The 144179-nt window shown below is 38.4% G+C and overlaps 3 protein-coding genes across 9 annotated transcripts in view; 2 read left to right on the forward strand and 1 right to left on the reverse strand.

Annotated features, from left to right (window-relative positions):
• Positions 1-12188: 12188 nt before the first annotated feature.
• Cmpk1 (cytidine/uridine monophosphate kinase 1) lies at positions 12189-54195 on the reverse strand. Its single transcript, XM_046469449.2, has 6 exons — positions 53924-54195; positions 31132-31278; positions 16298-16450; positions 14796-14872; positions 14461-14557; positions 12189-13267 (listed from the first exon to the last, which is right to left on the reverse strand). The coding sequence occupies exons 1-6, from the start codon at positions 54089-54091 to the stop codon at positions 13226-13228; spliced, it is 684 nt and encodes a 227-aa protein (XP_046325405.1). The 5' UTR covers positions 54092-54195; the 3' UTR covers positions 12189-13225.
• Positions 54196-66816: 12621 nt separating this feature from the next.
• Stil (STIL centriolar assembly protein) lies at positions 66817-116461 on the forward strand. Its single transcript, XM_046418805.2, has 17 exons — positions 66817-66992; positions 69968-70053; positions 73417-73524; positions 76627-76739; positions 77053-77240; positions 79653-79900; positions 82306-82389; positions 83862-83948; positions 88453-88603; positions 90140-90249; positions 94303-94417; positions 96210-97193; positions 103229-103394; positions 106202-106424; positions 111959-112169; positions 113441-113691; positions 115000-116461. Exons 2-17 carry the CDS (start codon positions 70010-70012, stop codon positions 115787-115789), a joined length of 3873 nt encoding a protein of 1290 aa, XP_046274761.1. The 5' UTR covers positions 66817-66992; positions 69968-70009; the 3' UTR covers positions 115790-116461.
• A 16085-nt stretch (positions 116462-132546) lies between these two features.
• Tal1 (TAL bHLH transcription factor 1, erythroid differentiation factor) overlaps positions 132547-144179 on the forward strand; it is a 12699-nt gene continuing 1066 nt past the window's right edge. Inside the window, exons 1-6 of one of the 7 annotated variants that reach the window (XM_046469355.2) lie at positions 132547-133615; positions 134021-134209; positions 134482-134635; positions 137950-138396; positions 139528-139622; positions 142594-144179. The exon at positions 142594-144179 is cut by the window's right edge and continues 1066 nt beyond it. In XM_046469355.2, the coding sequence (XP_046325311.1) occupies positions 137951-138396; positions 139528-139622; positions 142594-143048 (996 nt within the window). In that variant the 5' untranslated portion in view covers positions 132547-133615; positions 134021-134209; positions 134482-134635; position 137950 and the 3' untranslated portion in view covers positions 143049-144179. Of the gene's footprint in view, positions 134210-134481; positions 134636-137949; positions 138397-139527; positions 139623-142593 lie in introns of all 7 variants that reach the window. The other 6 variants (XM_046469356.2, XM_046469357.2, XM_046469354.2 and 3 more) reach the window with 6 other exon arrangements.

The following is a 144179-nucleotide window of genomic DNA, read 5'->3' on the forward strand; positions in this document are numbered from 1 at the left end:
CCCTGGGCAACTTAGCAAGACCCTGTCTCAAGATAAAAAGGGCTGGAGATATAGCTCAATGGTAGAAGAGCCTCTGGGTTTAAACTCCCAGTACCACAAAATAAAATAAAATTGAAAGACAAGAAAAGAAAAAAGAGCAAAGACTATTATTTTAATATATGGAGGCAAGTCTAGAATCAGAGTCTCAAATCTTTCACCTCACAGAAGATGGGGCAGGGGGTAGCAGCTGCTGCTTTTAACCACATTATGCATCACTTTGATGAACTTTGCAATTGTTTTATTGTGGTAATATATATAAACCAAAATTCAGCATTTTTACCATTTTTAATTATGCAGTTCAGTGGCAGTATGTACATTCACTTTCCATGTAACCACCACCATCTTTCGTCTCCAGAATGGCCACGTCTTCATCAGCTGAAACTCAGCACCCATTAAACAGCAACTTCCTGCTTCCCAGCAAGCACCATCTACTTTCTGCCTCTGTGAATTTAATTACTCCTATAAGTGGAGTCATTCTGTACTTGTCTTTTTGTAACTGGCTTATTTTACTTAACATAATTTCTTCCAGGTTTATCTATGTCATAGTATGTGTCAGAATCAGCCTTTTGCTGTTGCTGTTGTTTGCTTTGTTTGCAGTACTGAGGATTGAATCCAGTGCTAAGCATGCACTCTACCACTGAGCTACATTCACAGCCCCTTTCTAAAATTTTATTTTGAGTCAGGGTCTTGCTAACTTTCCCAGGCTGGTCTTGAACTTGCAATCCTCCTGCCTCAACCTCCCAAGTCACTGAGATTACAGGTGTGCGCCACTACACCCAGCAAAACTATGTTTTAAACAGAGGAGGAGGAGGAGGAGTAAAGGAAAAAGATGTAGGTAGATGATCAGAGCTCACCGTGGTCTGGTGAATGCGGTGCTATTTGACTGGCATATTAGCTTTCTATTGCTTTATAAAAAATTACCACAAACTTGGCAGCTTAAAACAGCGCCTCTTATTACCTTACTTCTGCAGGCCAAAAGTTCTATGGGCTCAACTAGGTCCTCTGCTCCTGGTATTACAAGGCTAGAACTAATATGCAGTCTGGACACAGCTTTTATCTGGAGGCTCAGGTAAGAGTCCACCTCCAAGTTCATTCAATCGCGGGCAGAATTCAGTTACTTATAGAACTGAGGTCCCCATTTCCTTGCTGACTGCCATCTGGGTGTCGCTACCAGCTCCTACAAGCCTTTTTCCTTTCCTGGCACCTGTCCACCTCTATTTTCAAAGCAAACAATCACAAAGCAATTATTTCATGTGTCTCAAATCTCTGATTTCTTCTCTCCTACCAGCCGGAGAAAACTCACTTTTTATGGGCTCATGTGACTTGACTGAGTATACCCAGATAATCCACCTTTCGCCATATAACATAATCACATGTTCAGTTCATAAAGGGAAAGGAACTATGCAATGGTGAAGGTCACTGGGCAGTCAGAATTCTATCATGGCCCCCAAATATCCTCACCTTTGGATAACTCCCTCCTCTATGAATGTTACATTACATGCAAAAGGGATTTTGCAGATGCAATTAAGGTACTAACCAGTTGACTTAAAATTGGGAGATTGCCCAAGAGGGCCTAATATTATTACATGAGCCCTTGATATTAAGGCAGAGCCTTGTCCAGTTGGTGACAGAAGTCATAGATTCAAAGAATGAGGAAATTCTTTCTGCCTTTACTCTCTTGAAAATGGCAGGCGCACATGCAAAGGATCTGAGAGCAGGAGCCAAGAGTACCCCATGGCTACCAGTCAGCGAGGAAATGGGAACCTCAGCCCTACAATCACAAAGAACCACATGAATGAGGTTGGAGGTGGACTGTTTCTTGAGAGCCTTCAGGTAAAATCCTGGTCCAGCTAACATCTTGATTTCAGGCTTGAGGTATGGGCTGTGAATTTAGTCAACTTTGCTCAGACTTCTGACCTACAGAACCATGAAGTAATAAGCAGTGTTGTTTTAAGACACCAAGTGTGTGGATTTTTTTAATGCAATGATAGAAAACACACACTGGCATGCCCTTTACCTGTCTGTCCCAAACTCTTGTTTGTGTTATGGGAGACATTCTGGACCAGTAGTTATGCTCTCAAACTGCAGACAGGCAGACCTTGTTGGAATTTTTTTCTGTGAGGATTAGCGGTTGTGAGCGCAGTAGACATTCACTAGACAGCAACAGTGATGCCTGTCTGTACTCATTCTGTGAGTCTCTGATCAGCGCTCTGTGAGCTTTCCCACTCCTCTGGAAAGTTCATCACAGCCTCCTCTGTACTTTGCACTTACTCTACTAGTGCACGCTTCACTCTGCTGGCTAATTCCCTCAGCAGAGCATTAACTCTTGGAAGGCAGAAACCTTGTCTTTTCAGAGCTTGCCCTAGACTCTGTCATGAAGGACTCTGAGGATGTCCATGGAGGAGGAGCCTTGAAGAAGAATTCTGAGCTACCCAGTGAGGAGGGTTGCTCAGGGAGGGGCGTTTTTTCATACTAGATAGCTACCTGTCAGGGATGAAGAAAAGAATGGACTTCATGACATTTTGGGTCTTTCTGCTGCTACCTTGTGTTTCAAAGCTGGCATTTTTATCATTGAAGCACAAAGAGCCAGGAGGTAAGTGTTGAAGGGTGAGAGATCACCCCAGCCGTGGTGAATAGGGAAGGCAAAGTCAGTATTTGGACTAGGTATTAACTCATTCACTCAATTTTACTTTAAGATGTTGAAGCTGGAGTCCTCTGCTGGAAGATGCTGAAATGAACTGAAAACAGGTAGGATTTTGACAGATGCTCCTGATAAGGAAGCTCTAGGTAGGAATCATGTGATGATCAATGCCTGACAGATCCAGTTATCCAAGGAGCCCATTACAGGAGCAGCCTGGAGCTCCAAAGCAGGCAGTCTGCTAGAATGGCAAGGATCTTTTCCAGTAGTGTGAGGCAGAAGAAAATGAGAATAAGTACAGTGGATCCTAAAGGGTTGGGGCTGGAAGACCGGAACTTTGTGCAGGGAACCAGAACAGGGAGGTGCAGCCTTCTGTGTGCAGAACAATTGACCAGCTGACAGTGAAAAGGTGAAGGCAAGATGGATACTGGGCGCCCCCTGGTGGCCACACTGAAAACTACATCTAATACCACCCAGACTCAGCCAGCACCCCGCAGATTGAGTGCTTATTTGTTGAGTAGGAGGACCCACTCACTAACCCAGGAGAATCTCTCATTGTAGTAAAAATGAGTTGTGTGAATGCGTCTGCATCTGGGGTTGTGTTCTCCTGTTGCCCAAATGTGTAGGTGTATACATGTGTTTGTGTGTATGAGCATGCCATTTTGTAAGTGCCTTGGGAGTGTCTGTATTTGTGCTAGTAATTGGGCTCATGTGAGTTGTGTGTGCTAGTGTGCAAGCATGCCTTTTGTGCACCTTTGCCAAAACATGGGACTATATGTTTGTACATACTTGTATCTGGTGGTATGATCACTGTGTGCTTGTGTCTGAGTGCATGTGTTAATACAACTTCTTGGAGCTTGGCTTTCTTTTCTGTTACACATTGAAATAGTTAAGCTTCATAATCTTATTGTTTGTTTAAAGTTTGCTCTTGGATGCAGGCCTGTTCCAGAATAACTAGCAGATGCAAAAAGTATCCATTATGTATTTTTGCAATTAGCCAAAAACCCAGAAACTTTTCTTAAATAACAGACACAATTCTGTGGGTTACTTATTGCTGAGACCTATCTCCTCTCCCCGGTTTGCCCTGGGCCCAGCCCCAACCCAGAGAGATCCCTAGTGAGATGGAAAAACCATTAAGGGTTTCAGAATAGAACTCAAGGGAGCTTATAGTGAGGAGGAAGAGGAGAAAAGCAAGAGTAGCCTCCACAATCTAAATGCCTTTGTGGAACTGACTCATCCAGCTTAACAGTTACCCAGTCTTCAACCACAAAACAGAACCCACATTCCTTCACCTGTCACTAAGTCTTCCCTTTGTACATCCTCATCTCATCTTTGCACACTCCTATTGCCCATTAGTTGGTACAGGGACCCTCACCACCTCCACCTAGGTGAGTCTCCTCCATCCCTCACTGCTATCTCCTTGCTAGTGCTGCCTCTCTCCTCCACTACAATCCAGTCACCTCCTGGCCACCAGCAATACTTCCACCAGCAAACTTGGTTGGGCGGTTGCCCCAAGCACTGAGAAAGGCACCTAGGAAGCAGGAACAGAGGCTTAAGAGAATTTCTCAGTATTTGGGTTCTGAGAAGACACAGACCCTCATGATGCCCTTCCTCCTTCCCTCCCCACTTCTATGGGGGGTGTTATGGTTTGGATGTGATGTGTCCCACAAATGCTCATGTGTGAAACAATGCAAGGAGGTTTAGAGAATGATTGGTTTCTGAGAACCTTAACCCAATCAGTGAATTAATCCCCTGATAGAGATTAACTGAGTGGTACCTGAAGGTGGGTAGGGTGTGGCTGGAAGAGATGGGTCATTGGAGGCATACCTTTGGGGCATATATTTTGGTGAGCTGAGCTTAGTCTCTGCTTCCTGATCATCACATGAGCCGCTTCCCTCTGCCATGATATTCAGCCTCACCTGGAGCCCCAAGGAATGGAGCCAGCTTACCACAGACTGAGACCTCTGAAACTGTGAGCCCTCAAATAAAATTTTCCTCCAATTGTTCTAGTTGGGTCTTTTAGTCACAGCAGCAAAAACGCTGACTAAAACAAGGGGGAACTCCTTCCTCTGTGTCCTGGGTTTCAAAAGGGCCTACAGAATGTGCCTCAAGTTCCAGGGGGTGGTAGATAGCTATGATTTGAATAGGATTGTCCCTGAAAATCAGGGCTAGAAAGCTTCAGTGCCCAGGCTCTGCTTGCACATTTCCAGTTATGGGAAATTCATCGTGTCCTCAGGAGTCCAATTTACTCCTGGGCAGTTTTAACAGAAGGCCTTGCCTCCTCAGCCCTAGCTCTGCCTTCAAGCCACACTGAACACATGGACTCCATCCTTTTCGGAGGTTGGAGACAGTAACGGTAGTCCCTTGAGCTCTTTGTACCTTTTCAGAGAGTGGCAGCTCACATGTCAGTATCCATTTGACAATTCCCTGTGAGAGAACATTTGGGACCCTCTTACAGTATTCACCCCCCTCAATCCATGAACTTCAGGGATGGCAAGATGAGGCAACTATTTAATATGTAAGCTTTCATTAAGGTTATCACCAGTTGTCAATTCACCAAACACTAAGTACCTACTCTGTGCTAGGCACTGTGGATACAAAGACCAAAAAGATGTGGTCCCTTGCCCAGCAAACTGCAAGGCTGTTTCCATTATCTGTTCTGTTCACTTTGTGTAATACACTGGTTCTCAAAGTATCAATATCAGTGTCACCTGAAACTCTATAAGAAATGCAAATTCTTGACCACACTGTAGATTTACTGGGCAGGGGGCCAACAGTGTGGGTTTAACAAGCCCTCTAAGTGATTTTGATACACTCCAACATCTGAGAGCCACTGATTTAGTTTAGATCACCTTCTCCCAGGAGACTTAAACCTAACTTTAATTCCTGGAGGTGAGGCCTGAGGCATTGGTTTTTGTCTTAAATATGGTTTAAAATACAAAAATTCAATAAATGCTTGGCTACTAAATGAAGTCCTGTCACACAGTAACTGGCTCTAGAGCATCACAAGATACTATTTTGCCTGTCCAAGTCCTTGATGGGAATGACAGCAGTGAAACCATGCTGATGCTGGAGCCAGAGCAGGGAGAAAGGACCACAGGTTCTAGGCCAGCTTCTGCTCCAGACTGTCTGGAGGGCACTAAGGAGGTCACTTTCCTTCTTCCACTATACAAAAGTTTACTAAGAATCTACCCTATGCTGGGTCATTAAGAGTTAGAGCCAGGCATGGTGGTGCACACCTGGAATTTATTAGCTAAATAAAGCTAATAAGCTGAGGCAGGAGGATCACAAGTTTGAAGTCAGCCTCCACAACTCAGCAAGACCCTGTCTCAAAATAAAATACAAAAACAGGGCTAGGGATGTAGTTCAGTGGTAAAACAGCCCTGGATTCAATCCCCAGTATTGTGTGGGGGAAAAAAAAAATCTACCAACAGAGATTGAATATAGATTGGTGGGAGGGGAAGGTTTTTACCAAATCTTTGTTTTCTGGTCATGGCCCTCCTTTTTTCCAAGATAGTTACATTTTAAGTCATTCTCAGTTTTGTACTGAAAAGAGAGGGAAGCTGATGATGTCCAAAATCCAACTCCCTTCCTACCCCTAGTACTTTATAACTATCAGCTCACAATCTTCAAGAGGAATGAAAATAGAATCCCAAAGGTATCACAAGCAGACCCTACTAAGACCCAAAGTTCAGTGATGGCTGCTGTCCAAAATACTTTTTTCAGTTTATTTTTTCAACAAATACTAATTGAGTGTCTACTGTTCCGGCACTGGTTTAGGATCTGGGAAGTAGGGATAAGAAAAAAAAATTAAATGTTTTTTTCCTCTCCTCACACTTAAATTCTAGAAGGGAGATCAGCAACAAGCAAAGTAACTTCACAAGGTGATAAATACAATAAAGAAAATAAAAATTTTCTTAGGCTAGTGCCCAAGAAAGGCTGGTAGAGGACATACTGCCTGATTATAGGTAGGCAGATTGGGTGAGGCTCAGAGATCTGGATTCCAGTTCCAAATCCCACAACTATCTAATGGCTATAGACATTTAACTTGGACTCTTTGGGTCTCAATTTAATCATTCATGAAAAAGTAAAATCACTATTCCAACCTGACTCAGAATTGTTGGGACAACAAAATGAGATCACAGAGGTAAAAAAAAAAAAACTGCCAGCTTCAAAGCACTAGGCTGAAACACAATAATTAAGAAACCACTGGATTTATCTAATGAGTTTGCTAAGGGCAATGGTCATATATTAATTGATTGTTGTATTCCTAATATCTCCAACATATTTTGTATCAGGGCCAATTTTTTTAAACTATTTTGTTACAATAGTTATTATTTTGCTATTGTAATTCTTTGGTCTGCTGACAGACACAGTGCCCAAAGATGTAACCTACCTGCAACCAACTCTGATCCTAGTTACAGGAGTCAGCATCTCTGAAAACTGGTTTGCTAGTGAAAAGCTAGCTAACATTAAGACAACAGACCCTTGCATGAACATGATTACAGACTGAGATAACGCCTCCTATATGTATCTTGCCATTATTTCACCAATTAGCCATAAACTGTATGGTCCATAAAATGAATTTGCTGATGGTAATAAATACTTTCTAAAATCAAATATGCAAACTAAACTCAGAAATATCCATAAAAATTACTCAAAACACAAACTAAAGATAAATGAAGATAGATGGTATTAAGGGGAGTCACATTCCTAAAACACATTTTCTTCAACAAAACACTCGTTAAAAGGAAGGAAATGGGATTATGAAAACTTCTGAACAGATTAAGAAATGGTGTTTGTTTGGGGTTGTGGCTCAGTGGTATGGATGAGGCTCTGGGTTCGATCCTTAGCACCACAAAAATAAACAAACAAATAAATAAATAAATAAAACAGTTTTGATTTGGCATGGTGGTATATGCCCAATCCCAGCTACTTGGGAGGCTAAGGCAGGATGATCATAAATTCACAGCCAGCCTTAGCAACTTAGACAGAAATTGAGTACCTGCCTAACTCAAATTTTAAAAAAGAAAGAAAATGATACTGTTAGGAGTGACAATCTATAGAATAAGTCAGCCTCCACAAGAGCCATCATGTATGGTACAGAACCTGCAAAATCCTAATTCTCTAAAAAAAGGGTGTTACTCTCCCTGCCTCAGCCCATCACCTGAATTTTGGAACTTTGAATTAGTACACACAGTAGCAGTAGCAGCCTCAAGTCCAATTGTTACCTTCTTTCCCCAAGTAGCTCTTATACCTAAAAAAGGCCCTAAATAGAGAAAGGGATATAAATTACAGCCTCTGCCCAATCATGTTTGATAGTATATGACATGAACATCTGTCACAGTTGTTGAGACCAGAGGAATTCTAATATAGCTGGGTTTTTTCTTTTGTTTTGAGAAGGAGGTCTCACTATGTTGCCCAGGCTGCCCTTGAACTCAGGCTCAAGCAATACTCCCGACCCAACTCTCCCAAGAAGCTAACTAAGCCACGTGACACGATACCCAGCTGACACAGGTGTTTTAACTTGACTGTTTCAATGTGGGAATAAATTCATCCAATATAAAAGCCAATTAAACGTTAGCATCTCCCCCCTTCAAATAATTTGTCCATCTTGACCATTATCCCAGGTGAGGATAGGACATAGTGCCTACTGAGCACCAAGTAATAAGAGGAAAAAAAGCCTGACATCATGAGGTCATTTTGATACAGTCTCATCATGATCAGATACTCAGCTGGCCAATTTTTGGCAGCTGCTTTGGAGCCACTTGTAAAAGTGTTTTTTTATAAAACCAATAAACAAGTCAGGGTGAGCCAAACACACAATTTTGTGTAAGTACTGATTGCTGAACTTACTCAGTGTTCTCCCAGCACTGGAAGCTTTTGGGACCAGGGCATGAGAAAGTTCAACCCAGAATCCTCAGAAAACTTGAAGAGCTTAGAAATTTGCAACGAAAAACTTAATATCTCAAACGTATTTTGTATCAACAGACAAGTTTAAAACTATTTTGCTATAATAATTATTATTTTGCTATTGTCATTCTTTGGTCTGCTGACAAACACAATGCCCAAAGATGTAACCTACCTGTAACCAACTCTGAATACCAGTCACAGGGATCAGCATCTCTGAAAACTGGTTTGCTGTGAAAAGATACATATATATATGCTCAGTAGCATACTCTTTCCAGGAAGATTTCAAGAAATTAGTACAGGAACATTTACAAAGTTTGCATTGTGGCTTTAAATTTTTTTTTTTTTTAACTTTCTTCCTAAATGTGGTTATTCACCCAAATGAGGACACATAAGCTAATTACATGTATATTGCTTAATGGCTTTTGATTCTACTGTGTAGAAGACAACCTGTAGAGTATATCTGTAACCACACTAAGTGTGGTGTGTTACCAGATTCCAGGCCAGAGGCCTGATGGGAAGGGCCCCAAAAATTAGGTCTAGCCATTTGCCCCAAAAACCAAATGAAAAAAGGAATGGTGAAAAGCAAAAAGGAACTTTAATCAATATGGCCCTACAGGGTATAGGTGATCAGTGTCTCAGCCCTGTCTTTGGGAGAACTGACATGAACCAAAGTGTGCAGTCAAGCAATCTTGGTCATAGGGTGGTTTGGCTGATGATTATCTCAGGATTGGTCAGGCAGCCTTGTAGGCTGCAGTAAGAAAGTGGTTGTTGCCTTGGAGGTAGTTTCCATTCATCGTAAGATGCTTATTGATGAAACCTATTGTTCCTGGAATCCAAGGTGACTGACTCAGAACAAAGGGACAGATGCAAAACAAAGGCAGAGATACCAAGTTTTTTATTCTGCTTTGAGCTAACCACTGGGCACTTACAGGCCCATGTGAGGAGCCAAAGTCCTTGTTACTGGTGGGTATGAAGTGGTAATGGCAACTTGCCTCTGAAGATGGTTTCCTCTAATTGGTTAGGCTGTCAAGGTCAATGTTTAGAATGTATAGTTACTTCAAAATATATCATAAGTAAAATAATAATTCTCTGTCTGAAACAACTTCATACAAACAGAAATTTTCTGACTTATTACCTCCCTGTCTCCCCTAAATAAATAAGTAAAATCTCTTCTTAGAATTGGGATTTAGGAAGGCAAGCCCAAGAAAGAAAAACCTCCTTGAAGATGGACCTGAGAGAAGCAGGTTCTGCTCTGAAGAGCAGACACAGCAGGACTCCATAAAGGTCTGAGCCTAAGGGATGCTGGAGCTAGTATGGTTAGCCATGACCTTAAATTCAATTTCTTCCTTCAGCTCTCCCAACAGAAAGATGGTGGCCTTCAGGGATTAATGAATTCCCATATGAATATCACCCATCCCAAGCACACCTGGATCCAAGCAAATACTTATACTGGCCTCAGGGAAGAGGAAATAAAGGAATAGGTCATTAGGACCATTGTTTGCCTTTCTTCAGTGAAAGAAAAAAAAAAGAAAGAAAGATGGTTAGAATTAAGGAGTACTTAATTTAGGTGAAGATGCAGGTAGATTGGGGAGAACTGAAATAAGAATATGTAAGAATGCCTGAGACATCTGAAAATCTATGCATATCAGAGTTTTTTTAGACAGAAAACTCCTGGAATATTTGAGCACTACGGTTTGTGCGATTAGTACCCGTTTGAAGATGAAGACCCAAAACTCCAGGGAAGAGATGCTAACCAGTTTGGCCTATTTCTTCAATTGCTATTATCTTCAAGAACCACTGGAATATTTGACAACCACTATAATCACAAGGACAAAGCCATAAATCCACAAAAGCCCTTCTGAGACCCATTGCCTGCTATCAATTTCCCTCTCAAAGGCAAACAAATGATGCTTCCCACAGTAATGAAACAGGCTGCATGTGACTGAATCCAGATTACTACAACAACTACTTTTTTTTTTTTTTTAAACATACTACAAATTGAACCCAAGGGTACATTACCACTGAGCTATATTCCCAGTTGTTTTTTTATTTTGAGACTGGGTCTCACTAAGTTGCTGAGGTTGACCTTAAATATTCAATCCCCCTGCCTTAGTTTCCAAATTGCTGGGATTACAGGGACGCACCACTGTGCCTGGCCCAAATTACTTCTTGAAGAAATGGGATAAAGGCATGCTTCCCACCTAAGTCAAGATGCCCAAACATAATACACAGGGCAGAAAATTCTCCCAGATCTGAATTCTGCTTTTGCCTTTTGAGAACCCACATGTTAAATATGATACTTCTTGATCTTTAATATGCTTAAGAGAACAAAAATCTGAGCCAGCAAATACAAAAGGCCTTAGTACAAAATTTATTCGGATTATTTTACTAAATAACTTATACACATTCAACATCACAGAATGGAAATAATTTAAAGAAACACAGCAACACAGTAAGGCTCAAATTAGGGACTTTCCAGAAACTGAAGAATGTCTTAGTGACTATATCTTTAACAAATGGAATGACCAAACTAGTGAAATCAGATGTATCTCAATCAACTACAAAATTCAATCTTGCCAACATATTTTTTCTACTTAAAAGCAAACAAAAAACAAAGCTTCATAATTTAGTAATTACCAAATTTCTTGGTTTCTATTCTCAAATGCCAAAAAAAGATACCTGATGAAAGGAGGCAAAACACCTAGTCTCAGCAGTCTTCAAAACTGTATGGATGCTCTCACAGTTGTTGGTATAAATATTTAGATTCCCACCTGACAGATTTATTTACTTGTGTGACTAGGAATGCTCTCAAAACCTTAGTCTTTACTTTTGCTTCACACTACAGTGGTATGATGAAACCATTAATAAAGGTCCTCTGTATTGGATGGATTAAAGTTTTAGAAAAAACTACAATCTCTTCCAAGAAACCAAGATTAATATCAATATAAATTTTGGTGGCCAATATATTATAGTACTAAGGGATACTTTGTTTTCTAATGGCAAATATATTGAAAAATTTCTCATTAGTAAGTCACTTTCATAATGTGCCTAGAAATAAATGATTCTATTATAAGAATAGCCATTAACTTGTTCTCACTATTCCCAATAACTTTAAATATAAAACTTAATTATTAAAAAATTCCATGCCTTATTTAACCCTGTATACCAAGTAATTTAAGTCTTGAAAATGAAAAACATTTAAGAACTCTCTATTAAGAACTTAGGAGCCAGGCATGGTGCCACACACCTGTAACCTCAGCTACTAAGGAGGCTGCCGCAGGAGGACTGCAAATCAAGGCCAGCCAGGGCACCAACTGTGTCTCAAAACAAAAAAAAAAAAAAAAGGGCTGGGATGTAGCTCAGTGGTAGAGTACCCCTGGGTTTAATCCCAAGTTGTACCACCACCAAAAAGAAAGAGAGAGAGAGACACCATGGTTACTACTTAGCATTAGTGAGAGAAGGAGAAAAAAATTTCTCAGAGATTTTAAAGGAAGAATGGACTCGAGCCTTTTTAAAATTTTGTGCCTTTCAATGCTTCAGTGTGATGCCACCCCCCCCCCCCCAATTTACTAAACAAAAGTAGCCAGGAAGGGAATCAAACATTTGTAAGATAAATTTATTATTTTTTCTGACCAAAGTGCAATGATTTTTAAAATCTTTTAAAACAAGTAACTATGAAAAAAGTATTTCAGAAAATAAAATGCAAATGGGAACTTTAATCATTAGGTTGTTTTACAATTTATCTTATCCCTATATTTAGTCTCAAAAAAAGACTTGGAAGCATTGCTAAAATGAGAACTGAATCATTTTAGTATAAATCTAGCACATGCATTTCAAGGTTCCACTGCTAGGAATTGTGTTAAGATCAGTTTACTAAATGAATAGCACTATACAATTGAGCATAAGGAACACAAGAAATTAGAGGTGATCCTTACTCCATATCCTCAGATTATGTCAGAATAAAACTGACAATTCCTCCAGGCTCTGAACCCCTCGTGCCCCCAACCCAAACCCTGGAAGCTCTGACATACAACTTTGTGCAAGTTGAAGTAAATCAAAGCCTAAGTTTTCCCATCTTACTATAGGAAATGGTCAGTTATTTCATAAATACTAAAACACTGTTTGAATCCATTTTATGAGTTTGTTTACCAAACACCTCGCACAAGAACTGACTACACAAAATAATTCCTTTGAAATTTGGTCCACAAATTCAATTAAGAGGTTAGAAATTTAAAACCTGCAAGAAAAGAAGTGGGAATCCCTAATTCTAACATGTTGTAATTACTAAAGGGATGTACATGCATACTAAAAAATTTTGCTCACAGAAGGCACAAACTATAAAAAGGACAGTCGTTAATAAAATCAAAGAACTAGCTGATACCCTTCTTTGTTTTGTGAGCACCATAATAACTAAGAAGTAATTAAACCTGAATTCACTGTCTACTCCTGTGACCAAAAACAAATCAAAAAGAAAAAAACACCATAAAAATTTACTTTGTCTTGTCTTACTATGTATTTTCTAGTCATTAATTGAGATGTAATTTTGAAGATTAAAATTGCCTTTAAAAGGGGTTGTAATAGCAGCTATCAAAGCAATATTCAAGCATGATTTCAAGGATGCTTTCAGGTTTAGAGTTAGCCTTCTTTGTCAAAAATCTTCACAACTTCATCAAAAACCTGTGAAGAAAAAAGAATAATTTTAAAACCAGACAGTGAAACACCATATAACATATGCAAGGCCATGGATTCAGTTCACAGCATGGAGATGGCATGGGATGAAGAGTGGGCAAAATGGGGGACAAAAAAAAAAACCCTATCATACAGATAAATTGTTATTAAAACCAATATTATATTAATTTTTAAAATGGATCTATTTTTTAAAATCACATAATTTCTTAGGTTCATCTATTTCACTTTAGACATCATAAACATAAAATTACAAACATGTGCATTCAATTTTATTGATGCTTTTAGGATAAAACATAATTTTTTGTTTGTTTTGCCATACTGGGTATAGAACCGAGGGCACTCCATGAATAAGCCACATCCCCAGATAGGTTTTTTTTTTGAGACAGGTCTCACTAAACTGCCCAGGCTAGCCTCAGTCTCCAAAGTCATAAGATTACAGGCATGTATCACCTCAACCAACTCAAAACATACTTCTTGATAGGCTATCAATACTTTAGTAAAAATGTAAACTGAAGTGGCTTATTTCCTTAGTTCTAATTCTAAAAAATGAAGTTTTCTTATGTATTACCTCTACAGAAAGTGGTAACAGATTTTAAAAAAGATTCACTGAATATTCTTCTTCTGGACCTTTCTATCTTATGAATATAAAAGAAAGGCGAGTCAAAAAAATAAGGGAAAGAGCAATTAATGAACTAAGAAACACTAGAAAATGTGCAGACACTATAGGTTCAAATCACAATTTAGAGATCATTGATTTATGAAGGCAGAGATGAGTTGTGGAAACACTGCACCTTTGGAACTATGTGTTCTGTGATGAAAAAGGAGAAAGTACTGTGGAGCTCTTGCATTAGATGACTTGCCAGTCACACTATAGATTTTTTTAAAAAAATTAAATGATCCAAATCACAGCGATCAAAATACCAATGTTCCAGTGTTTAGGAAAAGAGATTTAGAATGAATAAACCACCCACTTCTCATGAAGAACAAATGTGAAGTTGTAAAACCTATTTTAGACCTGATATTCAAAAGAGAGAAAAACCTATTTTCTCGTTGATTCTCAAGTGTCTTGAAAAGCAAACAAACTAATCTGTCGTTAGTTTTTATTTTACTCCTGCCTACTTCTGAAGAAATAATCACATTTTCACTTGACTCTTTCTCAAAAACAGGCCAGGGACACTCACTTCATCAACAGACTTAGAAGCGTCTATTTTCTTGACTTTCCCCATTTCTTCATATAAGTCAATAATTGGCTTTGTTGACTGAAGGTAAGTCTGAATTCTGTAAAAGAAGCAAATATCATAAGATTCTAGGTATCTTCTTCCATGTTACAGAATGGCTCAGAGGACATTAGGCCCAACCCAAATGCCTCAGCATCCTCTCCTTACATAAGCCACTGCACCTGTATCAGCAGAACCTTTTAATTTAGTTTTCTACACTAAAACAGGACAGGAATTTAATATGTCACTCAAGGTCCACACTGGGATTGAGATGATTAAATGTAAAAACTGAAAAGTACCTCTTTTCCAAGCTCTCTCTGTTGTCATCACTCCTACCACTACTCTTTCCCCTCTCAAGACATCGTTCGATACAGATCTAAAAAGAGATATTTAAGTAAAAACGTTATTTAAAAAACAGAAAGATATGAGCTTGCCATTCTTTTAGCCTGAAAAGTTTGAAAAAACTACCAAAAATATCCTGCATTAAACCCAATGTGTCTAATTCATTAATCAACATGCAACTCTTTTTAAAATTAAACATGTGGTTCAATTTATATAAACTAGGTTAAATAAGTACAGAACATAATAAGAATTCATTCATGACTCAGTTTTTCCTGTGTATATTTTTTTCAAACCGCAATAAAAAGAAGATCTGTATGTGTATGGTTCCATCTCGGATATATTATTAACTTATTAGGTATGAATTACATGCCTCAAACTTTGTTTCATTTTTGCTTACTTTACAATAATTCCATAAATATCCAAATATTTAAGAGTCAACATATTTGAAAAAAGCATTTATTGTTAATTGTGAATAAACATTTTTTAGTTATAAAGCTGTGGTAACATTCTAAAGTTAACTTTGAAGGATAAGTGAAAACACATTTTTGGGGGTTAGAAGAAGAGTTACATTTAAAATAACTCAAAGGCTGCAGCAAGACTCTACCAAAGGCACATCTGTAACTCAACCTAAGAATAGCCAACTTCCTTTAAGGCAGTACTTTAGATTCTTATTCTTTCAGGCTGTTGGCATTAATTTAATGAAATTTATATCACAGCAGTTGTCAGACAGTCAGGCCTTTTAGTTAAATAAGAAATTCATTTAGTTATTTAAAGGTATGTCTGGGCATGTTATTAGAAAAAGTGGGGGAGGTAAAAAAAGAACTCTTTCCTGCTTTTTTCAAGACCATTTCATTCTTAGAAGTGAACAGGGCTATACTGCAGGTTTCTTTTAAAAAGAAAGCCTCCCTAACTTTCCAGAAAAGTTTTTTCCCCCCCTAGTAAACAATACACTCTCTGAGAACACTGCATATTTTAAAAAGTAGTAGTTCAGTTTCATTACATAACATTATGGTGCATGTCAATCCCCCCCCCCCCCTTTTCTATTGCAGTACTAAGATTGAACATAGGGATACTCTACCACTGAGTTACACCTCTAGCCTTTTTTGTTTTTGTTTAAGTTTTATTATGAGACAGGGCCTCAGTTGCTCAGTCTGGCCTTGAACTGATGCCTCCATAGCAGAAATTACAAGTGTGTGCCACTGTACCTAGCCATGCATGGCAATTCTTAAATTTAAAAGAACTGATTCTTGTTATTGTGAAATTAAAGCAAATTTTAGGTTCACCAAACTGCTGATGTCAAGCAGCTGTTAGTACTCCAACAGCAAGATAGTCCTGTTCTGTTCACCCAGTCTACCAACTGGAAAAATACTGATTTAAAAAAAAAATGCAAATAGAAATAAAATCACTTAGTTTTTCTCTTAATAGGTGACAATCAGTTGCTTAAAGCTGATTGTCTTACCTCATTATTACAGTCAAAAAACAGAACAAAAGATACTTCTGCCTTCCCATCCATGGTCTTGTTCCAACCTTGAAGATTGTCTTGATTTCTTGGAAATCCATCAATCAAGAACTTATTCTTCTCAGCATTGGCAGCCATTGTTTGATCCATTTCCTAAAGAAAAAAGATTTAAGTTTTAGTACTACATTAACAAATTTCTTAAGCAGAATAGTGGATCTGTGGTGTTTTGTTATTGTTTTCTTTTCATTTCCAGTTTTATATCCTCAAAACTTTTATTCAGGAGAGAAAATTCAGTAGTTGTTGCTGTTCAAGTCTCAAGTTTTCAGTTTTGCAGATATCCCAATGAAACTGACATGGGGGCATTAAAATAGACTGTAAATAATCATCTAGAGCTTATATATTATTATGTTTATTAATATTATAATCACTATATTATAACTGTCTTCTATTATATAATTATATATTATGTGCTATATAATTGTATTACATATTATATACTATATTTAAGTTTTTATAGGGGTTCCACATCTGGGACAATGGGACAAAATGGGTTAGTAAAGGCTATCCTGCCTTCCTTTAGCAGCAGCTCTGTGAGTGCCAGAAAGCCCTGCTCTTTCATCAGAGCTGAGCAAGAGAGTGGCAGCTATCTTTATCCTCAATATTATATTTTCATTTCTTCTTTGTTTCTCTACTCTTCTCTATTTAATTATTTTTCTGTGCATTGATGCAGACATCAGCTTAAATATTTGGTCCAAGTGAAACAAGCATAATGGGGAAAAAAAGAATCCTGCGTTCAGCCTCTACCAGAAAATTAAGAGTGGGGTGAAATGAATCAGAAATGGACACATCAAAGGAATTGACAGACTTCTAAGGAAGAAAGACTATATACCAGGAAACAAGGATGTATCGGGGACTAAAGACTCAAACTTCTCCAGATCTCAAGTTTATTTTGGTTCATGGTTTCAGGGGTCTCAGTCCATGGTCAATTGACTTCATCTCTCTGGTACTGAGGGGAGGCAGAGCATCATGACAGAAGGCCAGGATGAAGGAAGGTTTCTCACCTCAGGGTAAATGTTTTGTCATTCTTGCAACTGTAGATGTCATAGCACGAACTATCTGCTTAATGCTGTATGTTGTTTGCATTAGTTATCATTATTATTTGTCTCCCCCTAAACATTCAGGGACCCTGTTAAGTCCACAGTGTAGAAACTCTACTACTTCAGATCCATACAATTAGATGGGTAAACACACGAACAGCATGAAAAAGCAAGGGAACAAATCACCCCAAACAAAACAAAATACTTGCATAACAGAATCCATTGATACCACAGTGGAAGAAATGTCAGAGAAGGAGTTCAGAATGTTCATAGTTAAACTGATCTGCAAGGGAAAGGGTAATATAAGGAGTAAAATCAGAGAAAGTACAGGAAGTGAAAGATCATTTAAATAAAGAAAAAATTTTTAAAAAAAGATAAATCAAGAAGAAATTCTCAAAATGAGAGACTCAATAAACAATTTAAAAATTCAATGGAAAGTATCACCAGCAGACTAGACCACTTGGAAAACAGAGTTTCAGGCAATGAGGACAAAATATATAATCTTGAAAATAAAGTTGACCATGTAAAAAAGATGTTAAGAGAACATGAATAGAACTTGCAAGAAATATGGGATAACATGAAAAGACCAAATATAAGATTTATTAGGATAGATGAAGGCTCAGAAATATAAACCAAAGGAATACACAATCTTTTCAAATACATAATATCTGAAAATTTTACAAATCATAAGAATGAAATGGAAAAATCAAATAAAGGAGGATTACAACAGACCCACACCAAGGCACATTATTATGAAAATGCTTAATATACAGAGTAATGATAGAATTTTAAAGTTGCCAGAGAAAAAAACAACAGGTCACATTTAGAAGGAAACCAATCCAGATCTCAGCTGATTTCTCAACTCAGACCCTCAAAGCTAGGAGGTATCGAGATAATACATACCAAGCTCTGAAAGAAAATAAATGCCAGCCAAGAATACTATACCCAGCAAAATTAACTTCAGATTTGATGATTAAATAAAAATCTTCCATGACAAACAAAAGTTAAAAGAATTCACAACTAGAAAGCCCACAGTACAAAACATACTCAATAAAATTTTTCATGAAGAAGAAATGAAAAATAAAAGTGAAAACAAGCAAAAGGAGGAACTATACTAGAAGAAAAGTCAATCAAAAGAGAAACTAATACAAATTAAAAACCACAAATCGATAAAAATGACAGGGAATAAAAATCATTTCTCAATAATAACACTGAATGTAAATGGCCTAAGCGCATTAATCAAAGGACATCGACTGGCAGATTGGATTAAAAAACAAGACTTAATAATATGCTGTCTCCTCCAAAAAACTCATCTCATAGGCAAAGTCATCCACACACCGAAGGTAAAAGGATGGGAAAAAAACATCATTCTCATCTATCTCATAAACAAGCAGGGGGTTTCTAACCTTTTATCAGATAAAGTGGACTTCAAGCCAAAGCTAATCAGAAGGAAAAAAGAAGGTCATTTCATGCTGTTTAAGGAAAATATTCATCAATAAGACATAACAATTGTAAATATTTATGCCACAAACAATGAAGCATCTACATACATCAAACCATTTTCAATTTCAAGAAGCAAACAGATCACAACATGTCCGAGACCAGCTCCAACAGGGGGTCTCAGGAGACAAACGGATGGTGAGGAGTCGGCGAAAGCGAGGTGGAGAAACAACAGGACACCAAAGTGAAGGTGTTGATCCCAATCTTTACTTGTGAAGTTAATCATATATACTTTTCATTTTGGCAGGCTCACAGTACTTTGTGGTTACAAAACAGGAATCATTATTCAAAGAAACAAAATATTACGTAGCTACAATTAGAATAGAAGAATGTATCTTGGCTTATGCATAAGCAAGCATTTGTACTTTCAGTTCACATTTTGCTTTGAGCTGTTTCTGCTTAAGTTAACTTTTAATAATAGTTACAAATGTCCCAAACTATTGGCCTATACCTTGACTATTCTTTCTTGACTTACTGACTGGAACCGGTGCCATGGTTACAGCAAGTGGTTGACTTGTTATTAATTTTAATCAAAAAAGAGTAAGAGCACAAACCATTGTGCACAGGAACAAGAACAAGTTGCCCAGTACTAAGCACTAATCTGTCTTCTTAACATTAATTTTTCTTCTCTAGATTTTAATTTAATTTCTCAAAAACTTCCTTGACAGGAATACAGGGAGTTTTTCATTAGACATTAACAATTTATGCTCCACAGCTGAATCACTGCATTTAGAGCAAACAGATCCATTCTTTAGAAGTAGTTGCATTAATTGGAAAAGTCATGTTTTTTCCTTCATACTTAATGGTCATATGAGAAGTCATAACTATACTTATTAACGGAATACAAAAACAAACCAGCCCATTCCCAGAAATATACTGTGCTCCTCCAGAGGATGGACGCCTTGCGCCATCCACCTCAGTAGGGCCTTGCCATTGCCTGAATCAGGGGAGGGGCGCAGCAACAACACAATAATACTGAGTGACTTTAATGCAGCTCTCACCACTAGATAGTCTCCAAACAAAAACTAAATGAAGAAGATATACAACTAAAAAATACAAATAATTTAATAGACATGTATAGAATATTTCATCCATCAATGACTGAATATACTTTCTTCACAGCAGCACATGAATCCTTCTTTAAAATAGACCATATCTTAAGCCACAAAGCAACTTTAGGCAAATACAAAAAGAGAGAGAGAAATATCATACCTTGCATTCTATCAGATCATAATGGAATGAAATTAGTAATCAACGATAAAATAAAAAATGAAATACACTAACACCTGGACTCTAAATAATACATTATTTAATGACCAATGGATAGCAGAAGAAACCAGCAATGAATTAAAAAAATAGAAAGTCACCAAATAACTAATTTAACATTACATCTCAAAGCCCTAGAAAAAGAACTGCTGAGGGCCATTGCTAAGTAAGAATGACGCATGGCATGACCCAGGTCATTTGCAGTGTCATTGCATGTAAGGTGACCTTGCTCAAGGACCAGGGCGGTTCCAGGTTTAAGGTGTATCCTGCTGGGAATAGGGCGTATCCTGCGCCTCAGGCCCGCCTGCTCATTGAGTTCCCAGGGAGTTCTCCTTGAGTTCTCCTGGGATTCAGAGAGTATTTTGGGATTTTGCCCAGAACGTGATTTGGGCCCAGAACGTGTTTGTAGAGTGACAGTTCGAGAATAAAGAGTTGCTGTTTGAATCTACAAGGCTGTGAGTGGCTCGTGATTTTGTGCCCAGCCAGACTGCGGCATTTGGTGGCCTGTACGCGGAACGTCTGAAACTTGGAGGTAAGTGAAATTGCTCGCCCCTGAGGGAAGGCAAGAGAATGGGTGACCATTTCAAAAAACAATGTGTTCTTGTTTTGATTTATTTTGTTTTTGTTTCAAGCTGCCTATCCCTAGAAATTTCTCAGGCAAACTGGGAAAAATGGTTGGCTAAAGGTATGAAGTTTGTCGGCCCTGAGGAAGAGAAATTTTTTATTCCATTTTTGTTTCATTCAGTTTCGGTTTTGTTTTGTGTTATCTTATTGGGTTGCATTATCTTTATAGTAGATTAGAAATTAGTAAAAAAACAAATGGAAAAGGTATTAAGTAAATTGTTAGAGGTTCAGACCATGGAGAAAGACATTTTAGATCAAGCAAAAGAGAAGGTCTCTCGAGCTAGTCAGACAGGGGAAGATAATTTAAAGGAAAAGGGGTTATTAGGAAAAAGACCACAACAGGAGGCTATTACTAACTCCGTTTTATCACCAGAGGGCGTAATTCAACCAACAGCCCCACCTATGGAGACAGCTGAGTGGCCCTCAAACCCCGTAGTTGATAAATGGGATCCTGAGACAGGACCTCAAAGATTAGCATGCCCTGTACTTGAACAGGTAGGAGGGCAGCGAATTCACCGGGCTTTAGATTTTAAAACAGTGAAGCAGTTAAAGGAGGCTGTAACAACCTATGGTCCCCAAGCACCCTTTACGGTAAGCATGGTCGAGTCCATTACTAACTTGGACATGACGCCAGCAGATTGGGCTAGCATGTGTAAATCTGTGCTAAATGGAGGACAATATTTGTTATGGAAGGTTGCCAATGAGGAATTTTGCACGGAGACAGCTAGGCGAAATGCAGCAGCTGGTTACCCTCAAAGAAATCTAGATATGTTGTTAGGAAAAGGACCTTATGAGGGTCAACGGCAACAAATTGAATATGATCCTGCTATATATGCACAAATTGCTGCAGACGCAGTTAGGGCATGGAAGACTTTACAAGGTCAGCTATCTAAGGTAATACAGAGAACTAATGAACCTTACGCTGAATTTGTAGATAGGCTTCTTCAAACAGCTTCCAGAATTTTTGGGGATACAGAACAGGCAATGCCATTAATAAAACAACTGGCTTTTGACCAAGCAAATCATTGCTGCAGAGAGGTCATTAGACCATGGAGACATGAAGATTTAAACACATATATTAAATTATGTAGAGACATTAATGAACAAGGGCAAGTCTTGGCAGCTGCAGTACAACAGGCTTTAGATGCCAGGCCAAAAACATGCTACAATTGTGAACAAACAGGACATTTTAAAAGGAATTGCCCCATAGGAGGAGGGTTTAACAAAAGTAGGTATCAAAGGAATAGAATACCGGGTATTTGCCCACGATGCCGTAGAGGGAGACACTGGGCTAATGAATGCCGTTCTCAAACCACCATAGAGGGTACTCCCTTATCAAAAAACGGATATCGTGGAGAAAGGCATCAGGCTCCATTGCCAAAAAACACACTGGGGGGCCCAATGCTCCGGGGCCCACAACCACAAATATACGGGGCAGTGGAGGAACCCAGCAACACCATCAGGGTAGTGCCCAGGACACATTGTCCATTAAATCCCTCATCAAACCCAAGGGAGCGCAGGGTTGGACATCTGCGCCTCTGCCAGAGCAGTACTAACTCCAGAGATGGGAGTTCAAATCATTCCCACAGGAGTAAAAGGACCTCTTCCCCAAGGAACAGTAGGCTTATTATTGGGATGTAGTTCATCTACATTAAAAGGACTTATGATAAGTCCTAGGGTAATTGATCCCGATTATGTAGGTGAAATAAAAATTATAGCTAGTTCTCCAAGAGGTATATCAGTAATTTCACCAGGAGATAGAATAGCACAGTTGTTAATAATACCCAGCCTACATGATAAATTCTCCAGCCGTAGTGTAGAAAGAGGTTCCAGGGGATTAGGCTCCACAGGTGTAGATTGGGCTATGCTGTCTTTAAATTTAGATTCTCGCCCAATGCTAAAACTAAATATTCAAGGACATGAGTTTAATGGGCTACTGGACACAGGTGCTGACCTTAGTTAGCATCATATCTCATCAAGAATGGCCAAAACATTGGCCATTACAACAAGCCACTCACACGCTTCGAGGCCTAGGAGTGGCGACTAATCCCCATAGAAGTTCAATGATATTAGATTGGAAGGATCCTGAAGGATGTGAAGGAACTATACAGCCATATGTATTGGATCATCTTCCTATAAATTTATGGGGACGAGATGTCCTAGATCAATTAGGTTTGACATTAACAAATAACATCAATCCTAATGCGCCCACTACTAGGGCTAGACAAGGTTTTAGGAAAGAAAAAAGATTAGGAGAACAAGAACAAGGTATAGTAGCACCAATACAAATAGATCAAGGAACAGACAGACATGGGTTGGATTTTCAGAAAGGGCCACTGAGACAATCAAAATTACTTGGAAATCAGAAAGACCAGTGTGGGTTCCTCAGTGGCCCCCGACTAAAGAAAAGATTCAAGTAGCCCATGATCTGGTAAAACAACAATTAGCAGAAGGACATATACAACCTTCCGTATCTCCCCATAATACTCCCATTTTTGTCATCAAAAAGAAATCTGGTAAATGGAGATTATTGCAAGATTTAAGAGCCATTAATAATGAGATGGTTATTATGGGACCTGCTCAATCAGGGATTCCTCAATTGTCTGCTTTGCCAAAAACCTGGCATGTTTTAGCTATAGATATTAAAGATTGTTTTTTTTCAATTCCAATTCATCCTGAGGATAGTCCACGTTTTGCATTTACTATCCCGGCACTGAATCATGAAGGTCCTGATCAGAGATATGAATGGAAAGTACTCCCTCAAGGGATGGCTAACAGCCCAACTATGTGTCAAATTTATGTTAACAAAGTAATCCAGCCACTTAGAAATCAAAATCCTGAACTACAAATATTTCACTATATGGATGATGTATTATTAGCACACAAAGCCAAAAACAACATTGCTAGAATGTTATGCCACACTTACAAACTTATTAAAAAATTATAATCTAGAGATAGCAATAGATAAAGTACAATTAAATTTTCCAATTAATTATTTAGGAGTTCTATTATCCTCAACCATGGTCCGTCCACCAAAAATTCAAATACGAGTAGATCAACTCAAATCACTTAACGACTTTCAAAAGTTATTAGGAGACATAAATTGGATAAGGCCTTATTTAGGTATACCAACAGGAGAGTTGGGACCTTTATTTGATATCCTAAAAGGTCCATCAGATCCAAATTCACCCCGCATGTTAACGCCTGAAGCAAGAAAGGCATTAAAAATCATTGAAACATATATGGAAAATATGCATTTGGACAGAATTGATATAAGTTTGCCTTTATTATTTATTGTACTACCAACAAAAAATATTCCTACAGGAATATTTTGGCAAGAAGGTCCATTATTATGGATACATTTATCTTATTCTCCTAACACTATTCTTACTAGGTATCCTGAGGCTGTAGGACAATTAATACTCAAAGGAATAAAAGCAGCAAAGGGAGTGTTTGGAATTTCTCCCAATAAAATTATTACTCCATATACTATGAATCAAATTGATGAGTTAGCTAATGAGTTAAATACTTGGGCAATAATCATGTGCAAATCTAATGTTTCATTTGATAACCACTTACCATCTAATCCTTTATTGTCCTTTTGGTCATCGCATCCTGTAATTTTTCCAAAAATGACAAGAAAAACACCTATCATGAATGCTCCAAATATATTCACTGATGGATCAAATAATGGTACAGCAGCAATAGTTACACCTGATCAAACTTTTACATTTTTAGTACACAAACACTCAGCTCAAAAGGTAGAGCTTAATGCAGTATTACAAGCTTTTGTGATGTTTAAAGATTCTGTATTTAATTTATTTTCCGATAGTCAGTATATAGTTAACGCTATAGTATCCCTTGAAGATGCTGGTAGGATTTCCCCTTCCTTTACTGTTTTCTATTTGCTTTCCACTATACAAAGTCTAATCTGGGACAGAAAAGATCCATTCTTTATAGGACATATCAGGTCACATACAGGATTGCCTGGAGCCCTTAGTTTGGGCAATGATTTAGCAGATAAAACTACACATAACATACATATTTTCTCTACACTAGAAGAAGCTACAAATTTTCATAAAAGGTTTCATGTTAATGTTAATACTTTACAAAAGCGTTTTAAAATAACTAAGGAACAAGCCAGACATATAATAAAACAATGTCAAAATTGTGTGACATTTTTACCACAAGTTAATCTTGGAGTCAATCCTAGAGGACTGATACCTAACCATATTTGGCAGATGGACGTCACACACTTGCCAGAATTTGGAAAATTAAAATATTTACATGTTACAGTTGATACTTCTTCCGGATTTTTGATGGGCTCCCTTCATGCCGGAGAAAAAACTAAAGATGTTATAGCTCATTGCTTACAAAATTTTGCCACTGTGGGCGTTCCTAAACAGTTAAAAACAGATAATGGTCCTGGTTATACTTCTACCTCTTTTAAACAATTTTGCTCATCATTTGGCATTACTCATATAACAGGAATCCCATACAATCCACAGGGACAAGGCATAGTTGAAAGAGCTCATCAAACTATTAAAATGTACTTATTAAAGCAAAAAGAGGGAATTGGAAAGGGGTATATATCCCCCAAAGATAAACTTAAAATAACGCTTTTTACTCTAAACTTTCTAAATTTGGATTCATCAGGACTTAGTGCTGCGGAAAGGCATATGTATCCAAAAAATGTACATAAGCCTAAAGTACTTTGGAAAGATATTCTAACAGGACAATGGAAAGGTCCTGACCCAGTGATTGTCTGGAGTCGGGGTTCTGTTTGTGTTTTTCCACAGGGAGAACAGCAGCCGATTTGGATTCCAGAGAGATTAACTAAAGCAATTTCTACAGACCAAAAAGAAGATGCTTTGACTCAAATCCATAACAGCTGATATCCAGGGCTCCAGCTTGGCTATTCTTACATCTGCGACAGTGATTAACCAGGGTGCTTTTTTTCAATATCTATTTTATTATTGCTTTATCCCACATCATAAAGTTCTATTTTATTTTTTGAGCTCATACAAACCTAGGTTAATGTTTTTCTGATCAGTTTTATTTTTTGACTGTGGAGTTTTTAAACATTGCAATGGAGATTTCACCTAGGTAAAGCTACAAGGCCTTTACTATTGTCTTATGTGTTGTACGTTTGTGTGCGCATTTGTGTTTTGTGTTGTATGTCTGTGTGTGTGTATGTCCATAGATCTTATATGAGGAGTGCTCATGAAAAAATGGATCTGAATTATTTTTTTTTTTATTCACATGATTTATATGGCTTAATTTAAATTAGGTAAACAGCTGTTAAGGATTGTTTTTAAACGTGGTTAACAGATCTGTTTGTTTACTTTCACCTTTCCTTTTCATTATATTTAATAATTCTGTTCAGGATAATGTCTCTTTAGCATCATTGCCAGAATTCCTATCTCCATCCCAGTGCCGGTGAAGACAAAGATAAAACCAGACTACAGCTTCTATGATAGCTATCACAGTAAACTGTATAAACTGATGCATCAATGAATATAACTCAACAAGTAATGCTCAATCAAGGAGTCGATTTACTTTGGGAGGAAATGGACATATTGATAGACTCCTCCGCTTTGAACTGCCTGCAGAACTTGCCTGGACTATATATCACTTGTATGCATTGTGAACTATCGTTTGGTGCAGCAAATTGTGGTAGTGCTGGCATATCTTTGCTGATGGTGTCACCAGTGATGCAATTTTTCCAAAGGAGCCGTCAATTTGCTTGGTGTCGTGGCATTTCTGTATCCTCCTCCCTTCTGCTAGTGATGGTCTAAAATTTGGGGGCCAACAGAGGTGAGGCAAAGAACCTCACCCCCCCACTGGCACCAAGGGCAAAATTGGGGGCCAACAGAGGTGAGGCAAGAACCTCACCCCCCCACTGGTGCATAGGCCATTCCACAAGTATGGCTGTATGCTGGACCTTAGTCAGTGACGGGTATGATCCAATTGCAGTGGTATCAACCTAAGACAGGAGGCTGACGCCTAGAGGTCAGTTTTTCCCATGACGGGTAAGAACCATATGTTGAATTGGACAACCTACCAGGCATGGTCCTTAAGCCACATTGCTTGTTGTTTAATTAATCAGAAGGGGGGAGATGCTGAGGGCCATTGCTAAGTAAGAATGACGCATGGCATGACCCAGGTCATTTGCAGTGTCATTGCATGTAAGGTAACCTTGCTCAAGGACCAGGGCAGATCCGGGTTTAGGGCGTTCCTGGTTTAGGACAATCCGGGTTTAGGGCGGTTCCAGGTTTAAGGTGTACCCTGCTGGGAATAGGGCGTATCCTGCTGCCTCAGGCGCGCCTGCTCGTTGAGTTCCCGTGGAGTTCTCGTGGGATTCAGAGAGTATTTTGGGATTTTGCCCAGAACGTGATTTGGGCCCAGAACATGAATTCCCCCAGAACGTGTTTGTAGAGTAACAGTTTGAGAATAAAGAGTTGCTGTTTGAATCTACAAGGCTGTGAGTGGCTCGTGATTTTGTGCCCAGCCAGACTGCGGCAAAGAACAAATCAACACTAAAAGCAGAAGTGAGGAAATAATTAAAATCAGAGCCAATATCAATGAAACAATCAAAAAATTCAGAAAAATCAACAAAACAAAAGCTAACCAAGAGAAAGAAGGAAAAAACTCAAATTACTAAACTTCATGATGAAAAAGGAAATATCACTATGGACACTGAAATATAAATGATAATCAGAAACTATTTTGAAAATTTATACTCCAATAAAACAGAAAATCTTGAAGACATCAACAAATTTCTGGAGATATATGTATATATAACCTATCCAAATTGAGTCAGGAGGACACAGAAAATTTAAACAGATCAATTTCAAGCAATGACATTGAAGATGTCATCAAAAGCCTACCAACAAAGAAAAGTCCAGGACCAGACAGATTCTCAGCCGAGTTCTACCAAACCTTCAAAGAAGAACTAACACCAATCTTCCTCAAATTATTCCATGAAAAAGAAAAGGAGGGAACCATTCCAAACTCATTCTATGAAGCTAGCATCACTCTGATGCCAAAACAAGACAAAGACACATCAAGGAAAGAAAACTTTAAACCCATATCCCTGGTAAACAAAGAGGAAAAAATTCTTAATAAAATACTACAAATTGCATACAAAAACATGTTAAAAATATAGTGCACCATGATCAAGTGGGGTTCATTAAGGGGTGCAAGGTTGGCTCAACATACAGAAATCAATAAACAATTCAACACATCAGTAGACTTAAAGACAATAATCATATAATCATCTCAATAGGTGCTGAAAAAGCACTTGACAAAAAACAGCATCCATTCATGTTCAAACACTAGGAAAACTAGGGAACATACATTACAATTGTAAAAGCTATATATGTTAAACCCAAGGCCAACATTCTAAATGGAGAAAAATTGAAAACATTTCCTCTAAAAACTGGAACAAGACAGGAACGCCCTCTTTCACCATTTCTGTTCAACATAAAAATTAAAAGGATACAAATAGGAAAAGAAGAGCTCCAACTATCCTTATTTGCCGACAACATGGTTCCATATTTAGAAGACCCAAAAACCTTCACCAGGAAATTTCTAGAACTCATAAACAAATTCAGCAAAGTAGTAGGATATAAAATTAAGACCCATAAGTCAATTGTGTTCCTATACACCAATGATGATCAGCTGAAAGAGAAATTAGGAAAACCATCCCATTCACCATAGCCTCAAAATAAATAAATAAATGAATAAATAAAATACTTGGGAATCAATCTAACAAAAAGGTGAAAGACCTCTACAATGAAAACTAAAGAAAGAAACTGAGGACGATGTGAGAAGATGGAAAGATCTCCCATGTTTGTGGATAGGCAGAATTAATATTGTCAAAATAGCCACACTACCAAAAGTACTAGGCAGATTTAATGCAATTCCTATTAAAATTCCATTGACATTCTTCATAGAAATAGAAAAAGCAGTCATGAAAATCAATTGGAAAAATAAGAGGCCCAGAATAGTCAAAGCAATCCTTGATAAGAAAAGTGATGCAGGGGCTGGGGTTGTGGCTCAGCGGTAGAGCACTCACCAAGCACCTGCAAGGCCCTGGTTTCAATCATCAGCACCATATAAAAATAAATAAATAAAATGAAAGTATTGTGTCCAACTACAACTAAAAAATAAATATTCAAAAAATAAAAAGAGAAGTGATGCAGGAAGCATCACAATACCAGACCTTAAATTATACTACAGAGCTATTGGCACAAAAACAGACATGAATACCAATGGAAGAGAATAGAAGACACAGAGACAAACCCACATAAATACAGTTATCTCATACTAGACAAAGGCACCATAAACATACATTGGAGAAAAGATAGCTTCTTCAACAAATGGTGCTAGGAAAACTGGAAATACATATGTAGTAGAAAGAAATTAAACCCCATCTCTCACCTTGCACAAAACTCAACTCTAAGTGGATCAAGGACCTAAGCATTAGATCAGACACCCTGAGCCCACTAAAAGAAAAACTAGGCCCAACTCTCCATCATGTCTTCTTAGGAACCGACTTTCTCAAGACTCCCAAATCACAAGAAATAAAATCGAGAATCAGTAAACAGGATGGTATCAAACTAAAAAGCTTCACAGCAAAGGAAACAATCAAGAATGTGAACAGAGAGCCTACAGAATGGGAGAAAATCTTTACCACCTGAACCTCAGAGCATTAACCTTCAGGATAAATAAAGAACTCAAAAAACTTATCCCCCCCCCAAAAAAAATAATCCCATCAATAAATAAGTAAAGGAGCTAAACAGGCACTTCACAGAAGAAGAAATATGAATGGTCAACAAATACAGCAATTAGAGAAATGAGAATTAAAACTATACTGAGATTCCTTCTAATTCCATTCAGAATGGCAATTATCAAGAATATAAGTAACGATAAATGTTGGCGAGCCTGTGGGGAAAAGGTACACTCATACATTGCTGGTGGGACTGCAAACTGTGGCAACCACTATGGAAAGCAGTATGGAGATTCATCAGAAAACTTGGAATGGAACCACCATTTGACCCCATTTTCCTGCTCCTCAATTTATACCCAAAGGACTTAAAATCAGTATACTACAGTAATACAGCCACAACAATGTTTATAGCAGCTCAATTCACCATAGCTAAGCTATGGAACCAACCTAGGTACCTTCAACAGATGAATGGATAAATATATGTGATATACATATACATACACAATGAAATATTACTCAGCCATAAAAAGAATTACTTTCTGACTTTTTCTGGTAAATGGATGGAGCTGGAGACTATCATACTAAGTGAAATAAGCCAATCCCAAAATACTCCCAAAGAAGGTCATTAGATTAAAAAAAAAAAAGAAGGTCATTAGATGAGACAAGGGGAATGAAGCAATGGGAGGGGGGTTGGGAATAAGAAAGACAGTAGAGTGAAACATACATAATTTTCCTATGTTAATATATAAATATATACCACTAGTAAAACTCCACCTCGTGTACAACACAAGAATGGGCTCCTAAATAGAGTAAATTATAGTCCATGTATGTATAATATGTTACCATACACTCTACTCTCATGTATATCTAAAAAGAATAAATTAAGAAATGGTGTCACAAAGAACAAAAGAGGAATGAGTTTCAAATGGTGATAAAAGTTAAATGCTACAAAAAAAATAATAAATACTCCCTGGACTTGGTAGAGAAGATCAGTAACATGCAAAAACAGTTTCCATGGAGATGGAAACAGCATTTGGCTGGAAAGGGTTGAAAAGCGGAAAGTGAATAAGTAAAAAATAAACTACTTTTTCATGACGCTTAGCTATAAACTAGAGGAAGGGCACTCAGTTCAAAGAATAAGGAAATAGGATTTATCTACTCTGAAATGGAAGTATGTTATTCTAATTCTGAGATAATAGAGTGTATATTGAGTCACTCCTCACCCTTAAGTGTCCTTATCCTTGTTCCTTCCTGATACTTATATATCTTTTTAGGGAAAAAGAAGAAATAAAGGTTTAAAAAAAAAAAAAAAGTGGCAAGGGGTAAGAAAAGAGAAGAGGGAAAAGAAGAAAGAGAAATGGAAAAGAGAACAAATGTTTGTATGTTGCAAAGTAAAGGCTCAAGTATGTACACACGGATTATTAAGTTGAGGTATACAGCTGTTCAATTTCTTCCCAAGGGAAAGCAGAGTTTCCAGTTCTGCCATTCTCAAACATCATGACTACCTTCTACATGCAAGGAATTCAACACTCCTATTGCTCCACTACTCCAAAAAGGGTGGATTTAATTTGCTTCCTTGCTGCCCTGAACTGGTTGGCATTTGTGTTCCTTACCCTCTTTAATAAACTGATGGTTATCTCAACTGGCACAATCTTTCCATCTTTAATGTACTTTTCAATGAGTTCACCATACTGTGAATCTGGGTTCTTCCTTTCATCACGAAGAAGTTCTCCTGCAGAGAGGTGTGTGTAGCCATATTTCTAAAGAAAAAACATAAAGGAAAAAACTCAAAATTCATTCAAACCCAGTAGTAGGACTATACATTTTTTATTTCATGTTAATTTTCTATATTCTATCTTTCAACAATAAATAAGTTTTGCTTGTATATTAATAAAAAAATTTTTGAGATTTCATATACTCCAGTGGGATTACTAATAAGTATCCTTACCCTTCATAAACATGTGTGTGAACATAAAATCATTCCCAAATTTTTCTTAAATGTTCAAGGCATTAGCACCTCATTATACTCCTGCACAAACACAACCCAAGCTTAAGTACTATAAATACTGTTCAAAGAAAAGTCTAACAAAAATTTATATGAATCAAGACAAAACATCAAAAATCTTACCAGACTTTGCTACACCTACCTTCTATAAAAATTTCTGCTTTCTTAAACTTGAAATGTCTAAATTGGGGGCGGGGAGTGTGGCTCAGTGATCAAGCACCCTAGCACATATAAAGCCCTTGGGTTCCATCCCTAGTATACACTGCCCCCCAAAAGCTTAAATTAAACATCACTATTTATAAACCTCATTCCATTTGGTTTTCCTTTAATAATAAATAGCATAAGATCTACCTTCCCCACAAAATCACCTTTCCTGACCACTCTGGAGAGTGCTCACATAATCAAAATGTGCCTGAAAGTATCAATTTCTCTCTACCTAGACCACTCCTATCTTGCCCCAAAGTCCATTTTCTACCTTTCTACTTGTGATAAGAAGTCTCATTTGTAAAGTGGGAATACAGAAACCTACTTTTCAAGTTTGTAGGTATAATTAAATGCGATAATGCACATAAATTGCCTACTACTATTTGGGCATAAAAGCCATTCAATTACATTCTTGTTATCATGAAGACACTTACCTTATCTTTTCATATAATACACAGTCATGCACTGCATAACAATGTTTCTTTCAATGATGAATCACCATATATGATGGTACAAAGGATTATAATGGAGTCAAAAAATTTTATTGCTTAGTGACACCGTAGCTGACAAGTTGTAGCACAATGTATTACTCACATAACATTGGCAATGCTGGCGTAAAAAAACCCCAAAGTGTTGTCACTCATATAATAGTACAAAAAAAAAAAAGTATAGTACATGCAATTATGTATAGTACATATTACTTGATAATAATAAACAATATTACTGGTTTATGTATTTACTATACTTTTTATAATTAGAGTGCATTCCTTCTATTTATCGAAAAAATTTCACTATAAAACTGTTTATGCATTGGTGCACACCCATAATCCCAGTGGCATGGGAAGCTAAGGCAAGAGGATCATGAGTTCAAAGCCAGCCTCACAAAAGCAAGGCGCTAAGCAACTCAGTGAGACCCGGTCTCTAAATAAAATACAAAATAGGACTGGGAATGTGGCTCAGTGTTTGAGCACCCTGAGTTTAATCCCAGTATCCACCCTTCCCCCCCCCAAAAAAAGCCTGTTTATGACATGTTCCCAGCATCAGCCTCAAACATCTCATGCTTTCTGTGTCTACTGACTGCATCAAGAGGCCATATTGAGTAACTACCCCAAATCATGTAGGTATGTGAAAGTGCACTCACAACAACAAAATGCCTAAGGGCTCATTTCTCAGACCTTATTCCTATCACTAAGGAATGTATGACTTAATGACAAAGATACTTCTGAGAAATGTGTCATCAGATGATTTTGTTGTTGTGTGAACATCAGTGTATACTTACACAAACGAAGACAGCTACAAAGCCTTACTTTAGTGATATATCTTATGGCACCAAATCATACATGTAGCCTGTGGTTGACTGAAGTGTTTTTATACAATGCACATATGTTTTATACAGAGAGAAAGAGAGAGAGACAGACAGACAGACACATACTTTAAGGGGTTTTGACAAAAAAACTAGAGGAGCTTAAGTTAGACAACAGATATGAATATCTTCTAAAAGGTCAACAGTACGGTATTATTATTATGGCATTGATCTTTATTATTCAGGACTCAGAAATCATAAATTAGGTCAGGGTATAGGATGACAGTTAAGCTAAGTCCCTTAAGATGCTATATTATATTGCCATTTCCCCTTGGGTAAAATGAGAAAACAATACAGTGTAAGAAATAATTCTGAGTAATGAAAAATAAAGACGTTGTGTCCACCTATAACTAAGAAATTAAAAAAAAAAAAAAAAAGAACTATACAAGCCACTTTAAAAATGTTTTTTTCTCTCAAATATTAGCAGACATTCAATGCTTGGTTGCACCAACCAACATCCTAAATTCTTTAAGATTTCCTCTATAGATTTTTATCTTATCTATGATAAATACTTGGATAATTTAAATGTTATATTAAATTTCCATGTGAAGATTTGAGATAGCCCACACTACCATCCATCTTTTAAACTGTTTGCTTTCTCATTTTATAAAAAACAGCTCTTTCGATTATCCAGGACATGGTGAGCTTTGTATTGTTTAAGATATTTAAAATTTTTTTTTTTGTTTTAACAGTTCTGGAAATCAAACACAAGGACTCATGAACACCAGGAAGGTGCTTTACCATGGAGCTATATCCCCAGCCCAAGGGTCATTTTATTTATTTATTTTTTGGATGGCAGAAGCCATATTGTTTACCTTTTTTCCCACTTTCCAAAATTCTTGGTTAAGCTTGTTCTTGCTTACTAAATAGTAAGCTAGCAGTACGGTGGTCAATAAAGGAAAACAAACTCTGAACAGATTATTTGCTGACTTAACTTGGGTATGAAGCTAAATGAGAACAAACAAAAACCTTAATATCATCCCTGTCTCTTAGTCATATAGGTCCTTCCACTAGAAGAAATGACCAAAAAGTGATATCTAATTACTACAATTAGTATTTTTATTGAAAAACCACATTTACATGAAATAGAAATACAAAGTTGTTTAATTATTTAAACTTATTTTTAAATTATTTCACATCATTTATAAATGCCTATTTGGATTAGTGAGTATAGGCAAACTTCTGAAAGCTGTTTAAAGAAAAGGACTTTATTTAAAAAATGAGGCATGACCTACTTTCCCACCTACTATGTACAATTTTCAAAGAGCACTGTGTAACTGCTGTCCACAAAGTTTATAGCAGCTTCATTTCCCACTGTTTATTTTGGCTACTACTTGGCAGTCTCCTCTTGCTGGATACTCACTCTGATCTAGTGATTACAGCATATGGTAATATTGAATAAATGCAGAGACAAACAGTACCAAACAATGGCAAACACTCAGTGAAAACATCAATGATACAGATTGCTTTATAATCTCTGCTGTGTGAAAAACATGTACATTTAGAAGCCTAGTTAGTAATTTAGAAATTAGTATACTGTTTGTTTCCTGACACAGGAGAGCCCAAATTTGCAAGCTTTATATTGCATTAAAATGGGGTTTGGCATTATAACACTATTTTTTAAAAAAACAGAAACCAGTAAACTATAGATATATATAAATGATATAATAAAAGAGAATTTTATGGTTTATCAAAGAGAAAATAACCTGACCTGCAAGGTAATTTAAACAAATACAACTATGTTAAACCTATACATGTGTCTTTCAACTTTTCATCCACATTCCATTTTTTAAAATTCTCTTACCAGATACCTTTTCATACTATATTCTTCTTAAGGATTTTATTGAAGTTATCCTCTTACCACAGAGTTGCAACAGCAACAAAAAAGGAATGATCACTTACATACTAGTTATTATGGCATTTTAATAACAGCTAGACTCTTGCGGGTATATTTTCAAAACATTCTGTTGTTACTAAGTAATCACTGATGGCAATTTTTAGGAAAGCAAGAATGGACATTTTCCAACCTTTACCAAAACTTTTTTACATCCTGAGACTTTCTAGCAATTAAAACCTAGTGGGTCACTAACTACAGTCTTAAGGGTAACATTCACAGCCACAGTACCTTATAAATACTATAACGGACAATAACTACAATTACCAGCTACTAGTCAATTGAAAAGTAGTAGTTTTCTAGTGACAAATACATAAACTTAATCATATATTAGGTCAGGGAATAGGATGACAGTTAAGCTAAGTCCCTTAAGATGCTATATTATATTGCCATTTCCCCTTGGGTAAAATGAGAAAATAATACAGTGTAATAAATAATTTATTTAGTGTAACTGTCTATATTTTTTATTTTCATTTTTTCCTTAAAGAAGTTGAAAAACTCAGGGCTCATGATATAGCTCAGTTGGTAGAGTGCTTGCCTCGCATGCACAAGGCCCTGGGTTTGACCCTCAGCATCACAAAAACAAAACAAAAGAAAAGCAACTAATGAAGAAGCTGAAAAACTCAACCACTTTCATGAATCTCACACTAAGATCTGAAGGGAGCAAAAGGAACCATGTTCAACAAGTACAAAAACATCATTCTATTTTACAGCAACTAAGCAAATGCTGCCAATCTTATAGCTTCAAATATCAAACCATCTTTTGTGGGTTTTTTGTTTTTGGTACTAAGGAATGAACCCAGGGGCACTTAACCACTAAGCCACATTCACAGTCCCTTTTATATGTTTTAATTTTGAGACAGAGTCTAAGTTGCTTAGGCCCTCCCTAAGTTGCTGAAACTAGCTTTGAACTTGCAATCCTCCTGCTTCAGCCTACTGAGCCACTGGGATTACAGGCATGCACACCGTGCCTGGCTCAAACGACTTGATTAATCTGGAGACCAATGTAGCTCAGTAGTAGAGCATTTCCCGAGCATGAACAGGGCCCTGGGTTTGATCCCCAACACCACATACAAAAATTATTATGGGCTGGGTTGTGGCTCAGTGGTAGAGCGCCCACCTAGCACCTGTGAGGCCCTGGGTTCAACCCTTAGCACCACATAAAAATAAATAAATAAAATAAAGGTATTGTCACCAACTACAACTAAAAAATAAATATTTTTTAAAAAATCAGATTATGTAGTTCTATGTGAACAATAAAAACAAAAATGTTCAACATACAAATGATGCATAAATAGCAAGTTTCTAAATGTAGAAAGAGATCCAGATGTCAGGCACCTCCTATTAATGTGGCAATTAGAAAGGACCACGGATAGTGCTACTGAACCTTCTACATTACACAGAAGGAAGGAAGCAGAAATACTAGATACAAATATATTTTTAAAGCAACAGAGTAAAATGTTTTAATTTTGTTTTACAACCACATTTAAAAACTTTATTAACTAGTATTAACTAGTTTCAACAAGAAAACAAGTGAATATATCTACAAACATGAACTGCATTCCCCCAACAGCAGGTGGGGTAGAGTTAAGCTTAGGGTATTCCATTAGGGAACTGGAAAAGCTGAATGAAGGAACAGCAAACAGTGACCCAAGTGTATCACTTCAGCTTAAGCATGAGGCCTCACATACTGGAGATCATACTAACAGGTTCATGTAGTCCAGTATCAAGTCATCCAAAGCCAGGTTATGCTCGCTCAGCAGGGGTTTGTCCATCAGCACTCTGTGGAGCTCCATGCATATGAGACATTGTGGACATAGCAAATCAAAACTACTATGTGTCTTTTAAATGAACATCTATGAAGTATTTAAGACCAAGTTTACTTTGTATTCTCTATAAGATTAGTGAACCTTAAAATCCATATGTTGGGGCTTCCAGGATCCCCAGACCCGCAAGCCAATAGTGGACAGATAGATGGTCCTATTGCTCCTGATCTTAAGGTCCATCTCTTCCTCTCATTTTTGCTTTTCTACTCAGATTCTGCCTGCCTCAACTCTTGGTAGGAGCAGGCTTAGGTGAAGACAAAGGTTAAGAGGCAACATCAAGGGCTGGTGTTGTAGCTCTTGCCTAGCAGGTGTGAGGCACTGGGTTCAAGTCTCAGAACTGCACATAAATAAATATAATAAAGGTCCATCAACAACTAAAAAAATAATTTAAAAAAAAAAAGAGGCAATGTCAAAGCCCAGATGAAGCTCTGAACTCCATCAGAGTTCCTCAAACCCCTCAAAGCCTATCTTGAATGGCCTTACCTCGCTGGGGATACCTATTATTATAAGTGTTGTCAGACAGGAAGATGAGCACAATGGAGATTTTTTTAAAAATATTTATTTTTCTTAGCTGTAGTTGGACACAATACCTTTGTTTTGTTTATTTTTATGTGGTGCTGAGGACTGACCACAGGGCCTCATACGTGTTAAGCGAGCACTCAATTGAGCACTCAACCACAAACCCAGCCCCCACAATGGAGATTGAGAGTTTTGTTTGAAAAGCTCTTTATCAAGTCACTCCCTGGCCTGAAACCTTTTAGTAACTCTCCTTTGCTACTACATAAAATCCAAAGTCTGGTCCTTCCAGAGCCAGACTATGTTCAAATCTTGAACTTTCCACTCTTTAGCCATGTGATCTTAGAAAGGATCTGTGATCACTATCCTTATTTCCCCTTCTGGAAAATGGGAAAGATAGTACTGGCCTATACTGGACATGTTATATGTATGGCACCAGTTTTTTGGCTTTTGTTTTTTGGAGGTTTGGGGGTTTTTGTTTTGTTTTGTTTTCTGCTACCAGGGACTGAACCCCTAGGTGCTTAACCACTGAGCCACATCTCCAGCCCTTTTTATTTTTATTTTTACTTTTGAGACACGTTCTAAGTTACTTAGGGTCTTGCTAAATTGCTGAGGCTAGCTTTGAACCTGCAATCCTCCTGCTTCAGCCTCCCAAGCCGCTGGGATTACAGGCATGTGCCACCACACCCAGCTATATAAGATTATCTTTGTCACTCATGATCCACATGTTCAGAGTTTATCTCTTCCAGACTCATAGAATGTCCCACCATAGGGCATGGAGTTTGGCATCCCATGTAGCCACAGCAACCTTGAAGTGTGGGGCAATTAATACTCACAGAGGAAAATTTTGACTAATGGGAAATGGGAGGTAGGAGAAAGCCACTCGGATGAATTCTGCCTTCTCTCCCTTCCATGAATTGCTATAAGGCATTATTTCTCCCATACAGCCAAGCCTCTGGGGAGATTCCCAAGTAGGCAGGGCATATGCATGCTGGGCCTCTTCAAGGCTTGTCATGAAGCAGTGTCCAGCTTGAAACAATCACTGCATTACCTACCGTTCACCCCTGCCTTGCTTCCATTTTCTCACCACTAATGCTTTGGTTTGTACCTCCAAAATAAAATATCAGCATTTTTTAAAAAAATCTTTATGATGGCTGTCGACAATTCACCTTCCAAAGAACATTCAAGAAATGCTGTGGGTGCTATGAAGAGTCATCTATACCCACCAGTCTGGTACCTGTTGCAAACAATTGTTTTACAGCCTACAACATGCCAGGACACTTTTGTGAGGTTTTCATTTGTTTCAAAGGCAAAGCTAATAGAATTTCCCCAATTAATCTAAACAATGTCATAAAGATATTCCATGAATATACTTGCCAGTCCTGGAAAATTTACTTTTCTTTGACTGTAAGATCACAGTGCCTGGAGAAATATTGGGGAATTCAATCTACCAAATTATGCTATGTCCACGTATGAAAGAATATACACAATGAATCCTGTTTTTATTAGTTGTAACACATTAATAATAATAATAATAATAATAATAAGGAGGAGGAGGAGGAGGAGGAAGAGATCAGTAGAGTCGAGCAAGGGGACTGAAGGAGGGTGAAGGGGAAGGAAAAACTGGAGAATAAGATTGATCAAATTTCATTATGTACATGTACAAATATAGCAAAATGAGTCCCTCTATTATATACAATTATACTGCACCAATTTAAAAAAAGAATGTATATTCTTATGTTATGGCCTGTAGCAGTCTGTAAATGTCAAGAAAACGAATGTAGTTGATAGTGTTGAAAATATTAATAATAATCATAACAGTGCCCAGGTACTTATTTGCCAACTTTCTAGGGTTCCTTCCAGTCCATCCGCAGAGGATTAAAAAACAATTTTTCCTACTATAATTACCATTAAGAAAAAGCATTGTTAAGAAAAAGCATTGTTAAGAAAAAGCCTCTGGGAGGAATAGATGAACTCTAGATAAGGCAGAGGGGTTGGAGGGGAAGGAAGGGGGCTTGGGGTTATTAATGATGGTGGAATGTGATGATCATTATTATCCAAAGTACATGTATGAAGACACAAATTGGTGAGAATATACTTTGTATATACCAGAGATACGAAAAATTGTGTTGTATATGTGTAATAAGAATTGTAATGCATTCCACTGTCATTCATAAATAAATAAATAGACAGATAGATAGATAGATAGATAAATAAAGAACCTATGGGGCTGGGGTTGTGGCTCAGTGCCTGGCATGTGTGGGGCACTGGCTTCCAGTTTCAGCACTGCATATAAATAGGTGAATAAAAAAAAAAGGTCCATCAACAACTAAAAATATATATTAAAAAAAAAAAAAAAGAAAAACAAGAAGAAAAATCCTAGGGCTTGGGCTGTAGCTCAGTAACACAGTGCTTGCCTATCATGTGCAAGACCTGGATATCCCTCCAACATTTTGCAAGCCCCAGCACTATGGGGAAAACATAAAAAACAAAGAAAGGAGTTGGAGTCGTAGTTCAGTGGTAGAGCACTTGCCTTGCATGTGTGAGGCACTGGGTTCGATCCTCAGCACCACATAAAAATAAATAAAATAAAGGCATTGTGTCCATCCTCAATTAAAAATAATTTTTAAAAAAATAGAAAGAAAAAGTCTAGATCCAGTGAGAGAAAAGCTGAATGTAATATCTGACTTAAACTGCTAGTTGATTTCCAATCTCATTTTCAGTTGGTGCTCACTGAATTTCTAAATATGAGCACTGCATTTAATGATACCTATTTAATTATGAATCCACATTAACTATAAAGTATAGAATTTATAAATTAAGTTAAAACTTTTAAGCAAGAAGCATTAACAGACATACTTCAAATTAACATGTAGCATATTTTCCTATGATTAGAGAATGATATTTAAAGCTTACAATCCTGTAAAGGAGAAAAGAGGAAGGAGATAATCTATTCAAATGCAGACAATTACAGCCCCATTTCATTTTTCTCAATGTTTTGATCTTCATGTAAAAAAATCTTAATTCAAGCAACATTTTGAACTTATTTTAAATCTACAAATATTTATTAAACGTTTACAAAGTGCTGGGCAGTAAGCTGATTCAGAAGAGATAAAGAGTTTGTATTTACAAAAGATGTAATAGTGAGGGCTGGGGTTGTAGCTCAATGGTAGAGGGGGGGCCCTCACTGTGTGAGGCACTGGGTTCGATCCTCAGCACATAAAAAATTAAAAAAAAAAAAAAGATATTATGTCCATGTACAACTTAAAAAATATTTTTTATGTTTATTTTTTAGTTTTAGGTGGACACAATATCTTTATTTTATTTTTATGTGGTTCTGAGGATCGAACCCAGTGCCACACGCATGCCAGGCGAGCGCGCTACCACTTGAGCCACACTCCGAGCCCCTTTAAAAATATTTTTTAAAAAGACATAATAGTGACTTGAATTTCTAAAATGACTTGAATTCTACTACTAAAAATAAAGGAAATTCTTCATATTTCCACAACTTTACTAGTCTATATCAACTGTGTCTGCTTGGGAAAAAGTAGATTGTTCAGAAGGCAGAATAATAGACTTGAAGAAAAAGTGAGTTAGGAGTCACCAGGTTTTTAAGACCAGGATATCCCTCCAACATTTTGCAGAAAGCTTCTCACATAATTGAGGATTATGGTATTTTACTTACATACCAAATGGTCCTTATAGCAACTGTGAATTGAAATTTTCACACTCCTTTTCATTCACAGTTGGTTAATTCCAGTACTTGTATTTCTTTTAACTCATCTCCATCATTCTGAATGAATTTGCATTTCCTACATTGGAAGCAAATGGAAAAAGGATCAAAGAGGAAGACCAAGCAGGAAGTGGTGGCACAAGCTTGGAATCCCAGGGACTAAGGATGCTGAGGGAGAAGACCAAATTCAAGGCCAGCCTCAGCAACTTAGCAAGACTTTGTATCAAAATAAAAAATTCAAGAGGACTAGGGATATAGCTCAGGAGTAAAGACCCCTGGGTTCAATCCCCAGCGCCAAAAAAAAAAAAAGACCACCAGGACCAGAAACCCCCAAAGAAATTAGGAGTTCATAGATGATCATGTGAAAACTTTCAGCATTAATGAATAGACAGAGAGGTCTTATTACTCTTAGAAAACACCCACAGTTTTGTTAATTAAATAATCAATTTTTATTATCACTAAAAAGCCTACAATCTACATACTCATCTTATTTCTAGGCAAAAGCAGTATCTTAAGAAGTCCCTCCCATATCACTACAACCCAAACAGGCAGGTGGCCTAAGACTAGAATTCAGTTAATTCCATTCCTATGAAAGCACTTCAAGAAGGTCTACAGCAATGGTAACACTGGTCTTTATATACTGATGAAGCCCTAATAAAACTGAGGTTTCTCAACAACCACTAAGCTGGCCAAATTGTACTTGTTTCTTATTTTAAAAGGACTAATAAAATTAAAATGAGAATGGAATTCACCCTGGGAAAAATCAAAAACAAAAAAGTCAGCCTAAGAGATGCAACTCCTTGAGAATGCTGCTTATAAAGAGACTCATCACAATCCTATAAAGGAGAAAAGAGGAAGGAGAAATCATAGCATTTTAATAGCTCAAATTCTCTTTAAGAAAAAAAATTTAGATTTAAGAATCAACACTTGACAAAAATATACAAAGATAAAACTCTGAATGACAATAATATGCAAAAAAAATATCTAAACACTGGCAAAATGACCAAACAAATGGGGAAATACAATTAAAGAAACACAGAATTCATCTAAGAACATGAAAAGGGTGAATAAAGTAAAAATACTTAGTATGCTGAACAAGCATGTTCATGGTTTTATAACTAAAACTAAAAGCTTTATAACTAAACGCCACCACAGCCCAGTGTGACACTGGGAAATTTAATCTTTCTTGGTCTTTTGTTTTGGGGGGTTGATGGGGACAGGCAACATGTTACTACCTTGCTCAGGCTGGTCTCTAGATTGTGATCCTCCCACTAAAGTCTCCCCAAGTAGCTGGGATTACAGGGATGTATCACCATGCCCAGTTTCTCAAGTCTTTATTTTTTAAACAGAAATACTATCTATACTATCAGAAATAACATGTACACTATACTACCAGCCACAACAAAATATCATTCCTAGTTCTAACAATCAGAAGAATCTTCTGAAACACATTCTCCTAAAATCATGGACTATTCACTATCAGATTCAAGCCTACTATGAGAACACTCCAATCAGAAAAGAGACAAACATACCTTTTACTCATAATCAGTTTATTTTGGAGCAAAGTCCAAAATAACTAGTGGATAAATTACAAATTACACACCAATAAAGGAACAGAACTACCAAACCAGCTCAACATCAAATAAAATGTATTCAAAAAAGGAGCAAACTTAGAAGTACAACAATACAATAAATATTGTAGAATATGAAAATCCAGTTCATTATGTAAATAGCCTTAAACAGAGGTTCTAAAAATCAGCATCAGGGATATATTGGAGGATATTAAAAAGCTTATGAGAACCAACAAAAATTTATCTTGCTTACTTCTTTTTTGTTTTTATTTTCTGTTTTCATCCCTCCCCAACCCCTCAGTACTGGGGATTGAACCTAGGGGTGCTCTACCATTGAACTATACTCCCAGCCCTTTTAATTTTTTTTAATTTTGAGACAGGTCTTGCTAAGTTGTTGAGGCTAGCCTCAAACTTGCTATTCTCCTGCCTTAGCCTCCTTAGTTGCTGGAATTACATGTGTGAGCCACCACATCTGGCTCTGCTTACTATCTTTTTATAAGCAAATAGATCAACAGCTTTTCAACCTACTAGCAGTGACTAATTAAAGAAAACACATTTAAAATATTCTATTAAAAATGTCAATAAAAACAAATTTAGGAATAAACCTAAAATTAAATGTGTAAGAATTATATTAAGAAACTAAAAACACCTTACTATAGGACATAAATAAAACCAAAGCCCTGGGTCTGATCCCTAGCCCTGCTCCAAAGAATCTCAATATAAAAAAAACACCATCAAGGAAATAAAAAAAGGAAAACAACTTTCACAATTAAAAATTTATTTAAACTATAAAACTAAATCATTGTAGAAAATAGCCTTTCTACATGCCTGTAATCTCTGTTACTTAAGAGGCCATGACAGGAGGACTCCAAGTTCAAAGCCAGCTTTGGCAATTTAGTGAGGTTCTGTCTCAAAAATTAAAAAAGAGCAAAGGATGTATCTTGTAGTAGAAGGCCCCTCAGTTCAACCCCCAGTATCTACCTCCTCACACATAAAGAAAATAGCAGCTTTAATGATAAGATATCGGGGAATTGCTCTAAAACCAAAAATCAATTCAAATGTTTAGATAAAAATTTCTCTGGAAAGTGATCCACCCCTTAAACAAAGGAAAAACAAAAGTATAATATAGCAACACAGAAACACTCTGCATGGGCATGAAGTCAGGAGTTGTAGAATGAGACAGAAAACAGTCCAGTTTCATAGACTAGAAACAGATGGCAATTTAGAGACATACTCAGTTGAGAGAATCCAAAAGGCATAGCAGAAAAGGTTAAGAAAAAAATGTATTCGATGAAGCCCTACTTTAGACACCGGAGTTCAAAATTACAAACAGGATGTTCTGGAAATGCCATTTCTATGGCACAGAAAATATACCCACACTATTGGTCTCCAGAATAAGCTGTTGGAGCACTTTCAGAAGTTTATTATGCCAAGCAACTTTCTCATTCACTTTAAAGAATATGTATCACTGCTTAGACATTAAAGAATCACCTGCATTTTTAGTTTAACAATCTGTGTTAATTGAAGAAAGTGTGAGGAAAAAGTAGTACATGTTTTTTAAATTTTAGTATAAAATTTACCTTTATGAATACATTTTGTTCAATCTAAAATTAAAGTCAATGTAGGAATATACATTTTGATGATATAGCAATCAAATCTTAACCCAGCCTAGGATTTAATGCTGATAGCTGTGCCATTTTTATATGACAATGTAGAATATAAGGGGTTGCTACTAATTCTTGATTAGAAACTAATTTTATCAAGTAAAATGCCCTCTGAAGTGGTAAGCTTCATGGGAAAATTTTCTATAACATTTTCCTTCCTGCCATTACAACACAATAGGAAGACATCTGAAAAACCATTTGTAAATGAACACCTTCTCCTAAGCTACTAATATGACTTAATTAACTAGAACCCACTATATCCCGAAATCAAAGTAATGAGACCGTTTCTGTCCCACCTTCTTACTTTCCATCTATCACTATCCCCTCTATTTTCCACTCCCATGTCCCAAGCAAAATATACACATTTATCAATTATACCTCTTTTTTAGTTTCGGGCTAACTTATCAGTCTTTTCATCTCTGTACCACAAGAGAGAACTGTAAATTCTAATGTGCAAGATGTAAGACCTCAACAATATTAACTTTTTAATTTCATGGACACATAAGCTTCATAATTCAATAAGAAGATATATAACAATAAAAAATGAGCAAAGATAACTTTTAAGATACAGTATTCTGAAAATAATACTACTTCACAACTACTAGATGGTCATAATTTTAAAAATAATAACAAGAAAACAATCCTTGTTTTGGTGAAGAAGAGAATCCTTGTACATTGTTCCTAGGAATGTAAAATAGTGCAGCTGCCTTGGAAAACAGTTTGGTGGTTCCTCAACAAGTTAAACACAAAATTACCATATGAACTAAAAAAATTCCACTACTAGATATATATATTCCAAAGAACTGAAAACAGGGACTCAAACAAATGTTTGTACAATAATGTAGACTAAAGCATTATTCATAATAGGGAAAGGAGGAAATGACTCAAGCGTTTCATCAACAGATGAATGTATAAGCAAAATATGGTACATACATACAATGGAATATTATTCAGTTACAAAAAGAAATGAAGTTCTAACTCATGCCAGCACAGATGAACATTTATAATATTAAGTGAAATAAGGCAGACACAAAATGACAAGTATGATTCCACTTACATGAGGTACTTAGAACAAGCAAGTTCAGAGAGACAAAAAATAGATTAGAAATTAATAGGGGCTGGGAAAAAGGAAAACTAAGTTTCTGCTAATAGTTAGCTTTTGTTTGGGTGACAAAAAATTTTTAGAAATATATAGTGACAATAGTTATACATTCACATTGCAGAGGCAATTAATGCTGAACTGCACACTTAAATAGCAAAATTTCATGTTATATTTTACAGTTTAAAAAACTAACACGAATCCCCAGCACCATTACAAAAAAAAAAAAAACTAACATGATAAGATATACAGTAGTAACTTATGATACTTATATTACTATGAGGTCATTAGTCCCATTTACTAACTATTATGAATATAAATAGCCTTACACCTTAAACTTTTCCTTAAATCCATTTATCTTTTCTAAAATGCAAAAATCTAATTCAAAACACTAAGTAGAAAAATTTTTTTTCTTATTCAATACACCCTAAAATACCATACAGATTTTTAAAAATCTGTTAACTGATTAGTGTATCATTAATAAACAATGGAGATATCATTCTCCCCATAACTACTTTTGTACAAATTACTTTTTGATCTCTCTTTCCTATAAGTATTTTCTAAAATAATAACAGTCACTATTTACACACTGCCATGTACTGTATAAGCATTACCTTTATAACAACCCAGATGACATTGTTTTCAAATGAAGACACAGAATAAAAAAAAAAAAAATCAATATAGCCACAGATGCTAGACAGAGATCCAAACCAATATCTGACTTCAAAGTCTACATTCTTTCTAAACCTTTGTTATACTATAAGAAGTTAGCCCTAATATCCTTTTAAAATATTTTAGGGGCTGGGGTTGTGGCTCAGCGTTAGAGCACTGGCCTAACACGTGTGAGGCCATGGGTTCAATCCTCAGCACCACATAAAAATAAATAAATAAAATAAAGGTATTGTGTCCAACTACAACTAAAAAATGAATATTTAATATATATATACATATATTTTATAAACACACACATAAAATTGTTACATTTCAAAAACTATTTCTTTTCTCAAAGTTTCAGGATCCTTGGTACCACTCTAAAGTTGTACGAAAACACAAAATACAGAAGGGAATCTATTAAATTTATTGGTACTCCCATTCATACAGTATAGAACAGGAAAGGCACACACACTCAGGGTAACTGGGTAATTTGCCTTTTGGCTAGACTGGGTTGCATGCTAACACTGAAGTCTTGAGATACAAATCTGTTTTAGGACTGGCAACACCACCTACCCCCTTTTGTAAAAGGCTCCATTTTACAAAAGAGGAAACAGATATGCTGGCTTGTCAGTGGAAAGCTGGCACTTGAACCCAGGTCTCCTGACTCTTAGTGACTATTTTTCTTCAGTGGGCCTGTAAGGTAACCCCTCAGTGACCCATGTAGAGATGCAAAGACTTTCACCTCTAAGCTACCATAATCTTTGAATACCAGAGTCTAGTGGTGAATATCTGGGGGGGGGGGGGGGAGACCCAAAGTTGCTGGACTTCTAATAAATCCTGGCATACAGAAGTGATCAGGAACTTACTGAATCCACACATAAAAATCCAGGTATATTTGACCCGCCTTGATTCAGTCTGATTTTGACTATCCTTGCTTCATCCTAACAGGCAAAAAAAATTTCCCACTATCTGAAAACTTACATTAGGCATCAAGTCAGTTCCAATTACATAATCAAAGTATCTACTAGGCTTTCTTTGTATTCTTAGTAGACACCAAGAAAATGAAAATTCATGTTATTATCTATGTAAACAATACATAATTAAAAGGTAAATCCCATGGCTTAAATTAAACACATAATACTCTTCAATAGCAAATATCAATGACTAATACATTCTGAAAGTTCTATACAGAAAATGGGAAGGGACGCAATCTTTTGTGTAGTCCTAAATTTAGGCATATTTAACTACTTGTTGGTATGGGCTATATGGCTAGTGGTAAATGGAACCAACTTTCAAGTCTTTTGGAAAAGACTGATGAAAACCAGGCATGAAATGTGTTTCATGGATCCAGTCCCCTCAAAGTAAAAATTTCTGAGTAATAAGTTAAAAAAAAAAAAAAAAGTGATGTTTTGTTAACTTTACTCACCAGGCAGGATAAAACTGTCAGCAAGCACTATGTCAATGACACCTGTTCTCTATTAAGTTCAAAATGTTCTTATCACATGTTTAGTCTGTAAAAATGTTCTTGATTTACGAGTTAAAGCAACTAAAATGCCAGAGCAAATGCACAATGGCAATTGGGCTATACTATAAGTAGCTTTAAGATAACCAGAGTCAGTATGACCAGGGCAACATGAACCAAAGAGTAAGACAGTTATTCTCTCTCCCCATTCTCATTCTCAAATCTGGTCAAAAAGTCCTCCTAGTAGAGCAACTTGCCTGAAGTGCTTTGAGTTTCAGTTCAGAAGGCCGATTGTTAAATGCCTGTACTCCCGTGTGACTTTGGACTAGAGATCTTTTAGTGACTAGAGATCTCTTTCATTAGCATCTTAACTGGAACTTGGTATTTAGGTAACCAATTATTGTCAATGAAACTTTAATCTAAAGGGTGTAAATCAAGGATATTTCACAAATAATAAAGATAATGGAAAAAAGTAATACTGAAGTGGGGCTTTGAGTTAGGGCAGAGCCCTTAACACAAAGAGATGATACCTAATTATGATTGGGGTTAAAAAATTACACATTTTTTTCCAGAGAAACCCCTCCTGAGCCCATCACAACACATGCATATCAGTAATTTTTTTTTAAATGCATGACTGAGTTGGCAGAAAAGTAAAGAAACAACTCAGATATCAGATAAGAAAGCACAAATCTGGAGTGAGTGCCAGCATTGTGTCTGCCCTGGGGACTCCCCATCCCTAAATCACTGATGGCTTAGAGTCTCAGATTTAATGGAGGAGGGAGGCTATACACCACCACAACAAAGACCTGAGGCCTAAATAAGGTAGAGGCTTGGAGGTAGGATCAGAGCTCCACATAAAGTCAGAACCCCTGAAGAATGATGCCTTCAGTGGTTGAACTAGGAAGAAAGAACTCACCACACAGGGAAAATAGCAAAAATCCCCAGCCACAAGTTTATACTGATTAAAGAAACTCCAAAGGATATACTTTAAAAAGAAAAACAACCTCAGAAAGGAGATGTGAGGCACAAAAAGAAATGGTGAATTAAAAAAAATGGTACAAATGCATGGGAGATATTCTAAACAAACATTACATCTTTGCTATAAAACATTAACATATATTTTGTGTAGAATAGTCAACATAAAATTAAAATTCTGGAAAACAGAACAGAATAGAATATAGAGCTAAGTGTCCTAAGGTGTTTGTGTTGTTTGAAGAAAAGTAAAGATATTAATTATTAGACTTTAAATGTGTGCTTAAAATTTCTAGGGTAACCACTTAAAAAAAAGGAATAGGCTTTACAGCTTCCAAAGTAGGAAAGAATAAATCTGAGGGCCAAATCAAAAGTCACGGAAGGGATAATGACAGGTAAAAGAAACAGAACAGCCAAACTGATAACAGCAGTAATAGCTAACATTTATATAGGACCTGGCATATACCAGGCATTGCTCCAAGCCCTTTACATATTAGTTCATTTAATGCCCAATGACATAGATACTATGTGTATTGTTACCATTTTACAGATAAGGAAACTGAAGCAGAAAAGTTAGACTAAGGTGATACACATAGTAGATGGTAGAGTGAACTTCAACCCAGGCGATCTGATCAGAACTCCACAAATTGCCTCTCTAATAAACAATATGTAGATATGGCACTTGTGAAATGTGCCTCCCTTTAATCAATGTTTTGTCAATGTAATGAAAAAATGCCTAACAAAGAATAAGTACACTGCTAAAAACATTTCCTTCATTGACTATTTATCGATAAGCAAAGAAAGAGAGGTATGTTGACATATATGAATTCATTCTATTATATGGTTCCCTTGGTAATCCTCATGATCTCTATTTAAGTAGATTAATATTCCCAGTTTTCAGTGTTGGAAACTAAAAAGCCAAAAATTTTAAAAACTCACAAAGGAACAGGAGCCCAGGTCTGATTGACTTTCAAACCTACTCACATATTCATGGAACATCAATTTATGCCAAGACTTTGTGCTAGATATTAAAGATACAATTGTATGTTTTAAAATCCAGGATTTTTAGAGCTTATAATGGAGGAGTCAAATAATCAAAAGATGAAGACAAATAACAAACTAATAAATGTTATAAAGTGTCCTGAGGGTATATGAGAAACCTGACCTAATCTAAAAATGTCAGGATGAGTTTCACTAAGGAAATATCACTTAAGCCATGGTTCCCAAACTGTAAGCCAAGATGCCCTGGAACACTACAGCAAATTCGCAAAAGAGCCCTGTGTTTAAGTTTTCAAAAGAAACACAGCAATCCTAGATATGTTAGATACCATGTGAACTACCAGTTCAAAGTAGCTCAGTTTCAACATGAGATCATGGTACAGTCCTTTCAATGACATCATATCTTTGTGATTGTTTTTTTGTTTGTTTGTTTTGGTGGGCAGTTGCTATAATAAAAACAAATACCACATGAAAATTAATGTGAAAAAGGAAAAGAAGGTGGAAATGTCTAATTTGATTCCAAGACATGAGAAACTGCTTCAGAAGGGCCAAGGATTCTGTGGACCATTTCTTTTTCTGAAAATTCAAAATTTCATAAAAAAAACAAAAACAAAACCCAATACTCCACCAAGAGCAAAAAGTCCCATTTTTAAATACTGAACATTAACATCCAATGAATTTTTTTTTTCTAACTACCTTCTTTTGAGTGCTAATCTGTTTGGGGGATTTATAATTAGGAACTTGAAAATCTGCTCAGCATACCATTAATTCACTGAGCATAAACACAAGTGTCACATGAGAAATCCAAGGAAGACAAAGGTTGGTTTCATTCACACTTCTGGTCCAAAAATTGAAAGCACTAACTACTACTTGAGCGCCCCCTGGGGACCAATTTTTTAAAATTCATACATCTTCGGAGGATTCACACATCTTCTATTAATATTCATCCAACAATTACTTATTAAGTACATACTATGTGCCAGACAAAATTTTCCACAATAGAGACACAAAAATGAATAAAATCAAGTTTCTGCTTTCTGTATGCTTAAAATCAATAGCATCACAAACTTTTTCTAGGTATATTATGTACGATGGCAATGCAAAATACGAGTTATACATAGAGGTCATGAGGAAGTTATGACACAGATGACAAATATACTTTTTGGGTGCGACAGAATACAATTTGGCATGGATATAAACCTTAGTCATAATTTGTTTATGAAAGTAAAATGTTCACACTGTGTAAGACAGCAAGTTTAAATATTTCTTCCACAAACACATATAAATAATTTTATATGTGTTTGTTGGAAGAAATTATGGTTGCTATTTTAAAAACTAAGTTTAGATTATAGTCCCACAATTTCTCTTAGTTCATAAAAACAAATGTAAATAAAGCTTAATTATAAAGATTCAAAAATAACACAGCAACCCCATAATTTTTTTTATAAACAAGTCATTACAAAATAATTCCATTCTGGGCACTTAATTAGTAAAGTATTTCACTGCTTGACTGACTGATTGACTGATTATTTATTGGTACCAGGAATTGAACCTAGGGGTGCTTTACCACTGAGCTACATCCCCAGCCCTTTTTATATTTTATTTTGAGACAGGGTCTAAGTTGCTGAGGCTAGCCTCAAACTTATGATCCTCCTGCCTTAGCTTCCAAATTGCTGGATTGCAGGCATGTTCCATTGCTCCTGGCTTGCACTGATTTTTAAAATGCTAATTTTCAAAAATAAACTTAGTACAAAAGGTCAGAGATTTAGAAATAATTAGTTAGGGAAAAAAAAAAAAACTGGAAAAAGACCAGTATGAATAAACAGGCAAAGTTAATCTCAAAACTTCCTCACATGTTTTCTTCTCAGTTGGGAACATTTTCAGAAGGATATCCTATCAAATTGCCTTTCCCTTCTTATGAAGCAAATAGCAGAATAGAATGCAGCCTCCAGAGGAAAAAATATGTACCAGCTTTCCTACAACCACACTCCTTTTCCTTAGCTGCAATGTTCCAGGGTCTTAGACATCCTCAGGTTCTGTGGAAAGGACTCAGATGTACTTACAGTAGCTAGGGCTGGAAATCAACATAATTTTCCCAAAGAAAATTCTATTTCAGCTACATTTCAGGTACCCTATGAACTAAATTAGCTTGAACATGATAGCTGCAGAATTTAACACTGATGCAGATATCTTTTTCCCTACCAAAAAAAATAATTTAGTTCAAAACAATGTTATCTTTTGGAATTCAGTTTATGAATCCTATTTAAAAAGAATACTGAGCCAGGCTGGGTACAATGGTGTACATCTATAATTCAGTGACTCAGGAGGCTGAGGTAGGAGGAATCCAAAGTAGAGACCAGCAGCAACTTAGCAAGGCCCTCAACAACTCAGAAAGACTCTGTCTCAAAAAGAAAAAGCCCTAGGGATGTGGCCCAGTGATAATAAAGCGCCCCTAGGTTCAATTCCTTTTGTAACAAACAAACAAACAAAATACTGAACCAAAATACAATAGACTCACAAAAGGAAGTCTTAATAATATAGTACATTATAGGTATATCTCACATAGAATTCAATTGGTAAGAATATTCTTTGTTCAGTAATAGCTGATTATACTTTTAAGCCTGTTAACTTCTTTACTTTGTTCAGTAATAGCTGCTAATATTTTAAACCTCTTAATTACCAATTATTGGATTCTAGTAATATGGGTAGAATTAATTTGTGTGTGGACATTTAATGACACCTCATCATTCAGAAAGAAAATACTTAAATGTACTCAAATAAAATAGTCATTAACCAATTTTTAAAAGGTAATACTACTTCAAATTAAAAAAAAACTATAAGAACATCACGAAGTTTAAAGTACGGAAAAAAAAAATCATTTGCATCTGTGTTCAAGATATCTTGCCTCATTTAATATTCACCAATACCATAAAGGATAGGTATTTCTATTTTCTTCCTTTTTACAAAGCTCAAAGTAACCTCTCTGGTGTTAGGGAAACAGTAACTGCAATCACAGTTTGAATACATATTTGATTGACTCAAATCTTTGCTCCTCCCCCTACCATGCTATTTATGTGAATTATTCCATATATAAAACAAAAACATGAAATCATCCACTTCTCACTTATTTTTTAAAAAGTGCAAACCCAACAAAATTAAAATGAGAAAAATAGTATGTATTTTTGGCTTAACTAGTTCCTAAAAATAATTGATAATTATAAATACAACGGTAAAACAATGACTTCATACACATCTTACTTTTTCTGGTCTCTACAGAATAAAATACAGGACATGAGCTGATTTATGAACAAAGAGAAGTAAAAGCCCAAAGCAAATATAGGCCATATCCTGGAAAAGGAGGAAATCATTTTACAAGTTCTAAGTCAAAAACTTTTGTTGGTCACTGAGTTTCACAGTGATTTTTTGAGTGTTTTACGCCACCACAGATCACCTCTTCCGTTTCTAGATATTTTGGTTTTGTTTGTTTTTTAAAATATATTTTTAGTTGTTGATAGACCTTTATTTTATTTATTTATTTATTTATATGTGGTACTGAGAACCCAGTGCCTCACACATGCTAGACAAGCGCTCTATCACTGAGCCACAACCCCAGGCCTAGATATTTTGTTTTTTTAATCTCCCGAACTGTCCATTAATCCTTCTTAACGGTATCACTGCAGATAACCACGCTTCTTTCAATTTTAACTGGTAAAGTTATTGCACCTTACAGCAAAAGAAAGAAAACAGAAACGTAAACTTTGCGTTACGAAGTGTTTGATATTTTCAGTCAATCTGGGTGCAGAGCCTCTTACTTTATTAGGTGGGACAGGTGAGGCTCCAGGAAAGGAAGTGACTTGCCCAAGGACAAAGCGTGAGCTGACGACAGGGCCAGAGGCTGAGCTTAAGCTCGATACAGCGCTCCGTCACCCTTCCCAACCACAGGGCAGGATCTAGCCTCCGGCTTGGCACTGCCCCGAAGCCAGCAGTGGACTGGGCCCAAAGTGCACTCACAGTTCACTGGGCGCGCTGCCACGCAAGGCTTCTTTATAGGGTAAGTGCTGGAAGTTTGAACCGCCTGCAGAAAAGCGCGGAAAGCAAAACCCCATCTCCCTCTTTAGAGAGCCGCGAACGGCCTCGAGCCCAAATCCGCGCTCCCCATCCTCACCCTCCACACACACCAGCGGCACACTGACCTCTGCGCCGGACCTTCTCCCCGCCCACTTGTGAGACGCATCTGGTCCCCCAAACGCAAGGAAAAGGGGGCGCAGGAATAAGCTCCCCCGGCGGCCCCCGTGGCAGGACCGCGCACCACGCGCCGGCGCCCCTCGCAGCTGCCACACAGGCGGCGCGGTGGCCGCCGGGACGCGTAGTCCGCGGACGCGACCGGGGGGCGCGGACCACGTCGCCGCAATCCCCGGGAGCCCGCCGCTGCCCGGGCCTCACCTCGACGATGCGGGCGCACTGGGTCCCCTTGCCGGCGCCGGGACCGCCGAGGACGAACACGACCAGAGGCTTCATGAGGCTGCGAGGGCAGAGAAGTGGCAGGCGGGTCAGCAGCGGGGAGCTTGGGCCCAGGACGTGCAGCAACCGGACGCAGCAGCGCCTCAGCATACACCGAGTCTCTGACAGTGCCCGGCGCGGCGCGGGCGGGGCGGAACGAGGCGGGGCGGGAGCCGGTGGAGAAAGAGGCGGGCCGAGTGGGCGCCGCGGCCCCGCCGCGGTAGCTGCCCGGGCGTCCGCCGCGGCCGGAAGGGGCGGGGCCTGCGCAGTGCGTGGGCGGTACCGCCGCGTGGCATCCGGCGGGGACGCACCCCCTTCTTTCTCATCCCGGGCTGGAGCCGGCGCTTAGGGCCCTCGGGTTGCGGTTATTTCGTCCTGGACTTCGGAGTGTGTAGATCTGTTCCGGGGCTGGCGCCTGGTACTCGGTAGCGCCAACCCACTGTCTCGGCTCACAATATGGGGGTAGTCGAACTGAATAAATGCCCGAACAACTAAGTACAAACAACTGTATGATTTTGAATGAAATAAAGGAAGGAAAAGCAAAGATATGATTTGATTAGGGTAGAGAAGGCTTCTGAAGAGGTGACGTTTAACCTAAGACAAAAAGTAAGGTAAACTCAAAAACAGACGACTCCTGTGATAGCATGTCCCACAAAGGGAGGAAAACACGGAGATCCGTGAGACCAGGTCTCCGTGGAATGAAGGGAGAATGGAAGAAGAGGTAAGGTCATCTTTTAGTTATGGAAAGGAACTTGGATTATAGTCTGATTACAGTGGGAAATCCTAAACTATAACTCCATTTCACTGCGTCGTTTAGTAGTGGAAAATCTTAACGGAGAAGAGTTAAGAGTCCCAAAACAGGTTGGTGAACACAAACCTTTAAAAGTTGGAGAGAGGAGGAGGACATTGAAAAGATCTAGAGAGGTAGAATGGAAACCAGGAGAATATACCCCCAAAGACAGGAGAATATTTGGAATGGGATTGTGGTGGTGTTGTGGCCAACAATGTATTAAAAGCAGATGTACAGATAAATTAGATTTGGCAACAAGGAGACACTGATGATGTTGCCCAAAGACATGACAATAGAATGCACTTTGACACATCATACATAAATGGAGTATAATTTCTCACTTTTCTGGTTGTACATGATGTAGAATCACACAGGTGGTGTAATCATATATGTACATAGGATAATAATGTCTGATTCATTCTACTATCCTTCCTACCCTCAAACCCTCTCCCTTCCCTTCATTTCACTCCCCTCTACCTAATCCAAAGTAACTCTATTCTTTTCTACTCCCCCTTATTGTGAATTAGCATCTGCATATCAGAGAAAACATTTAACCTTTGGTTTTGGGGGATGGCTTATTTCACTTAGCATGATATTCTCTAGCTCCATCCATTTAACCTGCCAATGCCATAATTTCATACTTCTTTGAGGCTGAGTAATATTCCGTTGTGTATATATACCATTTTTTTTTTTTGTACTGGGGATTCTTTATCCATTCATCTGTTGAAGGGCACCTAGGTTGATTCCGTAGTTTAGCTATTATGAGTTGAGCTGCTATAAACATTGATGTGGCCGCATCACTGTAGCATGCTGATTTTAAGTCCTTTGGGTAGAAACTGAGGAGTGGGATAGCTGGGTCAAATGGTGGTTCCATTCCAAGTTTTCTGAGGAATCTCCATGCTGCTCTCCATAATGGTTGCAACAATCTGCAGTCCCACCAGCAATGTATGAATGTACCTTTTTCCCCACATCCTTGCCAACTTTTAAAATTGCTTATGTGGTTTTTTTTTTTTTTTTTTTTTTGGGAGGGGGTTGTTTTTGTTTTGTTTTGTTTTTGTTGTTGTTTTGGTACTGGGGATTGAACTCCGGGCCACTGAGCCACATCCCTGGTTCTTTTTTGTATTTTATTTAGAGACAGGGTCTCACTGAAGTTGCTTAGGGCCTGGCTAAGTTGCTGAGTCTGGTTTTGAACCTGTGGTCTTCCTGCCTCAGCCTCCTGAGAATTTTCATTCTGACTGAATTGAGATGAAATCTAGAGTAGTTTTGATTTGCATTTCTCTAATTGCTAGAGATGTTGAACATTTTTTCCATATATTTGTTGGTCAATTGTATTTCTTCTGTGAAGTGTCTGTTCAATTCCTTAGCCCATTTATTGATTATTTGGTTTTTTGGTTTTAAGGGGTTTTTTTTAGTTCTTTATATCCTGGAGATTAATCCTCTATCTGAAATGACATAAAATTCTTAAAGAGGAAAATGTCCACTTCTGATAGTTGCAAGAAAATTACAATTGTGGCAAGGTTTGAAGATTGATGAGAGTAGGAAGATGATGAGAGGGGTTCTATCTAATGTTTGTTTTCTCAGAAAAGAAAATGCAGTATCAGCTTAGAGTAAGGAGAAAGAGTAGGATGATTGAGGAAAGAAAAAGAATGAAATAAATACCTTTGAGAGTAAATAAGTGGTTTTCTAAAGAAAGCTAATTGGTAGGACTTCTGGGTAATTTAAAATAATTGAAGATGTTCTGCTGTTCAGGTGAAGGCAGAAAAGACAGATAGTTGAATTCATTCAGGGTTGGGTTTTCCTGGCAAGTACAAGAGAGCTTAAAGCCAAGAGAGCTGAGGATGTTTGCATGACAATATTTATGGTGATATAGAGATAAAACTATACAGAAGGGTACTACCAGAGAAATGAAAAGCTGTGCTCCATTTGTGTGCAATGAACTGAAATGCATTCTGCTGTCATGTATAACTAATTAGAACAAATAAAAAAATATATACAGGAGTGGCTAGGGTTGTGGCTCAGTAGTAGAGCTCTTGCCTAGCACACGTGAGGCACTAGGTTCAATTCTCAGCACCACATTAAAAAAATATATAGTGTGTCCACCTGCAACTAAAAATATTTTTTTTAAAACTGTACAGGAAAGTAAATAATGGTATGTGAGGTCTGATATTCAAGAATGGTGGGGAAAGGGACTAAGGTATTAGAACACTGACTGGAGAATGGTTGCAGTGGGTAATTTAAGAAAGTGAACTGGCAGTACAGATGCGGTGGTCAATGTGGGATGTTTGAAATTGACATTTTAGAGATTGTGAGTTTTTCATCATGCCTAGGTCCAGGTTGAACTCATGTGGGGCAAGACTCCAAGAATGGAAAGCTAAAGAAGAATGCATGTTGTTAAAACTGAGAGACCAGGGTATTAGATTTATCATCCAGGTAGAAACTAAAGTCAAATATTATTCCAGTGAAGAGAGACTATGAGGAAGAAACTAAGTTGCTGAGGGCAGAGTGATCAGGAAATTGGTAAATGATAGCAAACAGGAGAGGAAAATGGTGGTTTGGCTCTCTCTCAGACTATTCTTATTATTTTCCTTCCACTATCTGTTTTCTCTTTGCTTACCCTGTTCAGGACCATACAGCGTCTATGGCTTCAAAATCTGCATTTTACTATACAAATGCTGACTCCATAAAAGTTCTATACTCAAAAAATTCCTCGAAGTGTTACATTACAGGCAAGAAAAGTGATTGCAGAAGGATATATGGCAAAAGCTATCCTTGGAACTCACCCCTACCCATATTTGTTTAGTTATTATTAAGCACATTAGGTCTTTTGACATGTATTCAGTGCATGAGTAGTATTCCCAAGGTATAGCTATGTTCCTAGTACAGTCTCTAGAGATTTAAGAAATAGGGCCTTGTTGCCACTCATCTGTCCTAGTTATAAAAATTGCCCTTTAGAATTAGCTTATCTGTCCCATATTGTCATTCCCTTTGGTTATGTTTTGTTCATTTTTTCAGGATTGAGCTCTAGGAAGTTTTCTCTGAATTGCCAAGACTGGGTTAGGTGCATCCTTTTGTACTTCTATCAACTCTCTGATTACTTCTGTTGGAACACTGTGTTGTACTGGGTATCTTCCCCAGCCAGCTGAACAATCTAGCTCTACTTTTAGAGTTCCTTGAAAGGATTGTGTCTGATTACTCTTTGTACAGTATTGAACTAAGTAAATGATGATATCATTATTACAACATGATTCACTTTCTTATGTATGTTGGTCGCATGCTTTGTATTCAGGCTTTCATTACCATCTGTTGTATTGTCATCTATTTCCTACTGTGTTGCTTACCTCTTTGCATAACCTGATGCTTAATGGAATTGTTGGTTTGTTGTTATTGGTTTTTCTTTCTTTCTTTTTCTTTTTTTTTTTTTTTAATGAAGGCCCCTATTACATCTGCCTGGTCATTGCTGCAAGACTTTGTCAAGATTCTGAGAATATTAATTAAGAGAAACATCATCTTTAAAAATCTGATGTGCTAAGTCTGGCAACAAACAATATGCTTACACTCTTGGGAATGACTTTGTCAGATGAGCTTAGTCAGTTCTATATTATAGAACTGCAAGTAGGCCAATGAAGGGAGATTGTCTTAAGCTGATATTATAGCATCTTTGCTCATTAAACTTTGCAAGTTTAGGTAGGTTGGTATAGCTACAGTTTTCTTGTCTGCAGAGTAAGAATAATGGTACATTAACTCGGTTTAGCAGTTTTGTTTTGTTTTGTTTTATACCATGGATTGAACTAGGGATGCTTAACCACTGAGCCATATCCCCAGCCTTTTTATTTTTTATTTTGAGACAGGGCCTTGTTAAGTTGCTGAGGCTGGCTTTGAACTTATGATCCTCCTGCCTCAGCTTCTCTGAGCCACTGGGATTACAGGTGTGCACCATGTCCCTGGCAGCAAATACTTTTAAAGAAGTTACCAGCATGTGATAAATATGAAAGAAATTTCACATAAATTGACAGATTGGCAATCCCCTTAAAATTTAATTCCTTAAAAAGCAAAGTTATACTTGTTTTTAGAAAGCAATCATACAACTTAGCTCAGAAGTGTAAATTGAGAAAGGGATAGTTGAGTATTTGGAGAAACTTAATACAGTAAATAAGTAATCGAACAAGGGAAGAAGAGAACTGATTCCAACTTCCCTGTTCTTGATGGTAAGACTAGGTCTTTAATCCTCACAAACAGCTTGTTAGCAAGCAAATCATGGTTTATGACACTAAGCATTTATCTAGTCTAATTGTAAAGACCATGTCACACGGATATTGAAAGGAAAAACAGTGCATTAGTGTATTGTAATTATAATGTAATTATAACAAGTATTATAATATTATAATAAGTAATTACATTAATTAATGTAATAGAATTACTGTATCTGGTCAGGGCCTGCCTTCCATTTCATAAAAAGCCATGTTCCTGTGACTTCACATGGGGAGAAGGACAAGGGAGCATGCTGGGGGATTTCTTTTATAAGGACACTAATCCCAACATCAGGGCTCTACCTTCATGAACTAATTATCTGACAAGGGCCTCGCTTCCTACCATCACATTGCAGGTTAGGATCTTGACATGCAAATTTTGAGTGAGACACTGACATTCAGTCTACAGCAGTTGGGGTGTAGAATTGTGGATGAATTCTTCCCTTTACATTTTTTTCTTTTTGTAACATTGTATAACAAATACAAATACGTACTTTTTTTAAAAAGTGTGAACCACTGAAAAAGGTTTTTTGTGAAATAAAGAACTTGGAATGGTAGCTATTCTCCACAGCAATTCCACAATGTCTTGAAATGCTGCACAAATATGTACAAACAAGGACCAAAGAATATCATAGTATATATTCAGTCTACTTAAATGGGTGTGCAATCTAACAACAATTTATATTTGCTTTGGATAATTATCTCTTATTATCTAGCCTATAAAATTGTGCCTTCCTTGTTCTGTGCTTATAAAGCCCTTTCAATTCCCCATACTGTCTAGCACAAAGTTTAGTGTGCAATAGGTCCTCGGTACAATATTTATAGAGTTTTCTTCATTAAACTTGCTCTTACAAATTTAACAAATCAGTTCCCTTTAAATCTCTTTGAATGTAGGGCAGTGTCTTTCTCATTTATTAAAAATGTCAATTTCAGTACATCTAGACTAATAATAATAATATCTGGACAGCTTTCAAGTAATTTTCAATTAACTTTCACATCCCTTATGCATTAATTTTTTCATGAAACTGTACAATATGCAAGTTATATCATAATTCAAAAATATTTTAAATATCTAGAGGGATACAAGGTTTTTTGTTTGTTCATTTCTTTGGTACTAAGGATTGAACCCAGGGGTGCTTACTCACTGAGCTATATCCCCAGTCCTTTTTTTTTTTTTTGAGACAGGGTCTCCTAAATTGCTTAGGGCCTCACTAAGTTGCTGAAGCTGGCTTTGAACTGGCAATCCTTGTGCTTTAGCCTCCCCAGCCACTGGGATTATAGGCATGAGCCACCATGCTCAGCTGAGACACAAGCTTTTTAGTCACCTCCAAGCTCTTCTAACTATAAAGCTATCATTTCAGTCCCAAAGTGAAGTTGAAATGAAGTTTTTTATTCTGATAAAAGTGTTTACTTAATGCATCACATTAAGTATATACATCCTTTGTAAAAGCCCAGTAATAATAAAGTGTTCAACTGAAATCTTTCTGGTATTTGAGTTATTAAGCAAAAACAAAGACGTGTTATTTTAGTTATTAAAAGAATTAGTATCTATATTGTTCAGAAATAGTGGCCAGCCTCAGCAATTTAGTGAGAACTTGTCTCAAAAACAATAAAAAAATAAAACTAAAAAACAAGTACTGGGGATGTAGCTCAGTGGTAAAGCACCTAGGTTCAATCACCCACCCCACCCCCCCAAAAAAAAGCTTAGTATAAGCTAATAGGTTTTATTTTAAAAAACAGCTTGAATTTTTGTTGGATACTGTGGATTGAATCCAGAGAGGCTTTACCACTGAACTACATCTCCAGCCCTTTTTACTTTGAGACAGGGCTTTGTTAAGTTGCTGAGGCTGGCCTGAAACTTGCAATCCTCCTGCCTCAACCTTCCAAGTTGCTGGGATTATAAGCATGCACCACCATGCTGGCTAGAACAGCTTAATTTTTAATATTTATTTATTTACTCATTTATTTTTTATTTTGTAGTGCTGGGGATTAAACCCAGGTCCTCATGCATGCTAGGCAAATGCTGTACCACTGTTTAAGCCCCCCCAGAACCATTGTGGATTTTTAGAAAAACTGAGACTATAGTACAAAGTTCTGATACCCTACACTTGACTTTCTGTCTCTTTTAACATCTTATATTAGTATGTACATTTCTTACAATTAATAAGCCAGTATTGATACATTACTACTAACTTAAGTCAATAATTTATTTGGACTGTTTTAATTTTTACTTTGCATCCTTTTTTTAAATTTCATGATCCCGTCCATGATACCACATTAAATTTAGTTGTCATATCTTTTTTAGGCTTCTCTTAACTTTCCCTGGGTTTGATGAAGTTAACTTTTTTTTTTAAGATATAGGCTTTACTTGCAATATTACCCAGGCTGGCAAGTGATATTATCAGTTCAGTCTCCCAAGTAGCTGGAACTTCAAATGCACAACACCATGCCTGACAAGTTTAATTGTTTTGAAGAGTCCAGGTTACATATTTTTTAAAAAATTATATTTTTAGTTATAGATGAACACAATACGTTTATTTATTTATTTTTATGTGGTACTGAAGATCGAACCCAGTGCCTTACATGTACTAGGCAAGTGTTCTACCACTGAGCCACAATCCCAGCCCAGGTCAGCTATTTTTATAGGATTGCTCATTATTGGAATTTGTCTGATGCGTGTCTTGTGATAAGACAGAGCTATAGACAGAACTATAGGGTATTGGGAAGAAGATCATATAGGAAGTGCCATTTAAAATCACAATTCCCGGGCTGGGGTTGTGGCTCAGTGGTAAAGCGCTGGGTTCGATCCTCAGCACCACATAAAAACAAATAAATAAAGGTATTGTGTCCAACTACAACTAAAAAAAAATAAATATTTTTTTAAAAAATCACAATTCACAATAGCTAAACTGTGGAACCAACATAGATGCTATTCAATAGATGAATGGATAAAAAAAAAAGTGGCATATATACACAATGGAATATTACTCAGCAATAAAAGAGAATAAAATCATGGCATTTGCAGGTAAATGGATGGAGTTAGAGAAGATAATGCTAAGTGAAGTTAGCCAATCCCCAAAACCAAATGCCGAATGTTTTCTCTGATATAAGGAGGCTGATTCATAGTGGGGTAGGGAGGAGGAGCATGGGAGGAATGGAGGGGAAGGGAGGGGGCATGGGGTTAATGGTGATGGAATGTGATGGGCATTATTATCCAAAATACATGTATGAATACATGAGTTGGTATGACTATACTTTGTATACAACCAGAGATATGAAAAATTGTGCTCTATATGTGTAATAAAAATTGTAATCCATTTTGCTGTCATACAAATTTAAAAAAGAATTTGAAAAAAATAAATAAAATCACATCATATTAAGCATACATACTACCAACATGACTTAGGACTATTGATTAACTGGAGAAAGGAGTGTTAGGTTTCTTCATTGTAAAGTTACCTTTATACCCTTCCCACCCACTTTTCACCTTCTCCCTTTCCATATTGTACACTTTGAGAGAATGTCTTTATGTGCAGCCAACACCTAAGGAATGGAGAATTATATGTTATGCTTATCCTTTTCTTTTTTAAAATATTTATTTTTCAGTTTTCAGTGGACACAACATCTTTATTTTATTTTTTATTTTTTTTTAATATTTTGTTGTTGTTGGGGTTCTTTTTTTTGTCTTTTTTGGAACTGGGGGTCGAACCCAGGGCTTTGCAAATGCAAGGCAGTCGCTTTGCCACTGAGCTACATCCCAGCCCTTTATTTTATTTTTTATGTGGTGCTGAGGATCGAACCCAGTGCCCCGCGCATGCCAGGTGAGCGTGTTACCTCTTGAGCCACATCCCCAGCCCATTATCCTTTCCTTTTTATATAATCCATATCATTCTTGCATTTCTTTTCCACATACCTTAAAATAGCTTTAAAAAATTAAGTAGCATAAATCATGAGAGGCCTGCACAGAGTTCTTGTCTTCTACATCCTAAATTCAATCTGTAATCAAACCCTACTGAGTCTGTCTTCAAAATAGAATCCCAACAACTTTTCCCCCTCTCTGTTGCTACCATTCTGGTTCAAGCCATCATCAATCTCTCTCCTAGGGTATTGTAGCAACTTTCTAACTGGTTTCCTTGCTTCTGCCCTCATCTAGATTATTTTCAATGTAGCAACTAATGATCCTTTTAAAACCTAAAATCAGTTCATTTCAGTCCCCTATTTACATTCTCCAATGGCCATACTTAGGAGTACAGGCAAGTCCTCATCATGGTCTATAGAGCTATTTGTAGTCTGTCAACCCTACTAATCACCTCCATCTCAACTCTTTCTTTTCTTTTTTTTTTTTTTTTTTTTTTTTTGGTACTGGGGATTGAACCCAGGGCACTTAACCACTGAGACAATCCCCAGCGTTTTTAAAATATTTTATTTTGAGACAGTGTCTTGCTAAATTGCTTAGGCCTTGATAAATTGCTGAGGCTGGGTTTGAACTCATGATCCTCCTGCCTCAGTGTTGGAATAACTTTCAGTTCACAGCTAGTAGCTATGAGCCGCTCACAGTGCAAGGAAAACCTACACTTGTACAGGCCTGACAGGAACACCTGCAGGACAGGGCACTCTGCTCTAGCAAGCCATCTGTGAAACCACATCCTCAGCACTTGTGGTCAGCGTTGCCAAGCTACCAGACTACCAGGTCAGGAAACCTGAGAGTCAAATGCTTCAGGGCATGTAACCCCCCCAACTCATAAACCCCCTCCCTTAGGGACAAAGACCCTTCCAGACTGCCTTCCATCATGACAGCAATATTTAGTGCTTCCTCATAGTGCGGTTACATTAGGCATAAGATGATTGGCTTATAGATGCTAAGGTGCTTATGTGTGATTGGTGGGCACGCCCTCCCTGAACCCTATAACAGCTGTACGCATTCCAAAAATAAACGAGCTTGCTTGGACGTGGACTGAGGTTGTCACCTGCCAGCTCTCACCAGCTCCTGGTGTCCATGTGTTGCTTTGACACCTTACCCCCGCGACTGAGGTAGCCGAGTGACCACTGACCACCAGGGACATAGGAACACATACATCTCAGCCTCCCCAGCCGCCTGACCCATCTCAATTCTTTTTTTTTTTTTTTTAGTTGTAGATAGACACAATGCCTTTTATTTTATTTATTTATTTTTTTAAAAATACTTATTCTTAAGTTTTAGGTGAACACATTATCTTTATTTTACATTTATGTGGTGCTGAGGCTCAAACCCAGTGCCTAGTGCATGCTAGACAAGCGCTCTACTACTAAGCCACAATCCCAGCCCCTGTTTAATTTTTTTAATGTGGTGCCTGGGATCGAACCCAGTGCCTCACTCATGCTAGGTAGGCACTCTACCACTGAGCCACAACCCTGGCCCTCCACCTCAGTTCTTTTTTTTTAATTTTTTTTTAGTTGTAGATGGATTCAATATCTTTATTTTATTTGTATGTGGTGCCTGGAATTGAACTCAGTGCCTCACACATGCTAGACAAGTGCTCTACCACTGAACTACAACCCTGGCCCCCACTTCAGTTCTTAATACACTTTTCCTCACTTGCTTTGCTCAAGATATACTGGGCTCCTGCTTTTTCTTGAAGATGCCTGGACGCTCCTACCTCAGGACCTTTGCACTTCATATACCCATGGCATAACACTGAGATGTGTACATAAGATCTCTCTCTAAAAAGAACTTGCTGATCAGTTGCAAAACAGGAAGTTGGGCGATAGCCTCTTGCTTGTTGCCTTTGGGATTTGCCTTATCTTTAGTGTTTGTTCTTTTTGGGAAGCTACACATGGTCATCCAGCACATCAAGAGTTTGGGGCCGCCAGGCGCAATGAAGTATGCCTGTAATCCCGGTGGCTCTGGAGGATTGCGAGTTCAAAGCCAGCCTCAGCAATTTAGCCCTAAGCAACTCAGTGAGACCCTGTCTCTAAATAAAAGATAAAAAAGGGCTGGGGCTGGGGCTCAGTGGTTAAGTGACCCTGGGTTCAATCCCCAGTACCAAAAAAAAAAAAAAATGGGGGGCCTAGCCAATTCTGCCTATTACAGGATTCCTCAAACGGGCAGTCCTTGTTCTGGAGATCATCACTGGTTTGGCCAACAGTTTGTCAGATATACACTGATGTCTGACAAAAAAATTCATAAGGCTCTTTCTGCTGTCACAACAAAAAAGAACACACTTATGTTTTCCCTAGTTTTCAGGAACTTTTCCAGGAAAGCAGAGAATGATACTTTATAAAGCATATATTTCTTGGCTGGCTTGATGCATTTTCTAGGTGAGTGTTCTTGCAAAAGGGTGGATGTTTATTCCACACAGCATAGCATACAGATGTAGCTCAGACTTGAAGACATACCCATGTTATTCAGGAAACTAAGAAAAGTAGAGTTTTGGACTGGGAGTGTAGCTCAGTGGTAGAGTGCTTGCTTAGAATACTCAAGGCCCTGGATTTGATCCCCAGTACTGCCAAACAAAAAAAAACTTAAGTCAGCAAAGTATGTGGCATTTATACTTCTGACTCTGTACTAACAGATTAATGGATCTTTAATGTTTTGTCCCTTGTTGAATACATTTGTCTACTTTGTCTGTTAGGAAATCATGTACTGCTAGCCCTTGGTATTCACAGGTTCCACATGCATAAGTTCAAACAACTAATGATTGAAAATATTCTGAAGACAAAATTGCATGTACTGACCATGTTCAACTTTTGTCATTAATTCCAAACAATACAGTATAACAACTTACATAGAATTTACATTGTACTAGGTATTATATTTAATTTAGAGATGATTTAAAGCATATATACAGGATGTGCATAGACTATATGCAAACACTACACCATTTTGTATAAGGGACTTGTGCATCTTCAGATTTTGGAATGGGGGAAAGGGTTTGGGAACCAATCCCTCACCATACTAGCGAGGGCACAATTATCACATTAGTAATCTGGCTGAGTGACACAGGTCTATAGTCTGTGCTGTTGGAGAGACTGAAGCGGGTGGACCACTTGAGCCTTGGAAACCCAAACCAGCTTGGATAATTTAAAGAACCAGTCTCACACACGCACACAAAAGGAAAGAAAGAAAGAAAGAGAAGGAAGGAAGGAAGGATGGAAGGAAGGAAGGGAGGGAGGGAGGGAGGGAGAGAGAGAAAGAAAAGAAAGAAAGAAAGAAAAAAGAAAACCGACATTAGCTTTGGAAACAATTATAAATAACCCTACCACTATAATACTACCTATAACATGAAAGGTCAGTACTATATATAATAACGATATTAGTTGTTCAGGCAAGTATAAATGGCTTATAAATTTATCACTTTCTTTTCTGCTCAATGGGAAAATTTTTTAAATCTGCTATAGAGAGGAGAGGATCTTTTAAAAAGAAACTGGAAGAAATCCAATTTCCCCTTTCTTTTCTCCATTCAAGTAAAAGTTGTGGGATCCGTTTTTAGGTTACAGGGCTACGACCTTCCGGGTGACGATCCGGCTGGCGAACACTTCCGGCTTTCTCGCCTCACAGCCAGCCTGCAGGGTTTTTGATTGCGCGTGCGCAACCACTCCCGCCCCCGCCCCCGCCCCCCCAACCTAACCGTTCACAAAATGAAGGTTTAAAATCTTCGGAGTACTCTTCCTGGAGCGCCGGTGGCGCCCTCGGTACTCCAAAGAGCCTTGGGATTGGTGGAGCGCGGAACAGTTTCTGGGCTCTGATTGGGTGGCATACCAGCACGTCGCGGCGGCTTTGCGTGACGCCTCCAGCACCGTCCCTGCTCCTTGACTGGCCGGACTTCTGACCAGTCAGTAGGCGCAGCGCGCCCTTTGGTTTCGCGAGCTAGTGTTTGCCGCCTCAGTTCCCGCGACCCCAACGTCCCAGAGGCGGGGCCCGGAATCAGCGGAGGCTCTCCTTGGAGTAGCCTCGGTTCTGGCCCAACAAACACACCTCAGTTTTGCAGAGATTGCGGTGAGTGGGGTTTCGTGCTCCTGGTTCCATTCGTGCAGCGGGGAGGGACGGTGGGTAATGTTCCGGGCCCTGTAGTGGGTGGTTTCTGTTCTTGAGGAGCCTGGGGCAGATGACGAAAAGAAATAGGGGGAGAAATTAAATGGACTAGGAATTCTGAGTTCTCGCTCTTGCATTCTTTGCAATATCCGGCCGAGACTCTGATACATATAATAAGGGATCAGTTAATGTTCGAAGTTCGTGGTCTACTGGAAATACTATGTCAACAGCAAGGTGTAAACCATGCTATGTGTGTGAGAGGACACCGTGGTGTCCAGAAGATTTCGCAGAGATATTCGAGTTGGATGATGAAGGGTGACGCGTTTACCAGTGCATTCCAAGTAAAGGGGCAGACTGCGGAAACTGGAGGGCTGCAAGTAGTTCTGTTTGGGATGCAGAATGAGTGGATGGGAATGTGGTTGTAATAATATGATAGAGTCCCATTGCGAAGGTCCTTTATTCTGTATATAAAGAAGAGCCATGAACTCCTCCCCCCACATGTTTTTATTGGTGCATTCTAGTTGTACATATTGATGGGATTTATTGTTACATACTCGTAGAAGCACACAATACAACAATATCATATGGCCAGTATCCCTCCCCAGCACTTCTCCCTTCTCTCCGCACCTCCCACTCCTTGGTCCCTTTCCTCTACTGATCTTCCTTGATTTTTAAGAGATCTACTCCCACTTTTGTTTGCCTTTTTCCTCTCTAGCTTCCATATATGAGAGAAGGATACGACTCTTAACCCTCTGAGTTTAACTTATTTCCTTTAACATAATTGTCTCTAGTTCCATCGTTTTTTTCTGCAGATGCCATAATTTCATTATTATTTAGAGCCATAGACTTTTTAAGCATGAAAATAACTTGATCTGATTTATTCAGGTAAACTTCTAACAACAATGGGAAACTTTTCAGTAAATCTAGTGAAAGCTGATGAAGGGTGGTATGGAAAAGTAATTTATATGGGAGAAGACATGAGGATGACTTGATGGTTCTCTTTGATACATGATGGTGCCATTACCAGGGAAGAATATGTTTTGCTAGGAATAGGTGTTTGTGGTTTTAGTTTCAATTTCTTATGTAATACTGTTGGAATAAACTACCTTATGTATGTTTTTTAGAATTTTTTTTTTAGTGGTATATGGGCACAATACCTCTATTTTATTTATTTTTATGTGGTGCTGAGGATTGAATCCAGTGCCTCACATTGTGCTAGGCAAGTGCTAAATCACTGAGCTATAACCCCAGCCACTGTTTTTTGTTTTAAAATGAGAATTGGATCAATAATTTCCATCTCTTCACCCTCATGCACAAAGGAAGAAGAAACAAATATGGAATTTTAAAACACTTCTGTTTAATGAAGGAAATAGAAGCTATTTTGTATACTTTAGAGAGGTATTTTTATTACTCTATATACTGTTATCCATGACAACCAACTGCTATAGAAGGGTGGTGGTGGGGGGAATATTATAAATATGGTGGGAAGGTCAGTAAAGTATGAGGAGATTTTGAGGGGGAGAGAGGAGGGACAAGAAAGGAGAGGAAATAGGGACTAAACTGGACAAAATTATGCTATGTGCATGTATAACTATACTATAGTGAATTCCACCTTTATGTATACCTATAAAGCACTAATAAATAAATAAGTGGAAGATAAATCAGTAGTGTAGAGAAAGGAGAAGAAGAGAGGTGGGGAGGGAGAATGAGGAACTGGGGACTGAAATGGAATCAATTAAATTCTATGCATGTATGATTATGTCAAAATAAACCCAACTATTAATATGCAACTATAATGCACTAATAAAAGAAAAAAAACATTAAAAATTTTTAAAATAAGGGCTGTGGAATTAAAATCTTGCATTCCATAGATGTTGCAGATATCTCTAATAGGGACTTTTTAGCCAACCTTACAAGGGCCAATAGGATTTTATTCTTATATTTCCAGCCTCAGATTTTATTAAAAAAGGAAAAAAAAGTCTTTTCTAAATGGTTTTTGCACTTACATTAGTAACCCTTCCCTACCTTATCTTGCTTCAGACAATTCCTTTGTGTGGAATTGGAACAATGCACAAAACCTAAAAAACTGTAAGACTTAAAAATATATGGAAAATACTGAACTATAAAGAAAGGGCTATGAGGTCTGTATTTTACTTCAGAAATATTTATTTATTTATTTAAATTTTTTTGGTTCTAGGAATTGAATCCAGTGGCAATTAACAACTGAGCCACATCCCCAGCCCTTTAAAAAAATATTTTATTTAGAGATAGGGCCTCACTAAGTTGCTGAGACTGGCTTTGAACTTGTGATACTCCTGAGCTGCTGGGATTACAGGTGTGCACCTCCACGCCCTGCGCATACTTCAGAAATATTTAGAAGAAGCTATTCAGTGAGCAATTAGAAATGTAGGTTTGAAACTCAGGAAAGAAGTGGAAGCTGAAGGTTTGCACACATGGGAGTGAATTAGAATACTGAGAGGGGGCATGCATATGGATCCAAAAAAAGAACACTGATTTTTTTTTCAGAGGTATAAGTCAGTTTCTGGGGATACAATATTTATCTTTTATTGCCACAGGACTGAAGGTTCCTTGATGACTTTGTTATAGGCTTGTAAGTTTTCCTCTCTGTGGTAGACTAATAAAGTTTTTGCTAAAAATTTCTTGTATTAAATACTACTTATCCTGTCCAGCTCAAAGCTGGAGTTGATAAAAGATTTTGTGGCAAAATCTGTGCTTTCCTTAGTGAATACATAGATTTTGTTGCCTAAAATAAATATTAACACTAATTTATAGGCAGAATGTCTCCAAAGAATGAAAATGATCAGCAGAATCTACAAGCATTTAATTTTATAACTACATAGTTATACTTAATATAAATAACCTAATTTTGCCTGCAATTTTGTTAAAGTATGGTTAAATCATATTTCTTATTTCTTTAGGATACTGAAGATTTGAAGTTAAGTACATCATTTACAAATGTTATGGAGCCTACATATCTTCTTGCAAGACCCCAGATGAATACCAGGTATAGAAATATTTTTACAAAATGTTTTTTCTTAACTGCTTACATTAACTTAAGAAGGTAAACTGCAAGAGAAGAAAGAATATAATCCTTATCATAAAAATCTGGGCATATAATCCCAGCTCTACCACTTATTAAGTGACTGACCCAAGTTCATTAATTTAAGCCTCTGTTTCTCATTTGTAAAATGGGGATGATAATTGCAAAACAAGAATATTGAGAAGGGATAAATAAGATTACTAAAAGCATCTGGCACATAGTAGGTACTCGGTAAATTATTAGTTACACTCTCTCCATTTATTTCAGTTCCAGAAGATATCTCTTATTGATAGGAAATAGTACTTGAACTCCTGAGGCTTAAAATTATATTGGTGTTTGTTTATATCTAAACAAATGGGAAAGTGGTTGGGTTCTTTTCCTTTTCTAAACAGTAATTCCTTGTTTGGAATTATTTTACATTGAATATTCCAGGTTTCCTCAAACTTCTCTATGCCTTTACTAGTAATGTATAGTGAGAAGGAGGAGCTTGCCACCTGTCTTCTGATTTTCTCAATCTGTCATTACTTTGGGGGTTCAGGCAAATTGGCTTATATTTTCTGGCTCTTTGAATCATTTATTGCTCTTTTTCCCCTAGGGAAGAATAATTAATGCTGACATGTGAATTTTTTTTCTTTCAAACTACACTTATACCCATGGGGTACCTTTATTCTCTGTATTATCTTCCTTTGTGCCAGATTTTCTTGAAAGACAATGGGAAATATGACCCAAGAAAGCTATCAGATTTCTTTTGCCTTAATTTTGGCCCTTCTGTTCTATCCCACTGCCACCTCTTATTCTTTGAATGTTTGTCAACTGCTATTCTTTGAAAGGTACAGTTGTGTAACAAGGGTCAAATTCATTCCTTACGTTCTATATAAGATATTTAATCATATGATTTAAACTCGATAGTTCTTAACTCTAATTTCTTTTATTTATTTACGGACCTCTGGTTTTGTATGATCTCTGGAATTTAGAGCGGCAGTTCTAATTTGTATATGTGTTTAGGAGGGGAGTTAGAGCCCCTTTTTGAGTTTTGATAAAAGCCATGTATCTTTATTTCCTAAGAAAAAGTAGTTCATACATACATGCAAATGTTTGCACCCAGTTTCAGGCTGCAAGGTTCAGTTTGTGTCTCTCTTCCCTCCAAAGACTACATACAGACTCCAGAGTAAGAAAAAGACTAATAACAACATTTATTGAAGTCTTACTATGTATCTGGTGCCATGCTAAGCGCTTTGCATGCATTATTCTTTTTTTGGAGGGGGGCAGTACTGGGAATTGAACCCAGGGGCGCCTTCCACTGAGCTACTTCCCCGGCCCTTTTTATTTTATTTTGAAACAGTACCTTGCTAAGTTCAGGCTAGCCTTGAACTTGCAATCCTCCAGCCTTAGCCTCCTGAGTGGCTGGCTTTATAGGAATGTGCTGCCAAGTCCAGTGCATGTATTATTCTTTAATCTTCACAAGAAAACTATGAGATGAGTGTCATTATTACCCATACTTTTCCCCCCCCTTAAATGAGAAAATTTTGTGGCATAGAGAAACTAGTCAACCCAAAGTCATACAGTTAGTAAGTAATATAGTTAAATCCTGAGATTTAAACCTGACTTCACTTCTTCCCTATGCTCTGAAGTAAGTAAACCTGAATATCATAGGTTGGGCTTTAAAGGTATTGTGGACTCCTAAAAGTGAAAAAGAAAGAGCTAACGCTGAGAGTACTTACAATAAAATAAGAATTATTTTAAGCACTTTATATATATTGACTTATTTAATATTTAGTGTAATGGTAAAGAAGCATTGATACCCCAGTTTAACAAATGAGGAAATTGAGTCAAAGAGAGGTAATTAACTTGAGCAAGGTCACATAGCTTGCAAATTTAGACTCCAAGAAATTAGTTGGTAGACTTCTTGTTTTTTTTTCCTCCTCCTTTATTCCCTTACCTTCCTTTCCCAACCAGCCTCCATTTTATGTATTTATTTAGTTTTTTAGCTTTATTTTATTTTTAATTGATATATAATAACTGTACATGTTTATGGGATACAATGTGATGTTTTGAATAATATGTATATATTTTGTGTGATTATCAAATCACAGTATTTAGCATATCCATTACCTCAAACATCTTTTCTTTTTGGTGAGAGCATTAAAAATTCTCTCCTAGTTATTTTGAAATATATGCTACAGTATTGTTGATAAGTTACCCAGCTGTGCTATAGAACCCCAGAATTTACTCCAACTAACTGTAATTTTGTACTCATTGAATAATCTCTTCCTAGTCATCTCTTTCCTCCTACCTTTTCCAGCCTCTGATAATCATTATTCTACCAGGTAATTCTGTGAGATTGGCTTTTTCCATTCCACAAATGAGTAAGATCATGCAGTCTTTGTTTTTCTGTCTGGCTTATTTCACTTAAACATAGTGTTCTGCAGTTTCATCCATTTTAGGACAAATGACAGGATTTCTTTTCTTTTTTTTTAAACAGTTAAGTAGTGTTGCACACCACATTTTCTATATCTGTTGATGAATACTTAATTTGATTACAAATTTTAGTTATTGTGAATAGTACTGCAGTAAGCATAGGAATACAGATAATCTCTCTGACAAACTGATTTCATTTTCTTTGGATAGTATCCAATAGATTGCTGGATCTTTTTAAATTTAATATATATATATTTTAGTTGTAGTTAGTTGGAGACAATATTTTTATTTTATTTATTTATTTTATGTGGTGCTGAGGATCAGACCCAGCACCTCGCACGTGCTAGGCAAGCATTCTACCACCGCTCAGCCCCAGCCTCAGCCCCAGATTGCTGGATCTTATGGTAGCTTTATTTTTAATATTTTGAGGAACTCCCCAGGTGTGGTGGCGAATGCCTGTAATCCCAGTGGCTCTGGAGGCTAAAACAGGAGATCTGCAATTCAAAGCCAAGCTCTAAGCAACTCAGTGAGACCCTATCTCTAAATAAAATACAAAATAGGGTTGGGGATGTGCTCAATAGTTGAGAGCCTCTGAGTTCAGTCCCTGGTACCAACATAAAAATTTTTTTTGAGGAACTCCATGCTGTTTTCCATAGTGGCCATACCAATTTACATTCCCAACAACTGTCTGTAGGAGTTCCTACTTCTCCATAACCATCATAACCATGCCAGCATTTACTTTTTGTATTATTCAGCACCTTTATCCTTTTTTTTTTTTTTTTTTTTGATTGCCTCAAGCTCCTGGGCTCATCTTCCTGTTCCTGTAAGAGATGAATAACTGTTCTTTATAAAATTTCTACCAAGTTTGCTTTTCCTTGTGGTTTAATTATAAATTATTTTTTTGAAAAGGTTTCCTTCAAGCAAGATAGTACCTTTCCACTTTCCTCCATCAAAGTATGCACTTTGGAACCCAATGCCAATTGGAGATTTCATCTGCTTACATCTCAATCACTACAGGTATAAGATGTTTCTCTTTTCAAATCAAACTAGTATAAACATGAGTCATAAAAGGATATGCAAGGAAAGTTGATTATTATGACCAGTTGTAGGTTGAGTGTCCCTAATCCCCAAATCCAAAGTTCTGAATGCTCCAAAATTTCCATGAGTGCCAACATGGAAAATTCCACATCTAACTCAAATGTGCCTTGTCACAATCAAAATGAAGACATACAACACAGTTGTATAAAATTGCCTTTATACTATGTGTATGAGACGTGTATGAGACGTATATGAAACAAATGAATTTCATGTTTAGACTTGGATCTCATCCTCAGGATATCTCATCTATATGCAAATGGCTCAAAATCTGAAACACTCTGGTCCCAGACATTTTGGATAAGGGACACTCAATCTGTATTCATTTTTCTTTACTTTTCCACTAAAAGCTCTTCACAGACAAAAATTTCATCTTTTTGAGGAGTAATCTTAATCTCATAGTTAAAATATTCTGAAAATTTAAAGTTCTGAGTATTGTTGGAGTTAAAAAAATGTGAAATATGATAAAAACTAAAAGTGTTTTTCCTCATACTTCAGCATGTTGTCTTTGGAGGATATTGAGAAGACTGAACTGATTTTAAGTAGATCACATTAGAAGGAATAAATATAAAATATGGTGGTTTTGTTCAGGATCTTAAACAAAAGACATAGAAGTTTATACTTAAAGTAATTGAAAATTGGTTCATTGATATTTTATACATAAGCACCTACTTATTTAAAGCAGTAGTCTAAGAAGGATGGCTTGTACTGGGGAAAGCCTAGAGTCAGCTTAGCCATGAGATGGTTTTATATAATCATAGATTTATGCCATAGTGGTTTAAGGTATTATAACTGGAATCATACTGCCTTTAGTCTGAAATCCTGATTCTACAACTGATTTATGTGACCTCAGTATATTAAGTATCAAGAATTGGGGCTGAAGATGTGGCTCAAGCGGTAGCGCGTTCGCCTGGCATGTGTGCGGCCTGGGTTCATCCTCAGCACCACATACAAACAAAGATGATTTGTCCGCCGAAAACTAAAAAATAAATATTAAAAAATTCTCTCTCTCTCTAAAAAAAAAAAAAAGTATCAAGAATTTAGTTTCCTTATAAAATGGCTATAATACCTATTTCATAGTACCTTTGTTTTTTGTGATGGGTATTAAACCCAGGCCTCACACATGCTAGACAAGTGCTCTACCACTCAGCTATACCTCCAGCCCCCCTCATAGTTCTCTTATAAAGAATAAATAAGACAGGTTTTGTAAAGCAGCTGACACTGCGCCTACAATAGAAAGTATTCAATAAATGGTATCTGTGAATAGTGTAGTAGTATTCAGATCAAAAGGAAAGAACAAAATAAGATGTTTTGAAAAGATTTTATGGCATTTGATGATTGACTGAATAGAGTGACTGAAGGAGAGATAAAAGTAAAAAAAAGTATTTAGGTTCTAAACTAGTTGGCAGAGAATAGTGGTACCATTGAAAAAAATGGGGAGAATCTTGTAGAAGTTTAGTTAAATATTTGTTAGACCTGTTCATCCTTTTCTCCATGTTTCTTAACCTGTCTTTTTTCCCCCATCTGTGCTATGTTTTGAGTAATTTGTTTCTCAACTGTATTAATGTTTTCTTTTTTTTTAAGATGTTGATGAACCTTTATTTTATTCATTTATTTATATGTGGTGCTAAGAATTGAACCCAGTGCCTCACAAATGCTAGGCAAGCTCTCTACCAGTAGCCACAATCCCAGCCCTACTAATGTTTTCTTTAGCTGTGCTTAGCTGCCATCTAACCTGTTTATTTAGGGTTTAGTTTTTTGTTTTTGCTTTTGTTTTTGTAGAACTGGGGATCAAACCCTGAGCCTCATATGTGCCAGACAAACACTCTACCACTGAGCTATACATTAGCCCATTTAGGTTTTTTAAATGTAGAAGTACATACCATATATGTGAGAGAATGTTTATAATATATATAAACAACATTTTTATATATATCAGAATAACAACAAACAACTATGAATGGTAGGGTAGCACATGCCTGTAATCCCAGCAACTTGGGAGACAGAGGCTTCTAGGAGGATTGCAAGTTCGAGGCAGCCTCAGCAACTTAGTGAGAACCTGTCTCAAAATAAAAATAAGGGCTGGGGCTGGGGCTCAGTGGCAGAATGCTTGCCTAGTGTGTGTGAGCCATTGGGTTTTATTCTTAGCACCACTTACAAAAAAATAAATAAAATAAAGGTATGCTGTCTATCTATAACTCCAAAAAAATCAAAACAAAACAAAAATAAATAGAAAATAAAAAGGGCTCAGATGTGACTTAGTGGCAAAGCACCCTGGGTTCAATTCCCAGTATCAAAACAAATAAACATTCATGTATCTATACCCAGTTGATTATATAATCCATTGAAATTTTTTAAAATTTTATTTATTTATTATTTTATTTATTTATTATTTTTATGTGGTGCAGAAGATCTAACCCAGTGCCTCACACTTGCTAGGCAAGCATTCTACCACTGAGCTTCAGCCCAAGCCCTAATCCATTTAGGTTTTAAGTGAATATATTTTTTACTTCTGCAAATTCTATATACTTCCTTTTCATCTGATCTTTTTTCATAGTTTCTTGTTCCTGAATCGTATTTTGGTTTCCCTCTTGTATTTCTTTAAATATTTTAATCATTTTATTTTGTATTCAATAATGCTATTATCTGTAGTTCATAGATAATACTATTATAAACAAATGGGTATGACTGTTTCAATCAAACTTTATTTTGTTTACAATAGTATTGTAAGCAATGAGTATAACTTTCCATCAAAAAAATTGGCCTCATAGTTTGTCAGTTTGTGCTCTGGTTCATAAAGTTAACCAAATTCCTAAAGGACAAATACCTTGTGTATCAGGTTATTATTATTATTTTAGTTTCCAGGTGGCCCTTTCTACTCCTTGCCTTTGTCCTTGGGATTTCCTGACAATGATCTTTCTGTACATTTTAAAAATTGTGCTTTATGTTTTAGGCAGTATTTCACAATGAGGGTTATTTAAGGATATCAAATCTACTATTCATAAAAGACTTGTTATTTTTCAGAAATCCAAAGCTTGTGGTGACTGAAAAGACCCTTCGACTTGCTTACCGTCATGCTAAACAGAATAAAAAAAATGTGCCATGCTTTTTACTTGGTTCTCTCACAGTAGATGAAGGTAATATACTTTAGAAAATTATTTGATGCCTATAGTAGAATTTACATTTATTGATTCAGACAGCTATTGCATATGCTTTGTGTGTTGTTTTTTTTTTTTTTTTTTTTTCCTGTATACCAAGGATATGAAGAAAACTGCTCTTCACAGTCTTTACAATCTAGTTGGGTAGAATATATAAACAAGTCATTTTTATATAAAATGATAATATGCTACTGGATGAGCAAAGTGCTTTGCTATAATTAGCAAAGTAGCCTTGCTAAAGTGATTTATGTGTTTAATTAGCATGCTGTAAATAATTATTTTTTTTCTTCAGATGAAGAAGGTGTTACATTGACAGTAGATCGCTTTGACCCTGGTCGAGAAGTACCTGAATGCTTAGAAAGAACCCCTACTGCTTCTCTTCCTGGAGACTTTGTGATCCCCTGCAAAGTTCATACTCAAGGATGTTGTTCAAGAGAAATGATTGTTCATGATGTAGATGACTTCAGTTCAACTTTTAAGGTGATATTGATAACTTTATTATTCTTAATTTAATGAGAATCACACTATATATAGTATGTAGTATTTTAATAAACCCATTAAAATATATTTCTGATTAAATTATTGTGGAGCTGGGCATGGTGGCACACACCTGTAATCCCAGTGACTTGGGAAGCTGATGCAGGAGGGATCACAAGTTCATGGCCAGCCTCAGCAATTTAATGAGATCCTTAGGAAATTGCCTTGTCTCAAAATAAGAAGGACTGGGGATGTAGTTCAGTAGTAAAGTGACCCTAGGTTCAAACCCTAATACTAAAAAATTTAAAAATTAAAAAATAAACTATTGTGGAGCTAAAATCCAATTAAATATGGGTTTCTGAGGGCAGGAGTCCTAGGTAGACGATATGGATAGCATTCTGGAAGAGGAATCTGGAAGAGGAAGCAGCGGGACCAAGATAAAGTTTAGAATGTGCCCAGGCTAATAGTAAGGGTGTAGATTTTTTTTTTTTAATGCCTTTATTTTATTTGTTTATTTTTTTTTTTTTATGTGGTGCTGAGGATCGAACCCAGTGCCTCATGCATGCAAGGCAAGCACCCTACCACTGAGCTACAGCCCCAGCCCAAGGGTGTAGATTTTTGCTGAATTTGTGGGCAATCAAACTAGAGTATTAATTTGGAAAGATTATAAAGAGCCTTGATGGTCATGTTAAGGAATTTAAACTTTGTCATATGGGCCATGTAGCCTTTGAAGGTTTCTGAAAAGAGGAAATACTGTACAATCGGGAACTGATTTAACCTGACAGGGCAAACTGACTGAAGTCAGAGAGAATAGTTAAACGGCCATTTCAGTTGCCAGATTTATATTAGAGAGGGATCCATTATCGTATAATAAAGCGGTAGCATTAAGACTAGAAAAGAACACAGTAAGCTTCAGCAAATACAGAGGAAGAACTGACTTGATAATTGGGATTACAAGAAAGGAATTGAAAAGAAATCATCTTGCGATTCTGTAAGGCTGAATCAGAACTAATTTGCATCCATTTTTTTCCATTCAGTAAATATATATTGGGGGTAACATTCCCCATCAAGAGTTTGAAGTGCTGCTAGGATATATAAGTTGGAAATCCATGATGAGCTTGGAACAGAAGTCTTATTTGCTTTGATGTAGTTATTCACTTTATCTTTTTTTGGTACCAGTATTAAACCCAGGGGTGCTTATCACTGAGCAACATTGCCAGCCCTTTATTGTTTTATTTTGAGACAGGATCTTGCTAAGTTGCTTAAGGCCTTGCTAAATTGATGAGGCTGGTTTTGAATTCAGGATCCTGCTCAGCCTCCTGAGCCACTGGGATTACAGGTGTGTGCCATTGCACCCAACTCACTTTTTCTTTTGATTGCTTAGAAGAAATGAGAATTGAAATGTTGCAAATCAAAACTAATTTTGTTAATGCAAGACCGTTTTTTTTTTATTGGTTGTTCAGTTCAACACATTACAAAGCTCTTGACATATCATATTTCATGCATTAGATTCAAGTTGGTTATGAACTCCCAATTTTACCCCAAATACAGATTGCAGAATCACATCGGTTACACATCTACATTTTTACATAATGCCCTATTAGTAACTGTTGTATTCTGCTACCTTTCCTATCCTCAACTATCCCCCCTCCCCTCCCCTCCCATCTTCTCTCTCTACCCCATCTACTGTAATTCATTTCTCTCCTTGTTTATTTTCCCATTCCCCTCACAACCTCTTATATGTAATTTTGTATAACAATGAGGGTCTCCCTCCATTACCATGCAATTTCCCTTTTCTCTCCCTTTGCCTCCCACCTCATGTCTCTGTTTAATGTTAATCTTTTCTTCCTGCTCTTCCTCCCTGCTCTGTTCTTAGTTGCTCTCATTATATCAAAGAAGACATTTGGTATTTGTTTTTTAGGGATTGGCTAGCTTCACTAAGCATAATCTGCTCTAGTGCCATCCATTTCCCTGCAAATTCCATGATTTTGTCATTTTTTAGTGCTGCGTAATGCTCCATGGTGTATAAATGCCACATTTTTTTTATCCATTCATCTATTGAAGGGCATCTGGGTTGGTTCCACAGTCTAGCAAGTGTGAATTGTGCTGCTATGAACATCGATGTGGCAGTATCCCTGTAGTACGCTCTTTTAAGGAATGCAAGACCATTTTTGTCTTCTTTTTTATATGTGTATATGCACCAGTGTAAGATAAACTTTAAAAATATAAACACAAGGGGCTGGGGCTCAGTGGTAGAGCTCCTGCTCGAATGTGTGAGGCCCTGGGTTCGATCCTCAGCACCCCATATAAATAAATAAATAAAAATAAAGTCCATCAACAACTAAAAATAAACAAGTAAAAAAACAAACACAATTCAGAATTTTTAAATAATTGTATAATATTGATTTTTTTTAGGCTCTACAGCACCATGTATGTAGCAAAGATTCCTTGGACTGTGGTAAGCTGCTTTTCCTAAGAGCTCATATTACTTCCAGGGAGAATTTGGACAATGTGGATTTTGACTTGCACTGGACAGCTGTAACTCTAGCAAATAACTTTAAATGTGCACCTGTGAAGCCCATCCCCATTATTCCAACAGCTCTGGCAAGAAATTTGAGCAGTAACTGGAATATTTCTCAAGTTCAAGGGACATATAAATATGGGTAAGTAAAAGATATATTATTCTAAAAATTTACATATTGATTGTATTAGTATTTTTTAATTGGTTTTATTTTTTAAATACATGACAGCAGAATTAATGACAATTCTTATTACACATATAGAACAATTTTTCATATCTGTTTGTATATAAAGTATGTTCACACCAATTCATGTCTTCATATATGTACTTTGGATAATGATGTCCATCACATTCCTCCATCGTTGCTAAACCTATATTAGTATTTTTTGAGGATCTCCACATACACAATATATGCGTAGTCAGGTAGAGTCTGTTAAAATGAAGTTGTTAATTGGTTGGTTTTCGGGGAGGGGTTGTTTTGTTTTTTAGAGTGGGGGGATTTAATCTAGGGCCTCACAAATACTAATAAGCACATGCTTTACTACCAAACTACAACCCCAACCAATTAAGTTTTGCTGAATATAATAAAGCTTTCTTTCAGAGTTGTGCCCACTATTCTACAAAAATTAGTAGTAAAAATCATATTAAAATTAGTTGTGGATCTGGGGATATGGCTCTGGTAGAATCACTTGCCTAACATTATTGTCTGAATTATTTTATTTCAACTATAATCTGACTATGAACCTAACAGAGTCTGGTGAATTTATTTGTAATATGCAGTCTTAACTATGAATAACAAGCAATGCAAGTTTAGAAAGAAGCAATTAAATAAAAATTTGTAATACTCTGGCTTACCAAAATGTCAGCTTCTTGAGGGTGGAGTTCCTTCACAAAACTGGAGCAGAAACCTCTCCAGCTTCCTATTCCTTAGTGTCTTGGAAAATGCAAGCCAAAACACAAGCAGAGCTGCTTCCCTGAATCCTCATTTCTTTTATTTATTGTCTACTGAACTAGGTTAGACAATGTAGGCACCCTGTGCTTTAAAGTTTGACCAGAGGTAGCTTGAAGGATTATATTTCTCGCTTCCTTTCCCACTACTCCACCCTAGTTCCTGTTAGGTCTATGGAGGCAAGAAAGTTTGCCAAGGTATACTCAACTCCAACTCTTATCCTCTAAAAATTCTGCTTCAAAAAAGGATGAAAAAAAAATTGTTGTTATCTCTCAACAATTCTCAACAAAGTCCCTGAAGTAGCAAGAAAGGCCCCATTTTGACTCCCATATTCTTTCCAGAGTGTGCTTGCTGATTGGAGTGGCATAAGTGTTACTGCATTACAAAGTCTTGGAATGATCAAATCGTAATGATCAAAAAATGTTACATTTAATTTCTTTGGAATAATGAAGTGCTTCTCTTTTTGAATTATTCATCCAGGATCCTTTAGCATGCTATTCAATTGCCTTTTCCCCTTGCCATCTCCTGTTGAGAATTGTCTATTAAATTTGTGACATTTGTCCTTTTTTCCAACCATATTCATTTTTTCACTCTACTATTTATATTAGAATCCATTATAGAATAGGTATTTGTGTAGGAACTAAAAATAGATTTTTACTTGTACATTAAATGTATTGACTTTTAAACACCATGTGCTATATATAATAGAGGTTTATGAACAGTGCTAGGAAGGCAGTAAGGTATGTCTGAATTGCCTGGGAAAATCATAGAAAATTTAAATTAATTCTTTTAATAGGAATTGGAATTTATCAGGTGGACAAGGTAGGGGAGAATTTTTAAAGCACATGTGTCATTGTTGGTACATAAGTTTAAACCAATTCCAACTTAATCATCATTGTTGATTAATTTATTATATTTGTATTTTAGGGTTATTGTAGGAATAAGATATATTATCCTCAGATCCCTCCCCCCCAAAAAAAAAAATATATATATATATATACATATATATATATATAAAAATCTGTGGTACTATTAAGATTTAATATCATTAATGCCATTGTTTTTATTTCTGTGATATAAAGCCATAATAGTAATGTTATCACTCAACAATTCTCAACAATATAGAGATTGGAGATTGAACACAGGGTATTTTACCGCTGAACTATATCTCCAGGCCTTATTTTATTTTGAATACTGGGGATTGAACTTGGCACTCAATCACTGAGCCACATTGCCATCCCTGTTTTATGTTTTATTTAGAGACAGACTCACTGAGTTGCTTAGCACCTCACTATTGCTGAGACTGGCTTGGAACTCGTGATCCTCCTGCCTCAGCTTCCTAAACCACTGGGATTTGCGTGTGCCATAGTAGTGGCTATAAGTTTTAAGTTACTAAATTTTCTTAATCTTTCCATCTTACCAGAGTCTTTTTTAGGTTGAGTTTAACACTTAGAACTGTTTGTGTTTATATATGTGTAAGAGGCAGTTGTCATTTGAATTGTGTCCCCTATCTAAAATATGTTTCGTAACTTGAATTGTTCTTTTTAGGTGAAAAATACATACTTTTAATTATTTTTACATTAATGTCTTCTGTTTAGATATCTTACCATGGATGAAACACGCAAATTGTTACTTTTATTGGAATCTGATCCCAAGGTTTGTTCTCTACCATTAGTGGGAATGTAAGTAATTTACATTTATGAAAATCTTTTCAGCCAAATATGTGTCTAAAATGTATATGATAAGCATGTCAATCAAGTTGTACTGTGAGTATTTAGATCATCTTACAAAATCACAAAGGCCAGTGGTTTTTTTTTGGGGGGGGGGTTTGGTATTTAAGTTCACTTAACCACTGAGCTACAACCCCAGTTCTTTAGTCCTTTTTATTTTTTGTATTTTGAGATGAGGTCTCACTAAGTTGCTGAGGCTGGCCTTGAACTCTGATCCTCCTGCCTTAGCCTTCTGAGCTGCTGGGATTACAGACATGTTCCACTGGGCACTCAAGCCAGTGGAAGTTCTCTTGTTTGCACGTTTAGCTAAAATAAGATTTTTCCTAGTCTTAGGAAGAATTTCATATATAAAACATGTAAAATTGAATTCTTCTGGTTGAAGACCTAGAAGCCCTTTTTCTTCAACCTTCTCTTACTACTCATTGTCCTTAAGGTTACTTGAAGAACCCAGGGATCAAAATAACACTACTTAAAATTCACTGCCAGGCAGTTTTGCAGAAATTCCCTTTAGTGTTAATGACTCTTTCATTAGAGTTAGTGGTTAATGACATTTAGACAGATTATTCAAAAAGTTATATTCATTCATTATTTATTGAAAACTTTCCTTATTCATAGCATTATGTTTGCTACTGTGTTGTAGTTTAAAGCTCCTTCTTAAGTACTTTATAATTAAAGGGAGGTGGTGAAATAGTCAAATATTCACACATAGAAAAATAATGATGTATATGATTTATTGTGAATTCAGTAATACAGACAATGAATACCTATTAGTATTTGTAAGAGAAATGATGGGGGAGATTTTCTTACAAAAGGTAAATTCATGTTGGAATTTTACTTGTTTGGATAGTAGAAGAGAGGATTAGTAGGAAAGAGCATCCATGTGAAGGAATGGCATGTGCAAAGTTAATGAGAATACACATATGTCTCTGGACCATGAAACCTACTTACAGTCTGTTTGCTACAGTTCTGGTATAGGCTTTGGGTTATTGATGCCTGAGTACATATTTATTAAGAGCCTTCTATATTTTAAGGCTACCTATATGTGTTACAGCACTTGATTCTCTCAACAAAGTTTTCAGTTACAAATGTTGGTCTCCTCTAATTCAGCCCATTCTTTCCAATCTATACTAATTCATTCTTCCCTCCTCCTCACCTCTATGAACCCTTTTCTCTCTCACATCTCAGGTGGAAGAGGACAGAGAGAAAGAAACATGTACTTGTTTTTCTCTTTTTCTCTACATTTGTAGATACATTGCTACAGATATCTATATATTCTCTCTCTAAGTTGTCAGTATTAATTATGAAAACTTTAATGTATTGCTCGTAAATGTCAAGGGCTCTACCAATTACCTTGAGAAGGATGTAATCTAAAGTATGTTAATTTGTAAATGACTATAGTTTTAATTTCTTTTTTTTTTTTTCAGTTGGTTGGCTGGAATTATACATATCTACAGTCCTCAGGTTTGGGCTTGCTGCTTGCGATACATGTTCAGTTCTTCTATTCAAGAAAGGCAAGTGATAATTTATTCTGTCGTATTTTACTTTGATCTTATCTTTGATTATAATTTTATTGGTTTCACTTAAAATTCATGTACTTGCTTTAATCACTTATAATACTTCTAAATAAGTACCTAAGGAAAACATACTTTATATTAAATGGGAATAAAGCTGAGCAAAAAAGATGAGGTGGCATTATACCTGGGAATTATGAGCAATTTTCTTGCCTCACCACAGAAGATACCATTTTTAGGGTGGGAAAACACCTAGAGATCATCTGTTATAGCATTCTACTTTACAAATAAAGACATTGACTTTCAGTTAGATGAAATGATTTCAGTTAGTTGATTAGAAATGATTTTGGATTTGTTCCTTTACAAGTGTTTTATTTAAGTTACACTATGCTACTACTAGTACACTAAGAAAAAATACTTGAGATATTTAATTTTCTTCCTAGAACTTAAAGCATAAGTATTAGAATTAACAGGGAAACTTTATGTCTAAATCAACTTCTCTTTAATTTATTTTGTACGTGATGCCACTATTTGCTTCTTAGTGTCTTTATCTTTTAATTGAGTCCGTTTGTTATTGTCTGTCTGTTAATAGACACTTTTTTCTTGGTACTGGTGATTGAACCCAGAGGCACATTATCACTGAGCTGTATTCCCATTCTTTTTTTATATTTTGAGACAGGATCTTGCTAAGTTGCTTAAGGCCTTGCTAAGTTCCAGAAGCTGGCCTTGAACCTGAAATCCTCCTTCCTCAGCCTTATGAGTCCTGTTTGTGCCACCATGCCTGGCTGAAATAGACTTTTTTAAAAATAACTTTTCATTGAAAAGTCAATCCAAGTACATGGCAATGAATTAGATGAATATAAAGATATACAGTAAAAGGAAATCTCCCCCAGACCTCATTTTCAGGGGCAATTATTGTTAAATGGTATCTTGACTTCCTTCCTGAAATATTTAACATGTAGACAAGTGTCACTTTCCTTCAGTCTATAAAAATTAAATCACAATTGAGAGTATTCCATTCTTCCTTTTCTGTATGTTGCTTTTTTTCCCCTATATCTTGGAGATCATTATATCTTAGCATATACAGACTTAATACACATATTTTAACAACTGAATGGTATAAAATATATGTTACGCTTCAAAAAACTGGTCCTTTTGCTTTTACAATAGAAGACTGAACACATTACTCATATCTTTTTGTTTGTTTTGGGGGATTAAACCCAGAGGCTGTTAATCACTGGACCACATCCCCAGTCCTTTTCATTTTTTATTTTGAGTTAGGGTCTTGCTAAGTTGCTTAGGGCCTCACTAAGTTGCTAAGGCTGGCCTTGAACTTTTAGTCCTTATGCCTCAGCCTCCCAAGTTGCTGGGATTATAGGTATGCACAACCACACCCAGCACTCATACATCTTTGTATGCATATAATAATATATCTGTAGGATAAATTCCTAAAAGTGTTTCTCTGGGCCAAAGAAGATTTTGATATATTTTAAAATTATTGGTAGATATTGTCAAATTCCCTTCTGAAAGACTCTCAATTTATAATTCTTCCAATGGTATATGAGAATGCTTTTTTTGCCCCACAAATGTAGATATTTATTCAGTACCAACATTGTTCATGGTATTGGGGATAGCAGTAAACAAAATAAAGATCTTGCAGAAATAGGCACTAAACAAAATAAGTAAAACACATTTTTAAAGGTGGTGAGTGCTTTGAAGGAAAATAAAGCCAGAAAAGAGGAAGGATGTGTATATGAATAAAGGTGGCAGGTTGAGTTGCAGTTTGTTGTTGCTAGAGAGATGAGATGAGGGCAGGAGATGAGCTTGGAGATAAGCAGAGGCCATTGTTAAACTTTGATCTTTGCTAATCTAATAGATGGAAATGGTTTTTCCCAGTGTTTTATTACCTCTTATGGGAACTGACTATTCTTGTCTTGAAATTTTTCTTGTAGATTGTTCATTTTTTTAATATCGCTTTGTAAGATTGAACTTTTGCTCTTATTTTTCTCTTATTCAAACATTCTGCACTTGCTCCCATGCACACATGTGTGTGCTCTCTATATACATATTAGATATGCTATATATTATATGTATGTGTATGTGCATAAAATATATATAGCAAAAATTTTTCTCAGATTGTCATTTTTTAAAAAAAATATTTTTTTTAGTTGTAGATGGACACAATACATTTATCTTATTTATTTATTTTTATGTATTGCTGAGGATCGAACCCAGTGCTTCATACATTCAAGGCAAGCACTGTACCATGAGCTAAAACCCCACCCCAGATTGTCATTACATTCATTTTGGTTAACAGTATTTTGTCCCAGACTTTTGATTTTGTTCCTGAGAGCATACTTCTCAAATGCTCTACCACTTAGCTTCACCCTCAGTGTCAGACTTTAAGTCAAATTTTTTTTGGTGGTACTGGGGAATGAACCCAGGCCTTGTGCATGCAAGGCAAGCACTCTACCAGCTGAGCTATATCCCCAGCCTTAAGTCAAATTTATCAGTCTTCCATCTTTTGTAGAAAGGATTTGCCCTCACTAAGAGTATTATTGAAATAAAAAATCTTTCCCATTTTTTTTAGATGATTTTATAGTTTCTACTTTTATTTCACCTTTGCAAAAGAATTAGTTCTGTTTGCAGTAAAACAAATGTTTTCAATTTTTTGTTATGATTTAGTATAGCTAAATTTATTATCAATTACTGATCTTACTTTAAATTCATATTAATAGTAAATGCTCAGTAAAATTAATTTTGAATCTCTTTTTTTGTGTTTAGTCTAAAGCATTGGGCGATTTTTTTATATCAGAACTCTTAATTACTGCTACAATTTAATTTATAATTTTACAACATTCTGAATAGTGATTTTAACTGGCCTCAGAATAAGGAACTAAGCAGTACAGGCATTCTGAATGCCTCTCTGTCCTCTGCATTATTTTGTTGGTAGTATAACATCCCCAAGTTATTTTTTTTTAATTTTTTTAATAATTGTTTTTTAGTTATAGGTGGACACTATATATAGTGTTCACCTATATATTTATTTATTTATTTTAGTTGTAGTTGGACACAATATTTTATTTTTATGTGGTGCTGAGAATTAAACCCAGGGCCTTGCACATGCTAGGTGAGCGCTCCACTGCTGAGCCACAACCTCCCCCCCCCCACAATATCTTTATTTTTATGTGGTGCTGGGAATTGAACCCAGTGCCTCACTCATGGTAGGTGAGCGTCCTGCCTCTAAGCCACAACCCTAGCCCCCAAGTTATTTCTTATTTATTATTTTACAAAGTAGAGATAACTAATAAATACAGTTTAGATGCTTTGGTTTAGTGTATATTTTAAGAACCCTTGAGGACTTTACATACATTCATTGAATCATTTAGTGTGACTAATAAAATTAATGTCCATTTTATCAGGGTTTATAATAGTGGAATATGGTAAACAAATATCCATTTTTAAATGTCTAGGTGAATTAATAATGGCATATCTATAAAATGTAATACTGGGCAATCACTGAAAAAATAAGGTCTGAGGTATAATGTAGAATAGTGGCATAGAAAAAGGTACAAAATAGATTGTTTTTTAAAAATAGCATTTGCAATAGTTAGGCCTCATTTTTGTTAATTTATGTAAAATGTTTGTGAATGCCTAAGGTAAAATTCTGGGTGCTTTTTTTTTTTTTTTTTTTTTTGAGATAGGGTCTCACTATGTTGCTTAGATGGGTCTCTAACTCCTAGGCTCAAGTGATCCTCCTACCTCAGCCTCCTGAGTAGCTGGCAGTACAGATGTTCACTGCACCCAAATTCAAAATGTATATGCATTAAATTGAGTTCTGAAAGTTTGCACACCAAATTGGAGAATGGCAAGGAGGAGTTTTCATTTTATTCATTTGTTTTGTTTGATGTTTTTATAAGATATAGTTATTTCATAATATATCTTAAATTAAAAATTGATAATATTGGGGTTGGGGCTGTGGCTCAGTGGCAGAGCACTTGCCTGGCATGTGTGAGGCACTGGGTTCAATCCTTAGCAACAAATACAAAAATAAGCAAATAAAATAAAGGCATGCTGTCCATCTACAGCTATAAGAAAATAATAATAAGTAAAAAAATTGATAATATTAAAATGGGCATAAGTTTGTTTCCCAGTTCTCTTTAAAAAATTGGACTCCAGGGCTGGGGATGTGGCTCAAGCAGTAGCATGCTCGCCTGGCATGAGCAGGGCGCTGGGTTCAATCCTCAGCACCACATAAAAATAAAATAAAGATGTTATGTCCACCGAAAACTAAAAAATAAATACTAAAAAATTCTCTCTCTCTCTCTCTCTCTCTCTCTCTCTCTCTCTCTTAAAAAAAAAAACTACTAAAAAACTTGGACTCTCTTCTTAATCTAATAATTAGATTGGGAGACTTACTTCAGAGTTCTTTGAATATAATCTTACTATCATTATTAAATTTTAACTAAATGGTGGTTTTTTTTGTTGTTGTTGTTTTGTCCAGGGTTTTTTCACAATCTGGAAATTTCATCATAGTTCTTTATTCTTTGACACATAAGGAACCTGAGTTTTATGAATGCCTCCCTTGTGATGACAAAGTACCTGAGCTTCGATTTCATTTACTGACCAGCAAGGAAACATTACATCTTTTCAATGTAAGTGATTTGATTACTCACCTACATTGATGACTGTTTCCAATTGCATTTTGGCGGTTTAAGCCCAATGGTCTTACCCTTTAAAATAATAATTTCATCAATCATTGAATATTAACTTTTCATTTATGGTTAATTTTTGTTCAGTAAATCTTAGACCGTATGTCTAGAACCAAATTATAATAGAAGATAAAAGATTATCCACAGATACCTAGCCTGGGTTTTTCTAAAATTTTTGAGGAATATGTCAATAATTTTTATATGTTGTATCATTTTGTACTGGTGAGAATTAATTTTGTGATTTTAGTATTTTCTTTGCCTTGACTGTTATTTTAAAAATATGTATATAACTAATACATAAAGTTTTCACACTTAAAAGTCAGTGTTTATATAATCCAAGAAGTTGTATCTATTAAAATATATAGAAAAAAATAAAATACATAGAAATTCATTAAGGATGATCAAAGAAAAAGAAGATTTTTTTAAAGTACAGGTGTCATATAAAATTAAATTTAGCCAGCATGGTGGCACATGCCTGTAATCCCAATGACTTGAGAGACTGAGGCAAGAGGATTGCATATTTAAAGCCAGCCTCAATAATTTATCTAGGCCCTAACAATAGTGAGACCTTGTCTCAAAATAAAAAAATAAAAAGGACTGGGGATATGGTACAGTGGTAATGTGTCCCTGGGCTCAATCTCCAGTACCAAATTTTAAAAACTGATTTTCTTTTTCTTTTTTGAAACAAAGGTCTTGCTTCTGGGTCTGTAGCCAAGTACCACCACACCCACCTAAAGACCACTTTTTTTTGTTTGTTGGTTTGGCTGTACTGGTGATTGGACATGGTACCACTGAGCTATGTCCTGGTCTCACCACCCCCACCGTCCACCCCTGACTCCGCACATCTTTTTTTTTTGAGATAGTTCCTTGCTAAGTTGTTGAGGCAGTCTCAAACTTGTGATACGCCTGCCTCAGTCTCCCAAATCACTGGGATTACAGGTGTGCACCACTGTACACCTTGTGTAAAAATCATTTTTTAATGAAATTCTTTTTATTAGATCAATAATAAATAAATTTATATTAGATCAATAATAAATAAAAATATTCTTTATTTTATTAAAAAAAGTTGAATAACTCTAAATAACCATGTATATCCATTCTGATCTTTTGAGTTCATTTATAGGTTATAGCAGTTCTCATATTGTAGTTATTATTATCTTAAATGATCTCTGATAATTTGTTTCTATTTTAGAGACATGTCATTTATCATTTTTCTTTAAATGTCATCCTCAGTTTATAGTTATTTTATATTCATTAAAGTCCTGGTTACTGAGTTAATTACATAATACAGGTGATTGAGTTTTAACTTTCACTTACAGATCTGGGAAATGGACATTTTACAAAAGAAGGTTAGAGTTACAGAAATCAGAAGTTTCCCCACCAATTTACCCAGTATTTCAGAGATACTTTTTATCTAAATTGAATTCTCTGGTGTTTTTATTTAAGTCACATCTCAAAGTATGACCTACTTCATTTCAGAATGTTGAACCTTCTGACAAAAATCAAATCCATTTTGAACTGAGTGCTGAAAGCCAAGATACAGAAACAGAATTTTTCAGCAAGTTTTCAAAGAGTCTTTCAACTAAGAGGTAAGAGATAACTTTTTATTGTCATATATACTTTATTATATTTATTATTTTTTGGTAATTAAAATAACTAATTATTTTTGATAAAACTGTCTTTGCTTTAAATGTATTCTTTCATAGTCTCTAGAAAGCTGGCTGATAATTTTAATAAAAAGAGTCTAATATAATTTTCTTTTGACTTGATTTATTATGTAGGAAACAAAAAAGGCATTTGTCAAGAAATTATCTTGCCTAAGAAGTAGCATTCTATTTCTTTCCCCACATTTTTTTATTGGTGTGTTATAGTTATACATACTGATGGGATTTGTTGTTACATATTTGTACATGCACACAGTACACAATATAACAATATAGTTTGGCCAATATCACTCAATGTATTCTATTTTTAATGTCTTTTGTTTGTTCTTCCCTGCCTTATAATTTTAAACCTGGCTCTGTCAGATAAAATACTATTAAAATAACTCCTCTACCTAAAAAATAAATGGTTTGTTTAAAATTTTTCAAAGCAAATACACTTGGAGAATATTAAATAAGGGCTTGTGACTCTTTGTGTCATTGTATCCTACTTTTGTGGTAAAGAGGATACACCCTTGTATTAATGAGGGTTCTCCAGAGAACAGAAACAGTAGGATGTATATTTGTAGAGTGAGATCTTTATATTAAAGAATTGGCTGCTGTAATTATGGAATTTTGGCAAGTCCAAAATCTGCTGGGTAGGCTGGTAAACTGAGATTCAGGGAAGAGTTGTAATTTGATTACAAAGGCTATCAGCTGGCAGAATTCCCTCTCCTGGGAGATTAGTCTTTCTGTTAAGGTGTTCAGTTGATTGGAGGATGCCCACCCATATTATGGAGAGTAAAATAACATCCACAGAAACATCTAGAACAATGTTTGAGCAAATAGCTGGGTATTCTGGCCTAACCAAATTAACAAATAAAATTAACCATTACATCCCTAACCCAGCTTTATCATTTATTCTACCTATGTGCCAGGTGATGTGATAAGGGTTAGGGACATGATGTTATTAGTTTATTCTTTGATTCCTTAGTTTAGAAACAATTGTTTTTTTTTTTTTTTTTTTTTTTTTTTTAGTTTGAAAGGCATAGCCTTTCTTTTTTTTTCTTTTATTTATTTAGTTAGTTAGTTCTCAGCGGACACAACATCTTTGTTGGTATGTGGTGCTGAGGATCGAACCCGGGCCGCACGCATGCCAGGCGAGCGCGCTACCGCTTGAGCCGTATCCCCAGCCCACAATTGTTATTTTTAATGCATCATAGCAATTGACTTTTCTGTTATTCAACTTTTTTACTATAACTCAGATCTATCTTTGGACCTTTAGTGCTATCTGTTTATAATATTAGCATGATAAACAAACAAACAAAAAATCTTTCTACTGAGTTATAGAAACCAAATTTCAGTCAAATCAAGGCCTTTTCATCCCTTTTCCTTTTTTTTTTTTAATTTTTTTTTTTTTAGTTGTAGATGGATGCAATAACTTTATTTTATTTATTATATGTTTGAGGATCAAACCCACTGCTTTACACATGTGAGATGAGCACTTTACCACTGAGCCACAACCCCAGCCCTTTGGGTTTTGTGTAAAGGATTGTAAATGGTGTACCAATACTTGGAATAAGAGTTGACATAATTCTCATCCATCTCTACTGCTGTATATTGAGATGTTATCATTAGCAGCTGATCTTAAGCAGACTTGTGCACATTCCTGCAGTGAAACTCCTATGACCTTATTCTGGTTCCTGGCTCTCTCTGTCATGTCTGTGCTATTCTGAGCACTTGGGATATCATTCTGTATTTCACTTGTCCTTTGACTTGATGGGAGAGCTTTGTGGCTTGGTATAGAACCATCTGCTTAAACACACTATGCAGATATTCTTGTTGCTTCATTGCAGTACCTTGCAGAGAAAAATCTTTGTGTCTCTCTCTCCAGACTATCAGTTTGGGGGAAGTTCTCGTCTGCTATTAGAATTTCAAGTCTGCTTTGGAGTTACTTGTTCTATTATCTTCTACAAGAAAGAATTCAACTTGTATAAAACAGGATGCAGGGTCCTTTCTTTCTTTTAACCTTTATTTATTTATTTTTGTTTGCTCTTTTTAGATATAGAATGTATTTTGACTTGTTATAAAGGGAGTGTATAACAAGTGTATTTTGACTTGTTATACGTAAAGAGAGTATAACTTATTCTAGTTAAGATCCCATTTTTGTGGTTGTACGTGATATGGTGTTATATGCATATATGAACATATAGGAAAGTTATGTTCGATTTATTCTACTCTTTCCTATTTCCACTACTCCCTTCCCTTCATTTCCCTTTGTCTAATCCAGTGAACTTCTATTCTTCCCTCCCCACCCCTTATTGTGTGTTAGTATTCACATATCAGAGAGAATATTTGGCATTTAGTTTTTGGGGGGATTGGCTTATTTTGCTTAGCATGATAGTTCCATCCATTTACTAATAAATGCCAGGATTTCATTCTTCTTTATGTCTGAGTAATATTCCATTGCACATAACATTCCACATTTTCTTTATCCATTCATCTCATCTGTTGGAGGGCACCTAGGTTGGTTCCATAGCTTAGCTATTGTGAATTGAGCTGCTATAAACATTAATGTGGCCACATCACTATAGTATGCTGATTTTAAGTCCTTTGAGTATATACTAAGGAGTGGAAGAACTAGGTCAAATGGTGGTTCCAGGACTGGGATGTAGATCAGCAGCAAAGTGTTTGCCTTACATTCATAAAGCCCTGGGTTTGATCCCTAGTTCCAGTTAAGAAAAAGAAAAAGTGGTTCCATTCCAGGTTTTCTGCGGAATTTCCATATTGCTTTACAGAGTGATTGCACCAGTTTGCAGTCCCACCAGCAGTGTATGAATGTACCTTTTCCCTTACATCCTCGCCAATATTTACTGTTACTTGTATTCTTGCTAATTGCCATTCTGATTGGAGTGAGGTGAATTCTCAGTGTAGTCTTCATTCAACTTTCTATAATTGCTACAAATGTTGAACATTCTTTCATATATTTGTTGACCATGCCTATTTCTTCTTCTGTTCAGTTCCTTTGCCCATTTATTGATTGGAGTTTTTTTGTTGTTTGTTTGGTGTTATGTTTTTTGTTAAGTTTTTTGGAGTTCTTCATATACAGGATCCTTTCTTAAGAGCCTCTTTAGTTCTAAGCTCTCTTTTAGCTTCCTTTTTTTGTTGGTTCTTTTTTTGGTACTGGGAAATGAACCTGGGGGACTTAACCACTGAGCCCCATCCTCAGCCCTTTTTTATTTTGAAATAGGGTCTCACTAAGTTGCTAAGAGTCTGACTTTGAACTTGTGATTCTCCTGCCTCAGCCTCCTGAGTTGTTGGGATTATAGGTGTGTGCCACTACACCCTGCTCTTAGCTTCCTTTTGACTTTACTTTCCCCTAAAGCATTCTATTGAAACTTTATCTAGTTTAGATAAAAACATGATACATATAGTATTTCAAATCTTTAGTCTTAAACCCTAGTTTCAGCTTTTGAAACTTAGTACTAATACTCAAAATTGTTCTATATTCTGCAGAAGTATGCCATCTGTGATACAATAACCATAGCTGACTAAATGAGAGGTGATACCTAAATGTATTTTCCCATCACAGATATAACTTCATAGGAATATGTAATTCTTTAATTATTTTCCTTTTTAGCATAGTGTTTGTGTCAATGTGCATGCCTTATCAACAGATTATAATTTTTATATTAAGTATACTTGTAGACTCCTTGCATAATCAATCAGAAGGTGCTCAGTTACTATTGATTTATTGTAATGTTAATAACATAGGGATAAACCTGCCATGATCAGGTAAACAAGGTAATCAATTAAATAAGAACTTGAATAGATCAGCTTTCCTGGTCAACTAATATTGATCTGAAAAAAAAATCTATAGTGTTAGATACTAAATTAAATGATCCAAATACTACTTTTTAAGGTCTTATTCACTCAGTTTAAACTAGAATAAAGTATACTAGGTTGCTAAAATTTTTTCTTGTCTCCTTTTCTATGCCTTAGTTCTTCCCAGAAGTTATCTCTTGGAAAAATACCAGTAAATGATCATGACTCTGGTGTTGAAGATGAAGATTTTTCTCCAAGACCAATTCCTAGTCCTCATCCAGTGAGTCAGAAGGTATCCCTGATCTTAGTATGAATTCACCTTTGTGATTAGAGATCAAAAAGCCTCTTTTTAAAGCATTAAATAGGGGCTGGGGATGTGGCTCAAGCGGTAGCACGCTCGCCTGGCATGCGTGCGGCCCGGGTTCGATCCTCAGCACCACATACAAACAAAGATGTTGTGTCCGCCGAAAACTAAAAAAAATAAATAAATATTTTAAAAAATTCTTAAAAAAAAAAAAAAAAAGCATTAAATAGGACCTAAAATTTATTTATTATTCTAGCTATATATCTCTATATGATTTTACACATATAAACACACACACCCTCAAAGTACATATAATTATTGTTAAAAGTAATAATGCATATACACATTCTTTATACTCTTTACATATATGTAATTATATATATAATGATTACATATAATTGTTATTCTCAGAGAAAAGTGAGGCATAGATTGGTTAAGTTACCTGTCCAAGATCACACAGTGAGTAGTAAGGCTGGGATTGTTAATTCAGGAGGTTTGGTTTTAGAATCTGATAGAGATTTGTTTTGGGTTTTGTTTTGTTTTCTAAGACAGGGTCTTGTTAAATTTCCCAGGCTGTCCTTGAACTTGTGATTCTCCTGCTTCAGCCTCCCTAGTAGTTAAGATTATAGGCATGTGCCACCACATTCAGCCCAGAATCTGGTGCTTTAAACAACCATATAGCCAGGATTACTCAGGCCCATAATCCCAGTGGCTCAGGAGGCTAAGGGAGGCAAGAGAATCATATGTTTGAAGCCAGCCTTAGCAATTTAGTGAGACCCTGAGAAACTTAGAAAGACCCTGACTTTAAAAAAAGAAAGAAAGAAAATCTAAAAAGGACTGGGGATGTCGCTAGTGGTTAAAGGCCCCTGGGTTTAATTCCTGGTACCAAAACAAAACAAAACAAAATACAGCCATATAGACTCAACATTCTATACTATCAGCAAAGCTTGATTTTTTTGTTTTTTGTTACCATATTCTGAAAAAACATCTCCTTTGCAATCAGAGGTTAATTTTCTGATTCCATCATAATTTTTTGTGCTGCCAACCAGTAGGTTCTTTTAGAATTGTTGTATACCTCACATGGATTTGTTACTTATTTTATTTATTTATTTTTTTATTGATAGTGGGATTGAGCCCAGGGGTGCTGTGTCACTGAGCTACATCCCCCAGCCCTTTTTAGTTTTTTGTTTTGTTACTTATGTTAGAAGAGAAAGGTATGGGAAATATTTTTTAAATGAATATCAAGGTATAACCAAATTCTCCACAAGGAGCATTTTGTTTAGTCTTCCCTGCTCTTTTTCCAGCCCTTTTAGCTGACATCAGTAAAAGGAATAACAGAATAACATAATTTAGTGGAAAAATATTTTGAAATATTTATTGGAAAATCCCTTGTTATTTGAGATACATAAACATTTGCTACTAGGTCTATTGAAACATTCTACCTGTGATAACTTCTTTACAGAGTGAAGATGTAAAACTAGTGTATAAAAGTTTCTCATATCCTATGATCTAAGCAACATTAATTAGTGGTCCAATAAAAGAAGTTCCATTATTAAATAAGTCTGGGAGATGCTTAGCTATATTCTTTCAGAGCAAAGACCTTGTTTATTTTGCTTACAATTATATTCATACTGCCTACATTCAAGATATCCAGAAAATATTTATTGATGGTATAGATTATGAATAATATTTAAATGGCTAATATTAGAGAAATACTAATCTAAGGAAAGTAATGCATATATCTTTTCCTAAGAATTTCTTTTTTCTTTTTCATTTGTAGATTTCCAAGATCCAACCATTAGTTCCTGAACTTTCACTTGTTTTAGATGGCAATTTTATAGAATCAAATCATATGTTGAATCCATTAGAAACGGTGAACACTGAAAATTCTCGTTTGTTGATTCAGCACTCTGAACACTTGAAGGCAATGAAACCTGAGCTTTATGATGAGAAACACAGCCCAGAAGCTGAACCTGGAGAGTCTTCCTTAAAAGGGATATCAAGTCAGTTTAATCAGGACAGTGCTCCTTTGAGGAGCAAGAGCAAGACAGACAGCAAAGTAAGACAGCCATCTACCTGTAACATAGGGAACCCTCATTTTAGGAATAAGAGTGTTCAGCCATCTTCTTTTAATGTTCCACCTCCTGATATAACTGAGAAACTTCAAGCAGTTTCTGCTGGAAATGTACAGAAAGAAGAGTATCCTCTAAGAACCTCCTCATTTAATTCTAGACAGTCTTCTCTTGCTCCACAGTCCCATCCACACAATTTTGTTTTTTCACCTCATAATTCAGGAAGACCAATAGAAGGTCAGGTACCTGCTCCCCCACTACCAACTTATTATTCCACAAATGTCTGCAGCTGTTATCAGCATCATGGCCATATTCAATATAGTCCAATAAGTTCTTGGCAAGGAGTAAATACAGTTGGATCCATTCAAGACCTCCAGTCTGAAGCCCTTCAGAAACATTCATTGATTCATCCAAGTGGATGTCCAGCTCTGTGTCATAAAGCATTCTATTCTTCAAGTAGCCCTGTAGCCTTGAGACCTCAGGGAGGCATGGATAGTTGTTCTCCCCACAACAATGTAGAACCATCGCCTGTGGCAAGACCTTCACATATAGACTCTTGTAACCCACATCCTTGTGCAGTGTGTATGCACACAACCAAGACTGAGTCAGATAATGGAATGATGGGACTGTCTCCAGATGCTTATCGGTTCGTCACAGAGCAAGACAGACAGCTGAGGCTACTTCAGGCACAGGTTTGCTTGAAGATTTCTTAGTTTTGTTCAATTCTTTGTATTGATATGGTTTCTTAAAAACTGGTTTTATTACTCTTCAGTAATTACGTTTTTATGAATAGAGTTGTCAGAATTAAAAGAAACCTTCAAAACTGAATTCTAGTACCTCTCATTTTATAGATAAGCTGAAGTGTGAGGATTAGAGAGAATAATTTAACCCAGTTCCTCATTCCTAGTTAATGGTAGAACCAGAAAAGAAAGCAAGCCTTCTTTCACACTATCTTGTGATATCCTAACCTACAAGACTATTGCATTTTTCTTTGCTTTTTTGCTCCTATAAAAAAAGATTGTATAATTCTTCTAAACATTTATATACAACTAAACGTTGACACATCTTTACTTTTTTAATCATTTATTATGTATACCGACCTTTAGCCAGTGTACCTTCAGAGAATAGACTAAAACTTGACTTGTTCCACTCAGTTTGTTCTGAAATGTTCTGTTCCTTAAGGGATTTTATTACAGAGTTCTTTTTTATTTTTTGTGGTGCGAGGAATCAAATCCAGGACCTCACATATGCCACATCTCCAGCCCTTAAGCTTTATTGCAGTGCATAGTTTAGTTTATAAGTATTATGTCTTTATTCATTGATATCCTTCCTGCATATACCCACCCCATACCAATTGTTCCTCATTTTCATGTTTTTTCCATAAAGCTATATGGAATATATAATATATAATATGTATTTATGTGTGTATGTATATAGTATGCATAAATACATGTGCTTTATAAAATTGGAGGCATCTTGTTTGCAGTTTGGAAAAAAAAGCAATTTGAAATTGTGCTTAAAAATGCTTTGGATAGGAGCACCTGGGAAAAATTCAGCTTTGCTCTTTCCTTCTTTTTCTTTTTTTTTTTTTTCTTCTTTTTTGTTATTTTTATTTTGAGAGAGGGTCTTGCCAAGTTGCTGAGGCTGGCTTCGAACTTGGAGCCCTCCTGTCTCAGCCTCCCAAGTCTCTGAGATTACAGGTGTGTGCTAATACACCTGGCCAGGTTTGCTTTTTTTTGTTTGTTTTTAATATTTTTAGCTGTAGATTAACACAATACCTTTATTTTTAAAGTTTCATTTTTATGTAGTGTTGAGAGTTAAACCCAGTGCTTCACACATGCTAGGTGAGCACTCCTACCATTGAGCTATAATCCCAGCCCCAGCTTTGCTGTTTTTTTAAACCTAGGTAAATTCTTTGAAATTATAAAATATACATTGGATTTTAACAAATTGTGATAAATATGTAGCAGAAATTTTAATTTAGTTAAATATTTCTATAATGAAAATAATTCTTTTTTGTCTTGTTCAAAAAAAGAATAATAGAGGCTAAAAGGATTCTTTAAGCTGTTGAGAAATCTTAGTAACTTGGGACAGGCGCTATAACACATGCCTGTTATCAGCAGCTTGGAAGGCTGAAACAGAAGGAATGTGAGTTCAAAGCCAGCCTCAGCCTAAGCAACTCAGTGACACCCTGTCTCTAAATAAAATATAAAATAGGGCTGGGGATGTGGCTCAGTGGTCGAGTGCCCCTGAGTTCAATCCCCAGTAACCATCCCCCCCAAAATATATGATACAGGAAATCTGTGGTTAAATATAGTATTCTCCTCGTACATGAAATTCTTTTTCTTTTTTAGCTTTTTGTAGGTTCTTTTTTTTTTTTTTTTAATACTTTAGGCGTTTTCCTTGTAAGTACATATAGAACTCTCATACTCTACATAGGAATTTGTTCTGCTGTACACAGAGTTTTCTAATTGTTCTACTGATTATATCAACAGTTTGAAGTACCTATTATTGCAAAAAAATGAAGCAGTGAGCATCCTTGTATTTGCACCTAACTGCATATGTGTCAGTATCTGTGTACTATAGATTCTTAGAAGTAAAATTGTGAAATTAAGTTATATGACTTTGGACAAATAATCTTACTTCTGTGAATTCAGTTTTTTGTCTTTATGCTGTTGTTGTTTTTGAGTTTTTTTGTTGTGGTGGTTGGGATTGAATTTAGGGGCTTATATGTGTGTTAGGCAAGTTTTCAACCCTGAGCCATACCCCTAACCCTGAATTCAATTTTCTCTTATACAAAATAGGGATATACATGAGTTGTATGGAGTTCTAAGGATTGAATGAGTTACTAAGTAAGGGCTTAGATTCATGCCTGGTATGAAGTTAATGCTCAATAAATGTTAACTGTTACTATTATTTTTATTATCATTATTGTCTCAGTTAATGACATCATCTGTCATCCAGGCACTCTGGCCAAATTTAAAAAACAAAAAACACCTCGGCTCTTGGATCTGGGGATATAGCCATGATAGAGCACCTGCCTAGCATGCATGAGGCCCTGGGTTCAATCCCCAGCACTACAAAAAATAAAAACAAAAAACTTAGGCTCTACTTTATAGATGCATCCTAAATTTAACTACTCTGTACTGTCTTTCCTGCTATACCCCAAGTCAAACCATTCTTTAATCATGCCCAGTACTGTTCCATATTTCCTGCCCTTGAAAACTCCACAAAAATCTTTTAAAGCACAGATCAGATCATGGCCTTCTTCCTTAAAGCCCTCCAGAGATTTTCCATTACAACTAGAATAAATTCCACATTCTTTACTTTGGCTCTCAAAGACCTTTGTGATTCTGTGTCTGTCTCTTTCTTCCAAATCATCTCTTAACACTCTCTTCTATGTTCACTACATTTCAGCCACAGTGTTATGCTTTTTGTTCTTCAAACATGCCACAACATGCTTATATTTAATTCTTAAATTTGCGTCTCTCTTTGACTGAAATATGCCTCCTTTGGTTCTTAAAATAGGCTAGTTCCTTTACGTCATTCACGCCTTAATTATATGTTGGTGTTTTTTTTTTTGTTTTTTTTTTTTGGTCTGAGATATAAAGTAGCTCTAAGGAGGCAGCTACTTACCATCACTGTTTTAGCACCGTTATTAGTACTTGACTTGTAATTGTTGCTTAATACATGTTTTGTTACTTGAATGAGTGAAAGTGATTGCCAGAGAGGTTATACCAGTGTTCGTGTTCTCTCTCTCTCTCTCTCTCTCTCTCTCTCTCTCTCTCTCTCTCTCTCTCTTTCTCTTTAAATAAGGGGTAGGAGGGAGTCTTTTCCCTTGTCTTTAATAAAAAGAATTAAACCTCTTTATATTATTTATTTATTATTGTAGTATTGGGAATTGAACCCATGGCCTCACATGATAGGTAAGCACTCTACCACTGAGCTATACCCTCAGCCCAGGTTATACCAGTTTAATACCCTGTATCTGCAATGTTAGCCATATCAAACTCTAAAATTATCAGGTTTATAATTAGAAACTTTTAATTTGCATTATATTATTATAAGTAACATGAATTATTATGGCCATTTGTATTCCTTTGGTTAAAAATCTGTTATTTAAGTATTCTCTACTAAGTCCTTTTCTAACTAATTTATAAGAGATTATATATTAAGAAAATTTATTCTTTATCACACATGGAATCTTTTACAGTTTGTCTTAAGTGTTTTACATTTTGGCCATTTGTTTCATGCATAATAATCTAGCTTATCTAAAGTTAAATATTACTCATTGTCTTTCTGAGTTGTATATTATGTTTAGAAAAGTCTTCTTCCCTTCAAGATTATAAAAAATTTACTCTCCATCCCTCCCCTGTGGGATTGTTGCTTTTATTTTATTTTGTTTGGATGTGGAGGTAAGATTTTTTTTTTAATCAGATAACTAGCCCCACATATTTATTGAATAATATATCTTTGTGTGTGTGTGTGTGTAGTATGGTATTTAACTGGGGGGCACTCCACCACTGAACCACTTCCCCAGCTGTATTTTGTTTTTATTTAGAAACAGGGTCTCACTGAGTTGCTTAGCACCTTACCTTTGCTTAGGGTGGCTTTGAACTGGTGATCCTCCTGCCTCAGCCTCCTAAGCCACTGGTATGTACCACCAAGCCCAGTGTAAAATTTTATTTTGAGACAGGTTCTCTCACTAAGTTGCCCAGGATGGCCTGGAACTTGTGATCCTCCTACCTCAGCCCGCGACTCTAAATATTTGAGATTATAGGTATGCACCTCTGCATCTGCTGAGAAAGCACATTGTTAAAGCATACTTTCTGATTAACTTTAGGCCCTGAATATGTATAAAAAGTCTCTTATTGAGTGTTTCCTATGTGTTCTTTCTAAATCTCACTTTTCTCATTGAAAAATAGGAGAGATGATTGGTATTATCTGTAGATTTGAAGGTTAAATATGTTTATTATAAAATACTTTAGTGTAGGACCTGGCTGTGATGAGCATTCAACAAGTTAAACTATTTTATTCGTCTCTTTTAATATTCACAACAACCTTAGTTTTGGGTGATATTGAAGCTTATAATATCCCAAAGGTAGCAGAGTATAATTTAAACTTATGTCTTCATGATACTAAAGCCCATGCTCAAAACCACTATAAATACATATGCCATTTTATGTTGACTCAGCCTTTATTTCTACTGATCTTAATAATTTGTTGATAATATTTATACTAATAATGTTAATCCACTAAAATTAATGAGATTAGTTAAATACAGTGTACCATTTGTAGGAAATAGAAAAATCACAGTATTTTAAAAAAAAAAATCACAGTATTTAAAATCACAGCCCAGGGTTGGGCTGGGGATATGATTCAGTTGAAGGGTTTTTGCCTAGCACCTGTGAGGCCCTGGGTTTGATTTCCAGTACCTCCAGAAAATAAAGGGAAGCTCTTCTGGTATACCCAAGAGAAATGAAAAAAATATTTCCATACAAAAACCTACATATAAATGTTCAAAGCAATATTATTCATGATAGCTTAAACAAATAATCCAATTGTCCACTAGCTAATGAATGGATAAACAGGATTTGACATATATTCATAAAATGGAATATTCAGCAATAAAAACTATTAGTAAATGCTATAATATTGTTGAACCTTGAAAAAATGAAAGAAGTCAGACACAAGGCTATATACTGTGTGGTTCTGTTTTTACAAAATGACCGGAGTAGGCAAATTCATAAAGATAGAAAGTATTTTAGTGGTTGCCAAGGGTTGGGGTAACTGTTAATGGTATGGAGTCTATTTGAGTTTGATAAAAATGTTCTGGAATTAGGTAATAGTGATGGCTGCAAACTTTGTGAATATACTAAAACTAATGAATTTTTTAAAGTGGTAAATTCTGTGGTATGTGCATTATATCTCAGTTTTTTATAACTGTTTTTTAATTTTTTTTTTTTTAATGTGATGCCGAGGATCGAACCCAGGGCCTTGTACGTGCAAGGAGAGTGCTCTACCTCTGAGCCATAACCTCAGCACCTATATCTCAATTTTTAAAGGAGGAGGAGGAGGGACTATTTGTCTTTAAGCCTCAGTTTTGCTACTTGTTAGTTACGTGATCTGGGCAAGAAACTTAAATTTTCAATGCCTTATGTTTTCTTGTCGGTAAAGTGTATTTTATAGTAGTATATTCTTTATGGGGTTTTTATAAAAATCATTCATAAAAATTTATGGTATCTTGTCTTGCAAACAAGAAACACCCAAAAGGTGATGGCCATTATTTATTACCATTTCCAGTTTCAGCATGGTCAAATGTGGGCAACTCTGATTAACATTATTAAGAAAATTTTGTGTAAAATGTTCCATATTTGGTACATGGATTCACAGTATACCATTCTTCCTTGATTTATTAGTGAAGTAGGAATAAAATGTTGAAGTATTAACCATTCAGACTTTTCTATATGAGTGTCAGTTTACAAATGCTAATCTAAACACTTTTATGTTTCACTTTTAAATTTTTACTTAGCTTAAAGTGTTCTTAATAACTAATGATAATGACTCTACACAGAGTTTCATGGTATGTTCTAATTGGAATGTGAGAAAATATAGTTAAAAGTCAGCTCTTTATAACTGGGACACTTTGTAATTCATTATTAAACTCTCCTGCCAATTTTGTTGATAACTTCACTGTCAATTTAAAGTATGTTTTTAATTGATACAGATTCAGCGTTTGCTGGAAGCACAGTCTCTGAAGCCTGGTTCCCCTAAGACAACTATTGTTGAAGACACTGTGCAAGCTACAAAGCAAATGGAGCTGGTTTCCATGGAAGCACAGTCTTCCCCTGGCTCGCACATGAAAAAAAGTGTAAGCATTGCTGTGAGCACAGGTAATTTCTTTTTTTTTTTTAATTGTAAGAAATTTTTAAGAAATGCTTTTTTATATCTGGCTTTTGGATTTTTATACTAAAATTGGTGCAGAGTACAATAGAATAAAACCAAGGTGATGAAAATATAACTTCAGTCTGTTATTTTACTCTTTTTTTAGAAATGTATATACATATATTTTAGTTGTAGGTGAACACAGTACTTTTATTTATTTATTTTTTTATGTGGTGCCTCATGCGTGCCAGGGGAGTATTCTACCACTGAGCCACAGCCCCAGCCCCTGTTATTTTACTCTTTATGAAAGAAAAATGCACCGAAGAACACATAAGAAATTACATAACATGATACATTGTTTGGTTTTACTACTTTTCTAGGTTGGACCTAATTCTTTAATTCTTTTTGTTTGCTTTGGTTTGTTTGTTTTAAGGTCCTAGGGATTGAACCCAGGGCCCTCATGCATGCTAAGGCCTGGCTACATCCCCAGCCTTTTTTTTTTTTTAAACTCTGGAGTGCTCTACCACTGAATTGTATCCCCAGTCCTTTTTTTATTTTGAGACAGGGTCTCAATAAGTAGCTCAGGCTATCCTCGAACTTGGCAATTCTCTTGTCTCAGTCTCCCAAATAGCTAAAGTTAGACGCAGTTCTAATAAGAGGGATCAGGGTAAGGTTTTATCTATGCATTGTAATTGAGTGTGGGCATTAGAAGTTATGCAACATTTCAGTAAGTAGAGTTGAGAAATGGCAGAACAAACTGGGTAAGAAAAATAGTATGGACTCTATGAGAAAACATGGAGCTCTGAATTGTATTTCTGGTGATTAAGAATGAGCAGGAGGGGCTAGGGATGTGGCTCAAGTGGTAGCGTGCTCGCCTAGCACGCGTGAGGCACTGGATTCAATTCTCGGCACCACATAAAAATAAAGATATTGTGTCCACCTAAAACTAAAAAATAAATATCTTAAAAAAGAAAGAAAAGGAGCTTGTGGGTATTACAAACCAATAAATGTACCAAAGTGCAGTCTTCTATGTTCTCTTGTAAAATTCTGTGTTTACGATATTCTAGTTGCTTAACATCTATATCTATCACTAGACTGTAAGCTTTTGAGATCTGGACCACTGAAACAATGTCTATTGAGTAAATAAACTGACAATTGAATGAAGTCATTCACATATTCAAAGTGATTATGAAATTGAGACATGTTTTCAGACATAATGTATGAATTCAAATATATTAAAACATCATAGATTCATATTTAGTTATTATTTATCTACATAAAATGAATTATTAATAGTCTTTTTAACCAAATGACTTTTCAAAGCACATTTATTCTACATGTGCTTAATTCCCTAAAGGTATATATTGATACATAGAGTAAGCAGGACCTTTTTATCTTTTTCAAAATTGTCTTTAATAAAATAATGAATTCTAAGTTACCTCTTGCTTTTTTATTCGTTTATTTTATTTTTATTTATTTTTATGTGGTGCCGAGGATCAAACCCAGGGCCTCACACATGCAAGGCAAGCGCTCTACCACTGAGCTACAGCCCCAGCCCTTATTCATTTATTTTCATAACACCTAAGTAGAAACCATTTCAACTTGGATTCACTTTTTGGTTTTAATCATATTTTTTAAATCATTATTTATAGCAGTGTTTCCCAAATTGTAGAATGCAGATCACTGATGATACAAAAGAAGATTTGGGGTAATGAATATTTTACATTTTACAATATATTTTTTCTTTTTTTTTTAAGTTTTAAAAATTATTTATTTTTATTTGTTCTTTTTAATTATATACAACAGTAGAATGTATTTTTACATATAATACATAACTTCCCATTCTTGGGATTGTACATGATATGGAGTTATCACGGATCATGTATTCATATATGAACATAGGCAAGTTATATCCAATTCATTCTACTGTCTCCCGTATTCCCATCCCCGCTTCTTTCCCCATTCCTCTCTGTCCAGTTTGGTGAATCTTCACACACACACACACTCCCCCACATTTTGTTTGGGGGGGATTGGCTTATTTCACTTAGTGTGATAGCCTCCAGTTCCATCCAGTAAATGTATTTATTGTTATGAGTATTAGAAGAGCTATAACTAGCACAGCAAATGTACAACTTCACAGAAACGATGACACTAGGCAAAGGTAAAGTGGGTTAGCCAGTCATGGTAATGCATGCTTGTAATCCCAGCCTGGGCAACCTACTAAGACTCTATCTCAAAATAAAAAGGGCTAGAAATGTAGCTTAGCAGTAGAGCAGAGTTTAAGTAGGGTTTAATTCCCAGTAATAAAAAATAAAAAAGTAGTTAATTTAACAAAAAGTATAAGCAAATATGCAAAAAGCTCTGAAAATATATGCAGATGGTCCATAAATATTGGGGAGCATTTGATTTTTACATATGTCTGATGCCTCTCTAATATAGTTTCTTAAATATTCTATTTAAGGATGAAAACCAGAGATCCTAGGGTTTTGTATTTTATGTATTTTCTCCTGCTATTTAGAGCAGCAGTTTTCAACACACAAAGACACCCTACAGTTAATATTCAGAACCTTAATATGTAAAACAGAGTCATTCCTTTAAAAGAGGCAGAACCCAGGATGTCCCCTTTCCCTTTGTCCCAGTTTTCTTCTTTCTACCTTTCACCTAACTTTTTGTGGCATTTCTGAGGAAATATAATCTGAAAACAGTTGTAGATAATTGTGTTAAAATAATATAGCTAATCATAACAAGCTTTTATTTTCATTATTTTTGTAATTGAATATTTATTTCAGTGTCTGTTAAATCACTTTACCTCCAGGTGCCAGCCTGTTTTGGAATGCACCAGGCGATGATCAAGATTCTCAACTGAAGCAAGATGACACCAAGATTTCTAGTGAGGACATGAATTTTTCTGTCGATATTAATAATGAAGTCACAAGTCCTCCAGGTAGTGCATCTTCATTAAGAGAAGTTGATATTCCCAGTTTTGAAGAAAGCAACATTGCTGTGGAAGAATTTAATCAGCCAGTTAATGAATCCAAGTAAGGTTTCCTTTATTCGTGTTTCATCCTATTTTTGTCTTTTTCTTTTTTCTTTTGTTTTCACATTTTATCTTTAATTGACAATTTTGTGGGATACATTTAGATGTTTACAGTGTAGACTGAGCAAATCAGGCTGTTCAACATATCTATCATGTCACATAGTTACCATTTTTTTGGTATGATGCAAACATTTAAAATACACTCTTAGCAATTTTGAAATATATCATGCATTGTTATTTACTATTATCACCATTCTGTGCAATTTTTTTTTTTTTTTGTACCGGGGATTGAACTCGGGGACACTCAACCACCGAGCCACATCCCCAGCCCTATTTTGTATTTTATTTAGAGACAGGGTCTCACTGAGTTGCTTAGTGCCTCGCTGTTGCTGAGGCTGGCTTTGAACTAGCAATCCTTCTGCCTCAGTCTCCCGAGCCACTGTGATTACAGGCGTGTGCCACTGCGCCTGGCTCTGTGCAATTCTTATTTAATCTTTTTTTTTTTTTTTTAAAGGGGGTGTGCTGGGGATGTGACTCAGGGTTAAGTGCCACTGGGTTCAATCCCTAGTACCCGCACCCCCCCCACCAAAAAAAAAAAAAAAACTTATATTTTTTGTTACTCTAACATAAAACTATTTATTTTCTACATGGTATTTTCATTGATATATTTCCATAACATGGTGTCTGCATAACTGTCATTTTTGAGCTTTCTTGAACCATTCCCAGATGTCAGTCACTGGATGTGTTAACAGCCTGAATAACTCAGAATAACTGAAGAAAACTTCAAATTACATACACTCACTCCTCACCTTTGAGATTCTTATAATACTAGGTTCTAGATGGAGATGGGGCTCAGAATCATAAAATTTTTTTACGATTCCCTATTAAAATTATACACAAAAAAGAATATTTTTGAAAGATAACAACCTGAATACTTATCTGAGATTTGCTTCAGAATTATCTAATGGAAGATGAAATAGCTAAGAGTTTAAATGAAATAAAATTGTCTTGTAATTGATAAGTTTTGAAACAGATGGTATGTGGTAGTTTATTATATAATCTCTTGTTTGAAACTTTTCATTGTGAAATTTTCTATTAAAAGAATTCCAAAGTAGGGGCTGGGGATGTGGCTCAAGTGGTATAGCACGCTTGCCTAGCATGCGTGAGGCGCACGGGGTTCGATTCTCAGCACCATATAAAAATAAAATAAAGATATTGTGTCCACCTTAAAAAAAAAAAAAATCCAAAGTAACTCAGATCCTCAGCACATTTGGTAATAAATTCAGCAAATTTTCTTTGAACTTGTGGTATGTGCTCCCACAGAACTTGGCACTAGAGATCAAGCAGTAGGTTAGACAAAACTCCTAATTTTATGAAATATATCCTCATAAGCAACAAAATAATATAATATCATATGGTGACAGCTACTATGAAGAAAATGAACAGAGTGATCAAGTGCAGTGTAACTTGGATGGTAGCATGAGAATGAAGTGTGATATGTTAAATAGGGTGGGAAAGGAAGCCTCTTTGAGAGGTGACATTTGAGCAGTGATTTGAATAATGAGAAGGAACCAGTCATGACAGGATCTTTGGGAAGAGTGTTGTGGTTAGAAGAAATACCAAGTGTTAAGACCTTGAGTTGTGCATGAGCTTGACAGATCTAGAAGCAAGCAGGAAAGGCAATATGACTGGATACAGTGACTGATAAGGAAGAGTGTAAAAAATGAAGGCAGAGATCAAGGCAGGAGCCAAAGCATATAGGGCTTTGTAGGATGTAGAAAGGAGTTTTGGAGGGAATGGGGATATGGCTCAAGCGGTAGCGCGCTCGCCTGCCATGCGTGCGGCCCGGGTTGGATCCTCAGCACCACATACAAAGAAAGATGTTGTGTCCGCCGAAAACTAAAAAAAATAAATAAATATTAAAAAAATTCTCTCTCTCTCTCTCTTTAAAAAAGAAAAAAAAGAAAGAAAGAAAGGAGTTTTGGAGTTATTCCCTATTCATTAAAGCCAGGGGAGGATTTCAGACAATGGTGTGGTATGATCTGATTTTCTTGTTCTTTTTTTTTATATTTTTAGTTGTTGATGGACCTTTGTTTTATATATTTATATGTGGTGCTGAGAATCAAACCCAGTGCCTCACACATGCTATACAAGCACTCTACCGCTGAGCTACAACCCAGCCCCTGATTTTCTTTCTTTTTAATATTTTTTTTAGTTGTAGATGGACATAATACCTTTATTTTATTTATTTGTATGTGGTGCTGGGGATCGAACCCAATGCCTCATGTATTCTAGGCAAGTGATCCACCACTGAGCCACAACCCCAGCCCCCTGATTTTCATTTTTTTGAAGACCTTTTTTGTTGTTTTTTGAACAAATGAAAGAAATTTAAGAGAGGAAATTGGGAGACTGGTTAGTGGACTTAATAAGCAAGTAAGATGAGGATGGCTTGGACCTGTGGAAATCATGGAAAATATCAAATGTAGGATAAGTTTTGAAGGTAAAAGAATAATGTAGATATAAAATACCTCAGGTAAAAGAGGTGAACTTGCTGGTAAGGTGACATGGGGCAGATAGAAAGTGGATGACCTATTTTTATCCTAAATCTTGTGATAATATTTGACATTTTAAATTGTTCTAATTACAGTGGTGGTTAAAACAATAAACATGCCCCTCCAGAAAACAACAGAGAACCACAGATCTCCTCATTTTAGTACACGGTGTTTTAATCTTATAAATCAATTAGGGACTCATTGATGTACCACAGTATATTGAAAAGATCTTTTGTGTATATCACCATGGCCAGATTGAGTTCCTACAGGGTCATGATCATATTAATTTCTGTAATTTTTTCTGTAGATCCACATTTTATTTGGAATATTTACAGAAACTGAGGAGGACAAGGAATGAACTATGGTTATCTCTGTTTATTCTCCTTGACTTAGTTCTGTAAACTGAAGAATATTTTCAAGGATTATGGGAGTTTTCAAGTTAAAACTTTAAATATCTCTAATCCTTTGGTGGTTTTTAACTTTAGAAACAGATCTGAGTTAACTGATAGAAAGAACTTAATTGCTTTTTTAGAGCAATTAATCACCTTCATTGATTCTAACATATAACTAGATGTAAATCTAGTCTTTTGTTCAGGAAATGTATTGAGTTGGATTAAATACTATCTCCATTGTTGTCTATGGAGGTTCTGGTGCTTCTCTGGACTCCTCCCAAACATCTGGTCTGACCTACGCTGTAGTTCCCCTTGCTGAGTATTCATACATGTCCCTCAGCTACCTGGGCTCTCAGTCTCCCTTGGATGCCTTACTGGATCAGTCTTTCTGATGTTGAAATAGTCTGTTAAAGATAAGTTTATTTGCCTTGCAGCTTAATTGGTTATTGATTGCTTATTCCCCATGGAGAATAATGGTATGTGGTATTATAAAGACTTTCTTTTAATATGATTATTTTTTCAGGAGCCACCCTTTGGGTATACCTAATATTCTTTGGCATATAAGAGTCATCTTTTAAGGTTTTGTTTTAATCTTAAATCTTTTGAGAGATCTTTGTAATGTTTTGGTTCTTTTTTAGCTTTTGTTTTTTGCTTGCTAAGTTAGACATCAGGACATATATTTTCAAGTCCTTGAACATACAGTGTAACAGTGAATTAGAGCATGGTGTTAGACTGCCAGATTTGAATCACAGCAGTATGATTATGGACAGGTCTTTTGATCTCTTGGGACTCTGTTTTCTCATTTATGAAGTGGGAATAATAAAAGTACCTGTTTCATAAGATTGTTATGGGAATTAAATGAGTTCATATATGTAAAATAATTAGAACAGTGCCTTAGCACCTAATTATTGTTAAGTTCTGGTGTTTTCATTAAAGTGAAATTGGTCAACATGGTTGAAGATAAAGGCTCAATCTGATGTTTGCGGCACAGGGAGAAGGCAGTAGTAGTTGAACTAATAATTACGGATCACCCATTATGTACATCTGGTACTGTGCTAGGTTCTCTGAATCTCCATTAATTTTATCACAGTTTTTCAACCCAGGAAAGGAAACTGAGGTTCATCGAGATAAAGAAATTTGCCCAAGGCATTATAAACACACAGATAGTTATAATATAAATAAACACAAATGCAACTTAAAACATAAAAAGAAGGTGCTAATGGGAGTTAAAAGAAGCAAGAGAACATATCCAATTAGGGTGCTTCAATTTCTTTGTCTGTTAAATGGAGATGATATATAATGTCTATCTCATAGACTTTTTTGGTAAGGTTTACATAAGATGATGCACTTGAGGGCTGGGGTTGTGGCTCAGTGGAAGAGCACTTGCCTTGCACACATGAGGCCCTGGGTTTGATCTTCAGCACCACATAAAAATAAATAAAAATAAAGATATTGTGTCCATCTACAGCTTAAAAAAAATGTTAAAAAGAAAAAAAGATGATGCACTTTAAACTATGCCTGGACTAATAATAATGCTGCTTCTACTAGCTAACATTATTGCTTTCCTTCATTTTCTATAATCCACAGATTACTGTTCTAATAAGAATAATATTGCTTCCGGCTGGGGTTGTGGCTCAGCAGTAGAGCACCTGCCTAGCACATGAGAGGCCATGGGTTTGATCCTCAGCACCACATAAAAATAAATAAATTAAATAAAGATATTGTGTCCAACTACAACTAAAAAATAAATATTAAAAAAATAAAAAATAGGGCTGGTTTTGTGGCTCAGGGACAGAGCACTTGCCTGGCACGTGTGAGGCACTGAGTTTGATCCTCAGCACTACATATAAATAAATAAAAAATAAAGGGTACATCAACAACTAAAAAATATTTTTAAATAATAATAATAATAATAAACAGAAATATACTACTACTTTCCCTAGTTACTTAAAATGTTTCATATTTTTTACTTTGAAAGTATAAATTGTTACTGTATAAAATTGGAAAAAAATACACAAAAGCATAAAGAAAAGAAATACCATCAACTATATGACTATCAATGGCAACTTAGGAACTTTCATTTGACAAGGATTTTGACAATTATTTTAAAACTCAAAGTGAGCAAATTATATATTTTAAATTTTTATTGCATCAGGTTTAGAAGAAATTAACAAGTTGTTTTTCAACTTTCAAAGAAAGTTGTCTGAAATCATTACACATAACTTTAAAAGGTGTTATTGGACAAGCCAGGCACATTGGTATACACTTGTAGCCTCAGCAACTTAGCAAGACTTTGTTTCAAAATAGCAAATAAAAAGGGGATGTAGATTAGTGGTAGAGTGCCCTTGGGTTCAATACCCAGTACTACCAAAAAAAGAAAAGCTATTATGTTCCAGTTTATATGTAGTAACTTTGGAAGAAAAGGGTAAGACTCAAGCAGCATCTGGTTATATATACCACCAGCTGAAAATACAAACCAGATGCTGCTTGAGTCTTACCCTTTTCTTCCAAAGTTACTACATTTCAAATATACAGTTAAAGGTACCTTGATACTAAGATACTAACATTTACTTAAATGTCCTATCATGCAGCTCTTCTTCAGATGTGAGAAAAGAACCCGATGTGCCGATATTCTTTCCAAATGCCTTGCTGGCAGAGAGCATGAACATGTGCTTACAGACCGGGCCAACAGAGGGTGCCAATACCAATACTGAAAAGTCTGAGAAACCAAAAATTGAGCAAGTAATGCAACCTTTGTCTCATCAGCCATCAGATAACCAGAACATCTACCAGGATTTATTGGTAAGAACATGGGGAGCATTTCATCTTTTGTGAGATGGTTTTTAATACAAGTAATATTAATTAAACTTTCCCTAGATTTAAACTAATAGGGAATTTGAAATAAAAATATTTTTACCTAATGAAGAGTATATCATGTATTTCTTTTAGCTTTTTATAAATTATGATAACTTAAATGTAAATATGCCAGTTATCAGATACTCAGCAAAAAAAAAAAAAAAGCTTATTTTTTAAATGTAAGTGTAAGTATTGATATTGTGCTAAATTCATACTAAAGTTAGTAACAACAACAACAAAAAAGCAAAGAGTTTGTAAAAAGCTTGAAAATTGAAAAGTTAGTGGAGTATTTACGGTAATACTTATTGACTTCAGGTAAGCAGATATTTATTCAATTTTTAGCTTAGTCTAAGAAAGGGGATTAAGAAAAGTGGATATATAAAGATAATTACGAGAACATAGGAGAAATAACAATACAAGAACACAAGCAACCACTCTATGACAAGTTGAAAAGTGGTGTAAAGCAAAAGGAGCACTGAATCAGTAGGGATAGCTTTAGTTGGAGTACCTCATTTTCTTAGAAAACTTAGAACATGAACTGGGACGTAAGATGACCCTGCCTATTACTTCGATCCAAAATTTTTGACCTAGGAACATTTGATTTCTCTATTTATAATTGACAGCTAATTAAACATACTTCACTAGGACTCCATGTATTCATCAGTGAACACATATTTTTTATTTGCCTGCTAGGTCCTAGATTGGTGTTAACCCTGTATGCTCAGAGAATGAAATATGCTTTAATGCCAAGAAAGCAGAGATAGTATCACAGAGCATTTTCATTTTTAGAAAGTGAAAAAAAAAAAAAAAAGTAATTCTGAAAATAACATAAAAGTTTAATTTACAACCCTAAACATATTGATTACTATTTTGTAAATGAAAGCATGGTTTAAAACTTGTTTATACAGAATTTATTATAGATCCTTAAAAACACTTGGAATGTTACTCAATATATTTTTTAAATGTTGGTTTAAAAAATGAATATTTTGTTTTTCAAACAGAACAACTATTCTCTTTCCTGTACGGACTGACAAATAATGAAGGTGGACTTCTTTTGTAAAAACCCCCCTAATACTTGCAGATATACTAGATATTTTATAGAATTTGATAAGATAATGTAAATTTGCCTTCCCCTGGCCTTCCTTGTGGTATTATTTAGGATCTTATCTAAGATTGTTAATAGTAATTTTTAAATATGTAATTTTTCTTTTTATCAGGGTCAAGTGAACCATCTATTAAGTAACTCCTCCAAAGAAACTGAACAGTCATCTACTAAAGCAGTACTTATCAGCCATGAATGTACCAGAACCCAAAATGTTTACCATACAAAGAAAAAAAAACACAGTTCAGGACTGGTGGACAAAGATTGTGTTCTGAATGCAACTCTTAAGCAACTAAGAAGCCTGGGAGTAAAAATTGATTCTCCCACTAAAGTGAAGAAAAATTCACATAAAGTGGATCAGGCCAGGTAACCTTTTAAAATTTGTTCTAAAAGATGAATAAATTTTAGGTATATTGTAGCAGTCTCATGGGAGAAGATATAAATTTGTACCTTAATTGATTCATCATTTGTTCAGGGCCAGCTTACCTAGAATGAATGAGATCATCTTTATATTTTAGGTTTTTTTCATTTTTAGGAGGAGAGGTTACATACATAACATATAACATCTGTTATATACATATATAAGAGATATGTATATACTTTGGAGAAGAGAAATGAGATTTATTGACAGAGTCTAAACGTTCTTCTGGAGGTGGCAAGGCAATATGCTAGCTAGTAGATGTATGGTTACATAGTTGTGTCATCTAAAAAGCAAAAACATTCCTTTTTCTAGGAGTGTATCCAACTTACATACCCTGTTCAGATCCCTTTTTATTAAAAATAACCTCAAAGTTGGGCATGGTGTTATATGCCTGTAATCCTAGTGACTTGGGTGACTGAAGCAGGAGAATCATAAGTTTTAAGACCAGTCTCAGCAATTTATCGAGGACTTAAGCAACTTTGCAAGATCCTATCTCAAAATAAAAAAATTTTTAAAAAGGGCTTGGGGATGTTGCTCAGCACATACAGTCCCTGGTACCCCAAAAAATGAAATAAAATAATACCTGGAACAACTAAGAAAAAAATTTTTTTAAAAAGTTTATGTGTGTATTTGTAAGGCTCTATCCAAAGACCAATTGATGATTTTATTTATTGCAAATGGAAATCTCTTCTACTATGAGCAATTTAATTTTCTGAGCTACTTACCAAAGCTTGTACTGTCAAATCATCAGATGTGTTTTGTGATTCATTTTACTTTACATTGAATATTAGCTGTTTAGGGTTAATGGTTGAAAATTAAATGACACAGCAATATTGAATAACTTTTACATTTAGAGCCTTGTATTTGTTCTTAAAACCATGACTGATGTACATATTTAAGAAAATCAGAGATTGAGGATGTAGCTCAGTGGGAGAGCAATTAATTGTCTGGTATGCCCAAGGCCCTGGGTTTGATCTTTGGCACCAGAGTAAGTGAACAAACAAATTTTTCCAAATTTAGGAAAATCAATTTGTATTCCACTTTCAGTCTGTAAATCATGAATTTTACTTTCTAGGTTATCGTATTTATCCCTTGAATGGGCAGATAGGTCATGGAAACTTAAATGTCCTAGTAGTCAGATAAAAAGCACCATGCACTTAAAGCTGAAATCTTTTGTTACTTTCATATTCAGGAACACATTTAGATGAAACTTTATTACTCAAAATGATGACTTATTATTTTGTGTCTTTCAGTGTGTTGGCATGCATCAGCCCAGAAGCAGTGATCTCTGGATTAAACTATATGTCTTTTGCTAATGTTGGCATGAGTGGTTTAAGCCCCACTGGTGTGGATTTGAGCATGGAGGCAAATGCTATAGCGCTGAAATATTTAAATGAAAATCAGCTGTCACAACTGTCTCTCACTCGATCAAACCAAAATAATTGTGACTCATCTTTTAGCCTTCTACATATTAATACAGACAAAAACACAGTGGGACTTAGCTTAATTTCACCAAGCAACATGTCATTTGCAACCAAAAAATACTTGAAGAGATATGGACTCATACAAAGCAGTGATAATAGTGGAGATGAAGAGGATCCTCCTACCTCTGCAGATAGTATGAGTTCAAATTCATTGAATCAAACCCCTACTTCCATAGCTGCACAAGTTGGTCATCAGAAAGAACCTTTGAGGAATACCTATGAAACAACTAATTGCTATAACTGTGAATCCATGGACACTAACACAGATGTACCAGTATTGAGAAATATCACAAATGAAGTTGTGCAGTCTAAAGTAACTCAGCAATTGAAGGAAAACCCAGCTTTCTTATTAAAGAACCTCAGGCCTGGTCCTGCAGTAAACCTCCGGCCTGGAAAAGCCGAGTTTACTCAACATCCTGAGAAAGAAAATGAAAGGGATGTCCCAATTTTTCCTGAAAGTTTACAACCTTCTGAAACTTTAAAGCAAATGAATAGCATGAACTCAGTAGGTACCTTTTTAGATGTAAAACGTCTCAGACAGTTGCCAAAATTATTTTAAACCTTTAACTCTTTCTTTTCTGATACAAGAACTGGTATCTTCTGAAGGTACTTGGAGAAACCAGAGCCTTTGAGTAGTTTTGGATTCCTAATCACTGTAGGAGACAATCTCTTTATTGGTAACAGCTGATTACAAAGAGCTGAACAAATGACTTGATTGTCTGTGAGATAACAGGCTAATGAGGAGGCCAGATTCTTATTCAGCATCACTGAAACCTTTTAAAAAAGAAAAAACTCCTAACAGTTATTTCAACAAATTTAGATAAATAGATGCTCTTCAACTCTCTCAACTGCTGTTTTATGTTGTGTGTTTTAAAAAGTCCATTTTCCTAGCATGTTGCATTTAGGCATCTACCCAGTATCAGTAAAAAACCATAAACTTACCCTGACCCTGGCTGAATTAGCAAAATCAGCCCTTCTTGAGTTTAAGGGGAAAGTTACTTTTTAAAATATTTTAAGATATTTCATATAAGGTATGTATTTCCTCTTAAGTATATTAGTTAAACTCTGCAAGTAAAACTTGAGATCTGGTGGGTTGATGTTCAACATACAGCATTAGTTATTATTAAATAAGAAAAGTATTGGGTATGAGTGTGTTTTATAAACTTTGTGATTTTTTTCAAATGTCTTAATATTTTTAAATACGACAATAAAAATGTCTAAATTGACTGTTTTCCTTTGTCTTCTGCTATAGTTTTTCCTTTCCCACTTTTGTTTTTCAACTCCTGCAAGATACAAAAATTATACAGAGGCCAAATGCACACATGCAATCCAAGTGACTTCAGGGGTGAGGTGGGATTATCACAAGTTCCAGGTCAGCTTCAGCAACTCAGTGAGACCCTGTCTCAAGTTTTTTAAAAAATTAGTCAAGTCATGCTGGATTCAATCCCTAGTATAAATAAATAAATAAAAATCACAGAATTCAGGAGTACCCTTTACTAGTGTCCCCCATGATAACATCTTACAGAATCATAGTAAACTATCAAAACCAAGAAATTGACAATTGGTTCATTATTAATAAATAAACCTCAGACCTTTTGAATCTCCTTTTTTGTTTTGTGGGGTAGGGGGCTGGTAATCAAACTCAGGACTTCAAGCATGCAACTATTTCTACCCTTTTGAAACATACTCCACCTCCAGCCTTTATCCTTCATCTGTTTTACTAGAATTTTATAATTTTAAGAATGTCCTATAAACAGAATCATAGTGTATAATATTTTGAAATTAGCTGTTTTCACTCAGCATAATGTCTTGAGATCCATCCAAGTGTTATCAGTAATTATTGCCAACTTCCACCTGTTTAAAAATTAAGTTTTAAATTGTTATTTCTGAATATAAATGAGAAAGCCCTCACTCATTTCATAGATAATAAACCTTATTGAACTTAAGATGTGATTGCTTTATATTAAAGTTTGATATGTAAACTGAAAGAAATAGACTTTGGATCTCTAAATTTCCAATCCAACTAAATCCAGGGATGCTCTACTACTGAGCTACATCCCTAGCCCTTTTATTTTGAGACAGGGTCTTGCTGAATTGCTGAGCTGGCTTCTAACTTGCAATGCTCTTATCCTGGCCTTCCAAGGCACTGGAATTTCAGATGTATGCCACCATGCCTGGCCAGCTCTGGCTTTCTGGGACAATAGCATGGTAAAACAATTTAAAGTTTGCAAGCCCATATATAGTAACATGGTAATTCCCCACTGGAACCAGGTACTAGTTAGTGGATCTTTCTCTACCTTGTTGTTTTTTCAAGTTAAAATTACGATTCATAAAAGGTAATGTCTTTCCCTTTGGTTTCATGTGCATCATTCAGAGCTTTAATCATTTGAATAGTAGCAAAAAAAATCCACTTGCATGTTTCTTTGGAGTAAATTTAAGTAATATCACTTTCAGATGTGCTTTGTTTTAACTTTAGCACTCAGTGTTTCATCCAAGAAGTGAATGTGGGAACCATTTGTTTTGCACACTATTGAAAAAACAGTGTTACTGAATTAACTGACAGCCTTATCATTTGTCTTACCTTTATTTCTGGGAACCCTGTAATTTTTATACTACATAAGAAGCTCTCACTGTACAACACAAACTGAGCCTGAGACTTAGGCAAAATTCAGTTTGATCACTTATTACCACATCTAACTTAAGACCTCTGATAAAATATTTAACCAGTTTTGGAGACTGAATTTAGACTGCAGATTAATCCAACAAAACACATCTTTTATTGTACATGCCAAGAAAAGAGATGATCAAAAAAGGCTACTCTAAGAAGAGTGTTTGCTATGGAAAATTAACTGCTGTGATGGTCTTTAGGTATCTTTGGAAAACCCATCAGTACTAGGAAAATTGGATTAAAAACTGAGGTATACTTCTCAAGTGATGTTTCTCTGCATTTCTGTCATCCAGTTCTGCAGCATCATAAGATACATGAGTGCTTCTTCAAATGAAATAGGAAAATGATTGAGCTTCTCTTACCCAACTTCTGAGAAATAAACCCATTAGTCTGGTTTTGGCCAGTTGTCAACCTACCCCTTCCGAACTTCAGATGTCCCTTACTCTTCTGGTCAATTGAAATTAACAATACTCCATGTTAATGTGCTGTTCCTTCCCTTGCCCTGTGCTAAGCCCCCACATAAGTGAATGTAAACATTAGATAAGCCTTGTGAAGGCTCTGGACCTTCTAGGGGAAAGTTGCAACAGTTATGAGAGTGTAGAATAAAAAGCCAATTGTGTGATATTTTAAGAAGCCTCAACAGAGTAATTGTGACAGCTTCCATCTTTTTAGAGGTTTATATGTGCTCACAAGGGCACTGTGCAGATCATTCCATGTGCAGTAGTTAATTTAAGCTTCCTGGCTGACCACAGCTGGTAACATCTCCTTAAGGATAAGGGAATACCCTAGGGGAAAGAACTTACCCAAGTAGATTGACTCAAGCTCATGTATAACTCCAGAACCCAAGAGTCTCTGAAGCCCCAAGTATTCAGGAAGAACTTCCTGCAAGAAATGGATCTGGAGCTGAATGAATGATTTCAAATACTATAGACAGTGTTCTTTTTCATTCCTGCACAGTCCTATAAACTGCCTCACATTCTTTTCCTTCAGCAAGGAGCCTCTTGCCCCATAACCTCAAGACAAAACTAGTTATTTACTTCTATGTCCTGAAGGAGGTAACTGCAGCTCTTTTAATGATAAAGGGTTGACTTAAATGACTAATGGAAAGTTAGTACTGAGTCTGTACCATGAGGGCTCCTGGAAATTAGAGGAACAAAATCTGTTCTTTGCCCTTGTTTTCAAGGCATGGCTCACATGGGCAGAACTTTCTATAGCCTCCCAAATTAACTAAGAGGTCTTTCTACCTGTAATATAAATTTCACAGTAACATCTCGCATTTGCACTTTTCCAAGTGCTATCCCACATATTTTCTCATATAGTCCTAACAACAAAAACCCTACTGAAATATGTTTGGCAGGCATAATTAACTCCTCTTTACAGATGATGAAACTGATACAATGTATAAACTGGGCCTAAGTCAGACAGTTGGAGTTAACCAGGCCACCAACCTACTGTTCATCCATAGCTTCTAGCCCAGTAGCAACCACTCCCTCCATCTTTCCTCTTCATTCTGGCACCTTTCTTATACCTCAGTAATATCACATTGATCTTGCTGGGCACTACGCTAAATGCTGAGCAAGACAACCTTACCTTCTGCTACTGAACCTAACGAGGGAGAAGCATGCAAACACTAGCAATAGTCAGATAAGTACTTGAAATAAAACTGCATAAGATGGAAGGCTATGGTAAGAGAAACGAGGAAAGTTATTCTGAGAACGTTCTGCAAGGATGGTGACTTTTTTTTTTTTTACAGAATCAGGAACAATAGGAAAAGGGGGAAGAATGGATATTTGTGATAGAGGGAGAAGGCTTGTGCAAAAGCATGGAGATGTGAATAGTTATAAGTGCTGGAGGAGGGGGCTTTGGACAGGGAGCCAATGATAGGAAAGAAAAGATACAAGTAAAAAAAAAAAAAGAATAGCATTACCCTAGATTAAGTAGAGAAAAGTGATGGGAGGGGAGGGGAGGGGTTGGGGAGATAGGAAGGATAGTAGAATGAAATAGACATTATTATTACTGTGTGTATATATGTGAATGCATGACCAATGTGATTCTGCAACCTGTATACTCAGAAAAATGAGAAATTATATCCCATCTGATTCAAATGTATGATATGTCAAGGTCATTGTACTGTCATGTGTAACTAATTAAAACAAACAAACAAAAAAAAAAGAAAACTCATGGACATTTCATCTCAAGATACCCCTTACTTTTTATATTTATGGAGGCTGTAGGCAACTGTTATCAACTGTTTTTCTTTACAAAGTTTTTGGTAAAATAGGGGAAAAAGTTTAAAAAATAAAAAATAGGATATAAATAAAGAAAATATAATAAAATGATAAAGGAAAAATAAAAAAGGGTTTCATTGTAAAAAAAAAAAAAAAAGAAAAAAAGAAAGAAAGAAAAAGAAAGAAAGATCACCAAATTAGGAGTCAGCAAAAACTGAGTTCCTATCATCACTCTCATCCAAACTCAGACACTGGGCAAATTATGGACTTTAGTTTTCCAGTTGTTGAAATTAAATGTTACCACTGTGATCTCTGACATGCTGTGACTGCATGAAATGATGTTTCCAGAAATAGGGCTGAACAGTAGTTTTAAAGACCAGAGAAAGGAAAGTCTTGCTACCAGAGAGAGAAAGCTTTGTAAGTAGGCCCCGAGAAAGATCTTGAAGGATTTCTACAAGCAGAGGTGAGGAAAAGATTTTCCTACTTTTTAAATTATGTTTAACATACTTCATAATTGAAAAGGAAAAAGGGACTTCTGTTCTCTCTACTGAGAGACTGAGCAATCATTTCTGTTTGAAGGGATACTGGCATGGCTTTCTCCAGTTCTGAATTATACCTTCCCTGTTTTTAAGGAGCTCAAGTCTGAGTGAAAAGAAAAGAAAAGAAAAAAATCATAAAACATAACCCCCCCCCCTGAAAAGGTGCTTTAGTATTTGGAGGCATGGGGGATGCTCCCTATCTCTTCCTCCCCACTTCTGTAACCGGAACTGTCTGGGTCACAAAGAACATCCTCAGAGGAAATCCTGTTTTCCCACTTCCTGGTCGGGGGCTGAACTCCAGGAAAAGGATGGATTTTGTGTCCTGCTTCTTCATGGGAGGTCTGGGGCCTCCAGTGCAAGGGGCATTAATTGAAAACATAACAGAAAAGATGATATCAGGTATTCAGAGGTGTAAGAGCTGCAGGCCCCTCAGAAGACCACTTGGCCCTCATGGCACATGTGAGGACACAGGCCAAAGGAGAGAAGGGACTTGCTCCACTGCACAGAGCTGGGACTTAACTCAGGACTCCAGCCAGCCTCCCAGAGCGCACTATTGCCTACCATGGAATCTGAGTCAGCAAGTTAGAAATGGAGCAATAAAACCCAGGCCCTCTCTGATCCCTGTACATACCACAGAGGAAAGGAAAGTCAGTCCACACATACCTATGCAGTTCCCAGCCTTCCTGCCTTGATTGGTATTGTTTCTTTGGCCTCCAAACTCTCCACAGGTTCAAAGCTCTTCAAAACCAAGCTTAAATTCTCCCTCCCCAACTCCTGCATTGTTTCCTCACCTGGAGCAAACCTTCTGGAATCTTCATGTGGAAGGGATATTTTTCTTCTTTGAAACTCCATAACCCAGGCTGGGGTTGTGGCTCAGCGGTACAGCGCTTGCCTAACATGCTCAAGGCCCTGAGTTCGATCCTCAACACCACATAAAAATAAATAAACAAAATAAATAAAAATAAACAAACAAAATTAAAAAAAAAATTTGTTTCTAACAAAAAGATAAATATTTAAAAAAAAGAAAAAGAAAGAAACTCCATAACCTTTTCTCTGGTCCTCTTCTTGACCTCCTGAAGAATTCAATACAGATTGTATGTTACTTATGTGTACCCAGGACTGGGAACTCCAAGGGCAGGAACCATGCACAGTCACAACCCCTTTATCCAATGAAAAGCAACATGAAAAAGGTCTGCTTCACCCTCCTGCTATGCTAGGGGCCTTGCACTAGACTCTGGGGAGCACAATGAAGAATGAAAAGACACCACCACACTCTGCCTTTACCGGTGTGCATTTAGTGCTCACTCCTATATGTGCAGAATTATATTCATCTATCACTGAGCAGAGTCCTACTCAGTACATCATTCAGACTTCACAGCCCTCCAAAGTACACAAGTATTCAGCTTCACATGCAGATATAGAAGTGCACAAAATTACAGAGAACTGGGACAAAAGCAGGCGAAAAGACTTGCAACAAGTAAAAGCGCCCTGGCTTAGGACAGTGGAATGAAGTTGAGTTTGGGGGGAAGATGATGAAATTATTTTTAGAGGCCAGAAACTGCTCGCTAGGGGGCCCATTCTGTTTGCTTGCTGCATTGTGGCTCCTAAGGAAAATACTATTTCATATATTCTCTCATCTAATTAGCATAACAACTCAATGTTATGATAATAAGTTACACACAATGGCTCTATGAGGTAGATATTATTATTGTTCCCAGTTTTATAGGGTAGAAAATAGAAGCAGGGATATTAAGTAAATTGCCCCAAGGTCCCACAGCCAATATAAGAAGCCAGGATTCAATCCCAGTCGTCTGGCTCCAGAGCCCATGCTCGTAACCTCAGCAGCAGGTCAGGATTATTCCAGGGATGCAATAGAGTCTCAGGTACGAAGGTGATTCCTTCCCCTGCACCCACCACTAGGTCACACAGGTAAAGTAAATGGTCAAGTCAGAAGTTGAACTCAGGACTGTTGAACTTCAGAGCCCACGTAGGCTGCTTCTCCTTTTTCTCCTTCTCCTTCTTGTGGGTGGGGCAGAGAGACAGCTGAGGTAGGCATGTGCTTGGGTTCCCTAAAGCCCATGTCCTTCCTTGATAGGTGACATCAGGTCTTGGCCTTGGATGGAAGGCAGGGTGTACCACAGCTGAGTGGCTTCTGATGAGTGCTCCAGACTCCTAATCAGGCTCTGTAACTCTACTGGCTCTGCTTGTCATCCCCTTCCTGCCCAGTGCAGAGACTATCAGCGGAGATAGAGTCTACCTCTCACCTCCAGGGAAGGGCTGCCCCAGCGCCAGTAATCATGGAACCATTGATCTCTCCTCCCAGGTCATACAGGATGCACTTTCACACTTCTCTGTGGCTGGTTCTAGGACTCAGAGGGTTAGCTAATTCTACTTTCTCCAAGTCAAAGCCCAGGTTCTCTCTCAATTTCTCTCAGCAGCTCCATCTCTGTCCCTCCAATTTCTTCAACATACATCTGTGGTGCTCCTACTGCATCTGGGAATATGCTGGGGCAAATTCAAACCATAGACACGGTCCCTTTCTGGGAGGGTTTTGGCAGATAACGCAGACACTCAAGTGTGGGTCAGCACCATGTTAGGGGGATGCTTAAGGGATACAGGAGTTTCTGCTCTGCCCCAAATACATGGGCAACCAAACTCCTTGGCTCTCTCTGCTCCAGGACTTCACTTGGTCTTCACTCCTCTCCCTCCTGCCACCCAGTTCAGCAAGGCCCTATTCCCCCAAGATTCTGAGGAAGCAAGATAATGATGAGACTAACCTGGGAGAAACAAAACGTCCATCCATGTGCCACCAGAGGCCTGAGCGCATGCATGCAATTACATTCAATTCATTTTTATTCTCCTAGGCCTGTAGTGGGCTCCGAGTCCTCCCATATCCCCAGTAGGCAGCATGGGGCTCAGCGCTGCTGCTCAGAATGTGTTTGTTTAAAAAGGACCAGTAAGCAGGGGCTGTGTCCACTGAGCAAATGAGAAAACCAGGTTCTAGAGAGGATAAGGGACTGTCCTCCCTCTCAGGTTTTAGTACCAGAGTTGGAAAAAAAAAAACTCAGATTTGTTAACCTAGCACAGGGCATGCATTCCAAGGCAGGGAGCACAGATATTCATCTCTGATATCCAGGCACAGAGGATATTATCCGGCACAAACTAGATCCTTAATAAATGTGGAATAAAATGAATGGGTGAAGCTGGGTATGGTAAGCTGAGTATGCTTACCCCTGGTCTACACTCTCACCTCACCTAACCAGAGCCGCTTCATACAGCTATTGAGCCTCAGCCTCACTGAGCTTCTCGCAGTCTCCACATGGGCCCTCCACTCCCACCACTGGGCTTTTGCACTTGCTATATTGTTCTTTCTTACTATCTCCTCTTGCTACTCACAGTCTAAGGCAAATGATACCAGTTTCACAAAATCTTGTCTGTTCCTCCCCTCCGAAAATACACAGACACACACACACAGACACACCCACCACCTCTCTTGGACTCCAAAGCACTCTGCACACCCTTCTTTGGTAGAACAAATATTAAGCTGTACTGTGATTCTTTGCCTGTGCCTCTGTCTCCTCCATCTTGCTATCCCTAGGCCTGAATACAATGGGGCTTGGGATTGGGGGTGGGAGCAGAGGTTTATAATAAAAATTAATAACTTCTACATATTAAATATTGCTGGGCACTGTGCTAAGCTCTTTGAATGTGTCTCATAACCTTTCCAAAAACCCTGTGGTTTTTTTTAACCCCTATTTTAGATATGAGGAAACTGAGACAGAGAAATTGTTTGGGGGGGGTTGCTGCTGGTGCTCCTCATGCTTTCTTCAACCGTGTTATGAGGCTTTGTCCTACACAGCAGGTCCTGGGCTGCACACCCAGGACCTGGGCCATGTGGAAGAGAGGCTATTTGCTCTCTCTTTTCCCAGTGACCCATAGCTACGTGGCAGAGTCCTCTTGGCCCAATGCCTGTGGGTCTCCTTAAAGATGCTTTGGAAAATCTCCCCCCACCCTTTCTATCCTCACTTTCATTTCCCGTTCTCCCCCACCCCACAGAGCCGACGACCAGCTGAGAGAAAGGTGACAAGGAGACCTGAAGGCTTGTTTCCGCAGGGTGCCTCTGCGGAACTGGAGTTCTCCCTGAGAGCCTGAACAGAAGGCAGAAAGGAAGAGGGAGGCAAAGATGAGAGATTACAGACAGAGACAGAGAGGCAGGGCCAGGGGCAGGAAAGAGGAGAAGATTCAGCACCAGAGAGAACTCGTTCAAACTTAAGATAGAGACAGCAGAGATGAGAGGCAGAGTGAAGAGATGATAAGAGATAAAAGGGTCCCCCACCTCATCCCTGGGACAGATAGGGAAACTGAGGGTCAGAGGAAGAAGGGACTCTACTTCCTGGAGGAAGTCCCTGTCACTCTTCTGAATACCATCAGTTCAGTTCCTTTCTTATTCCCAGCTCTTACCTCATGTCTCTTACCTCATGTCTGTGTGCCTGGCTCTGAGCAGCACGAGCAGATGGAAGGGGCAGATTCAGGGCATGTGAATCAGGAGAGAGAGAGAGAGAGAGAGAGAGAGAGAGAGAGAGAGAGAGAGAGGGAGGATGGGAGAGAAAGGTGTCAATGCAGGCTAGGGCAGGGCAGGCTGATCAGGGAAGTTTTCCTGGAGGAGGTGGGGTTGGAACAAGGCCACAAAGAAGGTTTGTAGGCAACTTTACTGAGACATGATTTATATATATATATATGTCATGTACCATATATACGTAATGCACTCATTTTACTGTTCAGTTTGCTGATTTTTTGTTTTAATGTGGTGCTGAGGATTGAACCCAGGGCCTTGCACATGCTAGGCGAATGCTCTACCGCTGAGCCACAACCCCAGCCCCAAGTTTGCTGAGTTTTGACAAATGTATATTCTGCAGAATCACCATCACAATCAAGATAGAATATTTCCTTTGCCCAGAAAGTTCCCTTATGTCTCTTTGAAACCCTCCACCATTGCCCCTGATCTGAACTCTGCCATTATAGATTCATTTTGCCTTTTCTAGAGTTTCATATAAATGGAATCAGACACTCTATATAATGACTTCTTTCACTGAGCATAATGTTTTTGAGATCATTCTGTATTTTTGAATGTATCAGTAATTTGTTTCATTTTTACTGCTGAGTAGTATTGCATGAATGTACCACAATTTGTTTATCCATTTACATGTTGATAAACGTTTGAAGTATCTCTAGGTTTTTGGTATTATGAATAGAGCTTCTGTGACAATTTATGTCCAAGTGTCCTTGTGGACACACATTTCTTAATCTTCTCAATAAGCGTATATATAAACTGTATGCATGTAAGGAACTACCAGAGTTCTCCAAGGCAGCTGAAAGATTTTTGCATTTCCTTCAACAGTGCATGAGAATTCCAGTTGATCTACATCCTCCTCAATTCTTAATATTGACTGTCTTTTAAATATTACCATTGTATCCGGGTATGATGGCGCATACATATAATCCCAGCAATTTAAGAGGCTGATGCAGGAGGTTTACAAGTTTGAGGCCAGCCTCAGCAACTTAGCAAGACCCTGTCTCAAAGCAAAACCAAAAACAGCTAGGGATGAAGCTCAGTGGCAGAACACCCTGGCTTCAATCCTTAGGATTAAAAAACAACAACAACAAAACAAAACAAAAACCCACAACCATTTTAATGGGTGTGTCATGATAGCTCATTGTGGTTTTAACAATTTGCATTTCTCTAATGTAAGTCTGAGCATCTTTTCATGAAACTTTTGGCTATTTGTCTTTCTTTAAGGATCACAGGGTCTTCAGCCAGAATCTATCACGATACTATACAAAGAGTTCAAGATTTTGAAGTAGTTCACCCAAAGTAACAAACACTTCCTTATAGCCAACAGGAGTCGAGGAGACATTGGCCAAGCAGGCTTGGGTGTATACCAACTTAGTGACTCTAGGTAAATGAGTCTGTTTCTTTATCTTCAAAGGGGGATCATACCAGCAGCCCTGAGTCCAGAATTCCAAGTGTGAGAGTCATCTCTATGCTTCCAAAGCCCAGCAGGATCTGTGCGGGATCAGATGACAAAAGTAGAGCAGAATAGGTGCTCACCAGGTACAGTCCCCTTCAGGGCTCATGGGTTCCTTTTAGTGTCTTGATGTGTACATGTGGGCCATGGCCCTACCTTAGTGACCATTAACAAGTATTTGTGAGCTAGAGAGTTAATGGCTGCACACATTTTGTGACTCTCTTCGCAGCTCTGAGAGGAAAACCATTGGCACAGAGCTGTCTGAGCTCTCTGTTCCTGAGGACAGACAAGTTGAGGTGGTATTCCTTTCACAAGTTGAGGATGCAGCTTTGGTCTTCTGGACACTTCTGAAAGAAGCATGAGCTGGAGAAAGGGAAAGAGCTCTGAAACATCAGAAAGCGTAGTGCTTTCTTTCTTCTTCTTTTTCTTTGGAGCAAGGGGATACTGGGGATTGAACTCAGGGGCACTCGACCACTGAGCCACATCCGAAGCCCTATTGTGTATTTTATTCAGAGACAATGTCTCACTGAGTTGCTTGCTGGCTTTGAACGCCTGATCTTCCTGTCTTAGCCTCCTGGGATGCTGGGATTACAGGCATGCACCACCTTGCCTGGCACATATTGCTTTCTTCATATCCTCAATTACCTTACTTTAGCCTTTGTTACACATGGGGTTGTACACTAGAGCAGTGTTTCTCAAATTTTGTGTGGATCAGGGATCACCTGGAATTCTGGTTAAAAGCAGATTGCTAGCCAGGCACAGTGGCATATGCCTGTAATCCCAGTGATTTTGGAGGCTGAGGCAGGAGGATTACAAGTTCAAAGCCAGCCACAGCAACTTAGTGAGGCTCTAAGCAGTTTAGTGAGATCCTGTCTCGAAATTAAAGTGTAGGGGGACTGGGGATGTAACTCAGTGGTTAAGTCCCTGGGTTCAATCCCTGGTACTAAACAAACAAACAAATAAAAATTGGATTGCTGGCTTCTTTCTCATAGTCTCTGATTTAATAGGCCTGGAGTAGGGTCCATGAACTGACTTTTCTAACAAGATAAAGAGCATTCTGACTGTCCTCCTTGATAATCAGGAATTAGAATAAGGTCTTTCCATCCCTGAAACTTCTGGTGGCCCGGCTGGGATTTGGAAGTAGAAAGATGACTCTCATGCTTGGAATTCTGGGTTCAGGCCTGCTAACTGGTAGGGTAAGGGTTCTTCCTGGGTAAGAGAACAAAAATGGAGAGAACGGTCACATGCAAGTGAAAGGAAGAAATAATGACATCTCCTTAGATTGAAGTTTTCACCATTAACAATAATCCTTATAAACCCCAGAATGCTGTGTGGACAATTATCACCTCCCTTCTACAGACAAGGAAAGTGAAACTCAGATTAACTTGCTTTGAATCCTACAGCTGGCCAGTGGGGAGAAGGACAGAAGCTCAGGTGGGCCTGCCTATTGGATTGCTGCCTTGGAAGCACCACGGCTGAAGCAAGACTAACCCAGATATGAATTCTCCTCCACTACTTACTAGCTGGGCATTCTCTGCAAGATGCTCAGCCTCTCTGTGCTACTACAAAATGGAGGTCCTAGGAGTCCTTAACTCATTGGGTTGCTGTCACGATTAACTGAAATGAAACTCTGATGTGCTTAGGAGCAGTACCTGGCACATAGAAAGGCAATGTAAAATTTTGGTTTATTTAACCTTATCGGCCATCAGACTGCACACACTGAGCGGAGAAAGTTCAGAGAGAGTCCAGTACCCAGTGACAGGGTAGGCAGAAACACTTGAAAAACTATAAGAGCCTCGGGTGGAGGGAACCTTGGCTTCGTCGGTGGTGAGGGAATGGCCTCATTTAAAAGCCTGATTAAGTGCTCTGCCCGCTCGCTGGGTCTTAACTCCAGGACCAGACTTCAGACTTACCAGTGCGGGTCCCAAACCTCTCTCCCCACCGTCACTACCCCCACCCAGGCGCTCCGGGTTTCCTGCCCGTCTGAGGCCCCTGAATGTGGCGGGTGGAGGAGGGGTGGCATTTCCTGGCCAGGCCGAGGGCAGCGTCACCCTCTCATGGACGCTCGGACAACTAGCTGACCGACAGGCACCAGATGCTATTTCGGGCGGCGCCTGGCTAAGCGCTCAGTTTCCGTTTTTCCACCCACTGTCGGAAACTGGGGAGGGGAGGGGTGTAGACATCACGAGCCCCCAGCCCCAGGCAGCCCCAGGTGGGGGCTTGGGGACTTGGTTAGGGACAGCTGGCAGTCTGATAGAGGAGAGCGCGTTTGTGTGGAGGAGGGGGATGGCGAACGCCCCGCTCCCAGCCCTGGAGACAGACCCCTGGACACACCCTCTGCGGTAGGGTTGACCAGCCTTTCCACCTGTCCCCACTTCTTCAAGACAGCTCTTGAAGGTGTAGGGCAGGGTTCTTGCATGCCCTGTAAAATAACCCGACAGTCTGCAGGTGCCTCAAAGGCATCTAAACTCAGGGAGTTCAAAACAAAAAGCAGAATCCCACCCCCTGCTCTCTGGTCTCCAGAACTCTCCCCACCTCTCAAGGAGGACTCACCTATCTCCAATATGACAGCCACATTCCTGGATTCCTTCCTCCTTCTTGCCTGCCAAGCCCAATTCCTTCAAACCCAGTTTTACATCCTACATAAATGCCATCTTCTGCCAGCACCTAGAACAAGCTCTAATTCTCCCTCCCCAGACCACTACACTGGCCCCAGAACTGGTCTTCCAGAATCCTTCCCATCCCAACTCCACGCTGCAGCCAAACAGTCTTCTAGAAAAGCAAATGTGATCCTATATAGGACACTGGACACTGGACAAAAGGTTCCAAACAATCCTTGAATTTTCCATAGGCTTGCTCCATTCCTACTGAATTCTTTTCTGTTCCTTTCATGAACTTATGGTCCTTTTGCTTCAGCCCTTGGCCCAGGCCTCATTTTCTGGAAGCAGTCCCCAGCTGGACTCTCCGATATGGGATTGGCAAATCTCTTTTTTGCAGGGGCTTGCATACATGAAATGACTTACCCAAGAGTCCCACAGCCCAAGAATGACAGATCTGGGTTTCTAACTCACTCTATTAAGTGTCACAGACAGGAAAGGTGTGTGTGTGTGTGTGTGGGGGGGTGTTTAGACTTTCTCGGGTCACAGGTGGCCTTCCACTGTGGGGTTCTGTGAAAGTTCCCTTTATCCACACAGCAGCTGACTTTCATCAGAGAACACAGGAAGAGGAGACAGGCTGCACTGAAGTAACCACACCTTCTCAGGGAGTCATCCACATGACCTTGGAGGGGCCAGAACTCAGAGAGGGGTACAATTGGGGATCAGTCCTTGACTGGAACTCAACCTATGACTGGACAGATGAGGAGCTTTTCCCAGTTCTCACACTCCAAAAAGAGCCCAAACTGGAGACAGAAGAGAGACAAGCAGCCTGGCACGATGAGAAAAATTGGACAAAGAGCTTGGTTGTTGGCTTTTCTTCTGGGTCACTAAGTTTGGGCCAATTCACATCTCTTTTTGCCTTATTTTTCTTCTCCATGATGGTATCCAGATCTCCTATGCAAGTGCATACGATGTTTTCATGGGCTGTGGGTTGGTTGAAGTATATAGACTTATCACCCACCACTGCCACCTTTTAAAGGTCATTGTATTTATTCTCACAACTTCGTGAGGTAAAAGTTATCTCCCTGTTTTACGGAGGAAGAAAATGAGGTTTGGAGCTAAATGGCTAAAATTTGAGCCTGTACTCCTTCCACTCCGACATGAAAGAATAAATTCATATATTCTCCATAGGTTGAGCCCCAGTTACCCAGTTGGCACTGTACTCCACTTCCTGCTATACATTATAGATCTTGTCTGGAGTACTCCACCACTGAGCCACATTCCCAGCCCTATTTTGTATTTTATTTAGAGACAGGGTCTCACTGAGTTGCTTAGTGCCTGCTATTGCTGAGGCTGGCTTTGATCCTCCTGCCTCAGCCTCTGGAACTGCTGGGATTACAGGCATGCAACACCATGCCCAGCCCAAACTAAGTTCTTAAAGCCCCATTTTAGCTGAGACTCCGGGGCCAAATTTCCTTCAAACCCAGGCTCCACCACTCACTAGAAATGTAACATTGGGAAACATTAGATTTTACTCTGTGCCTCGGTTTCCTCATCTGTAAACTGAGAATAACAAAAGCACCCACTCCTCAGGACTGGTTATGAAAATTAAAAATATTTGTAGAGTACTTAGTACTTAGGTTAAAGTGTTTGTTAAAAATATTATGGGGGAGTGGTGATTGTGGGCACTGGGCTAAGCCTGAAATCAAGCAGAATGAATATTTTAATTCCCTATTGACATCAGTCACTCCAACCCTCTTAGAGGCCCCTTGAGTTTGTGCTACTGGCTCCATTTTAGAGCAGAAAGGGGTGGAAGGCCAGAGAGGAGTTGGGGGGCTTTCTGAGATAAGAGGAACTGTCCACTGAAATCCGGGTGTCTTGGACACTGGAGAAAAAATGAAGGGAGAAGAGTCAGGAGGTGATGGTTTGGGAGGTCTTGGTGGTCTTCAGAGGCACAGAGTGTTGGGATAAGAGTCGCTGAAGAAAGGTATCTGGAAGGCCGAAGGAATGAGTGAGGTTGTAGGGAGCCAGGATTCGTGAGAGGTCCCGGGGATGAGAAATGGGGCTGAACCCGCCCGGTCGTAGACAGCGCGCTCAGTTCTCTCGGTGGCGCATTCCGGAGCCGGTCCCAGCGCCGCGCAACCAGTCCCCACTCCCTCCGGTGAAATTGCCAAATTAAAATGAATCATTTGGCCCATAATGGCCGAGGCGCTTATCGGGGGCGGGCGGACCCGCGGCAGTGCCTTATCTCCGCGGCGCACACAGCCCCGGCGCGCCTCGGCCCATGCTAACGAGGCCTGGAACGTGAGCGGGATTAGAGCGCGGTGGGGCAGGAGCCGGGCGCTGGCGGGCGGGGGAGCGGACTGCGGAGGGGCCGGGCCTCCATAGCCAAGGAGCAGGCCTCAAAATGGCCACACGCGTCCCCCCGTACGGAAAAACGTGAGCATTCTGGCCTTTTTGTTGGGGAGAAGCGACCTCCCGCCTCCCACGGAATTCCTCGTCAGTTTCCTCCCCTCGCTCCCCACACCCGCAGAAGATGCCTGCGCTCCCTTTCCTTCGGTTTCTTTAGACGGGGGGCATTTTCCACGGACACCCCCGCCCTCGCCGTCCCCCTCCCGCCTCTGAGACTCTCTTCCTTCCTTCCCCTTTTTCCTTACGCAATATACAGATATGCGCGAGGCGGTGGTTGGTTTTCATTTCTTCTTCGTGGTTGTGTGCATGCGGTGGGATTGTGAGAGTGCGAGTGTGTGAGCTGTGGGCGATGTTGGCTGTTTCCGAATGTGGTCTTTTGGGCGATAGGTTGCGTGTCCCCGTTCAATGGTGCCTGCACTGTTTGGGTGTGTAGATTTGGACCCCTCGAGGCCCTACTGCCGTTTATTCGTTGTGTGTGTAATTACGCCCGTTTCCTTTCTCAACTGGGGTCGGGTTCTGCATGTTGGGTTTGTGTGGTCTTGGCGATTGTGTTTGGGTGGCTTCGTTGTTAGGTCGCTCCTGTGTGATCCTGTGTCGGGTTGTGTGTCCGTGAGTGACTGTGTTTAACTGATTTCGTTGTGTCATGTTGGGAAGCGTGCGGGTCTGACCATGTCGGCTTGTGGGGCAGTGTTTGGTTGTGTTCATTTGCTTCCCTCCTATGAGGCTGGACCTTGTGTGGCCCTGTCCACACCGAGCTGTGTGCGTGTATGCCTGTGTCCTATAGAGGTGCATTTGCAAATCGCTGGGGGCGGGAGTGGGGGAGGGTGAGCGAGAGATCCAGGCGCTAGTGGGGACGTCGGCATGGGGGCGGGGAGCGGGATTTCACTTTTTATTCCAAATTATGATGTATTCGGGAGCCAGTGTTGGCTTGGATGGGCGGACAGAGCCCAGTCGGCTGCTGCTCTGTCCGGAGGTCAATCTGCGCCTCGGTGTTTGAAGGGTTCGTTGGTGAGTGGGAGGCTCTTCCAAGCTCGAAGCTGAGCAGCGCTTGCAGAGGCCCGCGCCTTCAAGCCGGTAGCCGCCGGCTTGGGTTCGCGCCGCACTCCGGCTTCTCCCATTTCTGGTCAGTTTCGCGGGTGCGGCCGGCAGCGGTGGTCTAGGAGGGAGGCCCGGTAAGGACAATGGATGCATTTTCCCAAGGCCTCGCGCCACGGGTGGGGGCCCTCGGGATCACCTCCGGGGGACATTTTCCTACCCTTTTCTTCATAAGCGACATTGCCGTGAGGGTCAGATGCCTGTCGCATGGGTGACCACAGCCAAATTCATTCGGGCTTCTTGGAAGAACGGGGTCAGTGCTGCCCTGGCTGGAGAAGAAAGGATTTTGTTTTGCCAGTTGTTGTGATTGCCAATGTCATCATCATTATGATCATCATCATTAGCATCCTATTTTAATTAAAAATAATCGTCCCAAAGCGCGGCAGCAAGTCCCTTTAGCTTCTTTGGAAGGAGAACAAAGCAGCGCAGTCCTGTTACCCCCCCGCCCTCCAGTTTTGTTTTCAAGTTGTTGGGTTTGGGGTAGGGAGAGAAAATGGAGGGGTCAGACAGAGATTCAGTCATAAAGCAAACACAACCCCGAAATAACACACCGGGGATGGGTGGGTTCCCCTTTTTCTTTCTTTCTCCATTTGGATTAGGAGAGGAGAAAGAAAATCGCCCGCATTGGATCAAAATTCGAGGAAGAATTATTCCTGTATTTCCACCAGAGCGCGGCAAAAGGAAGGAAGCCTTTGCAATTAATCCAAGACTTCGATGTGATCATAAACTGGACAATTTAGGCAAAACAAATTAAACAAAACCCACAGGGGGAAAAATAAAAGCAAACTAAATCTGGCTACACCCTTGGAAGCAGTATCCGGTTGGTTTTTAACCCTCCTTCCCTTTTGCCTTATTTATTACTGCAACAAATTACTAGAATTCCCCCTATTCTGCCTGTCTAAACCCCGAAAAATCAAAAACCATTTTGTAGGGCTGGTGGAGGGAAAGGTGAAGAATTTACCCCCTCTCTCTCCCTTACTCTCTTTACTTACCCTAACTTACTTACTTACTTTAGTTCTTTCTTTTATTCTTTCTGTTAGAAGGGAGGGGGAAAAAAGGACCTGAATTTATCAGACACCTACCCACCCCCAATTCGGACTCCATTCCTTAAGGGAAGTAGAGCCCTTGGAATCTGGTTCTGGTTTCGCTTTGGGCTGGAGGTGGGTAGATCGGGGTCAGGAGAGTTCCTGGAGGAGGGGGTTGGACTTGGTGTTCTGCCCCACAGATCAGGGCCTGGAGAGACTGACTATTCACCTTCCCGGACACATACCCCCCACCCATCCACGTCTGGCCAGGGAGACCCTTATGCGCTGTGGCCAGGGCCTGGCTCCGGTTGCAGAGTAAACTGCGTAGACACGTCCATGCTTAGAAAACAAATTTGACCATACCGAACCAGTTCGATCCCGTTTGGAGGGTATGAAAATGTTCTGGGCAGCCTGCCGGGAGGGGTTGTTGTTGTTGGACTAAATAGTTATTCCTGATTGGTTAGGCGTAGTGTTCATTTTTAAGGGGAGTGGGGGAGGCTCCAAACACCTGCAGGTTGGGGGCGGAAAGCAGTTCGTGATTCTATGGGCTGGTTGGTGGGGGACATGAGGTAACTCCCAGCCATTGACCCCCATTTCTCTCTCGCCCTCCCTTTTTCTCTCCACCCCCATCGTTCCTGGAAACTCGCTTTGGGCGCGGCAGACCGGCCAGGACCACGCCGCAGTCCAACTAACTGCTAGTCTTTCTGCGAGAGAGGGGGAAAGCAAAGACCCCTGGCCACAACCTTGACCCCTCTCCTCCTGCGGAGGAGTGAAGGTCCTGTTCAGAGGGGCCAGTCTCTCTAAATATGCCCCAGGTGAGTTTTTGGGGGGTGAGGTGGGGCGAGGGTGAGTGTTAGAGGAAAGAGTATCCAGGAAGGCCTTGGGATTCCTGCTTGAGGGGGGGGAAAGCTCAGGAAGAGAAGATCCCAGTCTTAGATTGGGACTGGACAGGACCAACACAAGGTTGGGAAATTCAGCTGCCTCTGGCATCCAGCAGGGCCCTTCCCTTTTTCCGGTCTCCAGTAAAACCAGCTGGTGGAATAAGTCCTCCTGGCAGCTCTCATCCTTCTGGGTTCTGTGGACATTTCACAAGGCCGGTGACTTTGTAGAGGCTATATCCGGGTGGTTTAGACTATGCCTGGAGCTCCTGCAGGAAGAAGGCCCAAGCCATCCTGGCTGCTCTGGTGAGCCTTGACACAGGGCCTGAGGCCTAGGGCCTATAGTGCTGAACACCCCTCCACTTGGTAGCAGCAGATACTGGTGGATTTGGATCTGATGTGGACTTTGGGCTCCTCCAGAGTGTCCTGCTGGTGCCGATGCAGTAGGAGGGATTGGAGGCCAGTGTATGATAGTGGCTCTAGCCCCGGCCCCCCCCCCCCTTTTTTTTTTAATCTAAGAAAGTCTCCATGCCAGGGAATGGAGGGTTGGGATCTGCTGGAGATGGGGTATCTCCTTGTTCAGGCACACACTGAAAGGCCCTGCTGTTTGGCAACTGTGGTGTTAAGGGCTGCAAGCTGTATTTCTACTGCACAAAGAGAAGAATTGTAATGGTAGAATAGTCTAGTGCCATTCAGTCCTAACCCTCCCTATTTCTGCATCCTCTCCAAATAAAAATCACTCAGGCTTTCCTTTCAGTAATTTTAACTGAAGCCAAGTGATGCAGTTTTGTCCTCAATGACTATAGGCGTTTGTGTCATCTGGTGGCTTTCTTCTGGGTATGGACCCCTGGCTGGGGTGATCCTGGGCTCAGAAGAGCTAGCTGGGTTTTTCTGAGGTCCAGGAGAGGGGGCAAGGAGAGGCCAATCTATGTCACTCACAGGAAAATTTGGATATATGGATATTTATAGGCATCTGGAGAGGACCTCTAGGGCCAGGGTCAACTCATCTGGAATATTTGCTCCTTTTGCCTCTCAGGAACTTGCTTCTACTGCTTCAGGGCAGAATTAATCAGAGTATACATGTGTCATAAGAGAGTTTGAGCTCAATTAGTGATTGGAGTGCACACTATATGTCATTCAGAAGCACATAGGGTATACACTGATGGTGGTGACTTTGAAGTAGGGAGCTAGCACCTCTGGGCTTGTATATTTCACCAAGGACTATATTTCTGTACTTCAGCAGGGGTGGGGTAGGGAAGCTAGGATGCCTGTTTTTTTGCTTTTGGTTCATTTCCAGTGGCCTGAGTGTGTCTCGGTTGTGGCATTCTGTGGATACAAACCTTTATTTCCATTGTAATCAAAAGTTCACTTTCAATGAAGCATTGCAGATGCACTGCCATTGCTGCTTGTGTACACAAAATCTTGGGGAATTTTGTCATTTCCAGGCTAAGTGGGGGACTGGCAGACCCAGCACAGGCATGCAGTCTGAATCTCAGTTCTCTGCCAGCTAGTGTGTGTGGTGGTAATTAAGCTGAATTCTGTAGGAAGTTTCAGTCTCCCTTCTAGGGTGGGAGGAATGGTTCCCAGATGACTCTGTCCAGAATATTGCAATGGCAGAATGGAGGAGTTTGATGGCTACCACAAATATTAGATGGACTTTGAGCTGAATTGGATTTTGATATATTTCTGTTCTGCTTTAAAATACCCCAATTACATAATTCTGAGAGCAGAAAACCTATTTTAGACAATTTATTAAGTCCGTTGAATATAGTTTTATTAAAACAATGCACAAACATGCCCAAACTCTGGATTCTGAGTCTCATGGTTTTTTTTTTGTTTAGGTTCTTGTTGGGGTCTGTTTCTATCTGGGTGAAGCTGGGTGATGAAAGATCTTAGCATATTCACGGGAAATAGAGTGGCTGTGGTAATCTTGGAGTGTGGTTATGCAGAATAGAGGGGGTTTCTGGGCTCCAGTGTATATACGGGAGAGAAACACAAAGTGAAATCAGAGTTCTATTTCTCAGGAACACCAAGATGGAGTGGGGACTGGAAGCATTCAAAGGCTGTCTTGATATCTCAACCGGATTTAAAAAAAATTTTTTTTTTAGTTGTAGATGGGCACAATATCTTTATTTATTTATTTTTATATGGTTCTGAGGATGAACCCAGGGTCTCACACCTGTGAACCAAGTGCTCTACCACTTAGCCCCAGCCCCAGCCCTCTCATCCTGATTTTGGAGGGGAACCCAGACCCTAAAGGCCTCAGGAGCACTCTTTAAATCTCTGGGCTTCATGCGGTCTCAGCCAGTCTTCCCTTACAGACCTGACCTTACTGCTGAGTCTCACTGAACTGAATAGGATGAAGCATACAGGGCTGTAATGCCAGAATCATCTTAATCCCAGCACCATCTTTGTCTCTTGGTGACCTCTCTTCTCTGTATCTGGGTAGGAGCAACACAGTAGTGCACTGAATGCAAGGTGGATTTTCTTAGTACAGCCAGGAGAGAGAGAGAGAGAGAGAGAGAGAGAGAGAGAGAGAGAGAGAGAGAGTGGGTGGGCAGTGGAAAAGACATCTTTGGATTTTTATTTTTTTTTAAACTAGCATTGTAGGAGAGAACCCCAGTCCCTGTAGCTTTCATTCCCTACTTCCACCTGTACCAGGTTTCTGGGTGTACGTGTGAAGTGTGTGTGTGTGTGTGTGTGTGTGTGTGTGTGTCCTTCCACACACTGAGGGAGGGTGTTGCTGAGAGGTGAAGGATTACTCCAAAAGCACCCCAACCCTGCATGACAGATTCCCCGCCAAAACCAAAAGTGGGGCGGGAAGAACACGGGTCGGGGATTTGTTCCCTCCTCTTCCCTTGCGGCTTGAGAAGGGGCACGGGGTGCTCTTTCACTCCTCTTTGTACATTTCCTTCCTCCTTTTATTCCCTTCGGTTTTCTTTGCCGTCTGTATTCCTTTTCTTCCAATGTATCTGCCGTCTTTCTCCATTTCTGTCCTTTTGGCCCACAGTCTTTGTGCCTCCCAGACACTCCCCCTCCTCCCAGTCCGGAGAAACCCTTCTCCTTGGGCCGGAGGCGCGCCTGGACTTCAGGTCCCCAGGGCTGAGGACTGGGGTGCGTGTCCTCTTGGCGCTAAGTTTGCTTCTCAGGTCTCAGTGCGCGAGTTCCTCTCTCTGCCTCTCAGCCCTCTGCGGCCGGGCCGGGGGCTGTTGTCAGAGCGGGCGTCCGCTTGTCTGTCTGTCTGCCCGCAGGATGACCGAGCGGCCGCCGAGCGAGGCGGCACGCAGTGACCCCCCGCTAGAGGGACGGGAAGCGGCCGAGGCCCGCATGGCCCCCCCGCACCTGGTCCTGCTGAACGGCGTCACCAAGGAGACCAGCCGCGCGGCCCCAGCCGAGCCCCCGGTCATCGATCTGGGTGCTCGCGGTGGCCCGGGGGGCGGCCCTGCCGGTGGGGGCGGCGCCACGAGAGACTTAAAGGGTCGAGACGCGGCGGCGGCCGAAGCGCGCCATCGGGTGCCCACCACCGAGCTGTGCAGACCTCCCGGTCCCGCCCCGGCCCCCGCGCCCACCTCGGCCCCAGCGGAGCTGCCAGGCGACGGCCGCATGGTGCAGCTGAGCCCGCCCGCGCTGGCGGCCCCGGGCGGCCCCGGCCGCGCTCTGCTCTACAGCCTCAGCCAGCCGCTGGCTTCGCTCGGCAGGTGAGCAGCCCGCGGGAGGGCGGGGAGAGCGGCCGCGCAGCCAGGCTCCCCTTCGGCACGTGGGAGGGACCCCTCTCCTGCCTGTGGATCGCGGGAAGGGAGCGTGTGGTTGGAAACCTCTGGGCGTAGGAGCCAGAAGCTGGAGCCGGTGTGCGAAAGTGGGAAAGGAGCTCGGGAGCCTGAGTGACTGTGGAGACAGACGTGACCTGCGGCGTGCGGGTGTGTGGAAGCCGAGGGGAGGAGTGCGCGCATTCGAGGGTGCAGGCTTGAGGCTGTGTGAGAGTGACTTAATTGTGTGCTGGGTGGTGGTGGGGTGGATAGGGGGGTGTCCTCTGTGTGTGAGTCCCTGGCAGATGTGCTGGATGAGCTCCTGTGTGAGAGAGGAGGTGTTTGCTTTTAAGTTATGAAATTCTGGAAGGTGTAGCCCTAGGTGGACAGGTAAGAGAGAAGGATATGGAGTGGTTGTAGAGGGTACCCTTTTATGAGTCCTTGCTGGAGTCCACCCTGGCCCCTCTCCCCGCTGGCTGGGTCTGTACAGTGGGTGTAAGGGAACAGCCTTCCCTGCTGGGTTACTGTGATGTTGCACGGAGGATGCAGGGTCGGGATGGGGAGGGGAAGAGGAGGCGGGGTAGAGTGCAGGGCAGGCAGCTAGGAGAGAACCGCGAGTGGGTGATGGGGGAGAGCCACCGGTCGGGGAGCTTGTTGGAGGCGATGAGTCAGGGTTTCCTGTGCGTGGTTGAGCATCATCGGAGGGTCGGTCGGAGGAGGGAGCACGAGTGAAGGTGGGGTGAGTTTGGTGGGAGGGGACAGCATGCCTCTTTGTGGTGCTGGAGTTGCATATCATCAACTGTGAAGGCCACAACTGCCTGTGTAGGCACCTGTTTGGGAGCGTCTGTGTGGTTTGTGTGCTTTCTAGGAGAGGAGAGTATATTTCCTTGGTGTGTGTTGTGCGTTCATTTTTCGTGTTTGCTCTGTGAATTTACCTCTGTGTGCTTGTGTGTGTGATTCATCTTCTATCAAATTCAAGTGTGAAAGGAGCTCCAGGACAGGTGGGGAAAATCCCTAAGGAGCCTTTTTCTCTCATCCACACAATGTGTGATCTTGTTTGTAATCTGCTTGCTTCCTCCACAGTGGGTTCTTTGGGGAGCCTGATGCCTTCCCCATGTTCACCACCAACAATCGAGTGAAGAGGAGACCCTCTCCCTACGAGATGGAGATTACAGATGGTGAGTCTCCCCTGCCCCCACCTCCATAACCACCCCTCTTGCTCGACCTGTGGAGGAGGAAACCCTGGGACTATATAGGTGTCCCACATAGGTGGGACAAGCCACCTTGGAACCCCGAACCAGCAAAGCCCTTTTCCCTGGAACAGAGTTGGAGTGAAGCCATGGGTAAAGCTGGGAGGGTCCCACTCATAGTCCTAGAAAGAGGGCTTATAGGAGAGGGACTTACTGTGGTGCTCATCCCAAAGCTACAGAGTCAGTTCTAGACCCCACTCCAGGCTCCATTCCTACCTCTGGGAAGGATCCTGGGGAGGGCAGGAAGAATCTGCTATAACTCCTGACCTCTCAGGGAGCCCCTGCCCCTTCCCTCAATGCCTCTGTGGAGTCTGGAGTCTGCTCCTGCCTGAAATTGCACCTTCAAGGGCCTGCTGCCAAGTCCCTACATTGTGTCCCATCACTATCTATCTCTTGTTCCACATTCTGGGCTGAGACCCTGCCATCACGGATTCTACTCTGGTCCAGAGAGGCCTCAACACTTCTGTGAACTACCTGAGTATTCTTTGGCCCTAAACTTGAGTGGTAGATTTGGAGGACCTTTTTCCTCCTTCCAAGGTTGACCTGATGTAACTGGATCCCAGCACCAGGGTAGAAGAGTGGCCTCTTCAGAGCTTAGGGACTTTGAGCAAGTCACTGGAGTTTGCAAGGCTTCAGCCTGGCTGGGGCTCCTGGGAGAAGGGCACTAGGGCCTCAGGAGACCTGGGACTTATGCTGGGAGCTGGCAGATGGTGTGTGTGTGTGTGTGTGTGTGTGTGTGTAGAGCACTTGAGCTTCATGGGTAGAGCACTCTGTGGGGTTCTGGAGAGGAGGGGGCCAGAACCTCAGAAGTCCAAGCCTTCCTGGGTCAAGGGCATGTGGGACCAAGAGGGAAGGGTGATGGGGCGCTGCTGGATTAGAGAGGGTTCTCCAGCCTGGGAGAACTGGGGGTACCAAATAGGAAGTAGCAAGACCAACTCTGAAGTTCCTCAGGGAAGAGGCAGAAGAACCAGGTGAGAGGGTTTTTAGGGAACTGCAGGCGTGTAGGAAAGTCATTATCCATGAACGTTACCAGTGTATACTAAGCACCTACTCAGTGTCAGGCCAGAGAGAGACAGAAGATGCTAGAAGGATGGACAGACTAAGGAAACAGGAAGTGTGTGTATATATATATATATATATATATATATATATATTTGTGTGTGTATGTCTCAGGGAAGGAGTAGTTAGACATGTAGGTGAAGGGGAGGGTGTGGGGTGTGGGAGTGTAGGACATGTAGAAATCAGAGACTGAACCAAGAGTCCATAGAAGTGGAACCAGTATAAGCTCTAGAGTCAGGACTTGTGGATTCTTATTCTGTATGTTTCTGAGCCACAGTTCCTTGTAAATGGAGTGAATAATAGTTGCCTTCCAGATTATTCAGAGAGTGTGATGGAGAAAAGTGTTTTTAGGGCCTGGTTCAGAGCAAGTGCTGAGGACATGTGAGGGCTCACCCCTCCCCTCCCTTCCTTTGCTGGTCAGGAAAATTGTGGAGGGATTTCAGGGACAGTAAGCCCCCTCCATTGAAACTGGGACTGCCTAACACAAGGCAGACTTGAATATGGAGCACAGTGCTTTGCATATTGTAAGTGTTCCATATGTGCCCTGTGGCTGCTTCTGCTCTGCAAGCCTTGGTACCAGGATGCTAATGACTCTTGGGTTAAGCTTTAAGCAGTGCATTGTAGACAGGGAGACGGAGGCAGTCCTTTAAAGCCTGTCTGAAGCCTAAGACCATGACTGTGCATGGCTGTCTCTCCTCACCTCTTCTCGGGGAAGAAGCCCACAGGTTAATTCCTTTCCTTTCTGGTCTCTGCTCTACTTTCATCCCCCAGCCCCCTGATATCTCAATGCTTAGTCACTCAGGAAACATGTACTAAAGCCCCTACTCTGTGCTTTCCATCACTCCTAAAATAAAATCCTCTTACATTTTACCACGGGGTCCTGCCTACTCCGACCCTGTGCCCACTATTCCAGCCATTCTAGCTTCAGCCCTTTCCCACTTCGGGGACTATGAACTTGATATCCCCTCTGCGTGGGCACTCTTCTTCCTTTCCATGCCTATGCCTGGCTGGCTTTGTTTCAGCCTTAAGTTTTTTACCTTATAAATGTCATCACCTCAGGAGACCTTCGCCCCCTACCTTAGCAAAGAGTACTAGCTCTTTTTGTCTTTTACTTATCACTTGACCCCCTACTTTTCTTTTTAACTACTTTTTCATTGCCTCTCATACCCTCTAAATGTAAGCTACACGAGGGCAGGAGTATATTTGTTCACCATTATTCCTTCGTGCCTAGCACAGTACCTGGGTTGTTAGTAAAAAATTGATGAACGGCTAGCAATAACTAACAGTGTGAATGTTTAAACTGAGACAGGCATTGTGTTAAGTACATTGCCTGTGTGAGGCATCAGACCCATGTAATGATCTTATGAATTTTCTTACCAGTATTCTCTCCATTTTATGGATGAAGAAGCTAAGGCACAGAGAGTTTAAGGGCCTTGCCCAGAGGGACTTGTCTAGGTTCAATTCAGGAATTGAACCTAAAGGTTCTGGCTCTAGTCTGTCTTGCTACATCATGGTCTTGGCACAAGTGAGACTGAATGATGTATGGTTCCTGTCCTCAAATTCTGCACAGCCCAGAGAGGGAGCCAAGCCCAGAAACATATATATAACAATCAAGAGTGATGGGGACAAAAGAGCAATAGGGTCATAGGGGTTGGTTAGATGGGTCTGGAGGGTTGAAGGAAGATCTCAGAGGAGGTGACAGGACCTGAACTTGGAACGAGTCTCCTGAGTAACAGCAACAACAAAGTGTTCTGGGTCTCTCAAGCCTTCCAGTAAATGGAGAGCCCTTTGGGAGGAATCTCAGCTTGTTCTCCTAACGCGTTGTCCTCCTACCCTCCAGGTCCCCACACCAAAGTAGTGCGGCGGATATTCACCAACAGCCGGGAGCGATGGCGGCAGCAGAACGTGAATGGGGCATTTGCTGAGCTCCGCAAGCTGATCCCCACGCATCCCCCGGACAAGAAGCTCAGCAAGAATGAGATCCTCCGCCTGGCTATGAAGTACATCAACTTCCTGGCCAAGCTGCTTAATGACCAGGAGGAGGAGGGCACCCAGCGGGCCAAGCCTGGCAAGGACCCCGTCGTTGGGGCGGGCGGAGGCGGGGGTGGGACAGGGGTTGGTGCTCCTCCAGATGACCTTCTGCAGGACGTGCTTTCTCCTAACTCCAGCTGCGGCAGCTCCCTGGACGGGGCAGCCAGCCCGGACAGCTATACGGAGGAGCCGGCACCCAAGCACACGGCCCGCAGCCTCCATTCTGCCCTGCTGCCCGCCAGTGATGGGGCCGGCCCCCGGTGATGGGTCTGGGGCCACCCAGGACCAGCCGGGAGAGGACCCCTAGGCCACTGGGATGGTGGGCTTTAGGGCAAGTGGGATGAGAAACAGGGCAATGGACTTTATGAAATCCCCTTGCGCTCTGAACTTTGGGAAGCCCCAAGGCTGGCTTTTTTGTTCCCTGCCTCAGTAGAACAGGAAAATGGAGCAAAGTGGTAGGTACTTTTTTTCCGAAGATGGCACGGTCTTCCCCCTCCCCGAAACCCTAAGACTTCCTAAGAGAGAGGCTCAAGTGTCACTGCTTTTGGCCTGGAGTTTGGAGCCCTGTCTTGGTTGACACCTGAAGTTGTCTGCTGTGTCATCTGGGGTATCCAGCAGTCTCTGCCTTGCCATTAGCCCCTCCCAAGCTGGCTGGATGGCTTTTGTGGCTGCTTCTGTCCAAATATATAGGTACCCAATGGCTGCCCATTTTTTGAGCCCTGTCTTCACCCAGGCCCATGTTGATCCATCCAGCTTTCCAGCTGCTGCGGAGAGTCACAAGCCTTGAGGTGCCTTCTTCATGGCCTGGTTGAAGAAGTTGGCCATTGAACAGCCTGCTCCTGACTAGCTGGGCCAGAGGGTCAGGAAACCCAATAGCCCTTACTTCTTGCCCTGGGGATCAAAGTTCTTTCTCTCCATTGAGACTTGCCTTCCTATCCTGTGGCTGTGGAGATGGAGTCTACAGCCTTGAGCATGCCCTGTTGGGCCTTGTGTGAAGGCAGAGAAAGGGAAAATGAGAGTGAAAATGAGCAAGAGATTTTGGGCATGTGGGCTTCAGCTCCTGCACGTTACTGTTTGAGCAAATGCCAGTGTGCTGATGGGCACCTGTTGGTGCTGAAAGGGGAAGTGCAGCCCCATGCACATTCTCCTAGATGCTTAGAGGGTGTTCCCTGCTGCAAGATGTCTGCTAAATGATCTGGTCTTTCTTCTGAATGAATTGAGCACAAACTGTCCTATGAATTATTTGTATTTAAGATTTTTTTCTTGATTCAGTTATTGGTGAAATCTTTAGGTCTGGATATGACCCAGGACACAGCCCGACTTCTAGGGCATGGGAAATCCAATCAGACACCAGGCCCTGGCTAAACATATGCATATTCATCTAGCAGAACTTTA

This window comes from Marmota monax, unplaced genomic scaffold, assembly GCF_021218885.2.
Source record: "Marmota monax isolate L192 unplaced genomic scaffold, Marmota_monax_Labrador192_F-V1.1 WCK01_AAM20220418_F8-fsc00008, whole genome shotgun sequence".
Classification (NCBI taxonomy): domain Eukaryota; kingdom Metazoa; phylum Chordata; class Mammalia; order Rodentia; family Sciuridae; genus Marmota; species Marmota monax.

Coding starts and splice junctions, on each gene's coding strand:
- Cmpk1 (XM_046469449.2), bottom strand. CDS start 54,091: ATGCTGAGGCGCTGCTGCGTCCGGTTGCTGCACGTCCTGGGCCCAAGC. Junction 14,873..16,297: donor TTTTTGACTGTAATAATGAG/GTAAGACAATCA, acceptor ATCTCTTTTTAG/ATCTGTATCGAACGATGTCT. Junction 14,558..14,795: donor AGAGAGAGCTTGGAAAAGAG/GTACTTTTCAGT, acceptor CTTCTTTTACAG/AATTCAGACTTACCTTCAGT.
- Stil (XM_046418805.2), top strand. CDS start 70,010: ATGGAGCCTACATATCTTCTTGCAAGACCCCAGATGAATACCAG. Junction 70,054..73,416: donor AGACCCCAGATGAATACCAG/GTATAGAAATAT, acceptor TTTTTTGAAAAG/GTTTCCTTCAAGCAAGATAG. Junction 94,418..96,209: donor CTCATCCAGTGAGTCAGAAG/GTATCCCTGATC, acceptor TTTCATTTGTAG/ATTTCCAAGATCCAACCATT.